The following is a 144179-nucleotide window of genomic DNA, read 5'->3' on the forward strand; positions in this document are numbered from 1 at the left end:
ATATCTTTCTCTATATTCACATTGTTTACATCAGACATATTTTCATTCAGTAAGTTCTATTATCACCATCTTACATCTACAGAGAAATTTTGTAAATAAATGCAATTGACTGATGACGATGCCTCTGTCTTCCTGTAAAATTTTGCCTTCAAAGGCAGTCATTTTTGCTGGCTCAAATCAACAGGTACAGAGAATGTTCTTTCAAGACACCTCCCAAGAGGAACATATCAGTGAGCGCTTGTGACTGTTTATACACAAATCTTTCACAGATTCAACATACATGGACAGAAAATATATTTCTGCAGGAGGCAGAAAGGGGCATTCTCTGAAGTTGTTCCTACAGTATGGCAACCACCACCCCTCGGGACATGCTCTGATTTATTTCACTATGAAAGTCCAAAGATCTTATTAGAGATCATAAGGGATAATAACCTGGCACTTCTATTTTTATTTTTCTCTTTGTTGTTTGCAGTGAACAGGCATGGGTAGCACCACTACAGAGATGGATGTATAACCAATCATGTATGCCTCTGAATAATCAAGATATTAGGCATCAGAAACAATAAAATAGATATCCAGAAAGAATGATAAAAACCTATGACTCTATAGACATAATGTTTTATTACATAGATTAATATGTATCTATGATATACAAACCTTTAGCCTAATTTTGATTATGTCTTAAAAACTAAGTGTCAGTGATTGTATATAGAGATTCCCTTCTTGAATCCTTGTTTGTTAAACATGTCATTTGAAATATGCTGTAAAAATCAATGTTAATAAATTCTTTAAAAATAAACACCAGTGTATATAAGTAGCATGAGATAATCTTGCATTAAGGAATATTGAAGAGAATCACCAAGAACATTTCCAAGTGTCTTTGATGGAAGTAAACACTAGCACTGTCATTCTCCAGAAGTGGACACACTGCATTCTAACACAGTAATGACCTATCAATGCCCTAGAAATGGATTGCTCCTTCTGTTGATCTTTCCTGATTCTGGATGTCAGGGTTTTGACTTAACTTGCAATGATTAGATGCAGGGTATGGTGGAAAAGAGGCTTTCCTGATTTTTGCCTTTGATGGTCAAACACAGAATACAGGAAGGACCTCCATGTCTAAGTCACTCAGAGTGAATTTTAGCTATATCTCTGAGCTAGATGTTAAGTTGTTGGTGGAAGAAGGAGAGTACTGGACGGTGAGCTAAATGTATATAATACTGGCAGCAGTATCTCTGGGAAGAGATAGCCAATTTTGAGGTGTGTCCAGAGAGAATTTCAAAGACACAGAGTTATCCTTTTACAAGCAAGTTCCTAAGAGAAATGCTGGCATTTAGCAAGAAAAAGTAAATGAATAAAAGGAAGGACCACCACACTCAGTGGTCTGACATTTAAAAGTGTGCAGAGGGCTTCAGGTAGTTTTCAGTTTCTCAAAGGTATGATAGAATACAAACACTGGAGTTATTAAAAGTTTCAGTACGTTAGCTCGAAATCTTCTGGAGTTATAGAAATAACTAATACCATGTTACTTAGGAATTTCAATCATTTGTTTTAGTATTAAAGCTGGTATTAATTGGTTTTTCCTTTCTATTAATCATATTTATCAAAATTAATACAAATATGATGTTCATTAATATTCTCTTGTAGGTCAAATATTTCATTTATAATTGCTTTCCTTAGAATGTGAGTCTGTGGAAAGAGTACTTTATGCAGCTCCTTTCTCTCTGTGATCCCAGCTTTATTTAAAGCTCTTTTCATCTTGTGTTTTGAGCCTATGGCTAATAAAACTTTTTATCTTCCCAAGGGGAAATCTCTTCCAGTTCTCACTTCAAGATAGAAAAACCTCTCTGACCTCCATTACCAGCCTCCAATTTTTGATTATGTACCTTGGCCCTCTCCGGATAAATAGCTCACTACATCACACAAGAAGATGGCTTTTGTGTGTGTGTTTATTAATAGTGAAATCATTGGTTCATATTTCCACTTGTTTTCATGCTCTGGCACTCAGATCTCTGTCCTAGATTTTTGGCTTTTATTGAGCAAAGTGTCAATCTGACCTTGTGCAGAATTAAGCCAAGTCAGGTACCTAATTTTTTCAGGCAATTAGAGTTACTGGCATATTGTGCTCTGTAAGACTTTCAGAGCCTTTCATAAACTAATATTTGGGAGTTTCAATGGCTTCATAAAGATTCTTCGCTTTTTGAATAGGTAAAATTTTGTCTTTGATGTATAACTAATATATCTGAAAGGCACCTTGAAAATGTCTTTGTAACCAATTCAGAGTGTGTGATTTCCCATACCAGAACAACAATGGTGTGTTCAAGAGTTCCAGGGGTTGTTAAATGTGATTTGGGGACAGAGCAGGAAGGTCCAGGACTCCTTTAAATACCAAAGATGAAACAAAATGAACAGCTTATGTGTAGTATCATGTAAAAAATAATCATAGAAGGGAACCTCAACCCTTTCACAACCATATATCATTTTGGAATGGTATCATACTGATAATACTGCAAATATGCTTCAACTGAATATTATTGGGCTTTTGACAAAAGAATGTTCCTACCACACAATTGCTCATCCTTTCTGATTTCCGTTCACTCCCTTCTCTTGCCTTTGGATGTTCACTGCTCATGCCTCAGCATCCATTAGACCTCTTCCTTGTGGATTCCCATATCCTTTCTAATGTGTCCCCGGTAATAAAATATAAAATACAATGTTAAATAAAATATAAAAAAGTCACAATAGCTAGGTGCCAGTGGCTCACGGTGTAATCCTAGCTAGTCAGGAGGCTGAAATCTGAGGATCACAGTTCAAAGCCAGCCCAGATACTAAAGTCCACGAGACTGTTCTCTCCAATTAACTACCAGAAAGCTTGAAGTGGCGCTGAGACATTGCCCAGGCCCAGAATTCAAGCTCCTAGACTGACAAAAAAAACACAATAAATAAACACATGCACAAATATATGTATGTTGAACAGAACTTTATACTATTGGCTTAGGTACTTGGCCTAAGAAGTAAATGTTTGATATATCATAATTTAACTTCATGAGTGGAAGAACACACATTCATAAGTAACTAGAGAGATGATATATCAATCAACAAATTGATTGCTAGGTGATTCTGACTTGCTATACACCTTTTATCCTCAATATATTTATCAGACTAGTTACACAGGAGTATAGTATGTGTGTTTGTATCTATGTATATGGTGACTATCTTATAAGGAGTCATAGATCTTTCCAATTCTTACTTTCAATAGTGTATACATATATTAACTTTAAAGGCAAACTTTAAAATTTGAGAACAGCTTAAATTTATAATTTTAAGATTTGGGGGGAGAAGGGCACTGGAAATCCAGGGGCTTGAAGTCAGGGCCTAGACTTCTATGTGTTCAGAACCAGTGATCTACCACTTGAGCTTTGAAACCACTTCCAGCTATTTTTATTAGTTTATTGGAGATTGCACTCTCATGGACTTTCCTATATGGGACTGGCTTTGAACTGTGGTACTCAGAGCTCAGCCTCCTGAGTAGCTGGGATTAGAGGCTTAAGCCACTGACACCCATCAAGATTCTTTTTTTTTTTTTTAAATGTTTTTATTTTATTTTATTTTTTTTGCCAGTCCTGGGCTTGAGCTCAGGGCCTGAGGACTGTCCTTGGATTTTTCTCAAGGCTAGAACTCTACCACTTGAGCCTCAGCACCACTTCTGGCTTTTTCTAAGTATGTGGTACCAAGGAATCGAAGCTGGGTCTTCCTGCATGCTAGGCAAGCACTCTACCACTAGGCCAAACTCCTGGTCTCAAGATTCTTTTTAATTACTTCATATAATGTAATCCCTGAGAATATTTGTTTGTTTCCAACCTAGATGCCCCTCAGTAGATGAATGGATCAAGAAGATGTTGTGTATATACACAGTGGAATCCTATGCATCAGAAAGAATGATGTTGCCTCATTTTTTAAGGAAATGGAAAGACTTGGAAAAAATCATATTAAGTGAAGTAGCTACACCCAAAGAAACTTGGGTTCCATGATTTCCCTCATATGTAACAATTAGTATATGTTTAAGATTCTCCTAACAGAGGCCTATAATAGCTCAAAAGCTATATACATATGGTCATATAGGATGACACTAAGTGAAATAAATTCCAGGATATGGAAACAAGAAGTTATCTTTGTGATTGTCGTTCTTAATTTACTATTTGAATCTATTTCTGTTCTCTTCTTTTGCCCATAATGTTTATCTCATGTTGTTACTGCATGTGACTTTGGTAGCTGGTATATTGCATATATATGTTTATTAGATTATTTGAAAAAGGGAAGATAAGAGAAAAACAAGATGAGTGGTGTGGAGGTGAGGGGAGGGAAAGTGTAGAAAGACATGGGAAGGGGTAAAAATGTTCAAGAAGTAATGTACCAGAGGGCCTGGTGGCCTCATGCCTGTAATCCTAGATACTCAGGAGGTTGAAATTAGAGATCCAGGTTCAAAGCTACCTCAGGCACTAAAGAACCTCAGACTCTTATCTCCAATTAACCTCAAGAAAACCGGAAGTAGTGCTGTGGCTCAAGATAAGGGCACTACCCTTGAGCTGAAGAGCTTAGGGACAGATCCCAGAGTTCAATCCCCATGATTCCCCCCAAAAGAAGTAATGTACCCATTACCTAATGAATGTAACTGTAACCCCTCTGTATATCACTCCAACAATAAAATTTTAAAAAATTAAAAAATAATATTTGTTCCTTGAATCACATTGGTTAGGCATGAGGTCTATTTCTCAGTTGCACCCTTTGTCTTTTCTGCTTTGGTGTGATCATCACATATAGGGTTGAATTTTTTCGTAGTCCACTTTGGACATTAATCTGTTTTACATCTGCTTCCTAGGTAACTGGGATTACAAACATGAACCATCATACCCAGCCTGGTTTTGGAAACAAGTTCTTGACCTTACACCTCATTCTGTCTCTCTCTGTCCCTCAACTAGATGGGATTACAATTGTGAGCCATCAAGCCTCATTTGGGGTTTGGAGGAACAATGGATTATAATATGCTTTGGTATTACATACTTTGCTTTTAATTTTAATTAAGATGTCACATAATTTTATTTGAAATTATTGTGACAAAAATGGAATAAAAATTGCCTTTTCTTTATATGCAATTACCAATATGTAGTGATACATCAAACTATAGAAGTCATAAGGCAGGAAGTTTTCAGTTCTACCTGAAACTCACAACTGGACTTTAATTCTCTTTTTTTCCTGCTTTATTGGTGATTATTTCTTGTACTACCCACAAAGGATTTTCAACAGATTTCCTACTAAATATTGTCAGTTCTGTAGAAAATTTTAAAGAACATGGAGACAGGTTAATTCTCCTGCTCAACAGAGTTATTTTGGCATTCACCCTCTTTCTCTGACTTGCCAGATTCATGAAAACTTAAGTGCCTGGATCCTATTACTGTTCTTGACAATCTGTCTTGGCACTTTTAGTTTCATATTCAATACTGCAGTATCTTTCCTGTTTTACTATACTCATTTTTTATTTAGTTCCTATTCTAAGTCTATTGAAAGCCCTTGTGTCAATATTTCCAGTCATCATTGTGTGTGTGTGTGTGTGTGTGTGTGTGTGTGTGTGTGTGTATTTCTATGTCTACCTGTAGAGGTTTCAACTTACCACATAGATGGGCTTAATCACGAGACCACATGCCTGATTCTTTTTATGCCTGAGTTAACCTTAAACCACAGTCCCCATATTTTCACTCCCCAAACACCTGGGATTATAGGCTTATACCACTGTGTAATAAAAGATGACTTATAAAAGATTTCTGAGTTTAGATGGCACTTATTGTGCATTCATAAAACTAGAGATTAAAGTTTCTGTTAAAAAAGCATAAAAATCAACCTCACTTTCATTAAATTGAAATCAAAATCAGAACCACTCTGCCCCTGAAATTAACTGGCTCTCTTTTTACACTCATTAATGATAGAAAACAGGAGTGGCTATGAAATGCTGAGAAGAATGCTATAGAGGCATCAGTTTGTCCCGCATTATTTCTGTCAACAAAGTGATAATGTAATTGTTGACTGCAGCACATCTAATGAATTGAAAATATTTGCATTCTGTTGTAAGATTGTTCCTTGAATTAAAGTTGTGTCAATAAATAAATCCTTATGCCATTTTTCATGTAAATTCTTACTTCTTCTCAAATGTTAAGCCTATAAGAGATTCCAACATATTTTTCCATGATTATCCATAACCATTACTCTATCAGACCACGACTACGTTTCCATCCATACCCTTGGACAACAAAACTCAAAAGTTACTTTGGAGGATGACAGTCAGGGCTGGAATGATTCTTTGCAGATGTGCTCTCTTTTCATAATATCCCTTTATGTTTTAATTTTTCTTTTCTTTTCCTGTGGGTTTTTTTTTTTGGCAGAGGCAGGTGGTTTGGTTAATCAAACTGGGTGCGTCCTTGAGCATTAGCCATAGGTGTCACTTCTGATTTTCTGGTGGTTAACTGGAGATAAGAGTCTAGCAGACCTCCATGCCTGGGCTGGCTTCAAAATGCAATCTTCAGATCTCAGCCTTTTGAGTAGTTACAATTATAAGCATGAACCACAAACTGCTGGCCATACCTCTTTCAAATGGTGTAATGGTGGCTCTCTCTCTCTCTCTCTCTCTCTCTCTCTCTCTCTCTCTCTCTCTCTCTCTCTCTCTCTCTCATTCCTCATACTCTCTCACTGTATGTAAGTAATAAATATATACACATATATAAATATATACATATATGCATATATTTACATATTTTTAGATTCTTTCCTATTTCATATAAGTAAAATTTCACATATTCAAGTATGTAAATGAATATAACAACACAGAAATGGAATGGCAAAAAAATGTTTATAGCTAGGAATTCTAAACAGAAGTATGCATGGTCACTGTTTTTAAATAGACAAAAGCAAATACATTGATTTACAAGATGTATCTAAATCTGGGGTTGGATTCTGAGATCTGAAATTAACTTTGCCTTTCAAGACCTACAAAAACAGTGTCACTTGCACAATCTCATCTATTAGAATATAGTAAAGTTCTTTATACCTGCTATCTTGCTTTCCATGATTGCTTCAAAGTACTGCCAATTTTTCATAGCATAGAACTGCACATTTAATGAAAACTTAATGTCATGAAAATATTAATAACTAAAACTTCACAGTGATATCATGTTCATATGTGATTTAAAAATAATTTAGAGGGGGCCAGAAGTGTGACCTAGGGGTAGAGTGCTTGCCTAGCATGCATGAGGCTCTGAGTTTGATTCCTTGGTACCACATACCCATAAAAAATGAAGTGGCACTGTAGGTCTAGGGTAGAGTACTAGCCTTGATGAAGCTCAAGGACAGTGCCCAGGCCCTGAGTTCAAGTCCCAAGACTGGCAACACAACAACAACAACAAATTTAGAGGGACTTGGATTTACTCTGCAAATTTTCTTTGTTCCTATATAGATTGAAAACAATGGCTTATTATGTTCTATTCTTCCATTTTAAATGATAGAATTTGACATTATTCACATTTAAGGTAGCAATTCCCGGTTGTCTTAATTTTTCTTGTTACGAAATATCATCAGTGCCATGATATGAGCCTTAAAGACAATCAGTCATTAATGTCTGTGAGAATGGCTACAACAACAACAACAACAACAAAAGAAATATCAGCATGTAATTTGTGTGATTTTTTCAAAGATATAGAGAAAATGGAATTGGTTGGTTAAAATATATTAATATTAATACTAATGAAAACAATATGGATATTACTCAAAAATTAAAAGGACATCTGACAACACCAATAATTCATACATAACTAGAGGAAATGAAATTAGAATGTCCAAGATAATTTGCTCCATGTTTATGACAATGTTATTTACAAAGACAAAAATAAGGAACTAAGTATCTATCAACTCACTAACAGTGAGGAAGGGGTACTAGACAAAGTGTTACATAAGGGAAGCTTGTGGAAGTCTCATACTTTATAGAGAAGATTTGTATTACTTTGAATGTAAGTATGGCTTAAGAATAACAAAGACTACTGCATTCTTTTACATTTCATTACCAGTTTGGTAAGCCTGATAGGACAGCTTCATCTATAAATCGACTTTTAAAAATAATGTTACAAAAAATAAAAATAAAGTTACAACTCTGATTGGGGTCATGGTTCAAGCAATAGAGTACCTGGCAAGCACAAAGTCCTGGGTTTCAACCTGTATACTCAGAAAAAGAAACGTTTACATTCTGAAACTGAAAGTGAACTCTGTGTCTGGGTTTCTATCAACTTGTTCTAGATACATTTGTGGTACTGCTTAGCATGCTTCCTTTAGGAAACGAACATCATTAAGAGTTTTCTCATGTTTTAGTTCTGCAACTAAGAGTTGACATAAACTTTCTCAACAGTTCTGTAATTTGGATAGTAAAGAAACATTAAGATTTATATGGGAGGGACCAGGAGTTAGGCCTACTAGGAAAGTGCTTGCCTAGCATGCAGGAAGACCTGGGTTTGATTCCTCAGTACCACATAGAAAAGCTGGAAGTAGTCCTGTGACTCAAGTGGCAAAGCCTTGAGGAAAATCCAAGGACAATGGTCTGGCTGTGAATTCATGCCCCAGGACTGGCAAAAAAGAAAAAAAATTATATGTGAAGTATATTGAAAACTGCATATGGTGCTTCCTTAGTTTCATTTGTACACAGACTCTTCTCTGCTAATTTAACTTTTAGGTTTTTGTTTAAGTTATTTGCCAATGTACCTACACAATATTTCTCTCAGTGAATTGCTCTGAATACATGTAATTCAAGAAAAAAAATAACCTTTTTTATTTGAAATTCACTGGCTAATTTTTTTAAGTAAATAAATTGATTTACTTTTCCCAGATTGATACTATTGAAAGCAAACAAGAAAAATTTAAATCACAGGAGATTTTAGTAACTGAATTTAACATTACAGTTCATGTTTATTAGATTGTGTTTAATTTTGTCTTTAAATTATCTTTATTTATTGACATGTTCTGTATAGAAAAATCTAGATTTGACATCTTTAGAGAATTATCTTCTCTACTATTTTAAAAAAATTTTAATACCTGAAAAGTTTCCTTCACACATCAGATGTAGTGAAGATTGTATTCGTTTTAAAGTTAATTTTATATAGTTCTTTATGCTTACTGGAAAATTGAACAATATTATTATCTTAAATGAATTTGTAATAAAAACAGAACTATGTAAATTATACACATTTGTGGGAGGTAATGTTTCTTATCAAAAAGGTAGATAGGGCATTAGGACAAATATAGGTTTTTCAGTGTACTTTGTATTTCAAAAAGCTAAATTAAAGAATTTTAAATATTTTCACTATGAAAATAATGGTATCTAGGCACTTGTGGCTGACACCTATTATCCGAGCTACTCATAAGGCTGAGATCTGAGGATCGTGGTTCAAAGCCAGACAAGGCAGAAGCCAGCCCGTGAGACACTGATCTTCAGAAGGGGCACTGTGGCTCAAGTGATAGAGTACTAGCCTTAAGCACAAACAGGCTCAGAGAGAGTGTCCAGGTACTGAGTTCAAGTGCAGTGACCAACCAAAATAAAAGGTAAATGCCATAACAAATATATTTTAAAGTGCAAAACTAAATGTCTTATTACAATTTCTTGCTAACTGGCCTGAGATACAATATTTCCATTCAATTCACCCTTGTAGCAGTGTAGTAGTCCACTGCATAGAACACATCAAATAACACCCAAACAGACACTCATTAAATAATAATGCTTTGAGTTTAACAAAAGAATTCTCAAAATAGTTATGATGAAATATTCAACACTGATTATCTTTTTTTCTTAAATTTTGTTTTATTTTTCTTGGGGTAAATACAATATAGAATGCTATTTATATATAAATGACATGAATTAAAGTTTTTAATATATAGCTATATAAGGAAAGTTTATGCTTGTCTGAAGTAATTACTACACTTTTCTTAAGTCTTAAGGGAAGAAATAAACTCCAGTTATCTTAGAATCAGCTAATTGCCTGCTAGTGTTCTCTTTCCTATATTAATATATTTCTCTACAACTTCATTTAGTAGAACCATACAAATCTTTCAGATATTTTGCCTTTCCTTCTCTCTTTCTCTTCCTTCCTTCCCTTCCTTCCTTCCTTCCTTCCTTCCTTCCTTCCTTCCTTCCTTCTTTCTCTCTTTCTTTCTTTCTTTCTCTCTCTTTCTTTCTTTCTTTCTTTCTTTCTTTCTTTCTTTCTTTCCTTCTTTCTTTCCTTCTTTCTTTTGTCGGTCTAGGGGACTTCAACTACTGGCCTGGTGGTTGGCCTTGAGCATTTCAGCTCAAGTCTACAGCTTTGCTCTTTGAGCCACAGCACCACAGTGAGATAAGGGTCTCACCGACTTTAGTGCCTGGGCTGCCTTTGAACCACAATCCTCAAATCTCAGCCTCCTGAGTAGCTAGAATTACAGGCATGAGCCCCTGAGCCCAGTGTTAAGAAACTTTCTTAAGTTTAAATTTCAGAAACAAATGTTCTAATACAAATGAAAATGTTGAATACTACTAATAAACAAGACAAAATGATAGAATGCTTATTTATACATTGGTTGGTGTGGGCCCAGAAAAATATATCTTATATGTTTCCACAAGGGAAAAAAATAAGAAATAGACAAAAAGTATATGGGAAAGACCGAGGACATGCTGTAAATTTTCTGAACTATAAATTTTAATTTTTAAATAAAAATTTTAAGTGTGGAATATCAGTTATGCTCAACATATATGCAGTAATTGAATTTTTTATTTGAGAATCCCAGTAAAGCAATTTTTATTTTAAATATATTTTATGGTAATTAATGGAAGGATTACACTATATTCTCCAGATAGAAGGTGCATTACTTAACAAACATTGATACCCTCTCTCATGTTTTTGTCCCCATTTCCCTTCCCTCACTCCCTCCCCTCATCTTTTTTTCTCCTCTTCCCTATCCTATTTCAAATAAACAAATAAACACATACACAATATTCTTTTGCTGTCCCTTGGTTATCTCATTTATTTCATATGTGTTTTTTGGCAGATTCTTTACTAGTATGACTAAGTAGACAGGCATTAGGAAATTTTTATTTTTGTTGAATAATGAATACAATGTCATTTAAGAAAAGTGACAATTTCTTCTCTGAAGAAGAAAAAAAATGGCCTAAAGACACATGGAGAAATGCTCAACATCTCTGGTCATAAAAGAAATGCAACTCAAAACAACTCTAAGATTCCACCTCACTCCACTTAGAATGCCCAGGATCAAGAAAACTAATAACAACAGATGCTGGAGGGGATGTGGCCAGGAGGGATCACTACTACACTGTTGATGGGAGTGCAAACTCATTCAACCACTATGGAAAGCATTATGGCAGTTCCTCAAAAGACTAAACATTGCTATGACCCAGCAATTCCACTACTTGGCATTTACCCAATCATCCAGAAACAAGGACATACTAAATCCACTAGCACAACGATGTTCATTGCAGCACTATTTACCATAGCAAAGGTATGGAACCAACCTAAATGTCCCTTAGTTGATGAGTGGATCAACAAGGTGTGGTATTTGTACACAATGGAATTCTATGCTGCTGTCAGAAAGAATGACATTGCCCATTTGTCAGGAAATGGAAAGACTTAGAAAAGATCATATTAAGTGAAGTAAGCCAGACTGAAAGGAACTTAGGCTCTATGGTTTCCCTCATTTGTCATAATCAGTAGAAATCTTGGGCTCTCCTAGCAGAGATTCACAATAGAGCAAAACCTTGATACAAAAGGCCATGTAGTATGATGCTAAATGTAAGGATCCCTAGGATATAGAAACATAAGCCATATAATGAATGATAGTTGTCCTTAAGATGCTATGTTATCTCTCATCTCTTTTGCTGTCCCTTGGTTATCTCATATTGTTACAGTATCTTACTTTGTTACCTCACATATTAGACATAATTGTATTTGGTTATTTGAAATTGGATAGGGAAGGGGGAAAAACAAGATGAGGGGTAGGGGTGGGGGGGAGGGTAATGGGGACCAAGACATGTGAAAAGGTATCAATACATGTGAATTAATGCACCTTCTATCTGGCAAGTATCATGTAACCCTTTTATTAATTACAATAAAATATATGAAAAAAAGAAAAATGACAATTTTTCATTATGAAGACTTGAGAAAATAAAATGAAGACACAATATGATGGTAACTTATAATTTTACATATAAACAGAGATACATTAAATTTAATATGAATATGTATTTATGTGTTAATTCATTCATTTTTGTGCGCAAGGCTTGCACTCAATGCCTGAGTGATGTTCAAGGCTAGCATTCTACCATGTGAGCAACATTTCAATTTCCAGCTTTATTGTAGTTAATAGGAAATAAAATCTGAAGGATTTGCCTGTCCAGTTGTATTTTCAGATCTTAGTAGGTTGGATTGCAGGTGTGAGCCACCAACATCAGCCTTATTTATTTATTTATTTATTTATTTATTTATTTATTTATTTATTTATTTGCCAGTCCTGGGCTTGAGCTCAGGGCCTGAGCACTGTCCTTGGACTTTCTCAAGGCTAGAGCTCTACCACTTGAGCCTCAGCACCACTTCCAGCTCTTTTCTATGTATGTGGTACCGAGGAATCGAACCCGGGTCTTCATGCATGCTAGGCAAGCACTTTAACCACTAGGCCAAACTCCCGGCCCTATTTATTTATTTTCTAATCAGAATGTTTTGAAATGTCACTGGCTCACTTAAATTATTACTCACAAACCAGCATTAAACTCTTATCTGTAACAGAGATTGTCAGTGTTGTTTAGTGTTGTAACATTTAAATGTGGTCATAATAATGGCTCCCATAAGTAAAAGGAAACAAATTGTATTTGTTTGGTAGGTTTGTTTGGTGTTTTCTTAAAATTGTGTTTATTTTTGAACTAAGTATATATGATAAATGAAGTCAATTTAGGAAATGGGGAACTTTCCTAAAGTTAAAAAATAGCATATTGTTGCTGCTCTGGAGCAACATTGGGGTATGAGAGGACACCCAGGGCCAGCCTGAAGTCCCCCGGAGCCGAGTGAGATGGCAAGTATCGATGACCCAGCCCTACCCCAATTACCTGGGAGAAAACACCACTGAGCCAGGGAGCTGTGTCAGCCATGAAAGCGCAGCCGATCACTCTTTATTGCTTTGGACACTTAGTTATAAACTGTGGGGGAAAAGAGGAGCAAAAAAAGACCAATAGGAAGAGGGCCAACATGCTATCACTAAGGGTCAGGGCGAACTTTTAGGTACTGGCCGGGACCGGTGCAGGAAACACTCCAGCTGAGGACCTGGACTGCAGGGGCTCAGTTGAGTCAGGTACACAGAAATACCTCAAGAGAGGTGTGCAAGGAATGCGAATACCTCTAGAGCGGTATGAGAGGAATGCCTGGCCAAAGCCCATTAATGGTTGCTGAACCAGAATGATGAACAGGCCTCAGAGCTGGAGATCAGGCCCCAACAGTATTTTGGACTGGGAATGTGGCTTAGAGGTAAAGTGCTTGCTTAGAATGTATGAAATCTTGGGTTGGATTCCTTGGTACCACATGCACAGAAAACGCTGGCAGTGGTACTGTGGCCTAAGTGACAGAGCTAGCCTTGAGCCAAGTTGCTCAAGAACAGTGCCCAGGCCCTGAGTTCAAGACCCAAGATCAGCAAAGAAAAAAATAAAGAAAGAAGGAAGGACTAAGGGAGAAGGAAAGGAAAAATAGCATATTATAGAGAATAGAGAATAGAGAGCCAGTCAAGCTCTCTTTGACACCCTGAGTTCAAACCCTATTGCTAACAAAAATTTAAAAGCATTAAAGTAAAATTTACTGTTTTTCCTAATGATTACTAATGAGTAAAGATACCAGAGCAAAGACTGAAATTTCTGAAAATGTAGTTGAAATGGCAATCCGTTAAATGAATAAGGAAAGTAATTAAAAACAATAGTATTATTTTAAATATATAAGTTTGGGAGTAAATGAGATTCAAAGTCCTATTTTTTGGTCTACTATACTATATAATTAAATGAGTTACTTTGTTTTGTTAACTTGGAAGTGGATCTGCAGTGTAAGTCCATTTGAGACTTCAACATATTCAGTGTAAATTAATATCTGAGAATGATTACTCAAAGCATTCCTAAAAATGGAAATTATAAAAGTGAAAGATTTTGAGCATATGCTTATAGATCATTTGTCTATCATCTCAGATTGAAAAAAATTACTTAAAGGTTAAAGGCAAGATAATTTCACTACATCTTCTGAAAACGTGTCATTTATTTTTAATTTTCCTATTACACAAATGCAAGGATTCAGCTTTAGACAAAGTAATACAATAGTTCAGGTGCTCAAATATCAAACAGTTACCAGAAAGTATCCTGCATTCAAAAGCTTTTTGAATGTGTTTTCCCATCCACAGTATTCACAAGATGTCCACGGAACATGCTGCCTTCTAGGAACCATGCTTCAATAGTTACTGACAGCCTATTCACTGGTTTACTTACTTTCCTTGGATTAGAGATGTAAACCCATATGCTCATAAGCCAACTTTTTTGTTGTTGACATTGGGTCTCATTAATTTTATTTCTGTGGTAGAATTGAAGCATGCTCTGTCTGATCATCAATCTGAGAATTTTATTCATGTAAATAAATCATACATATGTTTGTTATTTTTCAAGATATCATGAAAGAAATAAAAATAACTTAATATTGAAAAGTTAAAGTTGAATTATTTAGCTGAACAGATTATATTCAAATTAAGCAAATATTTTATTATATTTTGCATAAACCATCAGCAAATAAGATGAACAAAAGGAAAATAGAGATTTTGTATTCTACCAACTCTTTCCAGGGCCTTTGAGTGAAGTGTGCCATGTAAAGATACTGCATTCTATAGGTCTTATGTTAAAAATTGATAGATTTCACTTCTAAGTATCAGCAATCCGCATTTCATTCCAAGTTGACAGGTGTATTTAGAACTAAGGCAAAAACCCATGATGCTGTAAGTGCTCTATCCTTTTAGGATGAATGACATATTTGAGACAGGAATATGTGAACTCTAAAAATAGGTACAGAAAAAAATACAGTTTTATTAAAATACCAAGCATAGCAGCCTAATGGCTTTTAATTTTAGGACTAAAATATTTTAAAGCTAGATATAATTTTCCAAACTCCCCCCTTTTTATAGAAAATAGAGTGCTCAGTAGCAATAATTAAATGATACATTTGTGGATAAGAAGAAGATTTAAGGGTTCATAAAGAACACTTACATTGACATTATTCATTTTGAAATAATTTGCAGTGAAAATTAGCAAGAAGTTTGAGATTATTTTTCTCAGGATAAAATTATCACCACAAAAATCAACCAAAAAAAATAACCACAGGTTAAATTAAGTATTAAAAGATGATTTACTCATTTGCTAAACATTTTAGTAGTATTTCATAGCCCTTGTTGAAAACTTACCTAATATGGAAAAAATTACTTAAGAAAAGTTTGAGTAAAAACATAATATAGCAAATTCAACCCTTTAAGTTCAGAACTTTGAAGTTAATAATGATAATGATCCTTCTATTGTGCATTGCATTCCCAAGAAATTTATTAAGAAATTTTGCAACATATAAACATATGTGTAAGTGCATGTACTCATATCCTAAGTTAGCAAGTAGAAATGAACCCATTTTTATATAATTAAGTGGTGAAATTTAGATGAATATAATACTGTGTGTGTGTGTGTGTGTGTGTGTGTGTATTCAAGCATCTATTGAAAAAAAATAGGACGTAAGTGTTGGATCAACCACTTAAAGTGTGTATGTCAGCCCCATGAATTCCAAATGTAGTTAAAAAAGAAAACCTTTTCCATCCATGCTCATGAGGTGACTTCTCACAAGTTGTTTGAACCATTCATTTACACTCTTTCATATCTTAGTGTTCTGAATTTTCACTAGTGGTAACCCAAAGTAGAACATTGTAAATGTAACAGAAAAAAAAAACATCACAAAGCCTCAGCATAGACAGAGTTGAATATTTCAACAGCACATCAGTTTGATCCAGTCTGTCTGTCTTTTTTGAGTTGTAATTCTTATTATTTTTCTGTTCACCATGGTGAATTTCCAAACAAAAATATCAATGTTTATGCTCAAAAATTGAGAGTGTATAGAAATAAACCCCTGCATGTATCTGATGCTCAAAACAATTTCAAAAGCTCAGGAGTCTTTGCTTAACCTGAGATAATCAGTCATAATAGACTTACAAAGAATCTTAATTTTGTTGATAAAAAGATATAAAAGTATAGAAACACAGTTAATAGACATATGGATATATGATCCTAAGTGTATAATGCCCTTAAATATGTATAGAAACTAAAATTCAGCAGCAGAATCAAAGTAGACTTTCCAATTTAGAAGACTGTATCAACTCAATAAGGCTACAACAAGGGTTTTAAAGATTTAGAATTGAAGACCAAAAAGGTCCCTTGGTTATCCTATATTGTTACAGTATTTTACCTTTCTATCAGATGTATTACATATGTGTTTATTTGGTTATTTGAAATAGGATAGGGAAGGGGGAAAACAAGATGAGGCATGGGGGTGGGGGGCGGGAAATGAGGACCAAAAGATGAGAAAGGGTATCAATGTTTCTGAAGTAATGCACCTTTCCTCTGGTGAGTATAATGCAACCCTTCTATTAATTACCATAAAAGTATATGCTGGAGGAGATATGGGCAGGAGGAGGGATCACTGCGACACTGTTGGTGGGAGTGCAAACTCGTTCAACCACTATGGAAAGCAGTATGGCAGTTCCTCAAAAGACTAAACAGAACTCCCCTATGACCCAGCAATTCCACTCCTTGGCATTTACTCAATCGTCAGAAACAAGGACATACTAAATCCACTAGCACAAGGATGTTCATTGCAGCACTATTTACCATAGCAAAGATATGGAACCAACCCAGGTGCACCTCAGTTGATGAGTGGATCAACAAGGTGTGGTATTTATAACGATGGAATTCTATGCTACTGTCAGAAAGAATGACATTGTCCCATTTGTAAGGAAATGGAAAGACTTAGAAAAAAATTATATTAAGTGAAGTAAGCCAGACTCAAAAGAACATAGACTCAATGGTTTCCCTCATTTGTCCTAATCAGCAGAAAACTTGGGCTCTCCTTGCAGAGATTTACAATAGAACAAAACATAGATTCATAAGGCCATGTAGTATGATGCTAAATGAAAGGACCTCCAGGATATAGAAACAAAAGCCATATAAGGAGTGATTGTTATCCTTAATGTACTATGTTATATCTCATCTCTTTGGCTGTCACTTGGTTATCTCATATTGTAACAGTATTTCTCCTGGTTATCAGATATAATATATATATATATGCATAATTGGTTATTTGAAGTCAGATAGGGAAGGGGGGAAAACAAGATGGGGGCGGGGTTGGGGGGAGGGAAATGGGGACCAAGACATGAGAAAGGGTATCAATGTTTGTGAAGTAATGCACCTTGTAGCTAGTGAATATAATGTAACCCTTTTGTTAATTACAATAAAAATATATAAAAAAATATATGAAAGAAGAGGTAGCTGGAAGAGTGCTTGGGGAAGTGGTGCTGTGCTTTTATTAACAACTTTGTTCTTCATTGAAGACTATCACTAACCACTTGTTAGATTATTGTTAATATGTGTAAAACAAAGCATCTGGTATAGAGATTTGACAGTACCAAGGCTAGCACTTGAACTATAGGATTAGTAATTTAATCTGATATCTTTGGTGTGTTGTATGGCGAGAAAACAGAAAAGCCACATTTTGAGAGGTGAAATCTTGGAGTCGTTATTAAAAAGCTAGCAACTTCATGGTGAACTCCTGTTTCAAAGACCAGCAGCCAGCAAATACTCCTACCACTGTTAGGGAACTGAGCCATGAGGGCCGGAGGGCCAGAGGGGAAAGAAAGAGCAAGAACAAGGTCACAAGAAACCTGAATCCCAGGCATTGGGCTGACAGGATATGTAACTTATCAGCCAGGTGCCTGCCCCTACCTCCAGAGATTCAGACAAGCCCATCTCCTGGGACGCAGGAGATTCCCCACACCCTGAAGCCAAGATACCAGATCCCACCATCCACCATGTAGCCGAGCTGGCACCATCCAAACCCGATCTTTCCACTTTAGCATTATTTACAAGATACTGTATAAATGTACTAATTACTATTCTAATATACTTGATTGCTTTTTTTATTTTATTGGGATAATGTACAGAGGGGTTACAGATGGTAGGTGCATTACTTCTCACACATTGAGTCCCCTTCTCATGTTTTTGTCCCCATTTCACACCCCACCCCCTCCCAATCATCTTGTTTTCCCCACTTCCCTTCCCTATTTCAAATAAACAAATAAACATATATATAATATACTAGGTAACAAAGTCAGATACAGTAAGAGTATGAGATTAACCAAAGGGCAACAAAAGAGAAGAGAAATAATGGAGTACATTAAGAACAGCAACATATTTTATATGTAAGGAAACTAAAGTATCCGGAAAAATGCCTACTTTTCCAACATTTTATAGTTAGTAGAACTGGGATATGAACCTACAATGCTACATTGTAGTAAATTTATAAGCACAGTGGAATAATCATTTAAGGAAGGCATGTACTTGATAAAGTACCAAAATCACTCATTATGAATCCTCCGTTGAATTTTAAAACAAAGTAAATGATAAATAAGGTATTTTTTAATACCACTGTTAAGTGGTATACCTGTTAAAAGACATTTGGGGTTTGCCCATTTATAAGCTACTACAAATAAAATACCGATGTTCCTTAGTGCAGGAGAATATGCTTAAATATAAATGTTTGTTGCTATGGAGTAAAAGCCTAAGAGTGTAATTGTTTTATGGTAAGTTTTGTAAGAAAGTGGCACAATCAAGCAGCTTCAGTATTCAGTCTTTCCATGAGCAAAAAGGGATATGTCTGTTTCTCCACATTCAGTCCAACATCTTTTTGTGTTATTTTGGTTTTAATGTAGTTATTCTGTCACTAGTGTGCTAGCCCATAATTACTTTTTATTTACAAAGATGCTTAACTAATAAGGCTAAGCACCTTTTATTAATTTAGAGCTAATCTATATTTTTCCTTAGGTGCGCTATATCTTTATGTCTTTTTTTTCTTTTTTCATTTTAGATTGTAATTAATAGAAGGATTACATTATATTCTCCAGTTAGAAGGTGCATTACTTTACATACACTGATATCCCTTCTCATGTTTTTTCCTCATTTTCCTCCCCTACCCTCTCCCCTTATCTTGTTTTTCCCCCTTCCCTATTCTATTTCAAATAAGCAAATAAACACATATACATTATACCTAATATATTATGTATTTTCTTTCTGAATATTTTATTGTTTTATATATTTTGCCTATTGTATATTTTATTTATTGTATTTTCAATATTTCTATCTTCTCTCATATTTTTACATTTCTCTTTTTCTAAGACCAGAGTCTCCTGGTAACAAACATTCTAAATTTGATATGATCCATTTTGTTAGTATCATAGATTATTATTAATAGTTTATTATATTTTATAGATAATGTATTTCGTGTTCTACTTCAAAGATTGAGACCTTAATCATTTCCTATGTTCTATAGTTCCATGTTTCATGGAAATACATATTCCATGTATAAATGCTCATAAAATTATCTAAAAACTGAGGCAGAAGTTTGAGGCTGATGTTTTGATTGTTTTCACCTAGGCAAGAAGCAGAAAAAATAAACTTAATTGCTGAAGAAGTATCCAGATCCACACTTGTATATGCTTTATATGCTTATAAAGATACCCATTGAACCCATTTGTATATGGTTATTTGTGATTTCTGTTGCTCACATTTTGCCATGATTTTTCACATCTTTTTTCACTTCCCAAATTACATTTTTCCAAATGCTATCGAAGATAAGATTATCTATGTGTAAGAATGTCAATAGCATAGGCAAATCCCTGTTGTGACAGAAACTTCCTCAATTCCATTCATAAATGTCAGAAGTAATACCTTTATCAAATCTTTTAATCCATGAGAACTTGAATACATGTGCATTGACTTGCATTTACTTATTCGTTTTCTCATATATGTATTTTAAAAGTTTAAGACTCATATCCTAAACTTACTTTCACAGTTAAGGAATTCATTCTTTGAGGGCCTAAGGTAGGTAAGTTGTTAATTGCATTGTTTTCATTTCTTTGTGGGGAATTTGCTGGCCAAAAACTGTATGTGTGATTTTATTTTTCTTATTTAGCTCTACCATATTCAATTACAAAGGCTTTACCTGGAAAGTTGCTTCCCAAAGCCAGACTTGATGTTCAGCCAAACTATGTAGTCTGTAGAGCTGAAATCAAGAACTCAAGGCAACTAAGCCAAACAGATTAGTATGCATATTTGCATTCCTGAATCTGAAGTTCTTTCAGTTCTTTGTTAGGCGATCCCTGGAGTGTAAACTTTTTTTCAAGTGCCTCTATTGATGCCTTCATATTGCAAGAGGACTAAAAAACAGATGAATATTCAGTAATTTTCCACTCAGTACTACCTCTTTCTCTTCCTTCTATTTAAGTTTTGTAAAAGCTAAGACCTGTTGTCTTGAACTCTTCCCACAATGAAGCAACCCTCACATCTGTATCTTTTCCATCTCTCTCTTGACTTGTGCGTAAGAGGTAAGGATTATAGGACACAGAAGATGGCACTTGTTTCAAAACATTATGAAAGGCTTCATTAACATATTTAATCATAATTTTAATTTGTCGCAGTGACTTCTGACAATTCTCTGTAGCTCAGCTAAACGCTTAATAATATATACATATATATATATATATATATATATACATTTCTTGTTAGTCTATAGAACTCACTGGATTTTTTTTAAGTCTTGGGATTCTTCTCTATCTGGTAAGCTTTATGAATAGATGTAATGGTTGTGTGATTTTTTCATATTTTTTGAAAATTTCTATGTAGACAGGAACATCATTTGCCAATAGGTATCTTTTCCTCCTTTTTTCCCTCAGATATATGATGTAATTTTCCTTGTCACATTAGACTGGCTAGAAAAGTTTCATGTTAGAAATAAGATGAAATAGGAAAAGCAATCCCATTTGTAATCGCCTCAAAAAATAAAATATGGTGAAATTAATGTACCCAAGAGTATGAAGGTGCTCTACAGTGAAAACTAAAAATTTGAAAATGAAAATGAAGGCTATGGAAATAAAAAATGCTCCTATGGTCCAGGACTGGAAGAATTAATATTGTGAAAATGACAGTGCTACCCAAAGTAATTTATATGTTCATTTCAACACCCATCAAAGTCCCAACAATATTCTTCAAGAAAATAGAGAAAGAAATTTGAAAATTCACATGGATAACAAAAGACTCCAAACAGCAAAAACAAATCTTAGTGGGTAGAACAGTGTTGGAGGAATAACTCTACTCTACTACATGGACATAATTCTGGAACCAAAATATTACCAAGGGATAATTTAAAACATAACCTTAAAAGTGAGGGAAGAGTAGGATGAGATGAATGGGTGAGAATGTTAGTAGAGATTGTGTTCATAAACTGCTCTGTAAAATGTCAGCTCCTTTGTATAACTACTTTAAGAATCTAAAAATATTTTTTAAAGTAGTTAATAGCAGTGGCTGTGTTCATTTTTGGCTCAACATAGAGACAGCTGAAATACAATAATTAAATGTTTCTAAACTCAACTGTTTGTACATTGCTGGATTAAATTTACAAATGTTTTTGAATTTTTCTAAATTCAAAATTGTTTTAGCATTTTTTCTAAATTCATGATATATCAATATGTGTATGTGTGTGAGATAGAGAGAGAGAGAGAGAGTGAGAGAGAGAGACAGAGACAGAGACAGAGACAGAGAGATAGAAAGAGAGTGACAGGTTTTTTTTTTTTTTTTTTTTTTTTTTTTTGCCAGTCCTGGGCTTGAGCACAGGGCCTGAGCACTGTCCTTGGACTTTCTCAAGGCTAGAGCTCTACCACTTGAGCCTCAGCACCACTTCCGGCTTTTTCTAAGTATGTGGTACCGAGGAATTGAACCCGGGTCTTCATGCATGCTAGGCAAGCACTTTAACCACTAGGCCAAACTCCCGGCCCCAGAGTGACAGTTTTCTAATTCGGAAACTGTTTTAGTGACTTCAGTCAATTTGGAAATTATTTCTCTTTTTCTGTTTTATGAAGAGACACTGTATAAATTTGACATTCTGTATAATTTTGCTGTTTGCTAAAGTCATTTTTTCTCTTTTGAAAGATTTATTATGTTTATGTAATTTATAATTTAAGTAATTATTTACTTATTAAGACATATATGTATATGTTACTTTGTTAATTTGAAATAGAGAAGGGAAGGGGAAAAAAGATGATTGGGGAGGAGGGAAGGTGGGACAAAAACCTGGGAAGGGGTATCAGTATTCAAGAAATAATGTACCCACTACCTGATTAATGTAACTCTAACTTCTCTATATATCACCTTGGGAATAAAATACAAAAGAAAATGACAAGTCAGATTGCATTCAATATTTATTTACTGGTTTCTCTTTTACTCATTTCCTGCCTTCCTATCAGTTTCTTTAGATAGTTCTTTATTTTTATGATTTGTTACTAAAGATGAAATTCAGGACTTAGAGTATCCTAGGCAAATACTTTCCCTAGGTGTGTCCTAAGGTGAGACACATCTTAACCCTTTGGTTTGTATTTTGTTGGTGTTGCTTTGTTTTGTTTTGTTTTTGAATAGGGTCTCTAACTGCCTTAGCATACCTCCATCTCATAGTCATCTTGATCCTTAGTACATAAGATGAAAGGCTTACATGCCCAAGGACTGGTTTAAATGGAAAATTTATGAAAATTATGCTACTTTAATGCATTATTTTAATACCTAGTGTTTGCTTTTGCTCTTTAGAGAATATTTTAATTTAAACTTCAGACACCAGTTGGGTGTACAAAACTCTTACAATGTATTCATGCATACTTTGGCCAGTTCCAGTGTTCTGTTTGTCCACACATATATGCCCTGTGCTTTCAAGGTATCTTATATTTTTAGCTGTGTTACTTCTTGTCTATTTAGAGACACTATTTATATCACTCATTAAAGGATAGATTCTTAAGTGTAAATCTATTCTATATTTTTTGTCTGAATATCAATTTACCATTCCTGAGAAATTTGGAAAAAAATATTCCTGGTTGGGGCCGGAGTTTGGCCTAGCATGCACAAACGCCTGGGTTCGATTACTTGGTACCACATACATAGAAAAAAGCCTGGGTGGTGCTGAGGCTCAAGTGGTAAAGCTCTAGCCTTGAGAAAGTCAAAGGACAGGGCTCAGGCCCTGAGCTCAAACCCAGGACTGGCAAAAAAAAATATAGATATAGATATAGATATAGATATAGATATAGATATAGATATTCCTGGTCTCCATCATTTCTACTGAGAAATCCAGTGTCTTTCACATTAATTTGCTCTTGAAAATAATGCATATTTTTCATGATTAATTTGAAGTTTTTTGTCTTTATGTTTCATTAATATAGTAAAATGTATTATGGCAAACTATCTCTATGTTCAGATATGAGAAATTCTATTCACCTCCCCTCAAGTTTACTGATAGTATCTTCTTCAATTGCCAGTATATTAACATTCCTACAGAATAAAGCTATGGTATTGTTCATTTTCTTATTTTCTAGTGGCATTTTGTAACCTGATGTTTTGCAGATAGGTCCTTTGCTCCTTCTTTACAGGATTCATTTCTACAAAATTTATTACTCATTGCTGAAAGTTTCTATGGTTACTGCTTTAAAAAACTTTATCAGATAATACTAAAACAATTCCTCTCACTCATTATCAGCTGATTTTTCTCATGTCAGTCCCATAATGACTTTTTCCCCCTATTTTCTTTACGACAAAGAATATTGAGGCTCTAGATCTCCGAAGTATGATTACTGAATTATTTATTTATTTATTTATTTACTTTTCTGAGTGAAGCAGGCGATTCCTCTGATATTATAGGTGGTGAGAAGTAGGTTGTGTTTGTACACACAGCTTTTCTCTGTATTTCATGCTCAACTCCTCCATGTGTGCTGCTGGGCTTCTGGAAAGGTCTCTGGAGAAAGGTTCCACCACATCTTATTTCCATGGATTGGACCAGTACCACCAGTCGGACAGTCCCTGGCTGGCCTGTGTCATGTCACTCTAATGAAGGACTTATCAGAATTCCATTACAGTTTCAATTATTTCCATATCTGACTATTTCCTAATGATGCTCTATAAAGATGGAGTCTCAGGTCCATCAGGAAAGTGACAAGGTAGAGAAGTGCCTGCATTACATCTTGTTGAGATGTGAAAACTGAAGGGCAATCTGAGCCTTGTGACTCTGCTCTTCACCTTTGCAAGCAATAAAAAGCTGCAAGATTAGTTTTATGTTCAGTTTTTCTGACATTCTCTTGACAAAGGAACTAGTGTCATCTCCCTCTGTTATGTAGGGAAAGAATGGAAGATTATATCCCATTTTTCACCACTGATTGCACAGTGTAGAGGAATAGTCTATACCTCTGAATACTTGTGTATAAAAATGTCTACTTCTACAAGCATTAAGGAAGCATTAGGAAATTCAGATACTTTGATACAAATTAAATTTTGAAAGTCCAAATTATTTTCCTTTTGCTTCATTTTTCAGGTTTCTTAAGATTCAGTGATAAATCATGACCAGATTACGTACCTTCCTTTAATTGTAAGATTGTGAAATTGAAGTTAATATGGTCACATTGATCCAACTAACTCTAGAACATTAAGGTTTTATTATTTTTTACAAAACAAATGAAAATCATTTTTAAGAATTATAATTGTAGACTTAACTAAGAATGTAAAGGAATTTTTTGATGAAATCTTTAAAACCCTGAAAAAGGAAATTAAAGCAGAACTGAGGAAATGGAAAAACCTCCCATACTCCTGGATGGGAAGAATTAACATTGTGAAAATGGCAATCTTGCCAAGGGCTATCTACAAATTCAATGCAATACCCATTAATATTCCAATGTCATTCTTTTTTTTTTTCCAGTCCCGAGCTTGGGCTCAGGGGCTGAGCACTGTCCTTGGATTTTTTTTTTCTCAAGGCTAGGGCTCTTCCACTTGAGCCACAGCACCACTTCTGGCTTTTTTTTTGCTACGTATGTGGTACCGAGGAATTGAACTCGAGTCTTCGTGCATGCTAGGCAAGCACTCTACCAGTAGGCCAAACTCCCAGCTCCAATGTCATTCTTTAAAGAAATAGAATAAAGAAATGGAATAATAAAAGACCCCGTATAGCAAAAAAAAATTCTCAGCAGAAAGAATAGTGCAGGAGGAAATTCGATACCAAACTTTAGATTCTATTACAGGGCTATAGTAACCAAAACAGCTTGGTACAGGCACAAGAACAGGCCTGAGGAAAAATGGGATAGAACTGAGGACCCACATATCAACCCACAGACCTATGGCCACCTAATCTTTGATAAGGGAGCCAAAAAATAGAATGGAATAAAGACAGTCTCTTCAACAAGTGGTGCTGACAGAATTGGTTAAGCATCTGCAGAAAAATAAAACTGAATCCTTCTTTGCCAATCTGCACTAGGATTAACTCCAAATGGATCATGGACCTGGAGGTCAAAGCAGATACACTGAAAATTTGCAAGAAGGAATAGGAAATACACTAAGTCTCCTTCACAGAGGTTGAAACTTCCTTTTCTTTCATATATTTGTATTCTAATTAATACAAGGGTTACATTATATTCACCAGACAGAAGGAGCATTACTTCACATAAATTGATATCCTTTTTCATGTCTTAGTCCCCATTTCCCTCTCCCAACTCCCACCTCTTATCTTCTTTCCCCTGCTTCTCTATCCTACTTCAAATAACCAAATAAGCATATATATATAATATATTAGATTACAAGGTAAAATACTGTAACAATTGTTGTCCTTAAGATTGAAACTTTCTTTTTTATTTTTTATTTATTTTTTTCATACATTTTTATTGTAATTAATAGAAGGGTTACATGATATTTGCCAGATAGATGGTTCATTAATTCCCATACGTTGATACCCCAATAAGGACCCAGAAACACAACAAATAAAAAAAGTCTGGATAAGTGGGTCTGCATTAAACTGCAGAGCCCCTATATGGCAAAGGACATATCTAGCAAACTAACTAGAAAGCCTACAGAGTGGGAGAAGATTTTCACTAACCACACAACAGACAAAGGCCTCATATCTAAAATGTATCAACAGCTCAAAAAATTGAATCACTCCAAACCTAATCTCCAAACAAACAAACATCCCATTAAAAGATGTGCCAAAGACTTAAAGAGAATCTTCTCTGAAGAAGAAAGAAGAATGGCCTTTAGACACATGAAGAAATGCTCAACATCTCTGGCCATAAAAGAAATGCAAATCAAAACAACTCTGGGATTCCACCTCACTCCAGTTAGAATGGCCAGGATCAAGAAATCTAATAACAACAGATGCTGGAGGGGATGTGGCCAGGAGGGATCACTATTACACTGTTGGTGGGAGTGTAAACTCGTACAACCATAATTTATTATTTATTTACTGTAGGACAGGCTTTCTGTCTGTTGCCCCATAATTGACTTGAATTTATGATATTAATATGTTATCTGACCAAGTTTCATAATTTCATGCATATGCCAATACTCTTTACCTTAAAAATTTACTTCATTATAAGGTGATTAAATTACAATTTCAATTTTCTAGACAGTAACTTCAAAATAATTGTTTCTGTGTACCTTGAATGCATTTGCTGTAATTTTTCACTTATAGCTCACATTTGATGTTGTTGGGTATAAAAATACCAATATTTACATATAGGAGGATAAAGACAACGTTGAGCTACTTAAGTGTTTTATGATGCTAATAGAGTTTTTAAATTGTAGTTAAACAGTTATATATGCTTTTGTTTCTTTGTCATTCCATATGTCTTAAAAATTATATTCTGTAGAAACTTTCTAATCTGGTTTAAACTATTAATCAGTAAGACAGATATCAGTTTCTCATGTCTGTTTTCCTAGCTACTCTGGAGGCTAGAAATCCAGTGATTGTGAATTGAAGTCATCTAAGGCATAACAGCCTGTAAGAAAAAGTATGGCTCAATTGGTAGAGTACCAGTCTACTGAGTTTAATTCTCATTGCTGCCAAAATGAAAATAAAATACTCAATAGAGTTGGTAAATAAGTTCGGATATGTATAGGAAATTTAATATGATAATTGGAATTATTTATCCTAGATATTGCTTCTTAATGAAAGTCCATTAAGTTAATATATCATATTTTGACATTAATGAAATGATATTCTTTCTAAAGTTTGGCAAATTAAATGCATGCCTTAGTAATACTATATCATTGCAATATTGTTCATGGTAAGTAGTATAGACAAATTATTATAAGTTAAATGTCAATGTCATTTTTATTTAATCTTATTTAAATACTGGTAAATGAAATTTTGGTTATTGATTATGAAAGGTTGATCACAACAGTTTGTTAAAATGTGATGTGGCAATAATGTATAAATGTTGAATAGGGAATATAATTAAACAAATAAGATTATCATTACTTTTAGACAATGAAGTCATTGTTACATAAAATTCTAGATATGTATACATTTCCTTAAATGAACTGTATACCATCTAGTTATCTAGTGGTAAAATTACAACTTCTAATTTAGCATTTTTGTGGATGCATCATCAGTATTGGATTGTGAGGATCAGCAAGAACCACAATTCTTGATTTAAGTTTGAGTGGAACATTTGACTTTGTGAAGTTATTTACTAGGAAAAAATCCAAGAACTGAATCATACCTATTTATTTATATTTGGATGTTCGATAAAATCAGCAAAACTAGAGGTAGATCTCTGAAATTCTTTACTCTACTATTTATGAAAACCCTCTGAAAAACAGTAAACTACACATCAACATTGACCATTAAAATGCATATTTGTAACTGTTGTGTAACTAGTAAATGTAACTATATATGATTATATAGTCTTGATTTTCTTTTTTTCTTATAATTGTATTTTTGACAAACTAGCATATTGTACTGAAACTGTTCCTAAAACTATAGATACCTTGAATAATAGACAGAATATTTAGAGATACAGACAGACAGACAGATATTAGATATTTAAACTACAAGGAAGGGAGATGATAGCTCATGGCTGTAATCTTGGTTACTCAAGAAGTGGAGATCTGAGGATCCAGTTTTAAACCACACAGAACTAGGAATTTTGTGACTCAGCTAGATCCAATTCACCACTAAAAGCCAGAAGTGGAGGTATAGTTCAAACGATAGAGTATCATCCCTGAACATGATGCTCTTATATCATTTTACTGATGATTATTTCCATTTTTGTTCATTATTTTTTGCTTTTGAAATTGATTAAATCTCATTTGTGTATTTTTCCTTTAATTCCTGTACTTTTGAAGTCATATGCAAAACTATCTTTCCTCAGGTGATATTATAAAACATTCATCCATTGTCTTCTAATCTTTAGTCTCAGGTTGTAAATATTAAACATCCCAAAGTGTGTTCAATTATGTTATTATCAGAAATTTTGGATTTGACTTAAAATCATATGTTTACAACAGTCATGTAATTGAGTAACCAGCAGATGGTAGATAATATGTGATTAAAACATGGTAGAAATATTAAATTTAATTTATCAATTTGTTCCTCAGATTATATCCTGGCATATATTCTAATCATTAAATATCAACTGAGATTCTTCAGGATGAAATGTGCTACCAAGACTTTTTGGCCAGGAAATAATGCATTCAATTTGAGTTATCTATAAATGATTTCTGATAATTCAATTATCTTTAGGCAACAGATTGGTATTGATTACACTCATGAAAATGACATTTTTATGTTCTATTCTGGTTTTGTAGAAGGCAGATGACATTCTGATTCATACTCTTCAAAACAATAAACAAAGTACAAATCATAAAGTATTGGGGACACTAATATTTAGTAATTCTACCTAAGCTCAGTTTGTATAAACGTTGATAGCCTAATGTTTATATATATATGTATATATATAAATAAATATATGTATCCCATTTACAAATGTGGACCAATAAAGATTTCAAAGATGAAAGAGAAAGTTCTTTATCTTCAAGTAAATGAAAATACAGGAAAGCAACAGATATGTTGCTAAAATTTTAAGTGATTACAAATAAATAACTTTCATAGAAAGTAGATGAATCTGAATAATGCCATTTTTAAAATAATAATAAATCTAGAACTGAAATATCTGGTCCTGAAAATAAGACTAGGTCTTTAAGGAATACTCCTTGGTTATGTACATCAGAAAGTCCAAAATGAGATCAAGCTGTCATGGTATAATGTATACATATGCAGATCATTTAATATATAAATAGGCAAAAATTGACTGTTTTCAAAATAAATTCCAGTAGATGAAGAATATATATTTTATGGTTGAATATTCTGGCATTGTGCCATCATCTGGAAATATTTATTCAGTTGGTGAGAATCTAAATTACTTTTACCTCTAAAAAATTTATGGAGACTTATTTAGAAAATAAAATTAGAATTGCCATCTGATCCTGTTTTATCGCTTATTATTATTTGTCACTTATATGTCTTAAGGAGATACATAGTGACACATTATTGTTTATAGAAATATCATTTGTAAATGCTACTCAATTAATTCATTCTAGATGCCAACACTCTGAATAAAGAACAAAATGACACATATGTAGAATGGTATAATATTCAGGTCTTTGTAGTGACCAAAACAGCTTGGTACTGGCACAAGAACAGGCCTGAAGACCAATGGAATAGAACTGAGGACCCAGATATTAACCCACAGACCTATGGCCACCTAATCTTTGATAAGGGAGCCAAAAAAATAGAATGAAAGAATGACAGCCTCTTCAACAAGTGGTGCTGGCAGAACTGGTTAAGCTCATGCAGAAAACTAAAGTTGGATCCTTCATTGTCACACTGCACCAGGATTAATTCCAAATGGATCAAAGACCTTGAGGTAAAAGCAGATATACTGAACATTTTACAACAAGGAATAGGAGATACACTAGGTCTCCTTGGCACAGGTCAAAACTTTCTTAATAAGGGCCAGAGAAAGTCTGGATAAGTAGACTGCATTAAACTGCAGAGCTTCTGTATGGCAAAGGACATAGCTAGCAAACTAACTAGAAAGCCTACAGAGTAGGCGAAGATCTTCACTAACCATACAACAGACAAAGGCCTCATATCTAAAATATATCAACAACTCAAAAAATTAAATCACTCCAAAACTAATCTTCAAAGAAACAATCATTCTATTAAAAGATAGGCCAAAGACTGAAAGAGAGTCTTCTTTGTAGAAGAAGAATGGCTTATAGACACATGAAGAAACACTCGACAACTCTGGCTATAAAAGAAATGCAAATCAAAACTCTAAGGTTCCACCTCACTCCAGTTAGAATGGCCAGGATCAAGAAATCTAATAACAACAGATGCTGGAGGGGATGTGGCCAGGAGGGATCACTACTATACTGTTGGTGGGAGTGCAAACTCGTTCAACCACTATGGAAAGCAGTATGTCAGTTCCTCAAAAGACTAAACATAGAACTCCCCTATGACCCAACAATTCCACCCCTTGGCATTTACCCAATCGTCCAGAAACAAGGACATACTAAATCCACTAAATCCACTAGCACAATGATGTTCATTGCAGCACAATTTACCATAGCAAAGATAGGGAACTAACCCAGGTGCACCTCAGTTGATGAGTGGATCAACAAGATGTGGTATTTATACACAATGCAATTCTATGCTGCTGTCAGAAAGAATGACATTGCCCCATTTGTAAGGAAATGGAAAGATTTAGAAAAAAAATCACATTAAGTGAAGGATATATATAATGTATAAATATACATAGATATGACATATATCAATATGCAATATAACTCTATATCATTATATCTCTGAATCTATGCATATAGACATATAGAGAGATACATACAGATAGCATAAAAACTAAATATTGTGAGAGAAGTTGTTAACACACAGCAGTGCAGTCCAGGTAAATTCAATCAAGATATATTTTATCAATCTATGAATATATCATGATGAAATCCTTTTGTACAAGTAGTTTTGACTTGTACTTGTACAAATAGTTTGACTTGTACTTTTTCAAACATTGCATGCATGCAAAAGATGGTGTAAAATATAATTGGCAAAGTAGATTTGTGTGAGATTGTAAAACACTACATGGGAGATTTGTGGTAGGTATTTGTTAGTAAGTATGATTACTAATGCCATAAATGAAGAAACTTTATATTAGAACATGTTAGCTATAAAAAACAATGCTTGAGGCCAGAAGTTTTGCCTAGTCTGAAAGTGCTTGCCTAGCATGTGCAAAGACTGGGCTTTGATTCCTTGGTACCTCATACATAGAAAAAAAGCTTGAAGTGGTGCTGTGGCTTAAGTGGCAAAGTGCTAGCTTTAAGGAAAAAGCCCAATGACAGTGCTCAGGCCCTGAGTTCAAGTACCAGAGCAAGGAAACAAAAACAATGTATATTACAATGGAAGTAAAGTAATCATGAAACATTCCTATATTGTGCTGTAGCATGTGGCTTTCTTTTGAACAGGATTGAATTAAAAAATACAATGCATGTAGATATTATTTTGTGTAACTGTCTGGATTTGGAGATGAGGATACAAGAGAAATTAAATCTAATATTCAGCTTTCAGGCTAACAAGAGACCCCCTAAAATGTAGGTATAAAATTCAGTGTTCAAATGAGAAGAACAGGATTGAAGTGGGAAAGGAGGACATATAGAAATATGTCACAATAACATGAGAGTTGGAGATAGTAAACTACATTGAGGATGATCTGATCCACAAGAGTCTGGAAAAGTTGGGCTAAGCATACCAGGGAAACAACATTATGTGTGATTTACCTTACTCTGAAGGATTCTGATATCTTTTGTGTATTTCATGCCTCTGATTTTAATTATGAAAAAGAAAAAAATTCTTCTCACAAAAACAATCTAATTGAAAGTTTTCTTTTTTTTTCAAAATTTTATTTTATTGTCAGGGTGCTGTACAGAGGGTTACAGTTACATGTGTAAGGTAGTGAGTACATTACTTAAACATTGTTATCTCTTCTCATGTTTTTCCTTCCCTTGTCCTCTCCTTCCTTCCTTCCAAGTATAAAGTTAATATCCAATACTGTCTTGTGAATATAGCGGTTACATTGGTTCACCCTTTCTCCATTGTCTCATCATCCTCTTTTTTGCCCGTCCCTTCCCTAATTCAAATAAGCAAATAAATGTATATACAATACCCAGGTACCAAAGTCAGATACACCAACAACACTGGATAAACCTTAAGGGAAAAAACAAAACCAAAAGAGTAAAGAAATAACTGTACATAGTACATTACAAAAAACAGCAATAAATATAAACCCCTTGTTTCCATATCCTGAAATTCATTTCACTTAGTTTCATCCTATTAGCTGCATTTTTTTTCATGTGATGAGTATTCTAGCCTTAGGATTTCTAATAGATTCCATGTACTAATATTCATTATTATCATATGGAGTGAACTGTTGAATATCATAGAGGTCTTTATACTGCTCTGAGGGTCTTAATGAATGAGCCTGGTCACAAGAGAACATGGTAATGGATTGAAATCCCCACAATGCTAATAAAACAGAATGGTCATGGAAGAATAAGCCACTGGAAAGACTTTCAGATATGCATATTGTAATTTCAATGCAGTTTCCAATCTCTTCTTTTCAGCTCAAGAACTTACCTCACAGAGGCTAATATACTTAACGGATTATTTTACTTTTATAATTGCATTAAAACTGCCCTGTCTATCTTCCAGATTTTTTTTGTGGTATGGGGCTTGAACTCAGCCAGGGCACTTTCTCTGAACTCTTCAGTCAAGAATACCTGGCTACCCTTGAGCCAAGCCCCACTTCCTGTGTTCTTGAGGTTATTTGGAGGTAACAGTCTCAGGTCCTTTGGTTCCGGGGCTGGCTTTGAAACTTGATCTTCAGATCTCAGCCTCCTGAGTAGTTAGAATTACAGGCATGAGCCACAGAGCCTGGCCTCTTCCAGATTTTTGTTTGCTTTTCTATTTTATCTCATTATAACAGTGTTAATTGCATGTTCTACTTCATTGATTAGTCCAAAAATTAAAAATAGCCATGCAATGTAGAAAGTGAAATATCTATACAGATTTATGCATGTGTATATAGAGACTATTTTAGTAGCACAAAATGAGAAAAAATCAATCTCCTATATTATCTCACACTTGCAATAAACACAGACTTTTATAAAAATGAAAAAAGACAAAAATATGAGATATCCATCCTTTTATTTTCTGCACAAGTCTCTACAGACCAAGAAACTAAAGTGGTAATAAACATTGTATTTTATTGTTGGAGTAATGTATAAAGGAGTTATAGTTATAGTAATCAGGCAGTGGGCACATTGCTTCTTGAACATCGATCCCCCTTCTCATTTGTTTGTCCCCCTTTCCCTCCCCTTACCCTTTCCCAATCATCTTGTTTTCCCCCTTCCCTTCCTTATTTCAAATAAACAAATGAATGAATATACAATGTACCAGGTAAAAACATCAGATACAGTAACTGCATGAGATTAACCATAAGGGGAAAAACAGGAAAGAAATAACTTCACACAGTACATTAAGAACAACAGTCACAACCATCAACTTCTTGTTCCTATATTCTAGAGGTTATTTTGTTTAGTCCCATCCTACAGGACCATATGGACATGACTTTTGAGTTATGACCATTTCTTGGTTAAACAGCCCATGCCCTGAAGAAGAAAGAAGCATCACAAGCTCCCTCCTATTTGGTGACATATTTTTTATTGTATTTTATTGTCGAGATAATGTGTGGAAAGGTTACAGTTACATTCATCAGGTAATGGTAGATTATTCCTCTAACATTGATTCCCCATCTCATATTTTTGTCCCCTTTTCCCTACCCACCTACCCCACCTCAATCTTCTTGTTTCCTCCTTCCCTTCCCTATTTCAAATAAACAAATAAGTGTATACACAATATACCAGATAGCAAAGTCAGTTACAGTAACCACATGAGATTAACCATAAATGGAAAAAAAGAGAAAAGAAATAACTTAATATAGTACATTAAGAACCACAACATATATTATATGTAATTACATACATATATATATACATATTATATTCCTGTCTTTTGGATAGAAATTTGTTCAGTTTTGTCCTATTTAACACATTTTTCCATTTGACATATTTCATTGTTGATATTCAATACATAATTTTTATATATTATACCTAAACTAGTAATCATTTTAAGGAGCATAAAAGAAAAGCAGTCATCACACATACATTACCGACATACATAAAACTTACCAATGGAAAAACTTCTCAAATGAATACAAAGGAATATCTTTATCCTCTCATCACAGGTTATTATTAATTATGTATTTTATTTTTAAAGCATAAAAATATTGCATTTAAATGTATGGAAAATGGCTTTCAGCTAATATTTAACCTTCTAGTATACTATCATATATTTAAATTTAAATTTTTACCAATCTGTGGATTCTCATAATTATAAGTCTTATCTTTCTTTATGGAATTATTAATGAAGATATCTATAATCTAGCAAAACTGTGACAGATTAATTTTCCACAATAAAACTACCAGAATCATCTATTTACTAAATTCCTGGAATCTATAGTTTTAAGAATTGAATAATCTATACTACTTAGAACTTGTGATCATATATCAAGAGGAGGACTGCATGGGAGTAGTAAAGTAAAATCAGCATTTATTGATCATGGCTAGTTTATTTCATCAGTGATGATATGAGATTTGGGCTACAGATATAAATCATAGCAAAAGGACACTCAATAACACACAGTACCAAAATATTAGAGTGAAAACTTTTACTATTTCCTCATTTATTAACTAATTATGAGTAGTTAATCAGGCAATTAAATAGCAAAAATCAATAATAAATGAAGAAAATGAATTTTCATTTAAATAGTTAATTTTGTCATCTATTCAAGAAATATATTTTCTCAGAACAAATGACTGTTACCTGAATTGTTTGTCAAATGTAAATAAAATCATATGGGTTTAAACTAGTATAGATAGTCAATGAAGTTGTTATATTTGTCAGGGTGGTTTATTAAAAGCTACTTAAAATGTTCAATGTGTAATATTTTCTTATGTATCTCAGATAGTCCCTTCCTCTTAGTTGAAATTATCTAGGAAAGAAAATTTTAAGTTCTTATGTTCTTCATGTGATTTTTTGCATTTCATGGTTCCTAGTTTTTAAACTGGACACCATAATTTAAATACTAAATTGCTATTGTATAAATGGAAAAATTGGCATTTCAAATGTAAATGCCATGGCACCCACAGAACTTTTTCAAATAATAATTTACCAAGATAAATTTCAAAGTCAACATTTAGGATGTGATTTCTAATAGAGGCATGGATACAAGAATGATAAGTATAATTTTTTAGTATTTGCTTAAAAACTGCTAAAATTTAGGAGCCTTAAATACTAGGAACTTTGATTATTCTACTTAGGATGTTGGAACCATATGTAAAATGATATTGCCATGCTAAAAAATTACTTTCAAAATTATTTCAGTGTTGTCCTCAAATCCTATGCCTTGCAATGGTTTAATTACTGAGGAAATAGTTACAATGGGAAGTGAAAATACGACTCCATGAATTTATTTTAAAACATTCTCAATTAAATTAAGCGATTAAATTATTCATTACTTGAGCATAAAAATATAAAGTTCCTTTAACCAGAACGTAAGAATTAGACCTCTTCCTCTGTAACATGAATGGTTTTTTTTTTTTTTTTTTTTTTTTGCCAGTCCTGGGCTTGAGCTCAGGGCCTGAGCACTGTCCTTGGACTTTCTCAAGGCTAGAGCTCTACCACTTGAGCCACAGCACCACTTCCGGCTTTTTTCTATTTATGCGGTACCAAGGAATTGAACCCGGGCCTTCGTGCATGCTAGGCAAGCACTTTAACCACTAGGCCAAACTCCCGGCCCAACATGAATGGTTTTTAACTAAAACTCAACATTAAAAATATTCAACCTCCAAAACCTAAGTGCCAGTGGTTGTATATAGAGATTCCCTTCTTTAATACTTGTTTGTTAAACATGGCATTTGAAATATGATGTAAAAAATCAATGTTAATAAATTCTTTAATAAAGAAATTAAAAATATTGAAACTCGTATTATACACAAACTTATTAAATGTAAAAAAATCAGTGTTAATAAAATCTTTTAATAAAAAACTGCTCTACAGGTAGAAACATCATACCAAAATGCCAAATTACCTGAAAGAGCATATTTATAATATAATGCTGTAAGACTGTATCTAATTGAATCTTTTCTACAGTGGCTTAAAATACATTGCTTTAAAATAACACAAATGACTGGTATATATCTGTATTCTGTGGTGCAGAAACTCTAAAAATTGCCCTTTAAAAAGTATTGTTAATCAAATATTTCTGTTAAATATTCCTTAATAAATTTTCTGACTTAGAATGTCCAAGCTTCCCTTTAAGTATGTAATGTCAAGAAAAATGAGGAAAGTTTAATTTAAATGTAATCTTAGTAGTGTTAGAATAATTTAAGAGTACTATGAATTCTTCTTTAATATATACTATCATTATTAAGCTATAGGTGTGTCACACACAAGCCTATATATACATGTATGTATATATATATATGCAGTTAAATAGGTTGTAGAATTGGAAATTTGTTATACACAAAATAAGTCATAACAGGAGAACAGAGGAAGGAAAGAAGCAAGATTAAGCAAACTTGAGAGTCATGAACTATGGTACAGAATACTTCAGAAACCTTGCACTTTCTTTCAACTTTTTTTATCTATGTAGCCAAGCAACCAGTGTCTTAACTGAATGTAACTATTTCATTTCCTATTTCTTCTCTAGTAAAATAAACAGACGTTGATTTTCAGATAATTATTTTACTTTTCTTAAATAGAGGTAATGATGAAGGAAAAGGGCTAACACATTTCATGAGGCTGTATCTCTCTCAATATCTATTTCTCATCACCCACATATGCAGCAATAACATACTACAAGTTATTGTTTGTAATATTTTGGTTTCTGTGCTTTCTATAATTAAACTACTACCTCAGTCAAATTTTTATACATTAATGAATACTATTCTAATGCTCACCATGATGAGCATGTAATAATTCCATTACTTCAATGATTAAAAAGCCTCTACATGAATACCTGACATATTTTTAAATCATCCTTAAAAAGAGTAAGAGCTAGACTTCAAATCATTAACCTTATGATGATATGTTCTGCTTTATTATATATGATTTATACATGATTTAACTATGTAATACACATAGGAATTTAGTTTCTGAATCCATATATTCTCTAAATTTTGTAGAGGAAAATGTAAACTGATTTCCTAAGGGAAATATGCATGATTAATCATTGTTCAGTGTTGCAAATCCCTTTGATTAACTTAAATGCTATCCTTTTGGTTAAAAATTGCATTTGCTTCCTCTCTAAATTTTTTGTTGTTGAATAAAGTGTGTTGTGTTAGAATTAAGAGCATGGGTCCTTATAAAGTGATGAAAACAGGAAGTTTCAGCTCTGGTGAATGGAACAATGACTTCATAAAGGACTGCCAGGAATTATTGAGGTCTTTTTGCCTTTCTTCCCTTCACTCTCTCAGGACAACTCCATTCCTTTACTGTGTGGGGAAGAAAAAGGAAGCCATAACCAGATCCTGAATGCCAACATAAGTATATCAGTTCTCATTACCATAACCCACAGTGAAGGGAAAACTATATTATAATATGTCAAAAACATTGCCATCCTATGTTTCACAGAAGACTTAAAGATCCTGTAGAAGAAAGGGTGAGCAAAAAATAACTGAAGGTATTTCAATCTATGTGGGTAAGAGTTGAACAAAATATTGTGTGTGTTAGAAATGTTTTGTGTAAAACTACAAAACATACCAATATATTTCATATTCTTGTGAAGATCTATTAACATAAGATTATAATATTTATACTTTCTAATATTTTCATTTGGAGCTGTCAAACCATTTCCCCTGTGTTGTATTTACTAATCCATCCAGTATGAGACTTTGTGAGTAGCCCACCTATCCAAACACATTCTATATTCTGTATATGTGCTGTTCAAGCTTACTCTAGATTCCACTGTTAAATTCTAATATCATGTTAGAGAGTTAAATCAGGCTTTGAACTGTTTGTTATAATTAATTATGTTCATTCTGTAAAATAGGCAAATATAATTTAATTCAGCCTATTTGTAGGTGATTTGCAGTTAGCTATATTTTCACAGAATTCAACTAGTCTCTACAATCACGGCCACATAAATTTCAGTATTTATCCATGAGAATTTAATGAAAGCAGCAAAAGTTCCTTTAGCTGTTTTGAGAAAAGAGGTTCACCTATTTATAAACAGATGGCTATAAAAATCACAGAACAGGGGCCGGGAGTTTGACCTAGTGGAAGAGTGCTTGCCTAGCATGCATGAAGACCCGGGTTCGATTCCTCTGTACCACATACATAGCAAAAAGCCGGAAGTGGTGCTGAGGCTCAAGTGGTAGAGTGCTAGCCTTGAGGAAATCCAAGGACAGTGCTCAAGCCCTGAGCCCAAACCCAGAACTGGCAAAAAAAAAAAAAAATCACGGAACACCAAAGTACTGTTAACCATGAGAGCATAGGTTCATATTTCACCATCCCCTTGTCAGCACAGGAAATGGTAAGTGGAAGAAGGTCTCCGCCTAACACTTAAGTAAAAGATGAGCATCAATACGAAAAAAAAGTTCTATTTTTGTAAATGGTACATTGCAACTTACATTAAAAATGTTCTACAGTGACAAACGAGTACGATAACTGATCCAATGGAATTATATAAAATTTTTTAAAAGACAAGCAGATCTGGGAGTTTGGCCTAGTGGTAGAGTGCTTGTCTACAATGCACGAAGACCTGGGTTCAATTCCTCAGTACAATATACAGAGAAAAAAGCCAGAAGTGGTGCTGTGGCTCAAGTGGTAGAGCTCTAGCCTTGAGAAATTCCAAGGATAGTGTTCATGCCATAAGCCCAAGCCCAGGACTGGCAAAAAAAGGCATGCATATGGAAAGAATGTACATGATTCCATTTTCAAAAAGAGTACCATTTGGCCAGGCACAGTGGCTCATGCCTGTAATCCTAGCTACTAAGGAGACTGAGATCTGAGGATTAAGGTTCAAAGCCAGTCTGGGCACAAAAGGACCTGAGTCTCTTATTTCCAATTAACCTCCAGAAAATGGAAAGTGGGGCTTGGCTCAAGGGTAGGACTGTAGCCTTGAGCTGAAGATTTCAGGGACAGTACCCAGGCCTAGTTCAAGCCTCATGACTCACACAAAATAATAATAATAATATTAATAGTAATAATAATAATGAAAAATAAAAGTATCATTTGATTAGAACATATTAAGAGTCATCCATGACACTTTTTTAAGTATGTTCCTAGAGACATAAGAAAATGATTTGAAAGGTAATTTCAGATGAATCCTTTAAATGTGGTTTGAACACACTAGGTTCCCTATCAGCAAGGACCTACTGCTTGCATCTTTCAAGTCCTTTTATATCTGAAAGCATCCAGCAATCTTGCATGGCAACAAATTATAGAATTTGCTTCAAGAAAGTACACATCACAACTCTTATAACTGTTCTGGGTAAAATATAAAAGTGCTGTATTCTCAGCAGTCCAAAATGATAGCATTCCATAACTGTTGTGTGCTATGCAATGTTTGTGAATGAATAATATTTTTTACATAAAGCACTCCAGCATATAATTAATGTCCATCTCCACTGGCTTGTATTCATTTGCTACCCAATAATACATCTAGATTAAAAATATTTTCTGCATGCACTATGCAAGTATTATAAGGATGGTTTTTAAATCCTGTTTCCAAGACAGTATACATCTCATCCGCTGTAATAAAGTTAGCCATCTCATAGCAGTGTGTTGTTTAAGTTTTTTGCTTTTCTCATTAAACATTAATTTGCAAACATCCCGTATAACTTTATAGTAAAGTGAAACTTGTGATGAATCCCTAATGCAAATACAGTTTAAAGAATCTTCCAATAAAGCTATTGACAGAAGTTTAAATGCAGGACTTACTCTAAATAGCTTTCTTGTAAGTAATGCATTATCTCCTGGGAACACCAAATGCTAGAAAGGAATGAAATCTCTAACATTGTATTTATTGCCTAAAGTGCTGGTGGTGAATTGAATTGCTGCATTTACAAATTTCTATTCCTCCATCATCCAGTACATTTTAGAACTTCTTTAGTGCTTTAGAGGCATTAACTAATCATTACACTCAGTAACTTAAGTTTTTATCCCTTTTTACACAGCTAAAAGAAAGAGGGTAAGTGGTTTTCTCAAGGCTTCCACCATAACTCAGCATGAGGCCAAGTTAGAAGCATCTTATGTCTTTAGTATGATTTAAATGACCAGACTTGTGTTTACCAAAATTATTCTCACAAGAGAGCTACTGATGGAACCTAAAAGGAAGGGGAGGCAATAGAGGCGGGAGTAAGTCCAAGGGTACACTTGAACTGCTGAATGGAAAAGATATGTCATTTTGCAGTAACATTTCTTCAGGCCTCTTCTACATGATCAATTTAAAAATAAGATAGAAAATGGAAAATGGAAGTGAAAAAGAATTTATTCGGTGATAAAACATAACTTAATGCACGTGATAAACATTCATTTTATTAATATGGGCAAATACATAATTTCTTGTATCAATGGAAACAACATTTCTTACAATCTATGCATGGCCATTTAATAGACTGAAATTACCATCACTGCCATTCTATTCTGTTACCCTCGTTTTCTAATCATTCCTTTGCACATTATGGTTTTAAGAAATTCTTTCAGAATAACAAAAAATTCTAAACATGCTGACCAAATTATTGTTGTTACTTAAAAATTTTTGTGTGTTGGGCCTGGAGTTTAGTCTAGTGGTAGAGTGCTTGCCTAGTATGCACGAAGACCCAGATGGATTCCTTGGTACCAAATAACATAGAACAAAGCCAGAAGCAGTGCTGAGGATCAAGTGGTAGAGCTCTAGTCTTGAGAAAGCCCCAGGACAGTGCTGAGGCCCTGAGCTCAAGTCCAAGACTGGCAAAAAAAAAAAAATTGTGTGGTCCTCCCTTCTCAATTCTGTCTACCAGGTGTAGCATCAATTGCAATGCATAGAAGATTCTACTAAATGAATCCACTTGTAGAAAATAATTTCTGCCCATCTTTCCACGTATTATTTTGCATAACAAGTAATAATTTATTTTCTGACTTTCAGCTGACAGATTCAGGTATCCCTTGGTGTATGATTTCACAGATGCACCTTTTCACTGTGAAGTCATATTACTTATGAAAAATTGTGGTTAACTGAATGGGAAAACTTGAGAAATGTCTTTGAAAATTTATGATGATTAACTGCAATTTCCAAATTCTGTCCCTCTAAAATTCTCTGTCAAAGATAAAATTTTACATTAGAACAAATTCACCACAAATTTATCTCCAATCAACTTACTATTCCAAAATAATTTGCATATCAACTAGTTATTTTTGCTTAATAAAATTCTATATTGTTTTTATAGTGTTTTCTTGTGGATTTTATTTTTGGTAAAACTCTAGTTGGAGCCTTATGCATCCTGGACTGGTGTTTTAATCACTTGAAGCACATTTTCAGGCTTTTTTCTCTGTTCATTTTGATGTGAAGTCTGGCAAACTTTTCTGCGCAGGCTAGATTGAATGCATGATCCTCTGGATCTTAGCTTCCTATTTAGCTACTGAAACTCACCAGTATTAGCTACTAGCACCTGGTGTGAGCTAGAGGCCTAGAGTGCAATCAGAAGATAATATAAAAGAGCCACTGAGTATTTTATTGTAATTTTCCCATGAGAAAAAATGAAATCCATGCAACTTGGGTTAATGTTACTTAGAAAATAAGTGTTCAGATTGCTTTCATGTTCTATGTGATATACGCATCATCCTTCAATATTGACAAAAAATAATTTTGGAACATTTTTTGTAAAATTTGTGTAGAGATTCCAACATAAAGTTGTTAGTAAAATCAAATGTAAAAGAATTATTAATTAAAAATATTATATGACAAGAAGCAAGAAATTCTTTGTGTGTGTATATATGCGTAGCTTACATTTACTCTAAAGCAATGATCAAAGATTATTTAAAGTATAGCAAAGCAAGATTCATTTCATTGGTAATTGTGATTTAATTGTGAAATCTTCCCTTTTAGAAAATTTAGCATATAATTATTACCCAGTTTCTACTTACAAGTAGTTATCACTTTACTCATCCCTTTTATAGAATCTAAGATGAACTCAATAAATGAGATAATACTTTACTTATACATTGACCATTTGATTGGATCTATTTCCACATGAAGTAAGAATTGTTTAATTCTTGAATTAATTATGAGTATATATATACACTTTTTATTTTGCTAATTTCTCAGATCTTGATTTCTCATGTGCAAACTGGAAGATGAATAGGTTTTCTCCAAGTTGCTTGAAGAAAATACCTTATTTTTTTACCAAACAGTTATACTATTTTCATTGTATTTGTATAATATACAAATGTAATATTTAAATGTGTTTAAATTTCAGCTGTAAAGTAAAAATTAGAAGATCACTTCAAGAACACATTGAGCCCTAGAACTCATGATTGAAATTATTTGTGTTAATAATAGGTCATCATATCTCCCAAACCTGCTCTATTGCTCAAAATGTTTATATATGTGGTCAGCCATGTCACCAAAAGGGAGAAAAATTTTGATAAATATCAGCAATAGCACTGATATAGCTATAAAACTTACTATTCAAAAACCGTAAGAAAAAAAAGTTTCTTCTCTTTGGAGAGGTGCCCTGAAAACACATCAATGAAAGTTAAAGTCTGCTGGCATGTTGGATGACTTTATATATACTAGTATTTTTTAGTATATACTTTAGCATGCACCCTATTATTTATATACTCTAGTAATTTGCTTAAGAACGTGAATAAGCAAACTAAATAAATGTCTTCACTGACAAGGAAATGTAGTGGCATAATAAACACATGACAAGTAAAAATAAATACATATATTAAGTCCCTATCATAATGCTAGTTCATGGAAAAATAAATTCCATGTGAAATCAACAGTTGTCCATTGGTGATAGGTTACTATACACTTGATGCATTTTCATTATTAATTATTTAGAAAATATCCTCATCTATGATTTTTTTTCCTCTGCACTCTCATTCACTCAGGTTCCTGACTTCTGAGATTAAACTGGACTATTTAACCAGGTACCAGATATTTTGTTTAAACAATTCTAAGAACCAATCATTGTGAAAGGTTTAGTCCTTTTTTTTTTAACTTTCATATCTCGGAGTTTATTTCATGTAGCATCATCTTATGTGGCCATATGCATATAGCTGTATGTGTGTGTGTGTGTGTGTGTGTGTGTGTGTGCGCGTGTGTGTGTGTGTGTGTGCCAGTCCAGGGGCTTGAATTCAGGGCCTCAGCATTGTCCTTGGGCTTTCTCAAGGCTAGAGCTCTACCACTTGAGCCACAGCACCATTTCTGGCTTTTCCTATATATGTGGTACTGAGGAATTGAACCCTGGTCTTTATGCATGCTAGGCAAGCACTTTACCACTAGGTCAAAATCCCAGCCATGCACATAGCTTTTGAGCTATTGTGATTCTCTCCTAGGAGAATCCTAAAAGTATACTAATCATTACAAATGAGGGAAACCATGGAGCCTATTTGGGCCTGGCTTACTTCACTTAATATGATTTTTTTCCAAGTCTTTCCATTTGTTTGTAAGTGGGGCAATGCCATTCTTTCTAATGGCAGCATAGAATTCCATTGTGTATAAATACCACATCTTCAAGATTCATTCATTTCCTGAGGGTTGGTTCCATATCTTAGGTATGGTAAAAAAAAAATGTTGCAACGTAGGACCTCTTTTTGGTTGTTTTGGCAGAAGTTGGCTTTGAACTCAGGGCCTTGGAATTTCTACAGAGTTCTGCTATTCTATTCTCATTCTACATAGGTAGGATCACAGGCATGGTGGTTGAAATGGGATATTGTTCACATTTTCCCCAGGCAGGCCTCAAACTGCCATCCTTTGAATCTCCACCTTCGTACATATTTGGGTGGCATCACAGACATGAGCCATCATGCATGACCATAGGCATTTCCTTTTAATCACTGAGTACTATGATTATAAATGGATGTACCTCAGTTGAACCATACACCTATTTTCCCAGCACTAAAGTTTGTACTCATATTCCCATACTTACTTGGCTTCCTTCCTTGACTGATACTCTACCACTTGAAACAGGCTGCCAGCCCAGCCTTTTGTTAGTGTTTTTAGAGATAGAGTCTTGTGGATTTTTCTGCCAAAAATGGCTTTTTTTTATAAGCACATGAACAGATGTTCAACAATAACAATGAGATAAATGCAAATTTTAACAATGAAATATCACTATATAGAGTGGGTAAAATTAAAAAAAATATGCTAACAACACCAAACACGGGCAAAGATGTAGAGAAACTGGATCATTCATGTAACCAGGATTGTAAAAAGGAGAAAACAACTTGAAAATTGCTTTAAGGGAGGTGAGATCTACAGGATAATGATTCAAAGCTACCCTGTAAGCCGGCCCCCTGGTTCAAGTCTGTAATCGTAGCTACTCAGGAGGCTGAGGTCTGAGGATCACAGTTCAAATCTAGACAGGGCACTAAAGACCATGAAATTTTCATCTCTGCTTAACCACTAGGAAACCGGAAGTGGGCTATGGCTCAAGGAGTAGGGCAGTATCCTTGAGCTGAAGAGTTCATGGACAGCAGCCAGACCCAGAGTCCAAGCTCCACGATGGATAAAAAAAAAAAAGCCATTTTTGGTTTAGTTCTTTTTAAAAAAATTATTTTCTTATAAGAGTGATATACAGAGGGGTTATAGTTACATTCATAAGGTAGTGAGTACATTACTCCTTGAATATTGTTTCCCCTTCCAATGTTTTTCTCCCACTTACTTGCCCTCCTCCAAACCTCTCCCAAATTGTACAGTTCATTTCCAACATATGTCTTGTGAATCTCACTGTAATATTGGTTCTTGAAATTTCAAATCCAAAAAGATTTTGACTAAAAGGCTAGTAAAATACTGCTGAAGCATCTTGAGCTTTTGGTGTTAAAAGACTAATCCATCCTGTCCCAGGTTGATATCAGTGATCCTAGCTATTCTGCAGGCTGAGATCTGGAGGATCAAAATCTGAGGTCAGAAAAGTTCTTCAAAATAGCCAGGGAAGAGCAATGCTGAAGGTATAACTCACTGTTAGAGTGAGTTTATATAAGTTTAAGTAACGTACAAGCCTTGAGTACAAATGTCTGCACCACAGCCAATACAAAAATAAATGTGATTCTTTCCTCAAAGCATGTTAGAGCATGACGAGTCCCCATTTACTCAGGAGGCATAATCAGGAAGATTATGTTGGAAGGCCATCCCAGGACAAAATGTTAGAGATACTCCAGCTAAGTCATATGTTCCAAATTTTTCAGATTGCATATGCAATACAAAACAAGCTAAAACAAGCTCTTCTCTGTACATTAATCAAAGCAAGAAGGCGTGGATCAAGAACCTGCCTACCAAGTATAAGGCTTTATATTTAAACACCATTACTAAGTAAAAAGAAATAATCCAGCTAACACAGTAAATTATAGTAGGGCAAAAATAAAAGAGATTGTCTCTCCAAAGAATTCTCTCTATACAGACTTTCTTTTCTTCAAACATAATACAGACAACATAGAAAATAACTTACTAGGGCCTAGGAGTTTGGCCTAGTGGTAGAATGCTTGCCTAGCATGCATGAAGATGGGGGTTCAATTCCTTGGTACCACATACATAGAAAAAGCCAGAAATGGTGCTGTGGCTCAAGTGGCAGAGTGCTAGCCTTGAGGAAAAAGTCCAAGGACAGTGCTCAAGCCCTGAGTTCAAGCCCCAGGACTGGCCAAAATAAAAAAAGAAAAAGAAAAAGAAAAAAGAAAATAACATTGTACCAATCACTTTATTTTTTGTGATTACTTCATTTTTTGTGCTTTTAATTTTTTATTGTGTTTTATTGTTGGGCTAATATAAAGAGGAGTTACAGTTACCTTCGTCAGGTAGTGGGTACATTACTTCTCAGGGTCCATTGATACCCCTTCTCATGGTTTTGTCCCCCCTCAGCCTCCCATCCCCCACAATCATCTTGTTTTTCCTCTTCCCTTCCCTATTTCAAATAAACAAATAAACCTATATGCAATATACAATAACAAAGTGAGATACAAGCAAGTTAGACTACCTTTCCAAATATCACACTATCTTCCAGTACTTTTATTCCAAGTACTCTGTTTCTCTGAGTCTTCTATTAGTATCTTTTCTAATAATGAATATATGCATTGGTAGCATTCAGAAGTCTGTTAAGAGATTCATCAATCACAGTACTGAATAATAATAGTCTTATATTATTCCCACTTTAAAGGCCATTTGGGGCATTAATTCATTAGAACTTAGTTTAAATCTCAATTTATAGAAAGGATGCCAACCATTTGTTAATTAAGGGCCACTTAAGAGAACTGAATAAATACAAAGTATACAGTCTGCTGAAAGTGCATAAACATGTTTCCATGAAAGGAAAAAGCTAAAAGCATTAATCATGACAGCAATTTGAAACTACCAACAGTGAATTTTATGAGCTTTAGAAATAAATAATCACTAATTATGTTAGAATGCATAAAAATAAGAAAAAACAAGACTGACTCATACATTAACAAAGGTAGCCATGGTTTAAAATTTGAAATGTTGAGTAATGGTAGTTTCTTATGAAAATGTTACTTATAAATTAAAGGTAATATATAAAACAGAAACAGTATATACTTTTGAAAAGACCAGGATAAAATTTTCTGCAATAAGGCATTTATTTCTGTTCAATATGTATAATCACATTAAATGTCCTAAAAGATCATTACTGTCCATGTTCAGAATTTTGGTTGGAATTACACTTTAATAGTTCTTTATTTCAAGGTTTAGTATAGTTATCAATGTTTGATATAATCACATTATATAACATGTTGTAGGGATTAACTAGTCTCTTCTCAGGTAAAAATTTGGTTTGCAGTTTATATAACTTAGTCTCAACCCCATTAAATATTCATTTTTAATAAACCCCAACAGGTTGATTCTACTGTATAAGAAAGCAAAAAATATATTAATGAATGCATATACATAGATTATAGATTGTGAATATAGAGAAATAAGGAATAAAGCTCAACCTACATGAAGTGGCATTGTGGCTCAACACTGTAGAACATTAGCCTTGAACTGAAGAGCTCAGGGACAGTGCCCAGACCAAGTTCAATCCCCATGGTCACCCCCCAAAAAAATTACATTCACAAATATATTGTGAACAAACTAAAGAACAAAACAAAGATGGAAATAATTTCAAATATCTGAAATAGTGATTTACGATAAAATCGTATTAAATGAAGTAAGCCGGACCCAAATAAACATAGGCTCCATGTTTTTCCTCATTTGTAACAATTAATATAAGTTTAGGATTCTAACAGAGGATCATAATAGTTCAAAAGCTATGTCCATATTGGATGAGGCTAAGTGAAATGAACTCCAGGATATGGAAACAAATGGTTTATCTCTGTGATTGTTGTTTTTAATGTACTACATGATGCTATTTCTTTTTTCTTCTTTTCCCCTTCAGGTTTATCTCATGTGGTTACTGTATCTGACTCTAATACCCGGAATATTGTATATATGTTTGTGTATATGAAAATGGAAAGGTAAGGGAAAATCAAAATGAATGGGAGGTGAGAGAGGAAATAGGAGAAAAATGTAAGAGATACCAATCTCCAGGAAGCAATGTACTCACTACCTGATGAATTTATCTGTAGCCCCTCTATACATCACCCCAACAATAAAATAAAATAAAAAAAAATGTTGCTTTAGGTCAGATGTTGAATTGGATCAAAAGCCCTGTTAATAATGGTTTGTTTTCCACATATAGCACTATTGGGAGGTGGTAGAAATTTTGAAAAGGGGAGGATAGTGTGTGGTTTTTAGGTCATTGGAGAGTTGCCTTTGCAAGCTGTTATGAAACCTTGACCATCAGGTGAGCAGCTTTGTTCTGCTAACTTTATTCATCATCATTTGCTGTGTCAACAATGGCCTGAACATAAAGGGGCTACATCAGAGATCCGAACATCTAAATTTGTGAGAAGCCAGTTTTTAGTTCATATCTAGGATTCTTCTAGAAGAGGATCATAATAGCTCAAAAGCATGTACATACAGTTATATAGGATGAGACTAAATGAAGTGGACTATAGGATATGGAAACAAGAGGTTTATCTTTGTGACTGTTGTCCTTAATGTACTATGTGAATTTATTTCTGTGCTCTTTTTTCCCTGATGGTTAATCTCATGTGGTTACTGTATCTGATTTTGTTACCTGGTATATTGTATAGATGTTTATTTATTTATTTGAAATAAGGAAGGGAAGGGGAAAAACAAGATAATTGGGAGGGGGTGAGGGGAGGGAATAGGGGACAAAGATATGAGGAGTCTCAAGGTTCGAGAAGCGTTGTACTCATTACCTGGTGAACGTACCTGTCTGTGCATTATCCCAACAATCAAATACAATAAATAAAGAAAAGGAAGCTATTTTACCCAATTGCAGTAGTTCCAACAGAAAATACTCAGAAAACAATTTAATCAATGTGTTGAATGTTCTGTACTATGAAAATTAAATAAAACACTGATTAAAGAAATTGAAGTAAATACAAATAAATGTTATCTTATATCAGATAATTGAAGAAACAATAATGATAACATGTAGATACTACTCAAAATGATATGTACAGTCAATGTTTCTGAAGATTTACATTTCTTTCACAGAAATGATTAATTCAAATCCACAATATGTGTACTTTTGTAATTGATTTTAGTATAAATATATTGTTTTTATTTGTAGTTATTGTATTATTTAATGTTTCTATTTAAGATCTTAAACTATTTCACGTATAGTATAACATAATAAAATGACATCAAATATTGAGAAGAATTAATCTGAATAGTGGAATTTTTATATTTGATGAAATAGTTTATCTAATGTATTAAATTTATTAACTGAGTAATAAGAAATTAATGAAGTCAGTGTTAATAATTAACAAATTTTGCAATCATTAAGCTACAAATAATGCTACCTACCTCTCCATAAAAATGTATCTTCACATGAAAAATAATATTAAGAAGGATAATTACAATAAACACAAACACATGCAGGAATAGCGAAGCAAATGTGAAATATATCATATCTTTAAAAAAATGTTTACTTTTTGTGTGCATTAAGGTTTAAATCCAGGGCCTAGACTGGCTCTGAGCTCTTTTGCTCAAGGCTAGAGCTCAACCATTTTGAAACACAGTTCTCTTAAGGTTTTCTGGTACAGAATTGGAGATGAGAGTCTCGCATACTTTGTTATCCAGGCTGGCTTTGAACTGTGATCCATAGATCTCAGCATCCTGAGAAGCTAGGATTATAGGTGTGAACCACCAGCACCTGACTTACCTCATGCCTTTATATAGGTACAATATACACACACAGCTATACCCATGTTCATAGTTACCCCTCCTTTTCTGTTGACTAAAATATCTGTATTATTTCCTATCAAAATATAACCCAATATTCACTTTCTGATTGTTCTAATATATATTTCCAATTTATAGAACCAGAATTAGCAAATATCTATACAAATAATCTCATAATTTTGCTCATGAAAAATATTAATCTATTCAGTAGAATAGATGGGGAAAAGTATACCATAACATTACCATTGAAGTATTCAGGCAATTAAATCCTTACTTGGAACAAATACTAATTTTTGTTTGCTTTAAATGTCATTGAGCTTTTTACAGTATGGACTAGAAAGCCTTCTTCCTTAAATATTTACACTAGAGCAATATTCTTTCTTCTGGTATTGGAAATCTCAAAGTTTGTATTGTCTTTCTTTATCTGCATAAATATCTAATTGTGTTGACTCATGTTTGTGTCCTTCTTGAAAATGTTTCAGATGAAGAAAAAAATATTAAGTCTTAATAAATAATATACAATTTTGAAATTTTGTGCTAACAAAGGCTGTATCCACGTATCTGAGGGACTTTACATAAATAAATCATGTTCTAGTTTTAACAGAACCAAATAAATGTCAGTGAATAATTACCTATTTCCAATCTTCAAAATACTTTGCAAATTTTGAAGATCTAATAGAAAACATTTATTTCCTTACGGACAAATCCTCTTTTTCAACTCTGATATTAAGTTTGACAGCAAAATGCCTGAATATCTCATGTCAACACACATGTTATGTCCAACATTAAGGACATAGCAAAAATATGGAACCAACCCAGATGCCCCTCAATAGATGAATGGATGGAGAAGATATGGTATTTATTTTATTTTATTTTTTTTTCTTTTTGCCAGTCCTGGGCTTGAGCTCAGGGTCTGAGCCCTGTCCTTGGACTTTCTCAAGGCTGGAGCTCTACCACTTGAGCCTCAGCACCACATCTGGTTTTGTCTATGTATGTGGTACCAAGGAATCGAACCCGGGTCTTTGTGCATGCTAGGCAAGCATTCATCCACTAGGCCAAACTCCCGGACCAAGATATGGTATTTATACACAATAAAGTTCTATGCTGCCATCAAAAAGAATGGCATTGCCCCAATGGTAAAGAAATGGAAAGACTTGGGAAAAATATCATAAGCCATACCCAAAGAAACAATAGGCTTCATGGTTCCTCTTATTTGCAATAATAGGATTTTCCTAGCAGAGGACCATAAATACTTGTGTAACATTTCTGGATGCATTTTGCCAGTGAGGGGTTCCAGCATGAGACAAAAAGTCATCAGTTCTCCTCTTAATGTGCTGCTCTTATTTGTTGATGAAGATAGTGTTTAAGGAATTATCCCTTTTCAATTTCTTATCCTTAAATTAAGAGTAAAAAGTGATTGTGCTAATTATATGGTTAGTGATGATGGCTCTTGGAAAAAACAAAATTGTTCAATGGAAAAGTGCATACCTGATTTCCTGAAGTATTCAAACTATGTGGGGTGTGTGTGTGTGTGTGTGTGTGTGTGTGTGTGTGTGTGTGTGTGTGTATGGTGTTGGTATTAGTGTTTGAACTCAGGTGGTGGATGCTGTCCTTGAGCTTCTTTGACAAAATCTAGTGTCCTTCTACTGTTCCACTTCTAGCTTTTTGGTGATTGACTAAAGACCAGAATGTCACAGATTTTGCTTTCCCTGAATGAGTTTGAACTGATCCTGAGATACCAGCTTCCAAAATAGCTGAATACTAAGTCAGTCACAGTTAACTTGAGCACAAGAACAATTTTGTTTGTTTTGACTTGAGCAGATTTTAACATTCATTTATATGATATGACACTATGCTTCATTGTTTTGTGGAATTTGGGAGTTTTATTAGTATAATCTGCATCCAAACTAGCTATAATTTAAAACAAAATATTACTTAAACACAAGTAAGAAACATATTTATTTGAAGAAATGGAATTTTATAATGGCAATGTTAGTCATGTAAACTGAGAGCATAAAGTACAGTGGGCCAAGATTGGAAGTATATTAAGCCTAGAGAACATGACTTGTTCAACCTGAATTTTTAACATTTCTCAAAAGACCTTATTTTTTTATTTGTGTTGTTATTCTCCTGAGTTTGTTAACACATTCTGTTTTCATCTGCATGCATCATATTTTTAGAACTGAATATGGAAATCGGGTGTTATCTACAGGTTTTGGGTGATAACTCCTTATGATACGCTATGTACAAGTATTTGAGAAAGTTGTCAATACCATGTTATTTTAGTTTACCATGACTTTTTCTCTGAGTGCGTAGTTCATATCTATCTAGATATATATTTCTATATTAAGCACTAAAACTGAGAATTTTTAACCTAATAACAAGAGCACTTTAATAGATCAAACCTGACAGAGAAGTATAAGAACTTGTGTTTTATATTTGGTAAGTTTGCAGGCTTCTGCCAGAGTTCTGTGGTAAATAGACTTCTGAAATGTAACTATGTGGATATTTAATTATTAAACATAGCAGTTATAATGTCCTTAAATCTCTGGCCCATAATTACTACATACTGTTCTCCAAATTTGCAAAGATGATCCAATCAGATTCAAATTCTTCACTCCTAGAATGGAATGAGTAGAGCTGATGAGTAACAAAGAGATAAGAATGGAATATGTATATATATATATATATACACACAGATATGGAAATGTTCCTTATCTCTGACCTATATGAAATACAAATCAAAACAATTATGAGAGTCCAGCTCACACCAGTTATATTAGCCATCATTGTTAATTCAAACAACAACAAATGCTGGCAAGAATGTGGGGGGAAAATGTTCTACAGCATTATTGGTGGGAGTGTAAACTAATATAACCATTCTGGAGAGCAGTGTGGAGGTTCCTCAAAACCAAAACATAGATCTTCCCTATGACCCAGCCAAACCATTCCTGAGCATCCACCCAGAACATTAGTCAGGATATGATAAGGACACCTGCACATCTACTTTTATTGCCACACCAGTCACAATAGCCAAGATAAGAAAACAACCCAGATGCCCCAAAATAGATGACGGTATTCAAAAAACAATGTTGTAACCATACACAAACGAATATTATACAGCCGTTAGCAATAATAATAGTATGCCATGTGCAGGGAAATGTATGGCTGTAGAACAAATCATGTTAGATGAGGTAATTCAAGACCAGACAACAAAAAATAGCACATGTTTTCTTTCATATGAGGAAGCTAGAGCTATAATATGACAGAACTTAATAAATCATACAGCTCTGTTAGCATTTACACACAGTGAGACCGAAGGAAAATACACTTTTTTTTTGCCAGTCCTGGGCTTGAACTCAGGGCCTGAGCACTGTCCTTGGACCTTCTCAAGGCTAGAGCTCTACCCCTTGAGCCTCAGCACCACTTCTGGCTTTTTTCTATGTATGTGGTACCGAGGAATCGAACCCGGGTCTTTGTGCATGCTAGGCAAGCACTCTACCACTAGGCCAAACTCCCGGCCAGATGGAAGATATGCTTAGGAAAGAAAACAAAAGTACAATGCCTGTGTACATCTGATTATACAGAATAGTATTTCTTGAAATGAACTTCAGAAAATGGAAACAAGAAGTTTATTTATTTATGTTTTACTATTTTTCTTTTCTTTTCTTTTTTTATTAAAGAATTTATTAACGTTGATTTTTACATCATATTTTAAATGACAAGTTTCACAAACAAGTGTTCAAGGAGGGAATCTCTATTTACGATCACTGGGACTTAGTATTTAGAACTTAATCAAAATTAGGCTAAGGGTTTGTATGTCATAGAAACATATTAATTTATGAAATAAAACATTATGTCTATAGAGTCATAGGTTTTTATGTCTATATAGTTATGTTTATATTTCCATTACCATGTCCATAACTTTGGGTATGCAGTTATTGAGTCCTCGCTCTTGTACTCTTTGGATTTAATAGCCACATATTAAGGATACCATGCGCCTTTTGTTCCTTAGGTCTTGACTTATCTCACTCAACATGATTTGCTCTAGATTCATTCACTTCCCTGTGAATGCCATTATTTTATCTTGTCTGTTGGCTATGTAGAATTCCATTGCGTATATATACCACATTTTCTGTATCCATTCATCTGCAGTAGGGCATCTGGATTGTTTCCATTGCCTGGCTATTGTGAATAGTGCAGAGATGAACATGGTTTTTGTTGTTCATTTATATGTCTTGGGAGGCGCAGAAATGAAAGGACAAAAGGTGATCACATATAGCAATGGTATTCAATGGACACTATGTTGAAAATGAACTATCAAACTTGTGGGAGAGGATGGGGACAAACCACTAGGACCAAGCAAGGAAAGGACTGACATTGTCCAAAAAGATATATCCTCTTTACCTGACTTATGTAGCTGCAACCCACCTGTACATCACTTGTAACAATAAAATCTTAAGACTAAAAAATTATGAATATTCGTGGCCGGGAGTTTGGCCTAGTGGTTAAAGTGCTTGCCTAGTATGCACGAAGACCCAGGTTCGATTCCTTGGTACCGCATACATAGAAAAAAGCCGGAAGTGGTGCTGAGGCTCAAGTGGTAGAGCTCTAGCCTTGAGAAAGTCCAAGAACAGTGCTCAGGCCCTGAGCTCAAGCCCAGGACTGGTTAAAAAAAAAGAAAAAAATTATGAATATTCATACAGAATAAAATTTTTATATAGTTATGTTTTTAATCTTATACAATCTGGTACATACCTGTCATCTCAGCTACTGAAAAGGCTTTAGATAGGATAATCAGAATTACAAGCTATGCCCATTCAAAAGAGTGAGATCCTCTCTAAAAAACACTGAAGGCATAAAATGATTTGATGTGAAAACACACATGGATAAATATAATCTTCCTATGTAGCAGTTTGATCACTGTTTTAAGTATTCCAGAAAGCATATAACTTTTAATTTAAGCTTCCATTTAAGAGAATATCATGCAAAGCATTTAAGAAGTTTCTAAAGGTTTTATATTTTTCATCACTCTGAAGTATTAACTATAATGACAATTAATAAACCACAAAGAGTTATACAGATATACTGTATGTGTGTATATAAAAGAATATGTTAAATCTACATGTTTGGCCATGAAAAGGATTATGAAGCAATTTATTTAATCCTTAATAAGTGCCATAAATCTTGCAATATATGCAGATATTTAGCATTTACCACAAGCCAAGTGTTTCATACAGTAATTACCTCCCAATTAACATATACATCAAACAAAGTAATTGATAGTCAAAAATGTAAAACTCACTCTGACAGAGCAAGCACACTTAACAAAACACGTTGCAATAAATTGAGTGGGAAATGAGAGACAATATATGCAGTAAATTGAGGAAAACTGAAATGTAAGATTAATTTCTGCTTTGCTGGTGTTAGAATTGCTTCTCTAAGATCACCACTGCCTATGATCATCAGAATCAGAGAAAGAAGGAAAATCAATTAAATGTATTGCAGTTCTATCAAGGTATCCTCTCATAACAGGGCAAGCTGTGAAGGGAAGGAAGCCATTACTGTGAGTTTGATCGATTAGGTTGCCAGTTAATGAGCAGCATCGATAACAAAGAAGTTAACATCATGTGTTGCAAAAAGACCGAGAATATGAAAACTACCATAGCTGCCATTCAGGCCTGCTAAGATAAAGTGGGATTCAATGATACCCAAGAATCTGGGATAACAAGAGCAAAAATCAGAGAAGTCAGCTACGGTTTTGAGTCATACAGTATTGCCAACGCTGTCAGTCTATGGCCATTGGCAGAGAAGCCAAAAGGAACTTGATTGTTAAAAGACCAAGAAACAAAACTCCTAAATCAGTTTCTAAGATGAAAATGATATAAAGAAAGAAGTGAGTCAGGTGCCCACGGCTTACGACTTTAATCCTAGCTATTCAGCTGGCTGTGATCTGAAGATAGTAGTTCAAAACCAGTCAGAGCAGGAAAGTCTATGAGACCACCAAGAATGCTGGATGTGGAGTTGTCTCTCAAGTGGCAGAGTACTCGAAGAAAAAGGGTTGACTGGGAATATTGCCTAGTGGTAGAGTGCTTGCCTAGCATACATGAAGGTCTGGGTTTAATTCCTCAGTAACACATACACAGAAAAATCCAGAAGTGGTGCTGTGGCTCAAGTAGTAGAGCACTAGCTTTGTGAAAGCCCAAGGACAGTGCTCAGGCCCAGAGTTCAAACTCCAGGACCAGTACAGAAAATCGAGGACACGAACAAACCAAATAAGATGTCAGCTGTTGAAGTGATGTGAAGCTGTTGAAGGTATAGTGAGCTCATCAAAGTGGGGTGTCATCAAACCGGGCAATCTTAGACAAAGAACTAGTTGGGACAGACTCGTGCACATAGAGAACCCATGTAACCTATAAATGACAGCTCCTTCCATCTCAAGTAGCTCTCAGAAAGAACCAAAACTACCAATGCTTTGAATTTAAACACATAATGAGTCTACAACCTTCAGACATGTAAGAATATGAATTTTATGTTTTTAGTACCCAAATTGTATAAGTTTTTTAATAAGAAATGATGCAGTACAAATCAGTTCTAATGTATGTTTAAAAGGTAATTTTGTTATATTCTATCATCCTGTCAGATTTTTTTAGTGAAATGCTTTTATTTTATGGTTTGCTTCTTAAAAGTTTTTTTATTGTGTTTCATTGTCAGGATAATGTATAGAAAGGTTACAGTTATATTAGTCAGATAATGGGTACATTACTTCTGGGACCTTGAAATCCCTTCTCATGTTTTTCTCCCACTTGATACAGTAACCACATGAGATTAACCATAAGTGGAAAAAAGAGAAAAGAAATAATATCCACATAGTATGTTAAGAATAACAATCACAATGATAAACCTCTTGTTTGTTTGGTTGTTTTTTTCAGAATATAACTTCAAATGCTTCAGTAACATTTGAGTATTAATACCACATATTTAGTCAAGACAAATAAAGAAAGAAAGTTCACTAGGTGCAGTGGCTAGCACTTGTAATCCTAGCTACTCAGGAGGGTGAGATCTGAGGATCAAGGTTCAAAGCCAGCCCAGGCATAAGAGGACCGGAAACACATCTCCAATTAAACTCCAATGGGGCTTGGCTCAGGTGTAGGGTGGAAGCATTGAGTTGAAGCACTTAGAGGTAATGCCTGGGCCCAGGGGTAGGGTGGTAGCCTTGAGCCTGAAGAGATCAGAGACAGCTCCCAGGCCGAGTTCAAGCCCTATGACCCACAAAAAACAAAGTTCAAATAGAAATTAAATATGTGGAAATCATACTTTATGTAAAGATTATATTAACCTGAAATACTTTAGGGTAGTGATGAATATTTTGCTCAAGAAGTCAGGATGGAGCATTTTATAGATCACTGAAAGACTATGGGAAAAATACCTCTGAAGTGCTTAAATAACTGATAATAATTAGTGAATAATTTTATTTTCTTAGTGTTATGTTTTAATTAAATCTAGTTTAAACTTGAAGGGAACCAAACTTAAACTATGCTAGCAAATTTGTATTAGTAGTGGCCCAAATGCCTTTATTACACTGAATAATATATTTTGTATGCAGCGCAGAAAATAGGCAAGATAGCTCATATCTTTTCATAAACATCTATTTTTTTAAATATCAATCTACAGAAGCACTGAAAAATTAGAAATGCTTCAAAAGTGTCTGTTTTCAGTGTTTAAGAGGCATATTGCAGACAAGACTCAATTAAAATGAGAATAACTATGTACTTGAAATAGAGTAGTTTTTTATTAACAACGAATGGTAGTGAAACAGATACTCCTTTTGGTATAAATGGAGTTTGGATTCAGGGTATTTCATTTGATAGGCTGGCATACAGCCATTTGAGCAACATTCCAATCCTTACTTTTGGGTGGTTTCTTTTGAGATGGAGTCTTCAGACTTGCCTTGATTTGCAGAAATCACAGACATAATCTCAAACACACAATCAACACAAATCAATATATATAATATAATATATAAATATATGATATAATATAATTATATTCTGTGTTGAGAGTGTTGTATTTATGTTAAATTGTGTAATGTATGTGTAAGTATGTGACAACATGGGCAAACCTGGATGAAAAGCTTAAAAACACTAGTTCAGTAGTCTTCAAATCCAGGATCAAGTCTTATGAAAGTCAATGAAGACAGACACAGTCACAGAATATGGAAAGAGGGAGGAGGAAACTAAAAGAAACCAAGGATGTCACCATGAAAATCTGACAAATAAGGGAAATGTGGAAACAAGGATTTGATCTTGGTGAAACCAAAGTATTTATTTTTTGAAAATTGATGAAGGTCAAATAAAGCCTTTATACAAGTGATTTTTAGTGTACTCCTGTGAAAGCCATGATTTTGACAATCGTTCTCTGGTGGAGAAGGGAACAACTCTAGGTAAAGATCAAGGCCTGAGGTAGGTGAGCATAGGGCTGAAAGAAACTACTTCCAGACTTTCTCAGATGAAAATGATTGATGCGGGTCTCATATAGTTTTAATATCTTCTCAGTATATATCTTTGAATGAGTCATGAACTTCCTTTGAACCTCTATATATTCATTTGTAAAATAGAGGGCTATAATATAAGCCTGCCAAAGTGACTTCCTGTTCTAATATTCTGTGAGCAGGTTATGGAGATAATGGCATGGGGGGGGGGGCTTTATTAAACAGGATCAGTAATGAAATGCAAGTTGGGGAACTGATTGATAGATCAAGCTGACTGCCCGCTCATTGCCTCTGGCACCCATTATTGGTCCATAATTCTGCACCCACCTCAACATTTTCAGTCTTTTCCTAGAAGTATTCTAAACTATTGAACAAACACAAGACATGGAAGATTTGGGTAAAACTTAAATCTGAAAGGTCTTCAAAAAGAGTCTCTAAATACTTGTATGTTATGTCTAATTGTAACAATGTAAGTGTTCATGATACACCTGATTAACTGCACAGAGTTTTAACCAAGCATGAAATTTTATATACCATTAGCAGTTTTGTTGACAATCGCTGCATTTTTCAATGCATGATTAATATAGCCGACATGTTATTCCGAGTACTAAACTTGGAAAAATCCAAATATTTAAAGGAAAAAATGGTCTAATTTCTCTTATATTTTCACGTCTATACATGAACATTTTTTGTACAACTTAAAAAGTCTACAATTGACTAACCACGGTGAGTCCTCATGAAAGTCAACATGTTTTCTTTTCAGTTCATCTCTCCTGTTTCAAAAACATGCTGATATGCTCTGATATGCCCCACAGGACCAAATTTCCCTAAGTCTATAATTTGTGGTTGAAGTGTTTATCTATGAAAATCTTCTACTTTTGGCAAAATATATTTCCCCAAGTCTTGAAATTTACAATGGTAAAGAAAGGTGACATGTGATGGAATAATATTGATAAAGAATGAAAGTTTTGAAGTGGCTAAACATATATTTTTTAAATTTCTAAAGAAAAATGGTAGAGAATATGCTTGAAAATACATTGGGTAGTGGAATGGGGGTTACCAAAATTTTAGCATTTGGGGAATTTTCATTTTAACATCATTACAGTTAGATAAGAACCATAAGTTCCTTTGTGCTCCTACAGAGGTCAGAATACTGAGATTATGTGTAAATAACTATGTGTAAATAATTCATTTGAATAGATGTACATATATATATATATATACCACGATCATGTTTATAAACAAAAACCATTGTTGCTTCAATATACAAATTTGCAATGCACTGGATACAGTTTTTTATTCCTACTTTAAATATGACTTTCAGTAGAAAATATTTCAAATATATACCTTGTTTAAAGATCTAGAAAGATTTTATTGTTGTTCACCCATAATGTTTGGATATGATTGACATAGGATCTAAATGACCCCATAAATTATTGAACAAATAACTTCAGGCAATTGTATTCTGTATGCTAACGTGAAGAGCATCTTTATAATATATTCTGGTACACATTAAAAAGGCAATAAAATACAACCTAGAAGATTTGTTTAATTAAAATCCCTCAATTGAGACTTGTTTCTGATTTTATACTAATCTCACTTTAATAAACAATTACTCGCTTGTGGCTATGCTAGGGCAATTGACATGGCTTGAGAATATCAAAAACAATTTCTATTTTTTGACAATTATAAAATATAATTTTTGCCTTTGTAATCTATATAAATATAGTGAATCTCATTAATTATATTCTAATTTGTTGCTAGGCTCAGTATTAGGGCTGGTGATTCTAATGTTCTATTTAAATAGTTCCTAAGCAAATTTAACTATATAAGCTAGAAAAGTTTCATTATACTCATAAATTACTAATTTATTGACTAATTATTTGCTAATTAATTAATTAGATACTAATTAACTGATAAACACTAAATCAATTTTCATGAAACTTTACTGTGATTCATTTATTTTAGATATGATGATTCCAAGAAACTTCAAATTGAAGAACATCTTTGTCAAAGCTCTTGTATTCAACAAGTGGAAGCCAACAAGTCAACTTTTAGAAACTATAACAACTTGTTGATAATAAGAGGGAGGCTATTTCCTATTTCATCCACTACAGAATTGTTTATTAAAAGATTCTTGCACGTGCAAAGGTGTCCATAAAATTCTGCTTTTGTCTTGAACTTGGATGTGAATAACGAGATTATCAGATATTTTCAGTTCAACAGAACTGCCATTAAGAGTTGTATATACTGAACTGTGAAAAATTAGGTGCAGGTACTCAGTTCAACTCAGATTTAACTAAAAGAAAAATCTTATTATACATTGTGGCTATTAACAACTTGATCATTCCTTTTTTTGGCAACGAACATAGAAATAATTTATTTAGACAAATCATCAGTGATGTTAGATGTTAAAGTAAAGCAGGTAAAAGATGTGTTGAGGAATAGGATATTGTCTTTATATCAAAGAATTCCCCCCAATGCTGTTCAAAGACAAAAATAGTGACTTTGCAGAGGAGAGAGCCTGCATCATTAAGTAATGTGGCAAAGTGACAAGATGTGCTTCCAGATCAGAGGCACTGACAAGAGCCCAGCATGGCTTCTGTGATGTTCCTGACAGAAGATGTGTAACCTGGATATACTCAAAAGCAAATATTAGGTGAATCCATATTGAGGGAGCCTTTACTAAATAACCAGCCTGTATTACTTACACTGTCCCAGGTCATGGGAGACAAAGAAAAACTAAGGAATTATCAATATCTGACAGCCTTTTTGCAATCCTGGGCCTGAAATTTTGTTTGCTGTCTTTGAACAACTGACAGACATTCAGTGGGACTGTAGGATACATGTTATTGAGGTATTTTTTGTCAATTTCTGATGTTCAGTTACTGCTATTAATTTCTTAGTTCTGATATGAGTCTTTTGTTATGAATGTGGTTGTCTTTTTTTTTTTGAGAGAGCTTTTTTTCCCCCACATTCGAGGGCCTTGATCATTCTTTTTAAGATCCATTGGTAGAATTGAGTTTCTTATTAACTTATTCAAGTTAAGAAGATCAGAACTAAAATCACCAGCCCAGTAGTCACTTTCTAAACAGGGAGGCATTCCCATGGAGAGTGAAATATGGAACCGATTTAGTCTGCATTATACAAGAGATATAGGTAGGAGAAATAGTTTAAGGTGAACCAGGCTACACAGTTAGCTAGTGAATTGAGTTTTGCCAAGGAAAAATCAAGAGACTCACTTTAAAATAAAATTAGTATAAGAGATAACTTGGTTCAAGTGGCTTCAAGATCCTATCTAGTAAGCATGAAGGATTGTGATAAGACAGAGGAAGAGAAATACAGAGACACATATATACATGCATACACACATACATATATAAAGCTATTATATCTATGTACATATGTACATATACACATATGTACATATACATATATGCATAGATGTATATAGACAAGTATACATATATACAAATATATGTGCATCTACATAGATATATGGATAGATACTGATAGAAATTAGAAAGATAAATAAAGATAGATAGATATATATGTTGGAATTCATGTTTATTTTACTTTTCATATAGTTTATAATTTTTTATTTTTATTTATTTTAATTAATTATTTTTTTGGTGGGTCATGGGGCTTTAACTCTGGTCCTGGGTGCTGTGCCTGAGCTCTTCAACTCAAAGTTACCACCCTATCCCAGGGCCTGGGCATTGTCCCTGAGCTCCTCAGCTCAAGTCTACCCCCGGAGCCACAGCACCACTTCCTGTTTTCTAGTGATTAATTGGAGATAAGAGTCTCACATTCTTCAATGCCCATGCTAGCTTTGAATTTTGATAATCAGATCTCAGCTTCCAGCGTAGTTAGGATGACAGGCATGAGCCACCACACCAGGCCTATAGTTCATTATTTTAACAATAGTCTGCTACTATCAAAAAAATCTTCAAATAAGGAACTATGAGCAGTGCATAAAATGCGTGATTCCAGATTAGAATTTGGGAAAGGTCTGTATTTTGCTTGTTTTTCTATGAATAATGAGGACCTTAGTGGAATAACCATTCACATTTGAGTAAAGCTTATTGATTATGTTACAATATAGTACTTTGTCTCTGGTTTTAATAATTCTAACATGATTGTATGAAAGAATGATTGTTCTTCAAAAATACATATGTGAGTATGCAGAAGTGTAGATTCTGAAATAGTATACTTTCAAATTTTCAGAAAAAAATGTAGATATTATTTATATTAGATAATATAAAAATAAAATGTAAGGAATCAGTGAAAAAAAAACAAAAACAAGACTTAGAAAAAATCATATTAAGTGAAGTAAGCCAGACTCAAAGGAACTTAGGCTCAATGGTTTGTCATAATCAGTAGAAACCTTGAGCTCTCATAGCAGAGATTTGCAATAGAGCAAAACCTAGATACATAAGGCCATACAGTATGATGCTAAATGAAAGGACCTCTAGGATATAGAAACAAAAGCCATATAATGAGTGATTGTTGTCCTTAATGTACTATGTTATCTCTCATCTCTTTTGCTGTCCCTTGATTATCTCATATTGTTACAGTATCTCACTTTGTTATCTGATATATTGGATATATTTATATTTGGTTATTTGAAATTAGATAGGGAAATTGGAAGGGGGGAAAACAAGATGAGGAGTGGGGATAGGGGGAGGGAAATGGGGACCAAGACATGAGAAAGGGTATGTGAATTAATGCACCTTCTATCTGGAGAATGTAATGTAACACTTCTATTAATTACAATAAAAAATATATGAAAAAACAAAAACAATCTTCAAAATTGATAAAATTATATTAATAGGAATATTGGATAACTGAAATGCATAAAGTTATTCCTAACAGAAAACTGGATTATTTCTATTAAAGGGAAATTTCAAAATATTTTTTTGAATTTATTTACCAATAAAATGAGACTACTTTTGTTTTCTGGGTAATTTATAGCTCTAATTTGAACTCACTTAAATTATGTATCACAGAGTAACAAGAAAATACACAGAAAACATGCATTACAATCTCTTGAGAGTTATATAGTTCAAGTTCTTTTGAGATTAACTGTCTAAAATTAATTTGTGTTTTAGTGTTATTATCATTAGTAATTATATTATCATTTTCTTTTGGTGTTCTGCTCAAGAGTTATATAAATATTCCAACACAAGGAAGAGTCATTAGAAAATTTACAGAATTTGGGAAAATTTATATAAATAACAGAGAAGCAAAGTTGTTTTCTTGATAGGGCTTTTCCCTAGTTCCTTGAGTGAAGTCAATGGGAAGAAACTTACAGTATCTACATGGGAAATTTTAGCTACAAAATTTGTGTAGTAATCTTAAAACTCTTGTGTCACTTTGCTTCCTCCCACTTGAAGTACAGCAGACTACTTTTACTTGAACTTAAATGAAGAGTTTAAGATTAAATAGAAATCTGCTCAAATTTGTGAGGCATTATTATCACCTTTACCCTTTTATTAGTATTAAACTCTTGGAATTTTAGCAACTAGACACAAGTTCTGTCTGAAAGTGTTTTGGGGTGGGCAGATTTCACTGTTTAGTACAGTTCCAGTAAGCAATGTTATCTGAGACCTTGTTTCCTAAGATGATTTTTGTTTATTTGTTTGCTGATGTAGGGCTTGAAATCTGGGTCTTTGTGTTCAAGGCTAGTATTCTATCCCTCCAGCCAAAATTTCTCCTCTGAGTTGTTGTGGTTAATAAATAAGGCTCTATAAAGGCATTTCTTCCTGGGCTGGCTTTGAACTGGGATTCTCAGATCTTATCCACTTGAGTAACTAAGATTACAGGTATGAGCCACCAAAAGCCTGAATCCTAGTTTGATTTTAAAAGATGGGAAAAGTAAAACAGCTAATTTCTATATTGCATAGGCTACTATGGATTTGCAATGCAGGGTAAGACAGTGGATTGGTGAAGAAAAGATACTGAAACAATTATTTATCCATTAGCAGTTGCATACAACCCAGAAATGGAATAAGGGGACCCAACACAAGGAGGGATTTACAACAGAGCTGAGGAGAATACATTTTTTAAGCAAGGTATTCATCTACTGACTTTAAGTAGCATAATATATTTAACAATGGCCAACTAGAAATAATACTTTTAATTTCCAAAGTCCAACGTCGAATTTAAAAGACTTCATGAATAAGTATTATGAAATGTAAAGCATAGCAGGGGTATAATGGCAAGGGAGTATGCAAATGGGAGGAAAATAAGTGTTATTTACAGGTAGCTATATTGCATAGAAATAAAAATGCCAATATGTTACACTTAAAAACATGGTTTCCATCTGCTATACACTTTGCTGTCTTGTAAAATTATTTTTAGATACATAGTTCCACAGTATAGGTATATAAAGAAGTTAAATGGTTTCATATTTCATGAAAATCAAGCTTATAAACTTTAAGTTTTAAAACCAACTGAAAATAAGCCAGGTGCCAATGGCATAAGTCAGTAAGCCTAGTTACCCAGGAAGCTGAAATCTGAGGATTGCTGTTCAAAGCCAGATTGGGCAGAAAAGCCCACAAGTCTCTTAGTTCCATCAATTGCCAGGAAGCTAGAAGTGGAGCCAGAGCTAGCTAAGGAATGTTAAGGGACAGCACCCAAGACCATCCTGAAGTTGATCAAGTTCCAGGACCAGAACAAGCAGAGAAATGTATTGCAAACTGAAGCAAAGTATCACCTACTTGGAAAACCATTTAAAAAGTTTGAACTCATTGCAGCACTATTTACAATAGCAAAGATATGGAACCAACCCAGATGTCCCTCAGTTGATGAGTGGATCAACAAGATGTGGTATTTGTACACAATGGAATTCTATGCTGCTGTAAGAAAGAACGACATCACCCCATTTGTTAGGAAATGGAAAGACTTAGAAAAAATCATATTAAGTGAAGTAAGCCAGACTCAAAGGAACTTAGGTTCAATGGTTTCCCTCATTTGTTATAATCAGTAGAAACCTTGGGCTCTCCTAGCAGAGATTTGCAATAGAGCAAAACCTAGATACATAAGGCCATACAGTCTGACGCTAAATGTAAGGACCTCTAGGATATAGAAACAAAAGCCATATAATGAATGATTGTTGTCCTTAATTGTACTATGTTATCTCTCATCTCTTTTGCTGTCCCTTGGTTAGCTCATATGGTTACAGTATCTCAGTTTGTTACCTGATATATTGGTATTTGGTTATTTGAAATTGGATAGGGAATGGGGGAAAACAAGATGAGGGATGGGGGTTGGGGGGAGGGAAATGGGGACCAAGACATGAGAAAAGGTATCAGTGTATGTGAAGTAATGCACCTTCTATCTGGTGAATATAATGTAACCCTTCTATTAATTACAATAAAAAATATATGAAAAAAAAGTTTGAACTCAGGAATTTTCAAATTAAATGAAACTTCCATAAAGTATTTCCTCAAAAATTAAATTTCTTAGTGGAATGCTGTTGATTACTTAGGTTTTCACTGTAATCTTAGAAATTTGAGTGTGCGTATTTTAAACTAGATGTGGCAGGCAATTTTTTCAGACTCTTCTCCAATTAACCAGCACAAAGCCCCTAATAGAGAAGTGTCTCAACTGGTAGAAGGGTATCTTTAAGCAAGAAATGCAAGTGGGAATGAATCCCTTAGTTCAAGCTTCAACACGTGAACACACACACACACACATAAACACACCTACAAACACTAATGCACACATGCACACACATACACACATGCACATATAGAAATTCAAAGTTAAATTTCTTAATATAGATATTATTTATTTCTTCAAAATGGTGTTATTACATTTATTAATACATTTATAAATTTATTACTTCAGATAACAATATATTTTTGTACAATTTAGAAGATAAGTTGACCAAGTGAAGAAACTAACATGGATTATCATGATAACAATGTATTGCTTTTTAAAATTAAGGTAATTGCTAAAGATTATATATACAATGTTATGAATAACTGATATATATACATACACAAATAATCTTACTAGTTTACTTCTAAACAAAAATTTATTGAGTGAAGAAATTATTTTTAATCAGGTTTCAATATGTGCATTTCTTGTTTAATTACTTTATATAACCCATTTTATTTAAATATCATGCCATCTTTGTTTCAGTTATTAGTTAATTCATACTGAAAAATTTAGCTACCATGTCATATATCAACAGTGACATATTTATAGTGAATTCTGTACTAAAAATCTCATGTACGATGAATGTATACTATATATACCAAAATATATATAGTCTTTTTTAAAAATCAAAGCTTGAGCCCACTTCTTCTATGTCAACAGTGTGGGAAGATGAATGCAAGAAGAGACACTAAAAGAGGATTGCATTCATTTACAGTTTCGCTTCAGAAAGCTGTCACAAATTTAAACTACTACTATAAGTTTTTCATGTATATAGAATTTGATATGTATTATGTAAATAAATTCAAAATAACAATGAGGGACCGTCTCAGTGCACAAACCTTAGGGATGAAAGGAAAAAATAGTCAATGAAATAAAAAATGCAAAAATAGAAAATTCTTAATCTGAAAATGCATCAAAAAAGTAAAAGAAAAATGAACAGAGTCTCAGGGACAAGCAAATTTAAGTCATATTAACTGCAGGAGAGAAGAAAGATGGTATTAGGAAACAAAAAACCCCACATTTTCTTGTTTTGTTGTTCGTGTTTCTTTGTATTTCTAGAAAATAATCGTTGAATACCCATTTTCACAGTATTAGTTCTACAATCTCTGACCATAGGAGGCCCTTATTTCTCTAGTGACTTTAATCCACATTAAAATTCCAGTATCTTTCTTCACAGACTCAAAAAGACTAAGCCAAAAATTCATACTAAACTTATATTTTCCAGGTAGCCAATCTTTCCTGAAGAAGAAAATGAATAATGATACTATCAAACTAACTGGCTTCATGTTATATAACACTATGAAACTCTCATATAAACAGCCATACAAACCAGGGGCATAGAAGAGAAGACTGAGTGAGAAATGAACTTACCTATTTATAGCCAGCTCATTTTTGACTTTTTTTTTTGCCAGTCCTGGGTCTTGAACTTAGGACCTAAACACTCTCCTTGAGCTTTCTCAAGGCTAGAACACTTGCCACTTGAGCCACAGCAGCACTTCCTTCCTGCCTTTTCTGTGGATGTGGTACCAACTAATTGAACCCAGGGCTTCATGAATGCTAGGCAAGCATTCTACCACTAGGTCACATTACCAGCCACTGATTTTTGATAAAGGAACCATATTATTTTCTTACTAGCTTGTAGCCTTAAGAAAAATTCTATTCAAAGTGTGTTTTAAAAATCTTTATGGGGGGCCTGGAGTTTGGCTTAGCAGTAGAGTGCTCACCTAGCATACACAAAAACCTGAGTACAATCCCTCACATACATAGAAAAAGCTGGAAGTGGTGGGATGGCTCAAATGGTAGAGCTCTATCTTTGAGAAAGCCCAAAGGACTGGTAAAAGAAATAATAATAAATGAAATGAACTTTAGGATGTGGAAACAAGGGGTTTACTTTTATGATTATTATTTTTTGCATATATTTCTATTGTAATTAATAAAAGCATTACAATATATTCACTAGATAGAAGGTGCATTACTTCACAAACACTGATACCCTTTCTCATGTTTTTGTCACCATTTCCTTCTCCCTAACCCCACCCCTCATCTTGTTTTCCCCCTTCCCTATCCAATTTCAAATAGCCAAATAAGCATATATATATTATTTCAGATAACAAGGTAAAATACTGTAACAATATGAGAAAACCATGGGACAGCAAAAGAAATGAGAGATAACATAGTACATAAAGACAATAATCACTCATTATATGGCTTTTGTTTCTATATACTGGAGGTCCTTTCATTTAGTGTCATACTATATTGTCTTATGTATCTAGGTTTTACTCTATTATAAATCTCTGCTGAGAGCCCAAGGTTTCTACTGGTTATGACAAATGATGGAAACCATTGAGCCTATGTTCCTTTGAGTTTGGCTTACTTCACTTAATATGATTTTTTTCTAGGTCTTTCCATTTCCTTACTAATGGGGCTATATCATAATTCTATGTGAAGTTATTTATTTTCTCTTTTTTCCCCTTATAGCTTATCTCATGTTGTTACTGTATCTGATTTTGTTATCTGATCTATTGTATATATATTCATTTGTTTATTTAAAAAAGGAAAGGGAAAGATAAAACAAAATGAATGGGAAGGTAGGAGGAGGGACAGTGAGAGAAAAACATAGGAGGGTGTATCAATATTCAAGAAGTAATATACCCACTACCAGACAAATGAAACTCTAACCCCTCTATATTCTACCCTGACAATAAAATACAATTAAAATTACTAAGAAAGAATTCTATCCAAAAAGAAAGATTAGGAATTTGGAAAATAATATGGGAAAAACACTTGAAGATACAAAGTCAATGACTTTCAAATAGAATAACGATTAATCACGAAGTCAAATGTAAGAATGTGTAAATGGAACGGCATCAAATTATGAGTCCAGATGTCAAACGAAACATTTATCAGAATGAAGAAACAGCCTATAAATCGGCAAAAACGTTTGCCAGTTATCATTAGATAAAAGATTAATGTCCAGATTATGTTTAAACTCAAAACATTAAAGACAAAACACAATACAGTGGACAAATAGGAAGGTGTAAAGAACCACAAGGAAAAGCTCAACATTCTTAGGCATGAAGGAAATGCGAATCCCAACAGCACTCATGTTCCCTCTCACCCCAGTCAGAATGGCAGTTTTCAAGAAAAAAAGTGCTAGGAAAGATTCAGGGGGAAAAATGCTACACATCTTAGTAGGGAGCATATATCAGTGCAGTCTGTATGGAAATCAATATGAAGACTCTTCAAAACTAATAAATATAATCATTTGATTTACAAATGCTGGTTATTACAAGGAAAGTATTAATACATACATACCATATGCAAAGTTGCAACTTACTCAGTTTGCTCATTCATCCTTTATAAATTCACTTAATTTACTGATTCTTTTTACACACACATAGACATACACATTTACCAGGTATAGAGAATGGAAAAAATTCAGAAAATGTGCATTAATAAAATTAAGCACTTTAAGCATTATTGTAATGGAAATCCCTGAGGAAAGAAAATTACATGCTAGAGATTATTCACAAAGACCTTTGCAATCTGAAGCATTATCCGTGAATTTCATATATCCTAGGTATGCATTTTGAAGGTATTTCTGACCCTCACTTGCTCAGTTGAATTATTTAAAAGGTAATTAAATTGCCTTTAACTTCTTACCAAAATGTGTTAAACATGCCTATAAATAAATCATAATGATTTATGTGCTATATTAAATTGTAATATGTATAGAATCAGTAGTAAATAATATATTATGATTCATAAGATATTCCCAAATTTGTTATTCCGAGAGTCGGAGAAAGAAATTTGGTAAATAATTACTTTGCCATTTTTAAACAGCTATCTGGTGATCTATGTATACAAAATGCTTTATGCTCTTTTATTCTTCATGGGAGCATTTTATCAACTAATCTTTCCTGTTAAATATTTTACTTATCCTGGAACCATCTACAAATAATACTTTCAGTAACACAAGCTTCAAACTTACTATTCAGGTTCATGATAATTTCCACAGTGCTAGTTTTATTCATCTTATAGTTAGAAAACATTGATGATCTTCTAATTGACCAAAAATTACATTCTTAGAATTTTATTATCAATCACAGTTGAACACCCAATTTTATTTTAAGAAGGACAGTAGTCCTTACATCTAGTTTAACACCCTATAGTGTATTGAAGAAGAATATAGAAATGATATTTCTTATACCACCTAGAAAGTGCAATAAAAATTTGAAGCCAAAACATCTTCTAATTTTAAAGGGGCAGGATTGCAGGAATTTCTTGGCGCATTTGGAGTGGTGCCTATTTGATTAGGAAAATGTTACTATGATATCTTATCTGAAAAAGGCTATCTCATAATACAATTACTATAAAAAAGATTTCTTTTAAAAAGCTTTTGTCATTCTCTTTGGAAAGAGCCCAGTTGGTGCTTTCTCTTATATTCAAACTGACAATAAAAAACAAGATGATGACTTATTTGTCTGGATTTATAGAATTTTATACTTCATTAAATGCACTTTTTCTCCTCTTTCTTTGGATTCATTTAGAGGGAGCTAGATAATGTGTTTGATGGCAGACATTACTGAAAATGTCATTTGCTACAACATTGAAATAAATATCATTATGAATCAGTCCTTACCATTCATAAGAAAATGGAAAGACTGAAAAATATTATATTAAGCAAAATAAGAGAAATATAGCTTACATGATTTTCCTCATTTGTGGTAGCTAGAATGTGCCTATATATCTACAATTAACCATAGTGGGCGTTAAGCTAGAGGTTACAAATGAATTAGTAGAAGTGTAATAAACTCTACAGAATGCTCAAATGATATAATTCAAGAGACTGAATCAATGTCCAAAAATTAAATACGAAGAAATGAGCACTTGCAAGAGGAGAAGGTATGCCAAATGGGAGCGAGGGGAGAATACAGGTAACAATTCATAGTTTAAACTACAGAATTCAGAAATATAAGGGAATGGGTAGGTCAAGGGTAGTGATGACATTAAAGTGATGACATACATCAAGATGCATGGTACAGATAAACTGGGTTGTTCAATGTAAACAATACATAATTATGAATACTGATTCATAGTTTCCATGAACGTAACTTACCTTTGGATTCACTTTCCTAGGGTAGCTAGAGGTTCATCAACTATACTTTTGATTCTTCCCTCAAGCTATTGTTAAGCTGAATTCAAGGTGCTGTCTGGAGGAGGCCATGCTCACTAAAATCAATTAGTTCATGTGATGATAAAAGAGTGAGCTTTGCGTTCACTAATGCCATTCACAAAACAGCTGAGAACGGCAAAGTGTAATGTGGTAAATCTTGTGTGATTAATTCAGAAATAAACAAGCATATAAACCAGAACTTGCCACATAAAATTTGTCAAAATATAAATTGATTCGTTCTAACAAATGAAGAAACTACTTCAGTTTTGGAACAGGTGAATTCATTATTATAACAGAATATCTTCTTTTAAGTCTTGCTACCTTTTTTGTTTCATCTTCAAATTAAGTTTCCTGGCTGTTGGTGCTCACTGTAAGGCTGGTGAAGAGTTCCCACAGTGGATTCTCACAACCCAGGAGCACAAAATATAATTTCTGCTTTCATAAAACTGTTTTTTTTTCATAGAGCCAGAAAGACCACAATTCATTCTCCTTCCACTCATAATGACTGTGCAATTTTATTCTTTCTTCACACTCAGTTTCCTCATCGAAGATGCCTGGATGATAGGTAACTCATATGATCATTTGGCGAATACATTATTAGGGCATCAGTAAATAACAAAACAAGAATTTTCCTTTGCTTGTCATATCTTTATTAACTTCTGAATTTACACATGACTGACTACGTATTAGACAATGTTGCTTAAATCAGTTTTCATACTTGTCAAATCCCAAGCAAAGCTTGGGATTTCAAATAAACTTTAACAGCTATTTATTAAAATTAATATGTAGTTTGACATTTGATAATAATATAGTAAGATGTATCCAGACATATCCAAACCTATAATCTAGTAAAACACTTTCTGTAATATTTGGCCAATTTTCCTTAAAAACATATGAAGCCCTCTGTACAGAATTTCTCTTTGTTGATAATTCAAAAATATGATTTGAAATTATCCCCCAAGAAGCATTCACAATACTTTCAATTCTGGTTAACAGGTAAACTCACAAAAATTAAAACTTACAGAACTTTATAAAATTCTCCTTTGGAAAGAATATGGGGCTATAGCTTCTCAAATTATTTTATCTTAAATTGAAATGCAGAATGAAGTATTAAATATTTATTAGTGAAGGAATAGACAAAACTGAAATTTTAATAGTCAGAATGACTATTTTAATTTTTCAGAAACATTCTGTTAGAAAAACAGGGTTGGTCTCCAAATTTCCATTTTTGCATTAAAATAAATGGAAGATTTTAGGGGAAAAGAAGGCTAGAAAGAATTAACAAACTGATTTTCAGACACTGCTGATTTCAACATGTTTAATAATACCTAATTATAGTGTTGCTTCTCTCTGGGGCAGCCAAGCGAGATGGTAAGTATAGATGACCCAGCGCTCCCCCAATTACCAGGGAAGAAAAAACCATGCTGAGTCAGAAGCAGTGTTAACCATGAAAGCGCATCAGATCTCTCTGCTGATCTCTGCTGATCTCTGATGCTCTCAGATGCTCTCAGATGCTCTCATCACTTTATTGCGTCAGACAATTAGTTATATACTGTTAGGGTAGGAGAAGGTGGGCACTGGGAAGCCAGCCAATAGGAAGAGGGCCACCGTGCAACCACTAAGGGTCTGGGTGGGGCTTTCAGGTACTGGGCAGAACAGGTGCAGGAAATTGCAAGAGACCTCCACTGCTTCGAGACCCGCGAAGCTGCAGGGGGCTCAATCGAGTCATGTACACAGAGATGCCTTAAGAGAGGTATGCAAGGAGTGAATGCCTGGCCAAAGCCCTTTAATTGCAGCTGAGCCAGAATCAGGCCTCAGAGATGGAGGTCAGGCCCCAACAATAGAGGAATACTACTTTGAGAAATGAAGTCATCCTCAAAGAAAGTATCTGAAACTAAGTTTTCAAATGAATTGTTCAAACATTGAATAAGAGAAAAAATAACGAAAATTAATAATAAGTTCATGTTTAAAATATAACACTTGGTGAGGTAATAAAATTACAAGCTTCATGATTTAAATTTACATTGTACCAAAATCAGTATTTGAACTTTTTTCACAGAGTATAAACATGTTTTTATTATCTTTATATAGTTGTACAAAGAGTTGACACTTAAAGCAATTTATGAATACAGTGCTTCTTGATTAATGTCATCACTTTTAACCTTCTCACATACCCTTCCTCACTTTTCTTAATTTTTTAGAATATTTATTTATTGCCATTTACTAAAGCAGTTTATTTTTACAATCTCCAGATTTAGCTGCTGAGTTTCCTTATCTGGGCAAGCCTGCCTTCTTCTATACTGTGGACTAGTATTTTAACTTCTGAATATTGATTTACTTGTAGTTCTAGAGGTTATGGCTTTGCCTAACATTATTGAGTATTCTGTATCTACAGAAAAGCAAAGAAGGAAGGAAGGAAGGGAGGGAGACAGGAAAGGAGGGAGACAGGAAGGAAGGAAGGCAGGAAGGAAGGAAGGAAGGAAGGAGGGAGGAAGGGAAGGAAGAAAAGAGAGATGGGGAGGGAAAGGAAGAAAGAAACCTTCTTTAGTCATTATGTATTTCTAAAGAGGAGGCATGAACATGTAAATTTCATTATTATTAATGTAATAAATTAACCATCTTAACCAAATTTTTATTTTACTTTGAAATTTTTGTGAAACTCATTTAGTAGAGAATAATTTAATGAAAGGTTTGAAAGCAATTTGTCTGTAATTGCTTAAGAAAAAATAGGAATAAATGAATAACAGCATTTAAATATTTCCAGTTATCTTATTTGTACATAAACAGTAAGTTATTTTAGAAACACTATTGTCTTTGAACATTGTGCTAAACTTATGCTTGTATGAGGTGTTCCATCAGGGTGCAATCATTTTCTTAATTATTAGAGGAAAACCAAAGTTTCTGAATTTTGAAATCATGAGTAATTGATTGTCTCAAAGAGAACATGCTGTTATGACTAATGAATGAATTGTTAATTTTTACAGCTGATGATATTTGGTACTGATAGGAAAATAACTATGTATGACTATGTATCATCTGGCTCTCAATAGGATATTGGAAAGGAAAAAAAAGATTAAAAAGTTCTGTTTCTTACTAATCAGCATGACCCCAAAATGGAGGGAGGACTCAAGTGATAGAGGGCCAAACAACTAAGCAAAACAACCAACTAAGTCCAAGAAGACCTGACTTTATATTGAATATTTCATTCTTAATAATACTAGACCACATTCAGGCTTTTTCAATCTTAAGGCTCTAAAGAGAATTTGATACAAAATGTAAATGCCATTACATAAAATATATAATTTTTCTCAAAAAGAGAAAGTTAAAATTCCAAAGTCTTCTGAAGTTATTTTGCCATTTTTTTTTGCCAGTCCTGGGCTTGAGCTCAAGGCTGAGCACTGTCCTTGGACTTTCTCAAGGCTAGAGCTCTACCACTTGAGCCTCAGCACCACTTCCAGCTTTTTTTTCTATATATGTGGTACCAAGGAATCAAACCCGGGTCTTCGTGCATGCTAGGCAAGCACTTTAACCACTAGGCCAAACTCCAGGCCCCTATTTTGCCATTTTTTACAATTCTCAGAACACCGTATTTTTTTTTTTGTATAAGGAAAGGATATATTTCCTATATTGTCACCTCTCCAAGAGTTTTTTCACAAAGACAAAGAACACCTTCACAAATGAGAATATCAAAATAGACTTGAAAAGCTTTTAAAACTCTGCTATCACATAATTCATGTTTTTGCTAAGATTGTTGTAGGTTCTGTGTGCTTTTGTGTGCCTCTGTGTGTATTCTATAATCTGTGTATAAATATAGCTATAGGACAAAGATAGCTACTTATAAAATTTTATTTAATAACCTAAAGTTCTTAAAAATACCAGAATAAGAATAAAAATTGTTGCAGTTGATATTGTTTGGATAGTCTTTGCATATCTTTTCAAAAGTTTACCTTTATAACCAATATATGAATGATGGCATTCAAAAAGTTTGAGGAAATAATCCTGAATCATAAACTAATGTCTTGTAAAAACAGACATAAAATATTTCAATTATCTGATCTTTTAGTTCTGGGCTATCTCTGAAGGTATTGCTTAAGTTTATTCCCATAAATTTGAAACTTTGGAATAACCAGACAATGAAAAAGAAATATTCATGTGTCAGATTTGGGTCTGTTTTCCTCTCATTCAGATGGATTTCCTTTGTGAAATGTACAAAATGGGATGTTGGGCAATAAGTCATTACATGAAGAAATAAACTCTGTTTAATACATTTATAGTTTCAGAGTTTTCACTTCAGTATCACATATAATATCACATAGTTTATTTCTTGAGGCATATTTATTATCTCTGAACTAGTGGTGAAAGGTTATGTAGATTGAAGTCTGTTCTTTTCAGTTAAAAGTGTAATTAAATATGAAAACTGATATTAACTTGAAAATTTATCATTCTAAGGAAATAAAAATTTCTGAATTGTATGTACATGCTAAATGTGTCTGTAATAACACACTATGTACATACTTGAACATTATTTTAAATGGCTTTATTTAGCATATTAAGCATTTTTTTAAATCTACAAAAAACTCCACTATTAATACTATTAGTAAATGTTTGTGTTAAGCTAAAGGCAGAAATGCCACTTTGAGATTTTAATTAATTCTAGTCATGTTTTATGAATTGATTTGTAAAAGTAGTATTTCTCTGGCAAAAAGGGGAATAATTTTCCACATGATTGTTTACTGCCTTGAACAAGCCAACCTCAAACCCTTGGGATTTGGCAAGAGTTCATGAAGAGAAAACCATTATGAACTACTTTTCACATTCTGAATGGTAAAGTTATATAAAATAAAATATGACCATAGTAAATAGGATATTGTGAAACTGAGCTATGATAAATAATGCTCATCCGTTCCATGTGGTTATATGTATTTCAAGAAAATTAGATTCATAAAAGATAATCAAAATCAACATTTGTTAAAATTCAGAAAAAATAAATACTCAAACATAAATATTCAATGGAAAGTAACTGGAAGGCATGAATGCCAATGACACATATGATGATGACACACAGGATATTAAGTTAGAGAAAGAGATTCACTGAACATGGTTATAAAATAGATAAAAGCTTGATCCAGCAGGAAATTTTATTTCTACCCCCTACCTTCTCCAAATATGAGCTATCACAGAAAAACTCATGCTTTCTGCCATGCCACCTGCACCCTTCCTCAATGAGTAAATGATCTCAGCAGTCCAGATTTCCAACTTTCTGAGAGGCAACCAAATGATCTCAGCAGGAACAAGGGGAAAAATCTTCGTCTGTGCTCTGCTCTAAACCATTAGCTGCTTGTATATCACTACTTTATTTCACAATCTTCTTTTATTCATTTTCCAAAATTACTTTTTCATGGTTTATCCTTCCATTTGTTTCTTTCTTAATTATATGAACATTTCTGATTTGTATTTGGAATTGATTAACCCCCGTCACTGTCTAGGTTGCTTACATCTAGCTAAATATTTTCAGGCCTTTATTTCATAGTCAGATCAAATGTCTAATCTTTAGAGAAACTAGCTATAGAGTAAAATATAAACTAACACATATAGTTCCATAACTTACAGTTCTGAAATATAGCAAATTTGCAATAGGAAGACTAAAGAAATGAAAAGCCTTTAAGTAATAATACATCTTCCTCAATAACCAGTTCATGTTTCAATATCCTGTTTCTTTGTCTCTCTTCCTTTTGTTTAAATTACAGTTAATCCTTAATATTAAATAATTAAATTTATTTAAATTTCAGCATATATTATTAAAAAGTAAAACTTTTTAAAAACAGGAATTCAGTAGCATTTTACTTACAAAACTATTTGCAATAATATATTCATTTTACCTTGCATTCTTTCAGTATACCAATGTACCAATTGTGCCAAAATTTTTCAGTACTTTCTTAAATTCAAATTAGTATTCTAATAACACTCAATTAGCTAACAAGTCTTTTGTGTCAATTTCACATATTAACCAATTCAGAGGCTTAATATTCAATTTTATACCCATCTTCAGGCAGCTAAATCAGACCTTATATTGCATTCATAATTTTTTCATATATTTTATCGTAATTAATAGAAGGGTTACATTTTAGTCACCAGATAGAAGGTGCATTACTTCACAAACATTGACACCCTTTCTCATGTTTTCATCCCCATTTTCCTTCCCCTCCACTCCCAACCATCATCTTGTTTTCCCCCTTCCCTATCCTATTTCAAATAACCAAATAAACATATATGCAATATATCAGATAACAAGGTAAAATACTGTATCAATATGAGATAACAAAGGGACAGCATTATATGGCTTTTGTTTCTATTTTTTAGACAACTAAGTCTATGACCATCCTGGCTTCATGTTCATTTAACTGAATGTGTAGATTAATATTAGGTTGCTTTCAAAATCAAGCTCAAGTGTCTCAAATCCATTGTTTCCATATGTTAATGCACTTAAAGAAAGTGTTTTCTTTAAATGTATGTAGAAAATATAGTATGAAAATGGATGCCAGTAGAAATGAATATCATATTTATTCACTCAGAAATCTTTCGAATTGTCTTTCAGAAAAACAAGAATTTTGAATAGCATCCCTTCAAAACAAGGTTTCCAAGCTCTTCATTCTAATTCTATGATAGAAACACTAATATAATCAAACCCTTCCATCCATCCAGAGCAGTTTGTATTTTTATTATTCATATAAGTAAAAAGAAAGCAATATAGTTATTATTAAAATAGCTATGTGTATAATATTTTTCAGTCTTGGGACTTGAACTAACAGTCTAGGCAGTGTCTCTCAGCTTTTTTGCTCAAGTCTAGCACCACCTGGAGCCATAGCTCGTTGATCCACTCATCAACTGAGGGACATCTAGGTTGGTTCCATATCTTTGCTATGGCAAATAATGCTGCAGTGAACATCGTTGTGCTAGTGGATTTAGTGGATTTAGTATGTCCTTGTTTTCTGGACAATTGGGTAAATGCCTAGTAGTGGAATTGTTGGGTCATAGGGGAGCTCTATGTTTAGTCTTTTGAGGAACTGCCATACTGCTTTCCATAGTGGTTGAATGAGTTTGCACTCCCACTAACAGTGTAGTAGTGATCCCTCCTGGCCACAGGGAAAACATATAGGCTGAACAATCTCCCTCATTTATAATGATTAGAATGTTCCTATAAATCTACAAGTAGACCTAATGAATAGTAAAAAAAAAGAAAAAAAGCAATTACACCTGGACATGATTAAGTAAACAGTGCTCTAAAACATTCACTAATGACAACAAAGGAATACATTCTTAGGGGAGGATCACGAGGGCACAGTAACTATATATGATCATATAAAATGATGCCTGTCAAAATGAACTGCAAAAAAATGGAAGCAAGATATTTTTTATTGTACTTCTTACTTTTTTCCTTCTTTCCTCTTGTCTTTTGTTTATACCTTCTGTCAGTGTTTTTTTAAATTTTGTATCATTTTTCTCTTATATATATTTATCATAATGGGAGAGAAAGGGAAGCATAAAAATGGCGGGACATAATGTTTTTATCTCTTCTCCTGGGTTGTCCTTTGGTTAATCTCATATTGTTATAATATCCTACTTTGTTACCTGGTATATTATATAGATGTTTACTTGTTTATTTGAAATAGGAGGGGAAAAATAAGGCGAGGGGATGGGGAGAGGGAAATGGGTACAAAAATATAAGAAGGGATATCAATGTGTGAAAAGTAATGCGTCTTTTCTATGGCAAATGTAACTGTAGCCCCTCTATACATTGAAATAAAAAATAATAATAAAAAATGGTGGGACAATGGGCGAACCAACTTCAGCAGTGAAAATCATTGGACAGTAAGTTGGAAATGAATTATACAACCTAGGGGTGGAGGTGGGAAGGAAGTCAAGAGAGGAAAAACTGGCAGAAAATGGGGAAAGGGTGACACTGTTCAGAAGGAAATGTACTCAGTACCCGACATGTTATTGTAATTCCTCTGCATATCACTTTTACAATAAAATATTTGAAAATCAAAAAATTATTATATGCTTAATAAAGTACTAGCATCATTTTATGAATATTCTAAATATTATTTAGCATAGGCTAAATGAATTATGTGAAATTACATTAAAATGCAGACATAACTGTAGAATTGCTAGGCTGAAAAATATTTAGAAAATGCTAAATATTTAAATAAATGTAAATACCATGTAAACAGACAGCAGTTAAATTATATTCTCTAAATTCATGTAGAAAATCCCTTTTCTGAGACTCAGCATATATGTCAATAAATTAAGGAGGTTATAGAATCTATACAGGAATTAATTTAAAAATGAAACAGAAAATAGAGTAATTAAAAGAACATATAAACCAGTTGATATACAGTAATTAAGGAAGTGTAATATTGTCTCAATGTAATTGTTGCAGAAATGTTTCACTGTTGTTGTGTGTTTATAATCAAACCAAGTATCTAACTTTCAGAGCATGATATAAATTGATGTGCCTCAAAGTATGCATAACGGTTTTCATCATATTCAATTTTCATTCCAGAAGTCTGATTATTTTGACCTGAAAATATGATTGAAATTTTCAGAAATAAGGAATTCATGAGTTAAATTATATGTTCTTCTGAGAAACAGGATTTTGTCTTGTTTCAGCTTGCTTCAGAATGTGAATCACCTCTCCATTCAAAATATTCATGCTGGAAGGGTTATCAATCCATTAGTTATTTAGCACTCCCTTTAGTTATTAGATAGACTGCCTGGGCAAAACAGAGATTCTAAGTAACTTTTATTATTTAAAAAGGGTTCAAAACACCACAGTAATGATGTAAGAGATAGCAGAACATAATAAATATCACTATAAGTTAGCTGTGGACTAAATGTCAATGCTGGGCTTCATAAGGAATGATCTAGACAGACAGACAGACATTACCCACATTTTCACCAATCATTAGGCACCTTAGAGTAAATCCTCAGACAATAGAAAGAGATTGCCTACCATTTGTCGATGTGTGAAAAATCTCAGACAGTTTTAAACTTTCTAAAAAATACAAAGAATATTATGACATGGAAGTAAGTGTTTCCACAAAGTTTACATACTTGTACACACAAACCATTTTTTCTACTAAAAGATAATATTCATTAATGAGGCAATGTAAACATTTATTTACTCTTTATAATATAATGTGAAAATAATTGTGTGGCATTCAACTGGGAAAATATTTTTAATTCAGATACATATGGCCCTTTACTTGCAGTGTTGTTTCTGTCCTAGTAAACTAACAAACTAAAAATACTATATGTTGAAAATGTAAACAGTCCACCTAAATAATAACACCTCATATCCATACTGATTAAACATGCTCAGAATACTTTAGCTCACATCTGAATGAAAGTATCTAACACAAAGTGTGCTTTATAATAAAGTATTGACATTTTATATAAGTTGTAGAATGTTTATATCTAAAATGCATTATCAATTGTATTTGGATAAGTATCACTGGCTAATGGTGTTCACCAGATATTACTGCCCTGAGAAGTTTGTGCTGAATACATGCATCCAGGAACAAAGATCAAAATTCAAAACTTCAAGTACGGTTCTACTGATTCTCTAAAATCAGTATGTATATATGAAATATGTGTAATATACTATAATATAACAAAACATTTGTGGAGTTAATTAACTATAATTATATAACTGAAATTTTATTATAGTGTAGCATATATATTAAAATATAATTGTATTCCTATAATAATTTTATCTATTCACTTTGCAACTCCAGAATACTCACAAGAATAAAAATGATCAAAACAGGCATAGAAACCATAGGCACTAAAGGAAGAGGAAGAAAGCAATGGGATATTTACTATTCAGCACCTGTAAGTAGCAAACTGCTTTGTCAGACACCATGACAGATTCTCAAGCATTTTAACCTGAAGAACAAAAGTTTGGATGATGAAAATAAAATACCTGAACCATGCAGAATTCCGCATGTGCAATTCTGGAAGAAAAATATATTAATCTTCAGAAATATAAATATATTTGATGCTTCCCTGAAGTGTGACTGAAGTTAAAATGTATTGTAAAAAAATGCAGGTAATTTTCTTAGGGTATAAAAGTGTTCTACACATTGATGTACATTATTAAATTAGTTTATTTGAATCTTAAATTTATCCATATATTTTCAGTATGCATTAATGGTGTATATGTTATCTATAAGTAAATAAATAATATATATAATTTAATATAAAAATATATAATGTACTTGAAAAGAATTGAAAACAAGACTGTAGAAACATAGGTAAAAATACCAAATTACATGCTACACTAATTCAAATTTTAACACTGACCATTTAAAATAACTACAGACATATTAAATTAATAGGCATTATATATTTGGAAATAAAGACAATAAAATTATAAATCAAATTTTTAATGTGCTCAATATACTCATCCAATATCAGAGTATGCCAAATAATTTTCTCCCTTCCCCCTAGTCCTGGGGCTTGAATTCAGGGCCTGAGCAATGTCCTTGGACTTTTTCAAGGCTACAGATCTATCACTTGAGCCACTGCACCACTTCCAGCTTTTTCTATGTATGTGGTACTGAGGAATTGAACCCGGGTCTTCCTGTATGCTAGGCAAGCACTGTAATGGTAGGTCAAACTTGGGGCCCCAAATAATTTTCTTTATCAATATAGTAAGCAAATAGTGTTTAATTTCCTTAAAGATATTCTAAGTTAAGTAGTGCTAGAGTTATGCACAACTTGTTTCACATCACCTTGAAGTACTTTTCACTGAGATAATAATGACTTACTATCCTGTGTCCTCATTTTATGCTTCATTTGTTTTTCCCTGGAAAAATTGTTTAGTGTTCTTGGTGGAAGAGGAGGAAATGTGACTAAAAATTGAATAGCTACCTTATTTAAGGAAGTTGAAGGTAAAAGGTTATCTCAAGATTGAAGTATTGGTTTCAAATATAAGAAGTGGCAGCTGTACATCAAGAAAGATCATATGGTGTAATACAGATTCCTATTGTGGTGGTGTGAAATCTCCTATAGATAATTCTGATTTTGTTGTTAACACCATTATCCTCAGTTAAGCTCAAGAACTTATCCAACAAGGTAAATGACAAAGTAAATGAGAAAAACCATATTTCTGAATAGCCAGTTTCTAGATAATTATCACTATGTCTAAATCATACCATATTTTTGGTCTTTGGCAAAATCTGTAGTATGACTATGAATTGGAACCTTATTTTTTAAATCATTCTATTCTCAACCCTGGAATTTGCAAGTACATCATATTAACTTGTTGGGAAATGTATATTTTAGTCATAAAAGTAATACAACTACCATATTTTATTAGCATATTTATGTAAGTTTTTCAGTAGGGAACTAGAAGCATTTATACCCACCTTCTTGCCTCTCTCTCTCTCTCTCTCTCTCTCTCTCTCTCTCTCTCTCTCTCTCTCTTTCTCTCTCTTTTTCTCTCTCCTTTCCTTCCTTCCTTCTTTCTTTTTCTGAGGTTAAAGAGAAGTACCAGGGAGTTTTGAAAGATTCCCATGAGATACAACTTGTTTAAAAAAACCTGCTTACCGAATCATGTTGAGTGAGACAAGTCAAGACCTAAGGAACAAAAGGCGCATGGTATCCACATGGTATCCTTAATATGCGGCTATTAAATCCAAAGAGTACAAGAGCAAGGACTCAATAACTGCATACCCAAAGCTATGGACATGGTAATGGAAATAAAAACATAACTATATAGACATAAAAACCTATGACTCTATAGACATAATGTTTTATTTCATAAATTAATATGTCTCTATGACATACAAACCCTTAGCCTAATTTTGATTAAGTTCTAAATACTAAGTCCCAGTGATTGTAATTAAAGATTCCCTCCTTGAACACTTGTTTATTAAACTTGTCATTTAAAATATGATGTAAACATAAAAAAAATCCTGCTTACTCTGGAAAAGTAGGAAGAAGCAGGGTACATTTCTTGCTAGTATTTATCATTGATGGAGGATGTTGATGGGGGGTATAAAACAGCATGGATATCAATGTATCAATGATTTAATACTGTAAAGAGAAAAAATGAAGAAAATCAATTTTTCCTGGTTAGTCGTGTGCACAGAAAGAGTGCCATTAATATTTCACTTTAATGAAGGACTAACTTTAGAGCCTTTCGATCACCGAGGTTTCAAGTCCACCTCTACTCATAACAGTAATAAATGAGCCGTCGTTGATCACAGAGCTCATTCTATGCCACATTCACTGCCATTTTCCTGGGAGAAGATGGAGATGTGATCCTAAACAAAAGGCCAGGAGAATATTCTATTTCAGAACTCATGAAGGAGGAGGAAGAAGAGAAGAAGGAGAAGGAGAAGGGGAAGGGGAAGGAAGGGGAAGGAGAAGGAGAAGGAGAAGGAGAAGGAGAAGAGGAACAGGAAGAGGAAGAGGAAGAGGAAGAAGAAGAAGAAGCAGAAAAGAAGAAGAAGGAGAAGAAGAAGAAGAAGAAGAAGAAGAAGAAGAAGAAGAAGAAGAAGAAGAAGAAGAAGAAGGAGAAACAAAGCAGATACCCATAACAGATGGTCAAAAAGTTGCTGTGTGCATTTCATGAACAACCACTCTAAGCTACTCAGTAATTTAAATGACTAAGAGAATAAAAATGGAATATTAATACCACAGATGAGATAATTTTAATGAATTTCTTACTGCAGAGATGGAATCACTTATCTCCAAAAAATGCAAATATTCATATTGCATAGTTAAATTTACTGGATAATACTATAATACTGTTTTGATTAATTTTGTAAAATATAGTGTTTTACCTATTTATAATTTTTGATTTATGTATGTGAATTCACATATATATGTTTATATGCATAAGTTTTTGATTATACATATCATTAAAACATCCTCAAAATAATTTTGACAGACAACTGAAATTCTATTTCATTTTTAATTTCCATACCATCAATATGAGTTAATGTATTTTTTTTTGCCAGTCCTGGGCTTGAGCTCAGGGCCTGAGCACTGTCCTTGGACTTTCTCAAGGCTAGCGCTCTACCACTTGAGCCTCAGCACCATTTCCGGCTTTTTTCTATGTATGTGGTACTGAGGAATCTAACCCGGGTCTTCATGCATGCTAGGCAAGCACTCTACCACTAGGCCAAACTCCCAGCCCAAGCTAATGTATTTTTGAATGCCTATTTAACACAATTTTTTTGTCATAGTAAGAAGTAGTCACAATTTTTTTTGTGGGAGTCAGTTTCCTTTTGATTTAGTCATGGCTGTCCTGTAAGCTGCTGTTTTGTTCTTGAAAGACAAATATTTCTTTAAGTAATAAATTGAAACCTTTTGGTTTCAAAATAGCTTCAAAATTAACATCTTAAATTTCTCCTTAATAGGTAATGATTAGTGCTTACCTATTCAATGGCTTTCATTAACTTGAACACATAGCCATTACCAAACCAAATTTGGAGAAATGAAATGATTCAAACAGACCAGAAATTCTCAGAATTTTCATTTAACTGGAGACCATTTGCCACCACAGACGAGAGTTGTTCCTGCTGAGTTTGTTTCCAGGATATTCTGTGTACTCTAAACTGTTGTTTTTCTGGAAGAAGAATTCTCTTTTTCATCCTCTCCTCAGTTAAATTCCTTGTGGAACGTTAACTGGGTAACTCTGAATTTTCTAAATAAAGTCTCTGCTATTGAAAACATCAAAACAAGGACGAAAATCTCATGAGTAGTAAACCCTGACAAAATGGCTTTATAGTTGCCTAATTTAATACTACTAACTCCATATTTAGAAAGGTACATTTACACTGTGTGAGGGTATTATCTATGTAATAATACCCAAAGGAATAATGCATGTAATTTTCCTATTTATGGATTACTAGCTTCAAAATTATTACATTCTAGTTACAAAAACTAAATGAGTTAAGTATACACAAAAAGTATTAGAATTCCATCATAAGCAAATCAAATGCTAACTGCATGTGTGAAATAAAACTACTCATATATCTTATTACTTATTAAGTGTACTGGTGCCACTGTTTTTTTTTTTTTTTACTATTTTTGATTTTTGGTCAGAGTTTAAACTCAGTGCCTGGGTGCTGTCCTGATCTCCTTTGCCCAAGGCTAGAGCTCTATTGCTAGAGTCACATCTCCATTTCCAGTTTTCTAGTGGTCAATTGTAGGTAAGTCTCACAGACTTTCCAACCTGGTCTGGGTTTGAACTGTGATGCTCGGATCTCAGCCTCCTGAGTAGCTAGAATTTTAGACATCAGCCAGGATCACTTGGTTGAACATTTTGTAAAACCTTTTTCTTACCTTATAGTCAATGCCCATGACTTATAGGTCCCACAGTCCCTATCTGTCTCTCTTCCCAGAGTAATCATTATGATCCCCACAGTGTGGTTATATAATCTGTAACACAGCTGTCAATGTCAACTCTAAGGCTGATTGGACAGAAGAAATGACTGCTATAGGAAGACAAAAATTGGGCTTTGAGAGTGCAAATAACTCTTGTTGGATGTACAACAAACAGATCTGTCTGTCTGTCTGTCTGTCTGTCTATCTAGTAGTATGGATATTGAAAATGTGGGGTATGGATATGGTTGCAAAACTGAAGCTTTTCCTTAAGAGTCAATAAAGAAATAAAATGAAACATGCTGAGTTGGAGGAAATCCCATGCCTTGTAGGATTAACATTTTATGTTCTCTCCTATTGACCTACTCAATATGGCACCAAAATTTCACCACTTACTTTTCACTTCCAGATTATTCTTTGCAGAATTATCAAAACTACACTGGGTTCAATAATTGCTTGTAGCCTTTTTTTAAATACAATTAGGAATCATACATGAGTAATTATGATTGAATTAAGGTTTGTTTTGCTTGAATAATTAAGTTTAACAAAATCACAAAGCTGATCATTGATCGTTTATAAGAGTAAGATAAAAGGTAACAAGGCTAGAGTGGAATCACATGGACAGAGATTAGGAAATAGCAGTTCAGAACATAGCACTGGCAAGAAAAAGAAGCAAAATGAGCTGCTAGAGAGAAGTAAAAATGTTGGAAGATTAAAACAGCAAAATAAAGAAAATTATATAATAAATTAAAAGACTCAAAAGAGAAATGCATTAAGAACCATTTTTAATACAAAATATTTTAGAAAAACAAAAACAGAAAATGTCAACAACTTCTTAAAATCTCTAGCCCAGCAATTATTTCCCTCAACACCATGGGCTTCCCACAGCAAAAGAGTTCTTGTTATTAAAATTCTTGGCCAAACCAGGCCCGTTGATTTTTGGTTCTGAACTACTAGTCTTCTGTTTATCTAAATAGGGCATGTTGGAAAGCCTTCTGATTTTATACTTTGGTCCTTCATGGAGGCAGTCAAGAAAACTCAAGAGACTACACTCTGGAATGTAAGGCAGATAGATGCCTCAGCGCTCTGCACAGAAGAGCTAGCTGTCCCAGGTTGAGCTTAGCTTCACGGTTCAGAAGGCAATTGTTCTTTTATTTTCAATATATCAGTCCTGTGTTTAGCTACATGTAAATTATCCCATAAAGAAAACAATTCTTGTGATAATATCTTCAGCACATATTGAGATTCTTTTTTACCTATTATTTGTTTTTCCTGACACGATGTTATTTGAATGTTGGCCAGACATCGGAAAACATGTGTGTTCAACCTCAGAAGGACAGCTGCTATGATATCCATTACTGTCTGTAGAGTCAGAAACATTTGTGTGGTTTCAGGAAAAAGCAATCACTGATTCTTTGAAGTCTCTGAGAATCCTTGTTCCTTGTTGGTTTCCTGTGCTGTTGCACGGGGTAGATGTGATCCAGACGGAGACTAAACATGCTTTAAATACTTGCTCCAATTATTTTCCTCCCTTAGTTTGATTGACTCTGCAAGTATTTCATATTATGATTCTTAAATATGAATCTTTCTGCAAAAGAGAAAGAAACAACTGTGGCTCTCATATCATAGGTGTTAATTATAACTCTTTGTAAGATGACTCACAGCACTTTGGCTTTTTCTGATACTTTGTCTTTCTATCAATAATTGTCTCAAAGTTAACAAACTTTTCTGAGACCACTCTGAATAACATTATCTATCTCCTTTTCTTTGTACCTGGTTCTCTGCCCTCTCAAATACTGCATCTACACAGTGTTATCAAGCTACTCTCTGTCAAAACATCAACAAGCTCTTGTTTCCACAAGCCAGGTGAAATGTCACTTGATATCTAGCAATATATACCTATTGAATTTTCAACTAAAATTTAAGGTTTGCCTAATGCGTCTTTCTTTTTTATTTATTCTTTCATTTGTTCTTTGTTTAATAAAATACAAAAGTGGCGATGTTTTCATTACATGGCATTCTACATTGCTTGACTACCAGCCTGGTCCTCGGGGAGCATTGGAAAAGTCTGGAAAACTGAATTGAAAGAACATTGTTATTGCACAAATTTATCACCTGTATCATCTCTACATTCTAGAAGAAAAAATAGTCAAATATTGATAGATTTTAATACCACTTTATATTCCAGGAATTATTATTAAATATGCATATATATATATATAAATCTTTAGAAAGAGCATTTTCTTCACAAGTTTGTTTATCATCTTAAGAGCAGAAGCTGGGTTTGTAGAGAATTTGTTAAATCCCTCACCATGAAAGACACAGTGGAAGGATTTATTAACTAGGAAGTTTCTACCTGAGGGATTTAGGAACTCAGATCAAAAAGGTAAATTGACCAATATCTTGAAGAAATAACAAACCTGTAAGTAATATATGAAGTAAAGAGGTTTTAGTCAGAAATGTGAGAACCTACAAAAGTATAGTTAGGATATTGTCCTAGTAAATATGATTTTGACTATACATAAAAGAAATTTGGGCCTAACTAATTTGAATAATAAAAGTTTGTAATTTTTCACTAGGGAATCCAGAGCTATGTTGGCCTCCAGTTGCTTAATTTGGCAACTTAAATTTATTATTAGTGTGATAGCTATTTTTATGTCGGTTTCAGTGAACAAAAAGTACACAAACAGCTAGTAAATCACTATTTTGAGTTGTCTGTGCAGTTATTTTCAGATTCATATTTGCTTCTGAAATCAATAAAGAAGGCTCTCTTGGACTAATGAGGGAGGGCATCATCCAGTCAGGTCTAAACTGAAATAGAAGACAAAGAAGGAGGAGGAGCAGCAGCAGCAGCAGCAGCAGCTTACTTTAGCTGAGATAAACATCTCATGCTTTCAGATATTTACCTTAAGGTTTCTCAGGCCTTCGGACTCTAGAATTTAATACCACTTTTCAGGCCTTCATATTAAACTGGTCTAAAATCACTAGCACTTCTAGTTTTGCTTTTCCCTCTCTCTTGGGGGTGGGGGGTGGGGAAAGGCATGGAACTGGGTATTGAAGTCAGTGCCTCTCCTATGTTTCTGCATTTGCAGGTGGTGTACTTGAAAACTGAGCTTCCATAATCACATGAGCCAATTCCCTTAATGATTCTTCCTTCCTCACTTGCTTGCTCTGTTCTTCTCTCCCTCCCTCCCCTCCATCCCTCCCTCCCTTCCTTCCCCTTCCTATTTCTCTCTTGCTTACTCTCAGTTCCCTCACTAATTTTTCTTTCTCTCCTCCTCTTCTTTCCTTCTATATATCACCTATATACCTCCCTACCTATTCACACCATTATTTCCACCTTTTGTGAACGCTAACATAACCAGGAGCTAGGTCTCTACAATGCTACACTTTGAGCTACTATGATCATTTCAAGGACTCTGGTTGTAAATAATTATCAGAGGCAATCACTGGTTATTTTCTATTGAGAACAAGAATACTAAAATAGGATTTATATTTGATGATGAATCTATTATGCTTATTTTGTCTGTGATAATTTGCTGTTATAAATAATGGTAAGATCTCTAGAATTTTCTAGTCTGTTTGGCTTCATGCACAAGGTGAGCATGAGAAGTCAGGTTCAAGTAACCTGACGTTGTTCCACAAGATTCTGATGTTTCTCCAGGTTTGAAAATGAAGACATTGATGTGCTAGCTGTACATTGCAAATATCAGCCCACTGCTAGAAATGCTCTTGAGAGAGAAAGCTCAACTTACTTGGGACAGAAAAGAAGGCATTTTCTAATTCCTCACTGTTGTCCAGTGACGTCATGTATTTTTTCTCATACTGTTGCTTATTTTAACTAGTAATGACAAACCCTATAAAAGAGGCTTAATATTTTAGGAAATACATTAATTTGAATTTACAAACTGTCTTTCCTCAGTTTAAATTCATGGGAAGATGAAGTATTCCTTCAGCCATGATATTTCTGCTCTTATTGCTTATTTAAATCACCTGATGTTTGTCTTTGACAACTCACCTTCAGTGATTTAAACACAATCCTTTTTAACCTGAATATTTTTAAAAAATAAAATATAACTTCCATGCTTCTTGAAAAATAACATTATTGTTCATCAATTTTTGCCAAGTAAAACAAAGGAAATGGTGCTGTGGCTCAAGAGGTAGGGTGGTAGCTTTGATCTGAAGAGCTCAGGGACAGATCCCAGGCCCAGAGGTCAAGCCCCATGACTGATAAAAAATAGTAACATAACCTTTGAGATTAAAGCAAATTACAGGCCAAAAATGAACATAATCGATTTAAATTGTCATTTACGTGATGGAACTTGTACTGATACCAACTGCAAAAAATTATTATATGAAGGTCATTAGAAACTAGGATCTCCTATTCATTTTTCAAAAACTGTATCTCATTGCTGGAACCAGTCTATTTCCACTATAATGAAAATGGATGGAGAGTTTTGATTACAAAGAAGGACGCTAGTACTACATTGTTAAATATGCTCTCTGTAAGAGATTTTTCTTTACCTCTGTAGTGAAGTAAGGGCATATATGATCTCAATTCCTTTTAACTCCAAGATTCCATGAAACCTTTTATATTCTTACCTGCGCTATATACAAACATTTCAAGTTTGTTTTGTCTTGAAAAAGAATTCATAGTTTCTTTGTAATTTGAAATACTTAACAAATTTTAACCAGTTTATAATTTTGTCAGATATCTTAAATTTCTAGCATGTTAATTAGAATTTGTTTCATGTCTGTTCTGAAATAATAAGTTCACTTTGAGTTAATTTGAGGTTTTCAAGTTTTACAATTCTTTTAAATTTTGTATCTAAATTCAAGAAATCCTGGGCATCATAAATACAACTAGAAGTCATTAAAAAGAGAAAGAAAGAGAGAGAGAATGATGATTTTATTGTGCTTATAAAACAGGTATACTTCAGTAATCTCAGTAAAGAATATTTCATATTAAATAAAATTATCTTCTTAAAGTAAGTAAATAATGGTATGAAATGGATGGTAGATAAATTCTTTCTTTCTTTTTTTTTGGCCAGTCCTGGCCTTGAAAACTCAGGGCCTGAGCATTGTCCTTGGACTTTTTCTCAAGGCCAGCCCTCTACCACTTGAGCCACAACACCACTTCCAGCTTTTTTCTATGTATGTGGTACCGAGGAATTGAACCCAGGTCTTCATGCATGCTAGGCAAGCACTCTGACTAGGCCAAACTCCCAGCCCTAAATTCTATAATTGTAGACATAAAGTAGACATGGCTGAGAGTCAGGTGTGATGCTTAGTCTGTCATCATGTTAGCTGCTCATTTGACCAGTTAGTTGATGCATCATCACCCACAAATAATTTCTAAATAAACATGTTTGTGAAAGACAGTATTTAAAGGAGTCAAAATAAGAAATGACTACAACAAATATGAAGATGTGATTTTGAAGCTAAGGTACAGAAAACAAATCAATAACAAGTTATTAACTCTCAATCCCTCAATCTCAAAATAAGAAACATATTTTAATTGGTACACGTCATGTCAGAATCTGGAGAAATCATGACCTAATATTTTAAATAGTAAAAAGAGATGCAATTTTAAGTATCTTTAATTATATTTTCTCAGGTTGTTTTCCAACTGTTCAAACTTTAAAAAATTCTTTAATTGTTTGTTATTTTTCCAAGTAATAAATTTGCTCTCATTTCAACTAATTTAGAAAGAATGGGTCTAGAGTCATCTGTCTTTTCTCTCACTATTCTATGCTCTTCTCTTCACTTTCCTTCCCCCCTGAAAGTTGATACTGATTAATCAAGGTTAAGTTCAGAACTCAGACATTCAGACCTAACTGACAAGCATCACTAAATTAAGGATATAGTTCAAGGAATTGGATATGTTTAAATATAATTAAACAAATGATATTCTGCCAACAATCATAGCATATCAGCCGATTTATTATTTTTTTCTAATATGGAATTTTGTTTTGCATTTATGAAACTCTGCATAATTATTTTAATTTGCACAATCATTTGTGAAACATGCTTAGTTGTTCATTTCTTATTTATGTAGTATTTATTCTATGGACTCTTTCTTCAAATTTGTCTTCTCATATTTTTCATATGAACGTAAGTATCCTGAAATATCGAAACTAAGTTTTTGAAGTTGTGTAATCGTAGCCTGACAAATATGGGGAAACAATTTATATGACATTTTTTTAAAGAAAACAAATTCAAAGGCATGCAGATATGGAATTTCATTTGCTTTCTTCTGATATTTCAGTTCATGGGGAAATATAGAATAAGAGAAAAACAATCATGATTATGTAAACTAGTATGAACTAACCTTAAATTTACAAAATATACATGGTTTACAATGTAGGAGATATTTTTACTTAAAAGTATATTTTTGTTGTGATTCATAAATCCTTAGCCACAGATTATACAATCTTGCTATCCATAACTAATAATAGATGAAGACAAAGAGAAAAAGAAGAAAGTGGAACATGGAAGAAAATAGCTGTGAATATCTATATATTCTAAATACATCTAGTTTCCTCATGAAAGATTTTAAGACAGCATGACGCAGGGAATAATATAAGCAACTTAAGATCATTAACTTGAGATCTTCAACCTAAATAAGTGGATTTTCTTAGGACTGAAATCCTATTTAAATTAGGTTAAGAAGTTACTTAAGCTAGAGTCTTAGGATATTCAAATGTTACTATCAAATTTCTCTCACCTCAGTTACTGTCACTATCAGCAGACACTAGGAAATGAGTGCTGCTGGAAGTGAGTGTGTCTATGAAAATTGCAGTTCTGTATGAAAAAGAAGAAACAATGGCTCATCTAGTAATATAATTAATGAAGTTTTCAAAGTAAATTTTAGTTTTAATCACAAATCGTAGCTGCTTTCTCAGAACTTCACAAATGAATTTCATGGGGCAGTTATAATCCACTCTTGTTTGTCAATGTTTATTCTTTCTTCACTAGGTATGAGTACTTAGGGAAGTGTGTCTTAAATCAAAACATTCGGCATAGCCAAATAACATCTTCTCTAACTTCTAAACAAAGAAAGATTTCAGAAAAACTTTTAAAGAAGTATAATATAAAATTAAGCACTTAAAATTTAATTCATATTCTTAACATTTTAATTTTTAAATGATTTGTGAAGTTCTCTTCCTTCTTATTTGATAATTGAGACATTTCTATGAAGTAGAAATATGAAACTTTGTGCTATGCTGCCATTTGAGAATTCCAATTACTTCCCATCAGGATTATATTTATGGTTTTCTACTGCCTTTGAAGGAGAATAAATTAAGTTTTTGTGTTTTGCCCTTGAAGTTGAATCTGGGAGAACTGATGTGAACATAACATATTTTATTTAAAATACTTCAAATCATTGTCCATTAAATGAACGTTTGACAAGTGAATAATATTAAACTCTATTAATAAATCTTTGCATGTTTGAGTATTTTATTAACCAACTGATAAACCCCATGCATGCTTCTCACAAATGTATGATCTTGAGTACTCAATGATTTTTATTCTTCAAGATCTTTAGGAAAAGCAAGCTTTAAGAAATATTCCACTTTAAGAAAGTATGTTTGGATTCACATGGAATAAACGCTAATGAAGAAGAAAAGATCAACAGCATTAAATTACAGGCTAAAGCCACTTTAGGCAAAATGTGCTTAGTACCCCATCTCCACCAATGAAAATAGTGGTATTACTGCCACACACTAGCTAGGTAGATAGTACAAAGAGGAGATCATCCTCCAAAAGAGCTGAATATAAAGGCAAGACACTATTTCAGAAACTAATAAAGTAATAAAGGGCTGGAAGCATTGATAAACAGAGGAGCAAATGTCTACAAACTGAGTACCCTGAGATTCCACCTCAGTTCTTAAAATGAAGAAGAAAGGAAAAAGTTCAATGTACTGGTTTCTAATGGTAGTCAGATAACTAGAGATGCAAAATAATTATGAATTATCAGAATGAGTTTACATGTTCTTTCTAAAATGCACTAAGATATGATTAAGTAGCATATGTGTCTAGTCTTTAACATGTCTTCAGCAGTATCTGCAGTTTAAGTTTTTATTCTTAGCTCTATTATTCTGAGTTTCATGGGAAATGATGATACGAGTGCAAAAAGTTAGTGGTCTCAGGAAGAGGAAGAAAAGGAAAACAGTGTGGAATATCTGGTATTCACATTGAAATACCTATGCATGAAAATGAACCAGCGTATTTAGGGTTTACAGCATGTGGTGGGTGAAAATGATAATGGCAGCTCTTCACTGTGGACTAGTATATACAGCTGCTACTTTCATACTTGCCAGGACAACCTCTTGAGAAAAACAGGACTCATCTACTCTGTTTCTTCCCGGCAAATTTCTTAGGAGAAATAGGAGCTTTCTGCGGAATAATTGTTAGGTAAAAACACTTTTACCTGTCCCAAGTGAATATCATAAGTGAGAGATCATTTTTATTCCCTCAAATATATGATAAAAATTGTCTGAGTAAATTCTATTTCTCTTTTCTAAAAAGTTTTAACACTAATGAGCTGCTGAAATACACAGAGCATAGTTTCCTGTTGTTCTCTTTCTTTTTTTCATTTCCCTGTTGGAAGTAAAAGTACATTTGAGGACTCAATAATACTATTATGTTAGCAGACAAATCCCAACAGACTCATCAATTCCATCATGTGTGATTAACATAATAGCATCATTCATACACACTTTAATTATTATAATTTGGATTTATAACTTTATCATCTTCTCTATAGAAAAATCCAGAACCATGCCTGAAATCTCAGCTTTGTAGTAAGCATAGGAAGAATCAACATTATGGCTAATCTCAGGCAAAAACAGAACTAATAGTAAAACAACCAAAGCATAACTGAACTGGGACATAGGTTAAGTGTATGAGGCCCTGAGTTTCCTTTCTACTACTAGTAGAGAAAAAAATGAATAGCTAAATCTATTTGTTCCTTAAATTTATATTAGCCAGGCAGCAGTCTATGATGCCTGTATTCTTAACTACTCAGGAGACTGAGATCTAAGGACGATGATTAAACAACAAGCAGACAGGAAAATCCATGAGACTCTTAGATCAAACTAGCCAGCAAAAAGAAGAAAAAAGAAAATGCCTGAGCTATAATGTAGGTGGCAAAACAGTATCCTTGAGCAACAAGAATTCCAGGACAAGACTCAGGTGCTTAGCATAAGCACACATTCAACACCCCCCCACACACACACACAAACAATTGCTTGACTCAAAATGACTTCTGCTGAATTTATGTTGGCAAATAAAATAAATCATATGACATGACATTTTCTCTATGTGATATATACATATATAGAGAGAATTAGAAGATAAAACTGAAACTTCATATAAAATGAAAATAATAGGGAGAAATATACAATATATGTAGAGATGAGAGGGGGAGAGAGAGGAGGGATAGATTCTCTAGAGAAGCATTAAAAAGTAAAGGAATGAATTATGCCTAAGAAGATTTCATTAGTTTGTCAATTTCAGGTGTGAATTCTTTGCTAAAGGAATACTTTTAGAGAGTTACAGCATTGTGTGGGTATGTGCCTTGCTTATGCAGCAGTCAAAAGGCTACATCTAAATACATACAATAATGTTTACTAAATATTGCACTTGAAATAAGAAATGATTGTTTTATTAAATAGTGTTCATATCTATAAAAAATTGGGAAGGGTCAGATTTAAATTCTGTGACTAAATTTTCTAGTTCAAATTTATTTATTTTATTACCTAAGAAACTTCCAAAATATAACTGTAACCTGACATCAATTGACATAATGATTCAAATAAATTAGATAGCTATAAGATACAAACAAAGAAATTTAAATTACATCTTCTTTATGTAGTTATTTCTTTTACATAAAACATCCTTTGTTGTTATTTCTATTTATTATTGTTTTTTTCTATGAAACAATGGCAATATTTTATAATAAATTAAAGAAGTAGAGATTATTATGAATATAAATGCTTAAGTAGAGCCCATATGCTTGAAAATTCTTTATTTTATTGATTCATTTTATTTCTGTTAGTCATGAGGCTTGAACTCGGAACCTGGGTACTGTTGCTGAGCTATTCAGTCCAAGGCTATTGCCCTACCCCTTGAGCCACATGGCCACTTCCAGTTTTCTGGTGGTAAATTGGAGATAAGAATTTCACAGACTTTTATGTCTTCATTGGCTTTGAACTATGATCTCAGATATCAACCCCCTGAGTAGCTATGCTTACAGGCATGAACCACTGGCACCCAGCACACTTGCAAATTCTGTTAAACAATGAAAAAGTCGGATAGCACAGACAGCGGAGACCAGAGGGGAGGCGAATGACCCTCCAACACCATGGAGCAGCTCACAGCCAAATCCCATCAGTAAGTAGTAAAGCGGGTTCCCCAAAGATCATCAGGAAGGCAGAGCTGGTGGAGAGCTACAGAACTTAACCCAGACCCCTCCCACCCCGCCCAAGAAAGACTGGCAAGTGCAAGGGGACATGGGATTCAGAATCCTGTCCCTTCCCCCAACAATCCCCTCCCCCAGGCCATTGACTAGAGACTGACAGGCAGTCTGACCTAGCACCCCACCAAAGGGGGCAGAGTAGTCCCTGCTCCCACCTGCCCAACAGCCTCCTCTCCCAGGCCACTAAAACTAGAGACTGAGGGGCAATGAGACCCTGCCTTCCAACAGCAGGTGGAGGTGGGAGTGAGTCTGCCAGCCAACATCTGACTGACCAAACCTAAGCTGGGCACATGCCTGTTGGGAGCCTCCAGCAAGACAACACCAAGGTACTCCCCATCTTGTCACAGAAAGACTCTCAGCCAAAGCAGCTGAAACACAACAGGGAACTGAAAGGCAGACCAGCAGGGGCAGAGTTCTTCGCCCTCTGAGAGCAAGAAAGGATGGGCTCCACCCTCAAAGCCCAAGTCCTCCACTGGGCCCTGTCCCTGCGAACAGGGAAGGAAAACCAGCCATCCACTGGGCTAGCTGAGGCTGAAATGTGCAACTCCATCCTATGGCCCATTGTGGGGCCACTGGTTGGGCTGAAAGCTAGCAGTGCAATGGTGCACAGCCTTTGGAAACAGGCAGAACACTTGTAAAAGCTGCAAACTCTGACCTAGTCAGTGGCAGAACCAATTTGGCTGAGAACCACACATATACACAGATTTCCAGAACCATCAGTCCCAAACCAAGTAAAGACCACCAACTACCGACCACAGAACGAACCTACAAGAGTCCTCAAGGCCTCAGAAAGCACAACGATGAATTACGACATATATACATAATCAAAGTCCCACACAGTAAAATCAGTACATAAAGATATGGACAGCCATTACATATTAGTAAAGGGTACAATCCATACCCACAATATTACAGTTATAAACATTTACTCCCCCAACACAGGAGCACCCAAATTCGTCAAGCAAACTCTCTTAGAATTACAGAACATGATAGACTCAAACATAATCATAGTGGGACACCAATATGCCACTGTCACCAAATGACAGGTCAACTCAACAAAAGTTAAGCAAAGACACCATCGACTTAAACAACACCATAAACCAGCTGGGCTTAATAGATATACACAGAGTATTCCAATCAATGGCTAAACTTTTTACATTTTTCCCAGCAGCACAAGGAATACACTCCAAAATAGATCATGTAATAGTTCATACAGAAAACTTAAGCAGATACAAGAGTACTGATACAATTCCATGCATTCTCTCAAAGTGGAGTCAGACTATTTCTGAAAAATGCAGTAAAAAGTCAAAAAACATTCAAACACTTGGAAGCTGAACAACAAACTTCTGAATAACTCCTGGGTTACAGACCTATCTCTCTAATGAACACAGATGCAAAATTCCTCAATAAAATACTAGCCAACAGAATCCAGAAACAAATTTTAAAAATTATACACTACAATCAAGTAAGCTTTATCCCACAGATGCAAGGCTGGTTTAACATTCACAAATTAAATGCAATACATCATATCAATAGAGCTAAAGATAAGATTAATATAACAAAATGCAACATCCATTCATGTTGAATGCACTCGAAAAAATAAGAATAAGAGGTACGTTCCTTAAAATAATAAAAGCCATATATGACAAACATACAGCCAGTATTATACTAAATGGTGAAAGACTGGAACCATTTACCTTAAAATCAGGAACAAGATAGGGATGCCCACTCTCTCCACTTCTCTTCATTATAGTGCTGGAACCATTAGACAGAGCAATAAGGCAAGAACAGGACATCAAAGGGATCTACACAGGGAAAGAAGAAATTAAACTATCCCTATTCACAGATGACATGAGATTACTTGAGTGACCCAATAAACTCCACTCCCAAACTCCTACAACTAATAAACCACTTTAGCAACGTGGCAGGATACAAAATTAAACTTCAGAAGTCAGTAGCCTTCTTGTATACCAGCAACACACAAACAGAAGGCCAAATCAAGAAAATGATCCCATTCACAATAGCCCCCAAAAGAATAAAATACTTAGGAATTAACCAAAGATGTAAAGGAATTATTTAGTGAAAACCATAAAATACTAACAGAAGAAATTAAAGGGGACAATATGAAATGGAAAGCCATCCCATGCTTATGGATAGGGAGAACCAACATAGTGAAAATGGCTATACTGCCAAAAGTGATATACAAATTCAATGCAATCCCCATCAAAATCCCAAAGACATTCTTTACTGAAATAGAACATACAATCCAAAGGTGCATATGGAACAAGACCTAGAATAGCCAAAAGAATTCTAGGCAAAAAGAGCAATGCTGGTGGCATTACAATATCAGACTTCAAACTGTACTATAGAGCCATAATAACAAAAACCGCATGGTACTGGCACAAAAACAGGCCAGAAGATCAATGGAACAGAATAGAAGATCCAGAAATAGAATCACATCCTTATAGTCAACTTGTGTTTGACAAAGGATTCAAAGATATACAGTGGAACAAACAGCCTATTCAATTATTGGTGCTGGCAAAACTGGGCAGGCACATGCAGAAAACTAAAAATTGACCCTAGCTTTTCGCAATACACATGCATTAACTGATCAAAGTTGATAAAAGACCTCAGTGTCAGAGTGGAAACCGTGAAACTGCTACATGATAGAGTAGGAGAGACACTGGAACTCATAGGCACAGGCAAAAGATTCCAGAACAGAATCCCAGGGTCACAACACATTGGAGAGAGACTCATAAACAGGACTACCTAAAAATAAAAATTTTCTGCACAGATAAAAGCATAGCCACAAAAGTAGAGAGACAGCCAACCAACTGGGAAAAGACATTTACCAAGAATACATTTGACAAATGCTTAATATCCAATATCTACAGGGAACTCAAGAAACTAATCCCCGGCTAAACCCAACAAACCATTGACTAAATGGGTAAGGGAACTAAAGAGAGACTTATCAAAAGAAGAGATTAAAATGGCAGAAAAGCATATGAGAAAATTTCATCATCCATGGTCATAAAGGAAATGCAAATAAAAACAACCCTAGGATACCACCTTACCCCAACAAGAATGGCCAAGATTTTGAACTCAAACAATGACAGTTGCTGGTGGGGTTGTGGAGAAAAAGGAACGTTACTGCACTGCTGGTGGGATTGTAAGCAAGTTCAGCCACTCTGGAAAGCAGTGTGGAGGTCTCTTAAAGAACTAAAAATTGACCTTCCCTACGATCCTGCCATACCACTTCTGGGCATCTATCCTGAACTCCATAACCCAAGATATGATAAGGACACCTGCTCAGCTATGTTCATCTCTGCACTATTCACAATAGCCAGGCGATGTAAACAGTCCAGATGCCCTACTGCAGATCAATGGATACAGAATATGTGGTATATATACAATGGAATTCTACATAGCCAAGAGACAAGATAAAATAATGACATTTGCAGGGAAATGAATGAATCTAGTGTGAATAATGTTGAGTGAGACAAGTCAAGACCAAAGAAATAAATTGTGCATGGTATCCTTAATATGTGGCTATTACATCCCAACAGTACAAGAGCAAGAATTCAAAAGTTATATACCCAATGCTATGGACATGGTATTAGAAATATAAACACAATTATATAGTTATAAAAACTTTACATACATTATTATGTATCTACAGATATAAAACCTTCAGCCTAATTTTGATTATGTTCTAAAATCTAGGTGCCAGTAATTTTATATAGAAATTCCCTCCTTGAATACCTGTTTGTTAAACACATAGTTTGAAATATGATATAAAAATCAAAGTTAATAAATTCTTTAATTAAAAAAAAAACAAAAAAAATGTTCATGGACAGTGCTGAAGCCCTGAGTTTAAGCCTCAGGACTGGCACCAAAAATAAGTAACACAAAAATGTATAATTTCTATCTTCAAAAATTTGAGACAGGAAATTCTGTTCTCTAATAGGTGGGGAACAAACTCATTCCTATTATATTTCAGGACAAATGTGGATGGAAAAATATTTCAAGGAAACATAATAATAGGCTGGAAAATGAAGTACATTACCATAAAAATCTGGGAGATAAGCTACATGCACCCATAAAGACAAGACAATCTCAAAACTTCAGTAATATCAGTCTTTAGTAGATCATGCTCTTGCTGACTCTGGTCATGACTAATTGGCTCAGTAGATTAAGCCTATACTCATAAAATTAAAGTGATGGCTTTGTTTTTAATCATGAAAGTCTATTGAATGTTGCTGTTTATACCTGGATCATTTAAAATAACCATGGGTTTAATATTGCTCTTTTAGGGCTTGAATAGTGCTCTTTTAGGGCTTGAACTCTGGGCCAGGGCATTGTCCCTGAGCTCTTCATCTCACGATTACCACCCTCACCCTTGAGCCACATCGCCACTTCCGGTTTTCTGGTGGTTAATTGGAGATAAGAGTCTCACAAACTTTAGTGTCCAGGCTGGCTTTGAACCACAATCCTCAGATCTCAGCCTCCTAAGAAGCTAGGATTGCTAGCATGAGCCACCACGCCAGGTTTAAATCACAGTCTTTAAAGGTTACAATAATTTTAATAAGCTGTTGAATTCAGTTTCTGTTTTTTTTAATTGAAGATTTCACCTAAGATATTGGCTTTTAGTTTTGTTTCCTTAGTATACTTGTCTGGCTTTGGTATCAGAAATATGCATATTAGCCTCATAGAATGAGTTAGAAAATGTTCTCATGTATCAACTTTTCAGAAAATTTGAGGAAGACGTGTATTGGTGTTCCTGTAAAGGAGATGATTAATGAAGCCATTGGTCTAAAATTTGTTTTGGTAGGTGAATTTTGCTTACCATTCACAATAACCAATATAATGCAACATTCACTTATAACAAATGGATAAGTAAAGCTGCACATGTCGTTCAAACAACATTGGTGAAAACTTAGGGAAATACAGACTAAAGTAATCCAGACACAAAAAGGAGTTTTCTAAATCTTTGAGACAGTGTAGAATGGACAGGAAATGGGAAATAGGAAGTAGAGCAAATAGGATGTAGTTGTTAAATAGACATATAGTTTTAGTTTTATGAGATGGAGAGCTATAAAGATGGATAATGGTGACAAATATACAATGTCACCATATAACCAGGGCAAAGAAAATAAACTTTTATTGTGTATGCTTTAACATAATAAACTTTGTAGAATAAAAATATTGAAAAAGTATGTATATGGAAATTATTATTCAAAAGTTTTTGAAATGTTTAAGTTTAACCATTAAAATAATGACCAAATTTTATTTTCTTATTTATTTATTTAACAGGTGAGGACTGTTTATTGAAGAACATCAAGGTCACAGACCTTCCTGCATCATTGGAGGTTATGCTAGGGACTGGATTTGGCAGAAAGCTTTTATAGGGGTTAACATGGAAGCAAAAATTTAAAATGGGCTATGGTCTCCTGGGAGTCCAGGGTTTTGACTACTGATTCTAACATAAAGATAGTTACATACATGATAGGTATATTCATTGATGAATAGCTACAGATAGATGAATTTAAACACAATAAAATACCAACCATTCATATAGCCACCTCAAACTGAAATGAATTGGAATTCATTCCAAGGTAATGAAATTAATTATAAAATGTATTGTACTTACATGTGTGATATTAACTAGAATAATTAATTCTGCTTCTTTACAGACCATATCTGAAAGTAATTCTCACATAAACAATTTAGTCTTTTGTGGAAACATGTGTCACTAGATTGAGAATAAAAATTTTGTTATTACTTTTCTGATTGAGATAAGTATTCCTGCTAACAAAATAGTTACAATTTTTATGATGGCTTTCTTAGAATGGAAGAAAGACAGCCTTTTCAACAAGAGGTGCTGGCAGAACTGGTTAAGAACCTGCAGAAAACTAAAGTTGGATCATTCTTTGTCACCCTGCACCAGGATTAACTCCAAAATGATCAAACACCTCTAGGTAAAAACAGATACCCTAAAAATTTTAGAAGAAGGAATAGGAGATACACTATTTCTCCTTGTAACAGTTCAAAAATTTCTTAATAAAAACCAAGAAACATAAAAAATTAAAGGAACTTTGGACAAATGGGATTGCATTAAACTGCAGAGTTTCTGTATGGCAAAGTCCTAGCTAGCAAGTTAAATATAAAGCACACATAGTGGGACAAGTGAAGAGCTTCACAAACCATACAACTGACAAAGGCCTCATATCGAAAATAAATCTATAGCTAAAAAAATTGAATCTCTTCAACACAAATCTTCAAAGAAACAACCATCCCATTAAATGATGGGACAAAGACTTAAAGTATGTCTTCTCTGAAGAAGAAATAAGAATTGCCTATAGACTCATGAAGAAATGCTCAACATTTCTGTCCATAAAACAAATGCAAAGCAAAACAACTTTGAGAGGCCGGGATTTAGCCTAGTGGTAGAGTCCTTGACTAGCAAGCAAGAATACCCAGGTTCAGTTCGTTGGTACCACATATATAGAAAAAAGCCAGAAACTGCGCTGTGGCTCAAATGGAAAAGCTCTAGCCTTAAGAAAGCCCAAGGACAGTGCCAATGCCCTGAGTTCAAGGGTCAGGACTGGCAAAAAACATGGTGGGAGTGCAAACTGGTTCAGCCGCTATGGAAAGCAGTATGGCAGTTCCTCAAAAGACTAAACATAGAGCTCCCCTATGATCCAGTAATTCCACTCCTTGCATCTACCCGGTCGTGCAGAAACAAGGATATACTAAACCCAATAGCACAATGATGTTCATTGCAGCACTATTTACCATAGAGAAAGTATGGAACCAACAAAGATGCCCCTCAGTAGATGACTGGATCAAGATGTGATATTTATACACAATTGAATTCTATGCATCAGAAAGAATGACATTGCCCCTTTGTAAGGAAATGGAAAGACTTGGAAAAAATCATATTAATTTAAGTAAGCCCTACCCAAAGGAACATAGTTCAATAGTTTCTTACATTTGTAATAATTAGTACAAACATAGGACTTTCCTAGAAAAATATTACAGTACTGCAAAACCTAGATACACAAGGCCATATAGGATGAGGCTAAATGAAAGGATCTCCAGGATATGGAAAAAGAGCTTTATTATTGTTGATTATTGTTTTTAATTTACAATGTTATTTCTCTTCTCTTTTATTGACCTTTGGTTAATCTCATATTGCTACAGTATCTGAGTTTGTTACCTGATAGGTTATATAAAAGTTTATTTTTGGGACTGGGAATTTGGCCTAGTGCTAAAAGTGCTTGCCCAGCATGCATGAAGATTCGGGTTCGATTCCATGGTACCATATATATAGCACAATATCTACAGGTGGTGCTGTGGCTCAAGTCGTAGAGTTCTAGCCTTGAGAAAGTCCAAGGACAGTGCTCAGATCCTGAGTTCAATCCCCTTGACTGGCAAAAAAAAAAGTTTATTTGTTTATTTGAAATAGGAAAGGGAAGGAGGGGAAGCAAGATAGTTGGGAGGGGGTGGGAGGAGGGAAATGGGGACAAAAACATGAGAAGGGATATCAGTGTGTGAGAAGTAATGCACCTACTACCTGACATATGTAACTGTAACCCCTCTATATATTATAATACATAAATAAATTTTAAAATAAAGAGTATATATATATATTTCATGAGTAAAAATTTAAAGCAGACACATAGATGTTTGAAATCAGCATTAAATAAATGGGATTCATATCAAAAACAAAAAAGTATGGCATACCCCTAAAATTTGTGTATCAGCAATTTTCAATTAATGTGTTAGAGATGAGATTTAAACAGTGTAACTGCTAGTAATTCATAGGATGAATGTCTACTGACTTACTCCAAAATATTTTGATTTTATTTTTTTCTATTCACCTGTATTTTTAAGGTGCTCAAACAGACAGAAGATGCTTGGTACCTGCAGCCATGTGCTTGAATGTAGCATGTGCAGGGAATCTCAGTATCTAACCTATCTGCTTCTGAGAAGGCTTGCTTGTCACTGAGCAAGCTACAGAAGCTGAAAATTCAGAGTTCAACATTATACTGCATGTTTTACCCAACATCCACTAAACAGGCTGCTTTTCAACAAATCTCACATTTTACTTTATCACTTAAATTAAGCATATTCTCTTTTAACTTTATTTTGGAAGCACTCAGAAGAGAGATATTTTCACAAAATTAAGGGGAAGGAAAATCAGAGTAACAGTGTTTTAAACACAAGTAACAGCAATATAGGACCGACTGAGCTCTTTCCCCTATCAACGAAGCTCTGTAATCTGTATTTTGGAATTTAAAACTTTTGTTTTTGAAATTTAGTTTTATTGCTTCACCCCAACACAATGGAAGTCTGCAAAAAAGGCAAGCTTACTGCATTATTCTTCATTCCTACAGATACTGGAAATAAATCTTTCTTCATATTTCCTTCACTTATGTAATGAGCCTTATTAGGTACTATAAGATCCTTAAGGAACAAATTATAGTTGTTGTTTTCAGGAAAATATGTGTGCTTTTTATTGTTGCCAGGATAATTTTTATAATAACCATAGGAATCTATTGATTGCCTTTGATAAACACAATTGAGCCTAATCTGTTGTCCTCGACATAACCTAGTAGACAAATAACACCACATGTTCTATATGAAGAGAACAACACAAATAAGGATGCAGCTCACTCACATTTGTGACAGATAATTTATTTAAACACCAGAAAATGAATTCAGTGCTGTGGAATCCTCACTCACATTTGTGACAGATAATTTATTTAAACACCAGAAAATGAATTCAGTGTTGTGGAATCAAATAATTAAATAATAAAATAATCAAAATAGACACTTTCATAACCTACTGCCTTAATACTTGTGCTTAGCATGTTGATATGTGAAGTATGCATGGTCAAATCACAGCATTCACGATTCTGTAAATTGTCATGGCATCAGCCTAAAATTTCAATATGGTTTTTTGTTGTACTCACATGACAGTTACAGGAATACAAATTCACACACAGTTACAAATTTATGAGCAGTCCAAACACAGTGTTATAAGTAAGACAGGCTGGTATGATTCTAAGCCAATACTCTTCTATTTTATTGTCAAAATAAAGTAAAATAAAAAATTATTCTAGAGAAAGTTAATTAGAAGCATTTTGCTGCATTAGTAAAAGTAGGGTTTTTTTGGGGGGGGGTGTTGTTTGTTTTTTTCCAGTCCTGAGCTCAGGTCTGGAGCCCTGTCTTTGAACAGATTTTGCTCAAGCTTCGCTTATAATTTTTGTCAGATGGTTTGACTAGGAAATATTTAATCATTTCAGATATAGTAATGTGATTTAATTTTTTAAGCAATGAAACCACATACCACTAGTATTTCATTTTCCACTTTGCCATGAAACTCTGGACTTGTTACTGACTGCAGCTTCTTCCCCTTTGCTTTGTGTTTAATTATCAAGATATGATAATAAGCTTTGCTATTTACATGTTTTCTTTCTTCTATCAGGTAAGCTATGAGAATAACTTAAATTAGTAAGTACATTGTCAAAGTTTCTTATGCAAATCAAAATTTTGTAAGTATGTTGACATCAGGAAAGACCAAAATGAAATAGGCTATTAATGAACATTTATGTAATTTAGGGTTCAAGTCAAGCTTCTAAAAGAGAATAGAATACAGTAACTAAGATGAGAAATAAATTATTTTTACCTACCTCTGTTGAAAGAGGAACAATCCAAAGCCTACAGGTTGTATCCTACCTGAAGTCAGCTAGGAATCTAGATTCCTCATATATTGAGTTTGTATGCTGGAATCCGTGATATCCCCACAATTTTATGTGAACTTATTGGAAAGATAGTAGATAGAAAGCCTTGGGAAAGTCATATCTCAGAAATTATACAGTTCACATGTATTCATTTCCAATTATTCTATATTTAATCTTTGAGACCACAAGAGTTAGTAAGTAGTGAAAACTAGTCATGGACATGACAAAGTTGAGGAGGTGACACTAACATTTACACATGAAGTTGGAATGTGATTTGTAGAGGACATGCCCATACTCAAATGATGATATACTTCTTTTTTTGTTCTATACGGCAACAAGTGAAAACATATTTTACTGTTAAGTTTAGCTTCATGAATGACTAAGACATTGCATGGCGATTGGACCTACTTGTACAAGAATTTCTACAAGGTAGTGCAATAAATCTCAATTTAAAAGAAAGAAAGGCCAGGGACAATTGCCTCTTAGATAATGGAAAAACAAGATAACAAAAGTAAATTGATCCAGGCCCAGCGTGGTGGCTCATGCCTGTAATCCTAGCTACTCAGGAGGCTAAGATCTGAAGATCCTGGTTAAAAGCCATTCTTGGCACTAAAATCCATGAGACTATTATCTACAATTGCCCATCAGAAAACCAGAAATGGAGCTATGACTCAATGGAGTAGTGTGGTAGCCTTAAAATGAAGAGCTCACGGAATACCCAGGCCCAGTGGTAGGGCAGTAACCTTGAGTTGAAGAGCTCAGGGCCAACACCCTGGCCCAGAGTTCAAGCCCAAGGATGGACAAAAATAAACAATTATATATACATATATACGTATATATATGTATAAATATATATAAATGTATATATAAATATATATATAAATCCAGTCCAATGAAGTGAGAAAAAATGTTATAACAAAACATTATAATAGTTATTTTACACTTTAATTATTTGCAATTTAATAAGCAACTTGTTGTTGGAAAGCAATGTGTATTTTTTTAAATACGTGAGCTTCTCTATTTCTTCAAGAATATTTGTTTTGGCTCCAATAATAAGTTACAAAGGCTGCTGAAGAAAGTTCATAATTGAGCGTCACCTGCAAGAATATATATATCTAACGGATTCCTGATGTCTTTTAGTTACTGTGGTGACAATCTGTTCAAGCATTTAATGAGAAAATAGTATTCTATTACTTTTCCCTCAGATGTGTAACACAATTTCTAATTTTAATGGAAAAAAATTATTATCACTACTGGATAATGAAGAAAGTTGATTATTTTATGAATAATACGCTTGTAAATCCTTGCAATTCCAGAGGCTGAGATCAGGGATATAAAAGTTGGAGAGATTCATCTCCAGTTATCACAGAAACATCAGAAGTGGTACTTTGGCTGAAGTGGTAGTGAGCTCGCCTTGAGAATAAGTAGTCCATAGTGACAATGCCCAGGCTCAAAGTTCAATCCTCGGGACTAGGAAAAAAAATATAAATGAAATCTAAATTTATATGAGAATTTGTTATGCCTTTCCAAATATTTGGTATAAAATATAACCAAATACTTTTTCTAGAAAATATGTATAATACAAAGTAATTTTAAAATAAATACTATTTATCTATTACTATAAAAATATAGGTTTGGGCCAGGATCTGAAGGTCCCTGAGTCTTAGATGGTAACAGTTCAAGGTATATCTGAGCAGAAATATCTCAGAGATTCTATTTACAAATAGCCAGCAAAAAGCTAGGTTGCATTCATGGCTCAAGTGGTAAAATGCCATCCGGAATCAAGTAAGCTAAGTATGATTGTGAAGCCCTTAGAACTTAGAACTTAGTACTGGCATAGTCAAAAAATAAATTATATGTTTGTAGGTTGGAATGCTTATTCATACTGTTGTTTCTGATATTTGTGAGGTAGAGATTCGGAGAATGGAGGTTCAAAGCCAACCTGGGCAAAATGTTGGCAAGATCTTCCCATAACAACAAACAACTGGACATAGTGGTGTAGGTCTGCAATCCTATTAGTTCTGACAACACAAAAAAACTATCTAAAATTAAAAAAAAAACTTTCAACAGAAATCTAGATACATAAGGCCATATAGTATGATGCTAAATGTAAGGACCTCCAGGATATAGAAACACATATAATGAGTGATTGTTGTCCTTAATGTACTGTGTTATCTCTCATATCTTTTGCTCTCCCTTGCTTATCTCATATTGTTATAATATTTCACCTTGTTATCTGATATATTTTATATATGCTTAATTGGGTATTTGAAATTGGATAGGGAAGGGGGGAAATCAAGATGAGCAGGGGGAGGGGGAGAGGGAAATGGGGACCATGACATGAGAAAGGGTATCAATATTTGTGAAGTAATGTACCTTTTATCTGGTGAATATAATGTAACCCTTCTATTAATTACAATAAAAATATGAAAAAAAACTTTCAACAAATGTTTATTGTACTTTCAATCTCACAAACAATTGCACAAATTTAAATAACTATTTTTCATTTTTCTTTTAATTCAAGGACAGTTTTTAAATATAAGTACTATTTTAATATGACAATTTCAAGATATCTATCTATTATTTATTGGCAATTATTGCTCATTGATTAGCCATATATTTTGCAGGCACTGTTATTAATAATGTACAATAAGGAAGTGTTGTGAACCACAAGGTGAAGTTAATTATAGTAGAAAGAAATTTGACATGTGCCCAAGTGTTATTTACTTTATAGTGTAATAAATGCTACTATAATTACAATGGAATTAGGGTTTAGAATCTAAAATCCTGCCAGTAGCCAAATTTGTAATGTGTTGTCCAGTTCAGAATTTGCAGCCTCTCAATGCCAGTTGCTGCTGCTCCGAGATTCCTGCTCTCAGATGCTGCGTGCTCTGCCAGCATCCCCCTAGTGATGTCATATGTCACTGTCCTACCACACTGTGTTTTATGTATAGGTCTCTCTAAGTTCAGTCACTTCTCAATTATTGGTGTCATATTTTATTTGCTTATTTAACTTTTCATCTCTCATGGTCACATTTTTTTTAAATTTACCAGATTTAATTGCATGCATTTCTCACTTAAGCATTCTCAAGCTCTTTTAGTTATGCAGTGCCTTTATTGGTAAAGCTACTGATGGGGCAGAATAATTAAATGTGTTAGAAATAATATCAGAGAGGTCAATATAATCAATGCATGTTGAATGCATAAGTGGAGGTGTTAAAATGAAACACTCGCGTATAACTATTCAAAATGTACCAAACAACAAAAACAACAACTTCAGACTGATTTGTATAGGCCAGGAAGCTATTATTCTTATAGAGGATTGGGCATCCAACCTATACAACTCATTTAAAATGCTGTATACTGAAGGAAGAATTCTCAAGGAGAATAAAGTTTCTTTTGCTTTTATAAACCACTGCTTTAAGGAAGAAAACCACATGTTTTATATACTATTCATATAAAAGAAAATATGGTTTATAAGAGTTCATGCAATTTATTAGTGTTGCTTATTTCTCACTTTACAAATAGCTAAATCATTTTGATGCAAATTGGTCTCCTAGCAATAAGTCCTCTGTTTTCATTTGTTAGCCTATGGTAGCATCTGAGTTAGGATTATGGTCATATACAAAACCATAGTCTTTCCTATCTCAACTGGAGGAGTTTCAGTATGAATAGATGTAGAAAGGAGTATGCTTTTCCAAGAAACTGATCTTCTCTGATGTAGGCATATTTATACCAACCAACTCAGAAGCCCATAGGTCATTGTTCCAGATCTTATTAAGCCAACCCTCACATTCCAATAGATATATGACCAAACTCCTGTGTACTACTTAAAATTAAAATCTACTTCCAAAGAGGTTTTTTATAACATATAAATGAGGATGATACCTGTATTTTGCACCAGTTATCAATTTCTCCAAATTATTCTTAATATTATATGATAATATATTATTAATATTTAAAAGGAGCAAAAATTCTTTATCTGTTTCCAGGTATGGGAATGTAGAGTTCAAAAAAATGACTAGCAGAAGTGATTAAAGCCACATTTTAGGATATACTTTGAAAAACAAATGGATTTACCTTTTGATAGATAGATTATATATTACCAAAATCATGTTGTGGAGCTATAAATTTCCAAAAAATATATTACAATATCTTACCTAGTTATCTGATATATTGTATATATGTTTATTTGTTCATTTGAAATAGGATAGGGAAGGGAGAAAACAAAATGAGGGGAGGAGTCAGGGGAGGAAAATGGGGACAAAAACGTGAGAAAGGGTAGCAATGTTTGTGAATATAACCCTGATATTAATTACAATAATATATTAAAAATATATGGAGAACAAGTTTGCCTAACTAATTCAGCAACATAGTATCTCTAAGTTATTTGTAATTCCATTACAAGATACAACTTTAGCAAAAATATAAAATTGGCTGATTTCATATCTTGACTGTGGAATAGACATAGCTATGCTTGTGGCTTTACAATATTTATTCTGGTTTGTAATCTTTCAATTAAATGTTCAGTAGTGGGATGGCTGTATCATGGAGTAGTTATAAAAATTATTTAGCCTACATTCAAAAATAAGAATCATTCTAAGAAAGCATACTCCACAATTTTATAGATTAAAATTTATGTGTTTTTATTAGCTTTACTTTTGGTATGACTTAGCTTTGGTAGCACATCATAGTAGTTCAAGGATTTTTGCAAAATTCCCCCCTATATTATAGAGCTAGAAATTGAACTCTGGAGGGCACAGACATGTGCTAATCTGCATTCTGATTGAAATCCATTCTTCCTTTTTTCCTGACCTATTTGGAATAGATATTTTGTTGAGTAAAAATTTGTTTATATGATAGAATACTGTAAATACATAGAAGTAAAATGACTCTCAAATTCATTAGGCAGTTGGCCTACAGCATAATCCTTCTCAGAATTAACCTTTATTTCTGAAACCTAAATGGTTTAACTTATTGCTATACTAGCTCTTTATTTCATGGACTATAAAATTCACAAAATATTCAGCTTCATGGGCTATGAAATAAAAGCCTATGAAAGTGTCTTGCAATGTGTAATTATCTGCTAGATCAGGCATTTTTACCAAACCCATAAAAAATACATTAAGTTTTTTTTAATTCTTTTTGTTAGAAACATTTGATATTTAAAAACAGAGGGTACTAATTGGCAAATAGATAAGACCATAACAATATGCAAATAAAATGAACAAATGGCAATAACAAGATTCCATCCTCCTAAATTTACTCAATAAGTTTAAATTTTCCAAAGCCTGCTGCAAAGTGTCAGAAAATGAGTAATCAGGTTTAATTATAGAAAATAAAACAAAATCACTACCACCAATGGTCTAAATCGGATGCTTGACAGTTTTAGTATTATTTTATTTCCTCTTCAAAATGTACTGAGAAGTTTGTTAGAGCACTTAACTATATCTTCCAGTGAGCTAAAAGAAGACCCTTTCCCTCTGTCTCTCCCCATTTCCTTTTCTCTCCTGGATTACAGATTTATTCTCACAATAATCATCAAGAAGAAAAAGTCATTCCACAAAATCTTGACTTACCTCCTGCCACCCAGACATCCATTTTTGCTTTTAATTAGTATTTAATGTCCATCCTTTGAGACAAAAATGCTTATGAAGTGTTTATGTACTGCTTTCTACTGCATTGTTTTCACAAAATAAAGATATTTGCCTTTTATATCTCTTCATGTGTATTCTTACATTTTCTGGAATGAGACGTCAAAACTAGTACTTTGCATATGATATCACTGAACTACTCTCATAGCTCCTTTTAGTTAATATTTTATTTTATTTAGGTTTGGTTGAGTTCATTTGAACTGAGGGCATCATACATACTTGCTAGGAAAGATATGTACCACTTGAGTCATGACTCTACTTATAGTTCCTCTTTTTGTTTATTTACTATTGTGGTGATAAAGATGTCATCTAACTGGGACATATTTGTATCTTTCTGCCTCATCCTCCTAAGGAACTGAGATTTCAGTCAAGTGCCAATCAGTTGAACTCATGTATATTTGGACAGCACTCTCTCCTCACTGACACTGATTACTCTCAATAGCAGAAAAGTATCATCTTTTACCTCTTACCATAACCTACATGTAAGTGTTTATGTCAAAACTTATTTTAAAACTTCTAAAAATTCAATGATGATTAAGTTATATAATTCTAGACCTTTGACTTCACGTTCTCTTTGATAGATTAACATTTGGTCAACTGACTGATTCACATTATTCTATTACATTAATATTTTGTTGTAGTAAGGAAGTTCATACAAATGATATATTTCACTCAACATTTTTAAAATATCTTTCATTACCTTTTGAACCTAATTATTAGGATAGGGAAATGAATGGTTATTCTGTAACAGCTTCCCTCATTCCACATGGTACCTGTTGATTTTCTATTTATTTATTTTTTGCCTAGTGCTGGGGTTTGAACTCAGGGCCTGAGCACTGTCCTTGGGCCTTCTTAAGGCTAGAGTCCATGAGCCACAGCATAACTTTTGGCTTTCTGTGTATGTGGTAACAAGGATTCGAACTCAGGCCTTCATGCACACTAGGCAAGCACTCTACACTAGGCCAAGCTCCCAGCCCTGCTATTCATTTTAATGTCCACATACTTGTGATAAATATTATAATTCCTAAGCATCCTTTGACCAATTTTAATTGGTTGAAATTATAACTAGTTCTGGAAACCAGCTTTATTATGTGTGATTTCCCCCTTTTTTGTTCTTTTTTCAATTTAAATCAATTAGCCTAACTATTCTACACATGCAGTACAACTCCTAGTAGAACTTGCGAATCTTCCATATACTTGGTCAAAACATGAATTCAAATAGATTCAACAATTGTGATGTGTCCGGAATATAAAAGGGTGCAGGAGCTTCAGACTTGTGTCAGTGCTGTTAGATCTACCCACCCTCAAATCTACAAAGCAATGAGGAGAAGGTCCAGAAAGATATATGCATGTGTTTGTTTCACTGCCATGCAAGTAGTAGAAAATTCTGAACTTGTAATTTTTCTATAAGAAGGCCATGACCTACGTTTAGTTTAACCAAAGCTACCTTTCAAATTGGAGTGGTGGAATGCTTTGATGATAGAAGATGTTTATTAGATTGGACAGATGTCTCTAATAGACTCCTGTTATCTTCCCAAGGGTTCTGCTTAAACTGACCTCTTTGCTAGACAGGTGTGTAGAAATCATTCAATTCAATTGTCTGGAACACTATTTTAAGGACAGCACGAAGTGAATTTTACATTGGATGCATTTGGTTAACTGGTATTGTTAGGATAATGTTGGTTTCCTAAGATAATGTACTGAACTACAGAATGAATTCTGTCTGAGGAGGGATCTCTACTACACTGTTGGTGGGAGTGTACACTCATTCAACTACTATGGAAAACAGTATGGCAATTCCACAAAAGACTAAACTTAGAGCTCCTCTATGACCCAGCAATTCCACTCACTCCTTGGCATGGCATTTACCCAATTGTCCAAAAACAAGGATATACTAAAGCCACTAGCACAACCATGTTCATTGCAGCACTGTTTACTATAGCAAAGATACGAAACCAACCCAGATGCCCCACAGTAGATGCTTTGATCAAGAAGATGTGGTATGTATACACAGTGGAATTTTATGCTGCCATCAGAAAGAATGACATCACCCCATTTGTAAGGAAACAGAAAGACTAAGAAAAAAAATCATATTAAGTGAAGTAAGCCACACCCAAAGAAGATAGGATCAATGATTTCTCTCATTTGTAATAATTAGTACATATCTAGGACTATCCTAGCAGAGGATTACAATAGCTCAAAACGTAGGTATACAAGGTCACATAGGATGAGACTAAATGAAAGGATCTCCAGGATATGTGATTGTTGTTCTTAATGTACTATGTTATTTCTCTTCTCTTTTGTTGACCTTTGGTTAATCTCATACTGTTACTGTATCTGACTTTGTTAGCTGGCTTATTGTATATTCATTTATTTATTTGAAATAGGAAAGGGAAGGGGTAAACAAGTTGATTGGGAGAGGCTGGGTGAGGAAAAAGGGGACAAAAACATGAGAAGAGGTATCAATGTGTGAGAAGTAATGCACCTACTATCTGGTGAATGTAACTGTAACCCTTCTATACATTACTTGGAAAATAAAAAAAAAGAATGAGTCCTAGCTTGTTACCACCTGTCTATCATCCTAAAATATAACTCCTGCTATGTTTGTTTTATAGGGTGAAAGATGGCAAAATGAAACTCACTGAATAATAAGAGGCAGGAGATTAGGAAAAGCAAAGTATTTGAAAGGTCAGTTTGTACAAGTGTCTCTTGTATTGAGAATTAACATGTATTTACATACATTCCTTTATATGCAAAAAAGTGCCAAGGCTAGATACGATGTTGGTACTATTTTTAGCTTTCTGAGGAATCTCTCTATTGATTTCTATAATGATTGCATTAATTTTAATTCTCACAACTTATCAGCATTTAGTTTTGCCTATTTTTGTAGTGATGACTACTATATCAGAAGTGAAATCCCAATATTGTTTTGGTTTGTATTTCCTTTACAGCCATGGATGTTGATTATTTCTTTATATATCTATTTGTTTATTGGATATTTTAATTATTTTTCAAGAACTGTTTGTTTTGCCATTTAATAATTGTTGTTTGTTTTTTGTGAGTTAATTTTTTTCATATATTTTTATTGTAATTAATAGAAGGGTTACATTATATTCACCAGATAGAAGGTGCATTACTTCACAAACATTGATGCCCTTTCTCATGTCTTGGTCCCTATTTTTCTCCTCCCACCCCTGCCCCTCATCTTGTTTTCCTCCCTTCCCTATCTGACTTCAAATAACCAAATACGCATATATACAATATATGAGATAACCAGGTGAAATACTGTAACAATATGATATAACCAATGACAGCAAATGAGGGGAGAGATAACAGTACGTTAAGGACAATAATCACTCATTATGTGGCTTTGGTTTCTATATCCTGGAGGTCCTTTCATTTAGCATCATTCCATACAGGTTTTGTTCTATTGTAACTCTCTGTTAGGAGAGCCCAAGGTTTCTACTGATTATGACAAATGAGGGAAACCATTGAGCCTATGTTCTTTTGAGTCTGGCTTACTTCACTAACAGGATTTTTTCTAACTCTTTCCATTTCCTTACAAATGGGGCGATGTTATTCTGACAGCAGCACAGAATTCCATTGTGTATAAATATCACATCTTGTTGATCCACTCATCAACTGCAATGAACATCATTGTGCTGGTGAATTTAGTATGTCCTTGTTTCTGAATGATTTGGTAAATGCCAAGTAGTAGAATTGCTGGGCCATCGGGGAGTTCTATGTTTAGCCTTTTGTGGAACTTCCATACTGCTTTCCCTAATGATTGAACGAGCAATGAGTAGTGATCCCTCCTGACCACATCCGCTTCAGCATCTATTGTTATTAGATTTCCTGATCCTGGCCATTCTAACTGGAGTGAGGTAGAATCTTACAGTTGTTTTGATTTGCATTTCTTTTATGGTCAGAGATGTTGAACATTTCTTCATATGTCTACAGGCCATTCTTCTTTCTTCTTCAGAGAAGACTCTCTTTAAGTCTATGGCCCATCTTTTAATAGGATGGTGGTTTCTTGTGAGTTAATTTTTCGAGATCACTATTAATTCTGTTTACTCATCCCTTGTCAGGTGTATAGCAGTCAACAAATTCTTCCTTGATTCTCTGGCAAACTCTTCCTTTCAGTGAATATTTCTTTGCTATGCAAAACCTCTTTAGCTTGAAGAATCCTATTTGTCAATCCTTGATATTTTTTGAGGGAGGGGCTCAATTACTAGAGTTATTTTCAGAAAGCTACTTCCTAAAACAATATGTCATAGGATGTTTTTCTCATCTTTATTTTAATTTTCAAAATAATTTGAGATTCTTGATTGGATTTGAATTTTTATTATTAGTACATGGTGAGAAATAAGAATATATTACTAAATGTGGATAATTGATTTTCTCTTCCATGATTCCATTGTATTTGCAGATATTCATATAGTATATATTCTTTTTCCGCATTTATTCTCTGTCTTTTATCTTTTCTTAGTTTTTGAGACAGTCTACGCCTAGTACCACATTTTAGACTCATACTCCTGATCTTTTTGATTGAGCCTCTGAAGTGCTAGGACTTCAAGTACTTAAATCACTAAATGCAGTTCTGTACTTTTCTCCTCATTGGGTAGGAAAAACTAAACACTGAAATAAAGAGGGGGAGACAAACTACAATATGTATCTATGTTGCAGTGAGATGCAGTCATAAAATCATCATCTAAAAACAACTCATCAGGCAGCCCACTAAGTATGTAGATGATTTACCTAATGTTATTTCTAATGTTATCTTTATAACAGCCCTAGGGAATCTAAGAGTCTTTTGAATTTATGAAACATAATGTCCATCCAGTTTGAGAGAAATAAAAGAATAATGTTTATTTTAACTATGAAATCATAATTATACAATTAACTAATAGTCATAGTTCTAAAATTCATGCTTGATACCTGGGTTAGGTTTTTTTTTGTCAATGTCTGTACATTGACAATCCAATAATGTTTTAACCTAATAAGTCTAACTCAACCTTAACAATATAGTTTTATTTTTAACTTTAAAGAGACTGGCATTGTCGGTTGGAAGGTAAGAATGAGATTGTCATTCCTAAATGACTCAAAATAATTATAGTTATTCTTTCAAATCTTCAAAATTTAGTACAATGAAGGCATTGCTATTTTCCTTTAGAAAGTACTCAGAACACAAATTCAGGAGGTGTAATTAATATATCTATGCTTGTAAATGAGACTAAGTAGAACAGGCTAATCATATAAATTTGAATAGTGAAATAACTTGCCATAAGCATGTAGGGGGCACTCATTAGTTATAACAACAGGATTCTCATTTGGATTTCGAGTTCCACAGTATTAAGGTAATCTAACAAAATTGAAACTCAGATATTATCTTTTCAACAGGTTTTACTACAAACTGAATGAAAAATATTATGCCAGAATTAAAGAAATTATATTCATAAAGTACCTCAAACTTAGTTGAGGAGCATAACTTTATAAGTGTCTAGTAATATAATTTTACATTAGTACTTTTTATTTTACCATTAAAACCAAGCTGTTCTGGGTTAATTAAAATTATATGATCAGTATTTGTTAGTATACCACACAACTGCATTTTGTAATGGAAATTTTTTATCTGAACTCTACACTAGAACATTGATCAAATACTTTACCAAATCAGATTTAAAGTTTATATGAGATAATTATCTTTTGAAGCAGAGCATTAATGTGTCAACTATATCAAAAACTTAGTATTTTCTATAATTAAAAGCTTCGAAATAGAAAATAATAGTGACTTCATTAAATAATGAAGTGATAATTCACTCATTTTATACCATATATTACTTTAGTAAATTAGAGATAAAATCCATTAGGTACAATTTTGTTTTAAGATTAACGCATCTCTCACAAACACTACAGTGAATATTTGGAAGCAAAGCACTATAGAAAGAGATCTTTAATTTCACAGTCTGCCTTACCTAATAATTATGGTTGTTAAATTATGCCAATATAGTCTTCGACATTTAGATTATTTCTCGGATAGTATTCAAGTTTCATTATAAATCTTAACCCATCAATCTTTTAGAAAGACCAAAAAATTAGTGTGTTTCTTAAGTGGTATGTAAATTTATTATGTAGGCATTTTATTTTTCTTTTCTATTCTTATTCCCATAAATTTTAGCCATTCTCTAGGAATTAACAATTTTGTGTAAATACAGCTTGTAGAATAGAGTCTCTAATTTGTTGTCTTTTATATTTTAATCAGCATATACCCATTATACATATTGATCAAAAATATGAATGATACTATTTTTCTATATCTTAGGGAAATGCTTTGAGTTTTCTTTACTCAGAGTGATGTGAGCTATTTTTTTTTCATTTACAGACTTTCTGCATTGGTATTTTTTTTGCCAGTCTTGGGCTTGAGCTCAGGGCCTGAGCACATATAGTTTGTCTCCTTTGTATTGATATGAGTTTTATACCTTTTGATTTGCATATCTTAAGTCTCTCAGGATATATCCTACTTACTCATAGTGAACTATTTCTATTACATGTGCTATTGCATTTTATTAGCCAATATTTTGTAGTCAGTTTTTGCCTATATGTTCATCAAGTACATTTTCCCCCATCCTTTCTTTATTTTATTAGGTTTTTGTCTGGTTTTGGTATCATGATTATGCTGGCCTCATGTATTTAGTTTGGAAGACTTCCCAGGAAATCTTACTTTGAGCACAACATACTGAAATGTTAGAGCCCTAATCACTCAGGCTCATTCCTTAAATTGTAGTTCCATGCCAAGTGTGGCAAGTTGAGAATCTCCAGGCTGTAGTCCAGCATAACAACCACTCAGATTTGAGAGCAAGGCTGCCTTTCAGAGGGAATTGAGTCACTGCTCTTGTCTTTGGTTTTGACGTTCCAAATCAGGGTTTTTCCCTGGTGGGGAAAATGAGAAGAAACAAGCCTTAAAGTAGATGTACATAATTCATAATTCCTCTTAAAGTATAGGCTTGATTTACAACCATAAAAGGAATGGTGGAAGATTAGAGATCCTCTCAAGAATAGTGGAGTTTCACATATGACATTAAGAATAACAATCACAAAGATAAACAGGCAAAATGTCACAGATGTGGAGAAAAATTTAGAAACACATCAACATACATACAAAAAGCACTACAGATTATATGATTTCAATATAATAAATATATGCATATATTTCTTCTTTTTAATGTTTTAAATGAGTTACACAGAATTATGTAGATAAAATGCATTGGTACATAGATGTTCAATAGACATATAATTCTTTCATCAACGGTAGCACATATGAGATGAGTAGAATTAATGTTGCAATTTTCACTATCAAATCACTAAAATATTTAAAATGCATCAATTCCTATCATTTTTATATTCACACATAAGTATCCCAACACTTAGATCTTGAATGCTTGTATATATTTGACACATTAAATCCAAAATAATCATTTTGGCTCAACCTTCATCATCCATTTTCATTTAGTTAATGGATACATTTATTCAAAAATTTATCATACCTCATTAGATGAAAAAATAAATTGAAGATGATTTATATTTTAATAATTGTACAATAAATGGTGCCAAAGTAATATCATTATTCCCTATGGTAAGTGCATGGCAGTGATTACAGGCAACCTAGGTTAGTTTTAAGAAAATATTAAGTCAGAGCTAAGACAGAAACAGCTAAGAGATGAGAAACAGTAATTAGTGTTCCATAGCTTGTGTATAACAAAAGAAGTCAAATTATTCAAACGTCCATAACTATGTTAAAATATGAATTAATTTAACATTGAAATAAATTCATCTCTAAATGTAGTTCATTATTTACTGATCCATACTACTATTCAGTAATTAATGTGTATAATATTTGAAATGTGTTTGATTATCTTCATTTTACTTACATCCTTTATCAAGCTTTTCACTACTCATATGAGTCATTAATTTATAATCACAGTGGATGTGCAACCATTTATAATTCAGAAATTGTTTGGAGTTCACCTTTTGATTCTGTTTAATTTACTCTGTGAATATGTTTGCAATCATACATGTATTGGAAGGAACATTTTGAAACCTTTTAAATTTGAAGGTAATGTGTTCATTAAAAAACTTTCTGGACAGCAGAGCACGGTAGTTCAATCCTGTAATTGTAGCTACTCAGGAGGATGAGATATAAGGGCAATAAAGTCCAAGAGACTCTTATCTCCAATTAACCATTAGAAAAATGGAAGTGGTGCTGTGGCTTAAGGGTAGGACAGTAGCCTTGAGCTGAAGAGCTCAGGGACAATACCTGGCCCAGAGTTCAAGACACAGGACCTATCAAACAAAAAATCCTTCAGGACAGATCATTCTTAATATGCTTTTGTCTAGAGCCACTTTAACAAGTCATGTGTGTTTGGAATTTTCTACTGATAGGTACTGCCAAACATAATTTGCTTTAGCTTTATATTTATTTTTTTAAATTTTTGCCAGTCCTGGTGCTTGAACTCAGGGCCTGGGCACTGTCCTTGGGCTTTCTCAAGGCTATATAGCTCTGTTACTTTAGCCACAGCACCACTTCTGGATTTTTCTATATATGTGGAACTGAGGAATTGCACCCAGATCTTCGTGCATGCTAGACAAGCACTCTGACCACTAGATCAAACTCCAGGTCCAGTTATAGATTTAATTATAACATTCGTCATTTCAAATTAATATTAATCATATGTTCTGTATGTGTTGGAGATTTATAGGGTCATTCTGGGGCACATCTTAATTGGAATCTATTCTTAAGATGACAGGTGTATTAGTGTGAATTCCGTGAGACTAAATTTCTCATGCCAGACATGCTACATTCTACAGAATCAACATAGTCTACACTGGCTAGGTCAGGTCAGTAACTTTGTGTACAATGTCTCCTTTGATGCCTAGAACAGACTACTAAAGCTCAATATAAGCTTTAGTATAAGGCAGTTTCATAAAACTAGGGAGTCTCTGATCTTCTGAAGTGTTTTCCTGTATAATCACTTAGCTGTTTTAGTAACAGTTAAAACTAAATAGCTTCAATTTTGTTGATTATTTACTTCCTTAAAAATTTTTTTCTATTAAAGTCTTGTCTAAAGTATCTTCTTAGTATATTCCTTTTATGTAAAGATTAATATTTATTTAGTTTTCAGTAGAAAATATTGTTTTAGATAAATTTAAATACATTAAAATGTAAAAAATGCCAGGTATATTGTCATATTATACAATTATATACTAATGTATCGAATTATTGTAAATCTGAAATTCAAATGCACATATGTAAAGAGTTCTTTAGTTACATAATCTCATTTTAATTACTAGAGTAACAATTAGTATATTAGTAAGATTAATTATGTATTTCTTTCTTTGTCTAATCCTGTAATGCTTGATACAGAATTTCATTTCACTTATAAACTTCTAATTAAATACACTGAATGGTATAAAAGTATATACAAATGTATTAATCCAAACGGGGTAGATCAATGGAGAATTCAATGAAATATTAGAATTCCTCAGAAATGCAAAGTGAAAGTGCAGGAAAGCAAAACACTAGGGAGTAGATACTGAAAAGGGATGGGGTAAAATAAAGGGAAGGGCTTGAACACTTGAAGAGAAAAAGAGGTGTAGAATTCAGGCAAAACTTAATGTGTTCCTGGGCACGGTGGCTCACTCTTGTAATCTTAGCTATTCAAAAAGCAGAGATCTGAGGATCAAGGTTCAAAGCCAGCCTGGGCACAAAAAGACCAAAGACTCTTATTTCCAATTAACCTCTAGAAAAAAGGAAGTGGGGCTTTCCTCAGGGTTAGGGGGGAAGCCTTGAACTGAAGAGCTCAGGGACAGCGCCCAGGTTGAGTTCAAGCCCCAGGATCCACACAAAAATGAAAAGAGAAAGAAAGAGAAACAAAAAAACCTCAATGTGTAGCCTACAAAATTAAGATAATGGAAGCTGAGGGACAAGTGGATAGGGAAGGGAAGGATGATAATGTGGAAAGGGAGTGGCATTGATAAACATATATTGCATTTCATAAACTGATTTGTTAAATGGCAATTCCTTTGTACAATTAGTTAATGATAATATATTTGTATAATATATATATATATATATATATGTATAGTCGGTTGTGAAATTTGAACTCTGGCCCTGAGTTTTGTCCCTGGGTTCTTCAGCTAAAGACTACCACCCTACCCCTTGAGCCACAGCAGCACTTCCTGAGAATATATATATATATATATATTTTTTTTTTTTTCAGTCCTGGCTTCAACTCAGGGCCTGAGCACTGTCCTTGGACATTCTCAAGGCTAGAGCTCTGTCACTTGAGCCACAGAACAACTTCCACCTTTTTTCTATGTATCTGGTTCCAAGGAATCGAACTCCTGTCTTTGAACATGCTAGGAAAGCACTCTACCACTAGGCCAAACTCCCAGCCATATATATATATATATATATATATATATATATATATGTTTTCTTTTTCTTTTTTTTTTGCCAGTCCTGTGCTGGAGCTCAGAGCCTGAGCACTGTCCTTGGGCTTTCTCAAAGATAGAGCTCTATCACCTGAGCCACAGCACCATTTCTGGCTTTTTTCTATGTATGTGGTACCAAGGAATTGAACCCAGGTCCTTGTGCATGCTAGGCAAGCACTCTACCACTAGGCTAAACTCCCGGCCCTGATAATATAATTTTTAAAGAAGAATTAAAAAATTGTCTGAACCTATATACCCACAAAATAATAGGAATTATGAGTTACTTTCATAAGATAAACAAGAGTATTAATTACTTCAAATACACAAATAAATGTTTATAGCCACTAAAACTTTAAGAAATGCCCAATACCACTTCATAAGACATTCTTTTTATTACTACTAGCCATGCCTAATTTCTTTTGTTATTATCGAATACAATACGGAGAACTGTAAAGTTTATAATAAACTACCTTAAGAACAAATTATCTACTTTTGCCATAAAGTAACTGGAGCAGAAAGGTACCTATAATAGAGTTCAGAATTTATATGTTATTTTATTGTAGAAAAAGATTATATTATCATTCCATGTATCAAATTCTTCTGCTAGATATAAAAGATACCACTAAAGTATTAATCCAAAAATACATAAAATGCTTTCTTTCTTCTATGTTTTCCTTGATTTATATTGACAGAGCCATAATTTGACTTAAAAATAGTCACTGATGGTCCGATAGCTTGTGCTCAGTGAATTTACTATTACTTTTGGACAATAAAAATTAACGATAGTTAATTACTTTTGCTTCAATTATTTGGGTAGGATACCTAGGCAATGAATAGATGCCATATATAGTTTTATGAGTTGTAAGAATGGTATTATTATTGCTCTTGGCAGGATTTATTAGATTCCTACAATGCATAAGACATTGATTGTTTATATGCATTGAAATTCATTTCCTCAAAAATAAGAAAGGTAAAGATTACTGTTCTTCCTTACTATAAATTTCATCATATGATCAAACAAGTTCCCAGGAACTAAGATGTACAATGTATTTAAATTTCAGAATCATTACATTTTTAATTAGTAAACAAAACTGTTATATTTTCTTTTTAGTACATCTTGAAGTCCTTGTACAAAAGAGTTGCCCATTTTGTTTTTTGTTTTGTTTTGGTTTTGCCAGTCCTGGAGCTTGTACTTAGGTACTCGATGCTGTCTCTGAGCCTCTTTATGCTCAAAGCTGGCAATTAACCACTTGCGCCACAGTGCCATATACAGCTTTCTTTGAGTAGTTTATTGGAGATAAAACAAGGTGATTAGGAGGGGAGTGGAGGAGAGAAATGGGGACAAAAGCATGAGAAGGGGTATCAATGTGTGAGAAGTAATGCACACACACAAAAAAAGAAAAAGAGTCTCATGGATTTTTCTGCCTGGCTGGCTTGGGGGAGTTTGAGTTGCAATCCTCATATCCCTGCCTCCTGAGTAGCTAAAAGTACAGACATGAGCTACCAGGGTCCCTGTGTTAGAAGTTGCCTTTTGACAAATTAGTTTAGGAATACAATGTATCTTGATCGATGTCACCCTTTCGTCTTTCTTCCCACTACTCCCAACCTAAAACTTCCCTCAATATTCATGATATTTCTTTATATTAAAAATACTTCCAATGGGGCCAGGAGTTTGGCCTAGTGGTAGTGTGCTTGTCTAACATGCACGAAGACCTGGGTTCAATTCCTCAGTACCACACACATAGAAAAAAAGCCGGAAGTGGTGCTGTGGATCAAGTGGAATAGCTCTAGTCTTGAGAAAGTTTAAGGACAGTGCACAGGCCCTGACTGCAAAAAAAAAAAATACTTGCAATCTCCCCTTTCTTGTATTTGTTCTTGTACAATCAACCACCTTTGATCCCACCATTACATTATATATATATATTGCTAGTCGTGGGCTTGAGCTCAGGCCCTGAGCACTGTCCTTTGACTTTCTCAAGGTTAGAGCTCTACCACTTAAGCCTCAGCACCATTTCTGGCTTTTTTTCTATGTATGTGGTACCGAGGAATAGAACCCGGGTCTTCGTGCATGCTAGGCAAGTACTCTACCACTAGGCCAAACTCCCGACCCACATTTTATATGTTTTTTATCATTGGAATAATGTATAGAGAAGTTACAGTTACATTCGTCAGGTAGTAGGTGCATTACTTCCCACACATTGATACCCCTCACATGTTTTTGTCCCCATTTCACTCCCCCCAGTCCCTCCCAATCATTTCAAATAAACAAATAAACGTATATATAATATACCAGGTAACAAAGTCAGATACAATAACAATATGAGATTAATCAAAGGGAACAAAAAGAGAAATAACATAGTATATTAAGAACAACAATCACACAAGATAAAGCTCTTGTTTCCATATCCTAGAGTTCATTTTATTTAGTCTCATCTTATATGACCTTATGTACCTAGGTTTTATGCTATTGTTATCCTCTGCTAGGAGAGTCCCAGATGTGTACTAATTATCACAAATGAGTGAAACCATGAAGCCTATGTCCCTTTGAGTCTGGCTTACTTCCTTTACATTTGAATATATTCTTTGGTATTTATTTTGTTGGATTGTGAGTCAGCTTTTTAAAAAATTATGTATTTGGCTTCTTCCATGAATCTACTATATATCAGTTATCACATTTATGAACACTTGAGTAACACCTAAAATTGTTGTCTTATATGTATATAAATTAATTCTAGGGTCCACATATAAAAAAAACATGAGACATTTGTCTCTGGATCTGATTTACTTTATTTTATTGTCCCCCAGGTCTACCCATTTCTTTGCAAATAATGAAATACTATTCTTTCTAATCGATGAGTAATATTCCATCATGTATACCTACTGCATTTTCTTCATCAACTTGCCATTAAGAGTTATCTGGGTTGATTCCATACTGTGGCTTTTGTAAATCTGGTGAATTCAGTTGCAGTTAAAATGGTGCTTAAGTGGCCTTGTTGTATTCTAGTTTGCAATCTTTTTGGGAATACACACACACACACACACACACACACACACACACTTATATACACATATACATGCATATATGAGCACTTTTATCTTTGGATTATATCTACTTATTAATAACTAGATTGCGGTGTACTATGTAAGACAATATTAAAATCAGAGAAATAAAAAATATAAGATGGATACTCAGATAATAAGAAAATTCGAAAGGAACATATAGGAAATTTATTTGAAAGTAGATACATTATAGTAATTATTCTCTATCATTTCTAAGTTTGAATTTTCTTGTTATCATAAGGAGAGAATCTTTCCTGTTTTACTTGTTCTGTTGTGCATCTGTGTGATTGGGAACCCAGGTAGCTAAGAGATAAGCTCTGTATATTTCATCACCTGCTCCTTTATCATAAGAAAATTACTCTTCCATTTTCCAGGTAAAATTTTCTCCACTCTCAATACATTAGCATTGATCATTCATTTGGTTGTCCTACAGCTATTCCCTTAAACTTATTTCAACTTTTCAGTCAGATTCTATGGTTTTTCTCTCTTTTAATTATCTTCTATGTTGTTTCATCAGAAAATCTATATATCTTATACATCCTATTCTGTAGGCCTGTTTTCAATACAAAAATATGACAAACTTATTTCTAGCCTTTAGAGTCAGGCTTGTGTACATGTGTGTATACACAAAACCATATACAATTATAGTCGCATATACATAGATATGTATATGAGAATACTAAAACTATAGGGTTGTGTCACTACTCTCAGTATTCTCAAATTTTAAAAATCTTCTTTCTAAAAGTACTGTATTATCCTTTCCATTTGTTAATTTTTTTTCATATTTTAACCAGCAATATAGGTTGGTAAGCAGCAAAATCTGAACATTTCAGTGTTGAGGTACCAAGTTTCACAGAGACTCTATGAATGTATATCATCAGAGAAATGGGAAAACCCCCGGTTGTAGTACTTCATATTATGACTATTTGAAGAAAAAAATTAAGTTAGCAATTAAAATACTTAATACACATCTCAGATTTTTTGTATATATAATTTTTCCAAGAAATTATAAATGGGATTTTTTGCTCCCTATCAATAATCCTATTGTATGTGGGATGTGTGTGTGTGTGTGTGTGTGTGTGTGTGTGTGAGAGAGAGAGAGAGAGAGAGAGAGAGAGAGAGAGAGAGAGAGAGAGAGAGAGAGAGTCATTAGAGAGTCATTCACTTAATTCTAGTCTCTCCACAAGGACTTACAAACTTGGTCAGTTGTAAAAGAAACAGTAATTGTTCAAGAACGTCAACAGTCAAGTGAGAGCACTGTCATGTATTGAAATATGGTCTGGTGAATTTGGGGCTGGGTGCTACTAATACTTGCAAAGTAGGAGTTTCAAGTTGGAATGAGTGAGTGTGTCAAGAGCAACAAAGTAAGTGGATGGAGACAATCCATCTGCTTGAAGAATGTCCTCCTCTCTAAGTCAATACCAGTACATTTAGGCTATAACAGCAATTGCGAGGCTGGAGCTAGATTTAAATTTTTGATATATTCAAGAAATATGATGTTGAAAAGTCATTAAGATTAAAAGGATCAAAGTACATAGATTAAGTGCTAAAATTAATCACTTGATAGGCATTTCACTTACTTAGATCTCCCTAACAAAAACATGACTGATATTTAAAGTCATAAAGATTTGCTGTCTGTTTCAAACTTTACTGTCCTTATCCTTTCTTCATTTTCTTCTTCAAATGTGCTCTGGCACAAATCCCAATGTGTGATCCAAAGAGAATCCCAGTGGCCACATCAGGTGAAGAAAACTTGGGTATATAAAACTTTAAGAAGGATATACCCTTCTGTTACACTCCATAAATTTTTTAGGGGCTGACATCTAATGTGTCAACAGAATTCCATGATGAAGACAAGGCAATCCCAGGAGGCCCCTAGAATACAAATGATGGTAATAAAGATCGGGCAAGCACCCTGCCCAGAATAAGTCAGCATTTGTCCGCGTTCTAGTACACCAAGTTGCTTTCTGCATCCCATGCATCTTTGGTCTATTTTGGTGATAGTTGCCTGTGATATAAAAGGGATAGTTTAAATTTCATCCATCAAAACATATTTCATTTAAAAGAGAATGAAGGAACAATGAAATCTCATGCATACTTACATGTACAGAAATATATATTAATTTACATATAAATGTACACACATAGAATTGTAAGCAGAAACAACTTTAACCTAGCTACTAAAAAGCATGTTTAACACTTAAGTATCATCAGGTTTTTTTGGAGAAGAAATTAGTGTAGAAGAGAGATGGTATAAATAATGTATTTATGGTATACTTATCATTATAATGTTGCCAAGTGAAAAATACATTCCTAAATGTTAAAAAAACAAACAACTGGGGGGCCAGGAGTTTGGCCTACTTGTAGAGTGCATGCCTAGCATGCAGGAAGACCAGGGTTCAATTTGTAGGTACCATATACATAGAAAAAGAAATTATGGGACGTAGTGCTGTGGCTAAAGTGGCAGATACATACATCCCCACATGCTTAACATTAACATTTCCTTCTTTATTTTCAATGACATCACATGTAAAACTAATTATTGTATAAATATAGGAAGCCTCACAGAATTTCATCTCGAAATCATGCAATATTAAGAATGTATTCATATATGTTAAGCTTAAACCCACAGTGCCATTTCCGGTTTTCTAGAGGTTAATTGAGAAAAGAGTCTCAAGGCCTTTAGTGCTGGGACTGGCTTTGATCTCAACCTCCTGAATAGGTAGGATTACAGGCATGAGCCACTGGCGCCCCGTATCTTTTTCTCATTTTTGAATTCCATGTCAAGAAATTGGTCTATTTGGCCAATTCTTCTTCAAGCTAAGAAATGTTTCTAAAATATCCTAAACCATAAAATATTTCCAGCAACAATTAAGGAATATAACAATCTCAAATGTGTGCTTTCAAACTTATTAACCATCCTCACAGCAGTTAACCATTTTTTAGGGCACTACATAAACATTTTATATGTTTGCTGATGAAAGAATAAAATAGCAAATACACTAAATATGTGTGTAATCAAATGAGTCAGGAGGAACCTAAATCCACAAATCTAAGTATACAATACAATATATACCAAACAGTACACATTACACGCTAAGGATTTTATTTTCTACATGTCTGCTTCTTTTCTTAGATTAACACCTTAAGTAAACACTTTCTTTTCACACTTTAATACTATGATCCAGGGACATTTTTCTTTTCTATTTTTTTCCAGGCTATTGTTTGTGAAGAAAATTGCTTATTGAGTATTTGATATCTGGTAGAAGAATATAGTAATTATTAGAGTTGCTCACTATCCATTTGTTATTTTATCCTTTTGAGCTACTCACAGATTCTTATTTTCAGACTGTCTACTGAAGACAGGATACTATGTGATTATTTCTGGTCACTATGTAATTATTTCTGGTCACTGAGCTCTGGTGACTGTGGTTTCAAATGTTCAGCTCTGAAGAATTCACTTTTCCCTCTACCAAAGTAATTCCTAATATTTCAGACCACAGTTACTATATGATCAAGAGTCTTTCTTACTTAAAGCCTTATTACTTGATAAGTAGGAAAGACAATGCAGATAGCAGTGACAAGATGTAATGCACTCAGTATCACTCTGTTGAATGGCAGCTCCTTTGAACAGCTAATTAAAAGAGAATTATTTTTAAATTGCTTCAAAAAGGCTATGCTATTAAAAATTTACTTTTAAATATATATTACTAAGCTCAATCTTCCAGAATTTGATTTCTATATTTGTATATCTTTTAGTTCACAAATAATAATTATACATTTTATGGATTGTAACAATTTGCGTAATAAACAAATCAAGGTAATTAGCATTTCTAACATTAAAATTCATAGTATATTTTCCTCTTCGTGGGAAGGTGCTAGGAATTGAATTCAGGGCCTTTTGCATGCTGAGAAGGGGCCCTGTGCCATTGAGTTTTTTTTTTCCATGATTTTTGTGTAGTTGATGTTTTAAAATAATTATCTGCATGATGTTTTAAAAATCATTATTTACTTTGATCTTTTGATCTTTGATTTATTTTCATTCAGTTCAGCTGCAAATTATTTCATTAGCACTTACTCTGTTTTCTATTTGAAACTTGCTTCCACATTTGCCCAAAGCTTAGAGTTTAATTACTATTGGATTATGTTTTAAAGAATTGTAGCTGTTTTGTTATTTTGTGTATTGTATACAACTTGCAAAATTTTTGATTAACTATTTTGTGGCCTGTTATAGTTTTACAAATTAGGTAAATTTCTACAGACCTGAAGAGATGATGGTTATGGTGATGTTGACAATGATGGTGTTTGATGATGATGCTTCCTATTACATACGATTTCCTCAAGATTTGTTCTACTGAAAATGAACAGGGAGAGCCGGGGATCTTCTGGTCCTGTGTCAATCTTAGTCTTGGCTCAAGCAATGAAGCTTCATGGAGAGAAACTTGATGGTACATTTGTCTTGAGCCTCAGCACCATTTCCAGCTTTTTTCTAGGCATGTGGTACCAAGGAATTGAACCCCGGTCTTTGTGCATGCCAGGCAGCCACTATACCGCTAGGCAAAACTCCTGGCACCTGTAATCAGATTTTTGATGCATGTTAAAAGGTTAGCAGTAACCAAAGAATGATGTCTTTCATTTCTACCTTTGTCCAAGACCTTTCCTAGGAGGAACATCCTGGACAACATCGTTCATTTCTTTTCCCCAAAGCCTTCTGTCTTTTTTTGATTAAAGAAGATGCAGTAAGTAGTTGGAATTTTCTACTGATAATTTACGGTGGCTAGTGATGTAATTACATAATGTGTGTCAATAAATTAGGGCATTTATATTGTGGGTTGAACTATAACTACTGCAATTATTTTAGTATTAGACTCTTACCTAGGAGACCAAAATTGTAGGTCAAGAACTCAGGTACAATAAATTGGCTGGGGTAATTCTGGGTGAGGGTGAGGAGCATATCCTCAAAGCTGACAGAGCTGAATTCTGTTACATTCATTTGGTTTCTGTGTGTTTTGAAAATACTGACTTTGCTTACTGAAAGTGAGATATTTTAGATGTGAAAATTCTTAGGTGTAGCCAGATTCCTTTGAATGGTTTCACTAGAGCTGAAGCCTTTCTTTGGAAAGTAATTCACCCATGGATCTGGCAAAATGGGACTGCCCATTGAATAGAGTCTATGGTAATTAAGGCCTGTCCATAGGTTACCTGATTTTAATCAATTCATCACTACTTTCTTATGGAGACATCTTTTTCATTTATAAATTAACATCTGTTTCTAGCATTTATCACTGGTGGAACTTTATTTTCTTTGAAATAAAGTCAATGAGTTTTTGCATGACAAGAATATTTTGTGATATGAAAAATTCTAATATGGTTTCTATTTCTCATTACTTTAAAAAATCATGGGTTTACATTTTTATGGAAAAGGTTAATTTCATCATATAGAAGGTAAAATATTACTTTGGCAATAGTTTTATGTGTTCTTTTGCTACCTAAATTTATGATTTCTATTTGCTTGATTTTTTAACATTAATTTTGAAAATTTACCTTGCATTTTATCTTTGATTTTCTTTTCTATAATGCTAACCCAATAATCTACATTGATAGCATTCATGGTTGGCAAAGCTATAATAATATTTATTTATTTATTAATTTTGTTTGTCATGGGTCTTGATCTCTGGGCCTGGGTGCTCTTCCCGAGCTCTTCCTCTCAAAGCTACCACCCTATGCCTTGAGCCATAGCCCACTTCTTAATCTGTACTTTTTTAGTGCAACTACTATAATATAGTTTCAGCAATAGTGGGAATTTTTCCATGTTTTTTCCTTTCTCTCTTTACATTTACTAGATTAATTTCATGTCACTAAAATATTTTGACAGTGTCCATTCTTAGTTGTGCTTGTGACAGAGAGGCTTTTCTTTCTGAAAACTATTTTGTTCTTTCTCAAATTCTGATAATTCATGTGTTATCACATCAGCCTTACCTTATTTTTCCTTATGTCTTATAAATTTGAAGTACACTTGCATTTTTAATGTCCCCTTAATATTCATACTCACCTGAAATTTCATAGCATGACTTTATTCAGAAGGAGTGTATTACCTGATGACCCAAAGTTTAGACTGATGTTAGACTGTATCTTGTAAAAGTTCACACTTGTCCTCATGAGAAGAGATAGAGAAGGCTGAATGATTATGAGGTAAAAATAACTGATACTGTTGAACTGATACTGCAGCTAAGAGATGCCAGGACCCACTAGAAACTGAAGGTCAGAGAAAGGATTTTTTGGAGTGCTGCTGCCAAAACTTCAGTTTTAGAGTCTGTGCTCTAAAACTCTTGATGAATAAATTAATCATAGTTTTAAGTCATCCAGTGGGTGGTAATTCATAACCATAGTTCTGGAAAACTGAAACATTATATAGGATGCTATGGTAACTATTTTCTAAATTTGAAGACTATATAAATCATATTTTTTTCTATGACTTTTTATCAATTGAGTTTTTAAACACTGCTTTTTCCTTCTTATTAATTCCTTCCATATAATCTAATAATTTAAGCTATAGTCTGATATTTAGTGCACTGATGATTACTTAATGAGGTAAATATGCATATATTTCTTATTATGGTTACTGTCTTTAATTATTAACATTAGTATTTATCAATAATTTAATTTCATTTTCCGAGTACACATGCCTTCCCTCTATTTTAAGCACTCAAACTTCTTTTTACAAATACTTTAACTATTTTATTGTCAGTCTTCCTTTATCTTTAACAGTAGCAAGATATCTGCCTCACCATGAAATTGAGTAAGTTTAGCAACATGTAATTTAGGGATTTTTTTTTCTATTCATTTTAGGACAACATGTGTATTTTCTTTCTCAATATTGTCAGTTCTATAATCACTTAAAAATTTGTTACTACAGCTGTAAAATCTACTGTCACCCTACTGTCCTGTTCTCAGGACCAGTGATTCTTTCCTGGAACTTTGTCATTCAGAGCTCCAGTGAAGTTCTCTATGATACAATGTGAGGACCTGACATCAATTGTAGACCAAGAGACCTCATTTCATGCTGTGAATTTAATGGCTGGTCTTTCTACCTTTAGCTCTTTGTAGTAAGCAAACTGACATTAAAGACACAAATTTTATATATTTTATATAAATATATACAAAATTTTTATTTTCTTATTTGAAAATAGGTAGGTAGCTTTCCAGGTCATAGAAACAGGTAGGGGAATGCGATGTATGTAACATTTTAATGTCATGAAGAAAATAGCCATGGATGGAGTAGGTGATGATTTTGGCAAAACCTGTAGGATATTTTCTTATTTAAAATTATTGGTGATTTTTTTCTTAATTTTTGTCTGTTAAACTCCGATGGCGTATAATAGTGGGTCCCTCTGAAGATACAAATTGACAATACATAATTATGTGATATTTATTGTGAAAAGAAACAAGAAATACTATTATGGGACCTTGATTAGATGGTAACAGAGACCTATGCCACATTTTGAGAAATAAGAAAGCTTTATATTAGCTTGGTGGCTGTGGACTCTGCCTATAATTCTAACTACGCAAGAGCATGAGATCTGAGTAATGAGCTGGGAGTGTGGCCTTGTGGTAGAGTGCTTGCCTAGAATGCATGAAAACCCTGGTTCAATTCCTTGATACCACATACACAGGAAAAGCTGGAAGTGGTGTTGTGGCTCAAGCACTAGCCTTATGCTCAGGCCCTGAGTTCAAGCCCTAAGACTGGCAAAAATAAAAAGATATTGTCAAAAGAGACCTTCAAAGAAAAAAAAAGAAAAGAAAGAAAAGAAAACATTTATGTCATTTTCTATTCCAGTTTGTATTTCCCATTATGCACAACATTGCAAATATGAACTTGCTATGATTTGTCTTTGTTGTATGCAATAGTAATCTTCTTTTCTTTTATCAAGCTTCAGTCATATTTACCTATGGGTCAGCATTCTTGACTCAAATTCTGGAGTAATAACTTTGGTTGAATTACGATCACATTTTTTAAATGAAAGAAATAAAATGATTCCTTATGAACAATATGTATAAATTCTGAAGTGTAGTTTCATAGAGCAGGACCAGATGAAGAGGTCAGGTAGTTTTAAGCTAATGAGAAATAAATTGCTATAATCAGTGACCCAACATTGCCTGGAGGATTTCTTTCTACAGTAATGGATTCAGCTGGCAAAGGGTCTTAATGTTGCTGTTTGAAACTCTTGTTTGGCATTTGTAATATTATTCTAAAGCTTGATTATATCACGGACAAGTTAATCCATTACAAAGCACTTGCCTGAAGTGATTGGATTTTAATGTTTCATAAGTAGCCAGTTGTATGGGACAAGAAGAGAGATTCGCTGACTCCCTGCTGGGGGCTGACTCCTTATTCTTTCGTAAATCAGTTTTGTTCTGGCTGCTTGGGCAATAGTTTATCATAATTTTGTTTGCTGTTCTTAGACTTTGAAAAAGAGGGTTTTACCTTAAACATGAAAAATAGTTACAGCTTCACTTCATAAAGTGAAAGTGTATTCTGAGGATTTGTTTCAAAACTGAATGTTATAATGCACCAAGAAAGCTCTTTCTTGAAGCTTACTTATTTATTCACTCAACTGAACAATTTACTGTAAAATTATCATATATAATAAAATATTAATCCTTTCACATATTAAGAAGCAAAATACTAATAGAATCTTTCACAGGTAGTCACTACCTCAGTTTACATGGAATAAAATTTAATTGGTATAAAAACGAAGACTTTTGACATATTCCATAGCATGATATATTTTCATTTATCTTCTTAGTGGGCCAGTTTGCTGAATGCAGTTTCCCTTTCTTTTGGGTAGTCCCTGGAACTGTATCTGTCCAATCAACAGGGAATTTCCCAGGGTGACTGAGGCTTGCAGTCTCTTTCCTGCCAGTATCAGCATTTCAGAAAGTGACAAGCATCACTTACTCCCTATCGTATATTGAAAATTGTATATTCTTCCCATCAACAGCAGTATCCATGTGTTTATTATCCCTCTAAACATTGTTCAAAAGTTCAAGTTTTAAATCACCTCTGAGTTGAAAAGTAAAACATTTAGCTGTAAGCACACATAAAAAAATGTATTTTAAAACTAGGCATAATGGGTCATTTCTGTACTATCAGTCACTTGGGAGGTAGAAGTCAAGAGATCACAGTTTGAAGGCTGTACGTGCAAAAAGTTAGTAATACAGTGACTGTACCTCATCATCCAAACAAATAAGGCAGGCATGTTGATTCATATCTGTAATCACAGCTAAACACAAGTCATAATAGAAAGATCAGGATCCTAAACTGGCTAGGCAAAGAAATAAAATCCTATATGAAAAGCAAATAAAGCTAAAGAGAAGTAGTGTGTGTTTCATGTGATACAGGCCTTTGGATACAAACAGAAGACCCTGATTTCAGTGCCATAGAATCCCAATTTTAAGTATAGTCCATGTGAAAACACAGCATATAATGCGAAATAATGTAAAAATCCCATTCTTAAGGAAACAATGGGGTATAGCTAAGACAGAATTAAAACATGTCAGATACCCCATAAGACAAACATTAGTTAGTTTTTACCATTACCTCTAGAATTTGGGAAATAAAATAAAGGTAATTCGGACCAACCATCTTGGCAGCCCCTGCCCCTCCTGTCCTGCCATTTACAGTCCACAGGGCCTTTCTAGGTGCATTCTGCTGGATACCTGCTTTTTTCCCCAGTAGATGTAGGTTTCTGGTCTCCTAGGTCTCCACCACAATTTGAATTTCACCCTTAAAGCTCCTCACATCACTGTCCCATGGGCATGCATGTAAGCAGTTGAGCTGTGTAGCACACCCACTTACCTTCAAGAACTTCCTTTGAAGTCTGGAAGAAAGCCACCATGACTCTGTCATTCTGGTATCTTGCATGCTTGCAAAGCACTATCAAATCTACAAGATTAAAAAATTTGGAAATGATACAGGTAATTTAAACATTTTTGTAAGGTCGTGTACTTGTAAAATATTTTAGGTGTTTGATCTGTAAAATAAGTACTGGGCATATTATAGATTTTTTTCATTAATTATGTGAATATAGTGATATAAAAATCCTTAGACTGGGCAGATAAAAGCAAATACTAAAATCCGGACTATTGCCTAAGTATTTCCCATTACTTATTTACCATTCAGAAATGTAAATACACATAATTAACAAATAAGTGGGTGATTCTTTTTTTTTGGTGGATTATGGGGGCTTGAACCGGGCCTGGGGCACTGTCCCTGAGCTCTTCAGCTCAAGGCTACCACCCTATCATTGAGCCAAGCCCCATTTCCCATTTCCTAGAGGTTAGATGGAGATAAGAGTCTCATGGACTTCAGCGCCCGGGTTGGCTTTGAACTTTACTCCTCAGATCTCAGCCTTCTGTGTGACTCGGATTACAGGCGTGAGCCACCGCGCCAGGCTAAGTGCGCGACTCTTTTAGCAGGCAATTATTTCTTCAGCGCTTAGTTTTCATTACAAGAAATAATACTAACTTTAACTGGTCTTAAAGTTACTCACTGTGTTTTCAGCTGAACTTCAGCAAAAAATAAGAAAAATATCTTTAAAGCATATGAAACTACATAGTCCTTGAGGAACAATTTGATTTGGATCATGAGTCAAATGCCTAACAAATAAATAATATTGTTTCCTAAGCAATGTAAGCATTATCCTCCAAATTATACAACACAAAAGGCCTTGCAACATGCTTGAGTCATCTCCCCATTTGTTCCTATTCGTCCTAGACGTCTAGAAAGGAAAGCTGAGGCTTTATTGGCTTAAATGGAATAATGAAGCATTAAGTGACATGAAAAACAATGTCTGCTAGACAGCCATTCTACCTCCCTATATCTGTGTATATGCAAGTGATAGCTTAGGAAAAATATCATTTTCTTTGTATTTTAAAATTATCAGTGATTATTTATAATAGCTGTTACGTCATTATTCATAAAAACTACTTAGAACATGCAAAGTTCGGTGATTAGGCAATATTTAAAGTGTAGATCAATAGTTTTATTAACTTTTACTCTCATCAATTTATAGCACTTCTGGGTTGTTCAAGTTGCTATCCTTTGTTCCATCTTCACAGCTTAGCATCCTATGAACTGGATGGCTATATTTTTTTAAATTTTTTATTGTAATTAATAAAAGGGTGACATGATATTTGCCAGATAGAAGGTGCATTAATTCACATATATTAATACCCTGTCACATGTCTTGGGCCTATTACCTTCCCCTTCCCCCTCCAGTCTTGGTTTTCCCCCCTTCCCTATCCAATTTCAAATAACCAAATACAAGTAAATCCAATATATCAGATAACAAAGTGAGATACTGTAACGATATGAGATAACCAAGGGACAGCAAAAGAGATGAGAGATAACATAGTACATTAAGGACAACAATCATTCATTATATGGCTTTTGTTTCAGTATCCAGACAACCTTAGATCAGCCTTAGAAGGAAAAGAGGATAGAAAATTTGTTCATAAAATCTCCAAGAAGGAAATCACATATGGAAATTGTAAAAATAAAATGTGTACATAGAATACATTGTACTACTTGGAAGGAGAATCCAGAGGGTTCTAAGCCATGACAATTAATTGATAGGAGGCTTTCTTTAGGTTGCCATACCAGACACTATGATATTTTGGTACTCATGGTAAATTTCCTTCAGAAGATGTGGCTAATACACACTTCCATCAAAAAAAGTTGAGACACTGTCATGGGCCAAAGACAGAGACTTATTTGAATTACCTACAGCCTGCTATTTCAGAAGGAAAAAAAAAAAAGATTACTTTCCCTTCCAAATGAAGAGTGAAATGACCAAATTAGTACAATTGGCTCAAATTTTTTTCATATATTTTTATTGTAAATAATAGAAGGGTTACATTACATTCACCAGATAGAAGGTACATTACTTTGCAAACATTGATACCCTTTCTCATGTCTTGGTTCCCATTTCCCTCCCCCCACCCTGCCCCTCATCTTGTTTTCCCCCTTTCCCTATCCTATTTCAAAATAACCAAATAAATATATATAAAATATATCAGAAAACCAGGTAAAATACTGTAACAATTTAAAAAGTCTCTACTACCCATTGCAGTGGCTTATGTCTGCAATCCTATCTACTCTGGAGGCTGAGATCTGAGGATTACTATTCAAAACTAGCCTAGGAAATGCAAAGGGGAGAGGCTCCTATCTCCAATTAATCAATAGAAACAGGAAGTGGAGCTATGGCTCAAGGGTAGGGTGGTAGCCTAGAGCTGAAGGGCTTAGGGACAATGCCCAAGCCAGAGTTCAATTCCCATGAACAACTCCCCCTCCCCCCCTGCCAAAAAAATCTACTAAAGATATGATTTTGGAACAAATGAACTAAATGACACTACTTTTTGCTTCTATTTATTGAGAACCTTCCCAAATTTCTATAATGAAAAAGACTAAAATATACTTTTCTTAACTCTGCATATATGTAAATACATCTTAGAAAATGTGTAAATGTTAGATATTAAAAAGTGAAATACAACAATGATGAGCACAAGAAGATTTTGTGCAGTCTTAGTATCAGAGACATTTTCTTTTTCCTTTTTCTTTCTTTCTTTTTCTCTGTCTCTCTGTTTCTGTCTCTGTCTCTGTGTGTGTGTGTGTGTGTGTGTGTGTGTGTGTGTGTGTCTGTGTCTGTGTCTGTGTCTGTGTCTCTGTCTCTCTTTCTTTCTTTTTGTGGGTCAAGGAGCTTGAATTCCGCCTGGGCACTCTTTAGCACAAGGCTACTGCCCTACCCCTGGGCCTGGACGTTGTCCCTGAGCTCTTCAGCTCAAGGTTACCACCCTACCCTTGAGCCAAGCCCTACTTCCATTTCTCTACAACTTAGTTGGATGTAAGAGTGTCGGGTCCTTTTGTGCCGTGGTTGGCTTTGAACCTTGATCCTCAGTTATCAGCCTCCTGAGTAGCTAGGATTACAGTTGTGAGCCACCATCCCTGGCCCAGAGACATTTTCTTATTCATATTCACAACCATATACCGTTCTTTATAGACAGATTCCTTTATGTGATGAAGAGCAAAGAAACCCACTAACAATCTGGAATCTTTCTCATAAAAAACTAACAATTTCTGATGTACTCTGAAGAATTCCACATTTTTATCTTAAACATCTCCACAATTAAAATGGTGAAGGTGATATTACATGTATAAATATATTACAAATGAAATGATCTAAGATTATGAATGGAATTATAATTAAATGCCTAAAATTATACATCACAAGATATTATAAAATGAAACAATAGAATAATTCCAATGACATTTTAATTTTAGAAGAAAATATGGTTCTGTAACTCATGTATTCCCTTCAGACACAACCAAGAGCTGTAACTGTTGCCCTAGCAATGAATATCAGGTGGATTAGAACCAAGTCCATGCTGAGTGCCAGGTGTCAATGGCTCTTTGATTACATGGGACAGTCATCCTCAATTGAGACAAGCACGACAATCAGTGAAAATGAGTTGAGCCTGAGTGAATTCACCCCAAACGGAATAGAAGTCTTGTTTTGGGGACCTAGCATAGGATAGTAGCTAAGAGAAAGAGGAAATTGACAGGATAATCTATCAGAGTAGGATGGGTTTAACCCAGAGGAAGTCTCTTGCTCTCCCGGATAAAGGCATGATAACTCCTGAGAAAGACCTGCCTGTGGACTTATGCAGTGCCTAGCTGATGGGCTGGCAATGCTAAGGAGAATGTCATATTTTAAAAGATTATATAATTACATATAAACTTACTTAATATACAAGTAAATATAGACAAATATAAATTGATAACTATATTACTGATGAAAGGACAAATCAACCACAAACAAAACTGTATGCATGGCAAAGAACATAGCCAGCAAGATAAATAGGAAGCCCAAAGAGTTGGAAAAGATCTTCATTTGCCATATAATAGTCAAGGGTCTCGTGCTCAGACCCTGAGCTCAAGTCCAGGACTGGCAAAAAAAAAATAGTCAAGGGTCTTATATCTAAAATATACCTACAGCTCAAAAAATTATGTCTTCTAGAAACAAACCCTCAACCATCCCATTAAAAGGTGGACTAAAGACTTAGACTTCTCTGATTAGGAAATAAAAATGGCCAATAGACACAAGAAGAAATGCTTGACATCTCTGGCCATAAAAGAAATACAAATCAAAACCACTTTGAGATTCCACCTCACTCCAGTTAGAATAGACATTATCAAGAAATCAAATAACAACAGATACTGGTATGGATGTGGTCAAAAGGGATCATTACTACACTGTTGGTGTGAGTGTAAACTCATTCCACCACTTTGGAAAGCACTATGGAGATTCCTCAAAAGACTAGACATAGAGCAATACCACTTCTGTGCATCTACTCAAATATCCAGAAACAAACCATACTAAACCTACCAGTGCAACTATGTTTACTGCAGCATTATTCACCATAGCTAAGTTATGGCACCAACCCAGATGCCCCTCAGTAGATGATCAACAAGATGTGGTATTTATATACATTCTATGCTGGAATCAGAAAGAATGACATCGCCTCATTTATAAGGAAATGGAAAGACTTGGAAAAAGTCATATTAATTGAAGTAAGCCAAACCCAAAGAAACACAGGCTCTGTTGTTTTACTCACTTTTAACAATTAGTACACATTAAGGATTTTCCTAACAGCGGATTATACTAGCTCAAAAGCTATGTATATTTGCCCATATAGGATGAGGCTAAGTGAAACAATATAATTGTTTTCTGCAAAATATTAAACAACTTAAAAAGCTGGAGACTTCCAATGTGTGATGGCTTATGACTAACTCTAAACATAAGGTGAAGACCTGGAGGATCATGATTTGAAAATGGACCAGGCAAAAACATTAAGAGGAGTTTCAGCCGAATAAAGAAATTTGACATGGCTGGTCATATCTGCATTGTCAAGCATAAATAGTAGAATTGTCATCTGAGGACAAAAATAGAATATCTGAAAAATAACTAAAGCACAAAATAAATGAAGTCATGATTTATATGCTAAGTTCTTTATCTAGCAAGCATGAGACCTTGAATTCAAAATTGAACATTGCTTGAAAAAAAACAATCAATCCACTATCAAATAGCATAGCAACCATGTAGAGACAAAGGAAAGCAAGGTAAACTTTCCAACTCTTCTGTGTAGAATAACAGAGTCTGAGGCCCATGACTATGAGTTCAGACATTTTATTTGTTCGCTGTACTATTTCTTACCTTCAGGACCACTTCTACTAAAAGAAGTTCACTATAGAAACTATCTTGCAGTGTTTTTGTGAATATCAATTATATCCATATACATACATATGTGGATATATACATATAAGATATATGTATATATTGTACATATATGTATACACTGTGCATATATGTATATATGTACAGGTATACACAATACACATGTATATACATATGTATATGTACTTACATACATACATATGTAAATATTTTCTAATTGATATTGCCATGATAAATGAGAAAGCAAAAATGTCGCCTATCTCTCCAACACACCCTTTCCCTTACTGTAGGGTATGTATTTTGGCTTCAATGATGGGAAAAATGAGGTACCACAAATGAAGGAAAATATGCAACCTGTGTTTCTTTGAAAACATGCCACCTGTGTTTCACTTAATATATTTCCCCAGTCTTTCCATTTTTATATATAGTACAACATTATTATTTCTAATGCATAAGTAAAAATCATATTACATATACATATACATATCACATTTTCTTTCTCCCTTCAACTATTGAGGGGTATCTAGGCAGATTCCATATTTTGGTTATTGTGTAAGAGTGCTGCAATAAACATTGTGTTATTTTTCTTCATTGGTATTTAGCAGTATAAATGTATTTGTGCATATGAATTAATACATGCCATTTAATTGTCCACATTCTAGGCATAAATAAGGGTACAGTGCACAACACTGTTAACCAAAGAGTACAAAGGAAAAGTGGTGCTTCAGGGGAACCATATTCTGGCACCAATGGAGTGAGTTCTGATTGAGCCAAATTGAAAGCTGGAAAATACAATCATAAGTCAGTAGCCACAGTGTTATTGAAACCATGTCGAATGTTTGAAAAAAAATCTCATTACTATATAACCTATATGATCTGATGAAGACATAGTGTATTCAGCATGTGGCATGAAGAATTGAAGGACAAGGTTATGGGAAAAATCTTGTGCGGGGAAAGGCTACCAGAGACGAAAGGTCAAGGCAACCTGAGGTTGGACTCTCATGATGATGGCTAGGAAGAATGAGAGAATACTAAATTAATAAATAGTAAATAGACACAGCCTTTACATGCTTCAAGGAGGTTGGGAATAATGATGATTTGTATAAATGAACCTTCCAATTCCCACAATAGTTAATTATTTGACTACTGTCATCTCCATATTACTAATAAGGTCATTGAGACTCATTTAGGCTGTCCATAATCCATTTTACTTTTTAGTCTTCTAATATTGCTACTGAGCCTTTTGTTCAGAGGGAGAACTATTTTTTATTTTATTGTTAGGATAATGTATAGAGAGATTATAGTTATATTCATCAGGTAGTAGGTGCATTACTTCTCACATATTGATACACCTTCTCATGTTTTTGACCCCATTTCCCTCCCCCCACCCACTCCCAATTGTCTGTCCACTTCCAACACCCTAGATTCAATCTCCAGCACTATCAAAATGTATAAAAAATTAAAAATAATCAAGTAAATGTAAGAAAGGCCAGTTGAAAGTGAAGTCATTTGTAATATGAGAGACAGAGGCAGAGACAGAGACAGAGACTGAGAGAATACAGAACAAAATAGAGACAAGTAGAGGGTTAGATAGAAACACAGATGCAGAGTTAATGGAAAGACTGAGAGAAGCGAAATTACATAGTCATACAGACAGATATAGAGAATATTTATTCAGAAATATACTGTACCATTCTTACAAAAATGTACAAAATGAATTATTTAAGAACCACACTTTTTAAACAAAAGTCTTTGCACATAAATCTAGGGACTCAAGTACTTTGTTAGATGATAATGTAGTAAATCATCTATGTTTGTAAGAAGCATGATAAAGGATATCATATAAAGATAATCTTATGAACTAAGAGAAATTAGCTGTTGAATGACTAATCACACTCACAAAGACTAAGTCCACTATCATCACTTGTTTTAAATTGTAGATCTGATTTCTCTTTCTGGAAATCATTGTAAAACTCTAAGGATGCTTTTTTGTTAAATTCTTTTCACAACAGAGCCTGTTCAGTGAACAATTGCACATAACTGTTTAACCAAGATTATTTCCATTTTAAATGTCTAAAATCTGTTTGAGTTGGGTATTAAATTTGTCTGTCAGATAATTTGTCTACTATTTATGAGCACAAAGGAATCTGCAGAACTCTACCACTATTAAAGGGAGATGATGTGACTGCCCTTCATTAACATGGACTCAGATAATTTGGTAGAAAATTTTCTAGCCCTCTTCTCACAAACCACAGTGGATGCAGGTGTTGACAGTAAATTAGATGGATTATTCTTGAAAATGCCTACCTTCAAAATAAAAAAAAAACCTTCCTACTACAGTCTGCATGTGAACAGTAAATAAACTCAATTCCTGTGCCTCTTTGTCATGTCATCTTAACCCAGACTGACAGATTCTCCTGTAGAACTTCATCAGACTCTGAAAATACTTTTTATGTTTGATACAAGTACCAGATTTATGGACCTAATTATTCACTGAAGTTGTAGATATGCTTTCTATAGCTACAAAAATAGTTGTCTTTTCTTTCTACTGTTTCCTCAACATAAATTTTCGATTTCAGTCTTTGTACAGAGGTAGCAATTTTGAATAAAGTCATTTTTGCTCCTGCTAGAATTGCAAATAAAAATTTACTATCACAGTAATATAGTGTGGAATTTGGTTAAATCTACTAAAGACAGTCTGATACACATAGACAAGTTCAGACTCTCACTGTCTCTTTCTCTCTTCATTTCTTTCTGACTTATTTCTTTTCACTCTTTTAGTACTTGAGATTGAACTCAGAGCCTCACACTTGCTAAGTCAGCATTTTCCCACTTTATTCTCACCATCCCTTTTTGTGTGTGTGTGTGTGTGTGTGTGTGTGGATCTTGGGGCTTGAACTCTACCTGGACACTATCCCTGAGCTCTTCAGCTCAAGGCAACCACTCTACCCTTGAGCCAAGCCTGACTTCCCATTTTCTAGGTTAATTGGAGATAATGTTCCTGGCATGGCTTTCAACCTTGATCCTTAGATCTTGATCTCCTGAGTAGTTAAGATTACCTTGAGCCACCATGCCCAGCCAGTTTATTTTTTTATATAGGATCTCAAGATATTGCTTGGTTAGCCTAAAATCACTAAATGGAGATTTACCTCTTCAATACAAGTGATTATAGTTATCCATCACTAAACCTATCCAATAACTATTCTTGAATTTAAAAGATTTATGATGTTAAATGAAAGGACATCCAAGATATAGAAACAAAAGCCATATAATGAGCGATTGTTGTCCTTAATGTACTATGTTATCTCTCATCTCTTTTGCTGTCCCTTGGTTATCTCATATTGTTACAGTGTTTCAGCTTGTTATCACATATATTGTATATATTCTTATTTGGTTTTTTGAAATAGGATAGGGAAGGGGGGAAAAAGATGAGGGGGGGAGGGAAATGGGGACCAATACATGAGAAAGGGTATTAATGTTTGTGAAGTAATGCACCTTCTATCTGGTGAATATAATGTAACCCTTCTATTAATTACAAAAATATATATGAATAAATATTTATGGAGAAAATGTTTCTTACCAATATTTTCTAGATTACTCATTGGGGAGGTGGAAGAGTCTGAAATCTAAGGTAAATTGGAAATACTTTTTGGTGCATATTAATTTTGCAAAGAATGATATTTTCAAAATGATTTATCCATACTTTAAAGTGTTTTGATCACATTTGCCTCATTACTGTTACTTAGCAATCTCTTCCTCCCAAATTTCTCTTTATGCATCCCATTTTTGACCCATTTGCCTTCATGTCCTTTCCTTATTGT

Source organism: Megascapheus bottae, chromosome 3 (assembly GCF_031878675.1).
Source record: "Megascapheus bottae isolate mThoBot1 chromosome 3, mThoBot2.hap1, whole genome shotgun sequence".
In the NCBI taxonomy this organism is placed as follows: domain Eukaryota; kingdom Metazoa; phylum Chordata; class Mammalia; order Rodentia; family Geomyidae; genus Megascapheus; species Megascapheus bottae.